At 40.0% G+C, this 105,019-nt stretch overlaps 8 protein-coding genes across 11 annotated transcripts; 2 read left to right on the top strand and 6 right to left on the bottom strand.

The window, feature by feature from the left end:
• Positions 1–5,932: 5,932 nt before the first annotated feature.
• Positions 5,933–14,143, top strand: LOC115729666 (bZIP transcription factor TGA10-like). Of its 2 annotated transcripts, XM_030660286.2 has the most exons (11): positions 5,933–6,407; positions 6,632–6,744; positions 7,211–7,287; positions 7,407–7,529; positions 7,676–7,747; positions 7,901–7,960; positions 8,108–8,185; positions 8,331–8,403; positions 9,126–9,400; positions 10,816–11,055; positions 13,819–14,143. In XM_030660286.2, exons 1-11 carry the CDS (start codon positions 6,274–6,276, stop codon positions 13,969–13,971), a joined length of 1,398 nt encoding a protein of 465 aa, XP_030516146.1. In that variant the 5' UTR covers positions 5,933–6,273; the 3' UTR covers positions 13,972–14,143. The 2 variants fall into 2 exon arrangements, with proteins under 2 accessions (XP_030516146.1, XP_048138664.1); XM_048282707.1 differs by lacking the exon at positions 7,407–7,529.
• Positions 14,144–14,483: 340 nt separating this feature from the next.
• LOC115737788 (protein ABHD18) lies at positions 14,484–18,230 on the bottom strand. Its single transcript, XM_030670136.2, has 5 exons — positions 17,294–18,230; positions 16,305–16,389; positions 16,048–16,217; positions 15,550–15,824; positions 14,484–14,962 (listed from the first exon to the last, which is right to left on the bottom strand). The coding sequence occupies exons 1-5, from the start codon at positions 17,667–17,669 to the stop codon at positions 14,786–14,788; spliced, it is 1,083 nt and encodes a 360-aa protein (XP_030525996.1). The 5' UTR covers positions 17,670–18,230; the 3' UTR covers positions 14,484–14,785.
• A 23,856-nt stretch (positions 18,231–42,086) lies between these two features.
• Positions 42,087–44,181, bottom strand: LOC115737828 (3,9-dihydroxypterocarpan 6A-monooxygenase). Its single transcript, XM_030670180.2, has 2 exons — positions 43,187–44,181; positions 42,087–42,909 (listed from the first exon to the last, which is right to left on the bottom strand). The coding sequence occupies exons 1-2, from the start codon at positions 44,108–44,110 to the stop codon at positions 42,271–42,273; spliced, it is 1,563 nt and encodes a 520-aa protein (XP_030526040.1). The 5' UTR covers positions 44,111–44,181; the 3' UTR covers positions 42,087–42,270.
• Positions 44,182–47,997: 3,816 nt separating this feature from the next.
• LOC115737827 (3,9-dihydroxypterocarpan 6A-monooxygenase-like) lies at positions 47,998–68,086 on the bottom strand. The gene is made up of 5 exons (XM_048282710.1): positions 68,062–68,086; positions 67,898–67,970; positions 67,675–67,763; positions 48,889–49,840; positions 47,998–48,731 (listed from the first exon to the last, which is right to left on the bottom strand). Exons 4-5 carry the CDS (start codon positions 49,810–49,812, stop codon positions 48,081–48,083), a joined length of 1,575 nt encoding a protein of 524 aa, XP_048138667.1. The 5' UTR covers positions 49,813–49,840; positions 67,675–67,763; positions 67,898–67,970; positions 68,062–68,086; the 3' UTR covers positions 47,998–48,080.
• On the top strand, positions 62,373–64,910 carry LOC115737792 (exo-poly-alpha-D-galacturonosidase). The gene is made up of 3 exons (XM_030670145.2): positions 62,373–62,996; positions 63,611–63,942; positions 64,235–64,910. Exons 1-3 carry the CDS (start codon positions 62,380–62,382, stop codon positions 64,720–64,722), a joined length of 1,437 nt encoding a protein of 478 aa, XP_030526005.1. The 5' UTR covers positions 62,373–62,379; the 3' UTR covers positions 64,723–64,910.
• On the bottom strand, positions 65,993–68,038 carry LOC115737662 (zinc finger A20 and AN1 domain-containing stress-associated protein 8-like). The gene is made up of 2 exons (XM_030669905.2): positions 67,897–68,038; positions 65,993–66,832 (listed from the first exon to the last, which is right to left on the bottom strand). The coding sequence occupies exon 2, from the start codon at positions 66,819–66,821 to the stop codon at positions 66,303–66,305; it is 519 nt and encodes a 172-aa protein (XP_030525765.1). The 5' UTR covers positions 66,822–66,832; positions 67,897–68,038; the 3' UTR covers positions 65,993–66,302.
• Positions 68,087–78,464: 10,378 nt separating the features above from the next.
• LOC115737660 (zinc finger A20 and AN1 domain-containing stress-associated protein 8-like) lies at positions 78,465–80,634 on the bottom strand. Its single transcript, XM_030669899.2, has 3 exons — positions 80,471–80,634; positions 80,275–80,323; positions 78,465–79,297 (listed from the first exon to the last, which is right to left on the bottom strand). Exon 3 carries the CDS (start codon positions 79,283–79,285, stop codon positions 78,767–78,769), a length of 519 nt encoding a protein of 172 aa, XP_030525759.1. The 5' UTR covers positions 79,286–79,297; positions 80,275–80,323; positions 80,471–80,634; the 3' UTR covers positions 78,465–78,766.
• Positions 80,635–85,910: 5,276 nt separating this feature from the next.
• LOC115737682 (DNA-directed RNA polymerase I subunit 1) lies at positions 85,911–104,564 on the bottom strand. 3 transcript variants are annotated; one of them, XM_048282704.1, is made up of 22 exons: positions 104,417–104,564; positions 104,150–104,319; positions 103,835–103,994; positions 103,313–103,630; positions 101,653–101,940; positions 101,363–101,533; positions 99,811–99,973; positions 98,645–98,835; positions 97,372–97,635; positions 95,193–95,281; positions 94,956–95,103; positions 94,668–94,880; positions 94,327–94,453; positions 94,037–94,218; positions 93,808–93,952; positions 93,050–93,258; positions 91,867–92,069; positions 90,430–90,628; positions 90,075–90,346; positions 89,217–89,357; positions 87,029–87,791; positions 85,911–86,674 (listed from the first exon to the last, which is right to left on the bottom strand). In XM_048282704.1, the coding sequence occupies exons 1-22, from the start codon at positions 104,432–104,434 to the stop codon at positions 86,078–86,080; spliced, it is 5,031 nt and encodes a 1,676-aa protein (XP_048138661.1). In that variant the 5' UTR covers positions 104,435–104,564; the 3' UTR covers positions 85,911–86,077. The 3 variants fall into 3 exon arrangements, with proteins under 3 accessions (XP_048138661.1, XP_048138659.1, XP_048138660.1); XM_048282702.1 differs by having other exon boundaries at positions 94,037–94,453; XM_048282703.1 differs by having other exon boundaries at positions 93,820–93,952; positions 94,037–94,453.
• Positions 104,565–105,019: the final 455 nt, after the last annotated feature.

Below are 105,019 nucleotides of genomic sequence, written 5' to 3'. Positions count from 1 at the left end.
TCGAAATGTAATCTCTAAAATCACTAGTAACATCATACTTCATATTGAAGAGTCCTTGTATAAATATCACAATCTCAGCGTTAGACGAGACGTGATTTCTAGCCTACAAGGCTGCCATCATTTCCTTAGCGGTATAGTTAGACCACTCTTCAAGTGTTCCATAATGGATTGCTTCATTTTAACAAGCAAATCCTATTGTTCTTATCCCAAGTAGCAAAGTGTGTTTTCTTAGCTTCCGTACTAGTGGCAGTGATTTTTGCTGGCCTATCCTTAGTAAGAGTAATGTGAATATACGCTAGCTCCATCCCAAATAAAAAAAATTCTCTTTTCATTTCTTAAAATTCGAACCAGTAAGAACCTTAATATAAATGGAGTTGCCATTTAAGGAGAAGGTGACTGAAATACAAATAATGTGTATAATTAATATGCGTACCAAACTTGAGAGTTACATTCATCATCATATAATCACCTTTGGACAAAATACGTGGCATATAATTGTATACTCTCCATAAAACAACGGCCATGAAAATATATTTCAACCTTCGTGTACTCACCACCGTTGGGTGTGTGAACCACTAGGATCAGATACTTATCAAGCATATGTTGTACATGTGCCCCTCTATGAATCATTATATAATCACCTCCTTTGGGAGTATGATAATGTATTAGAATATGAGACATCCCGCCATAATATAAGACCGATATTTCTCAAACTCAATCAAGTGTGCCGGTTTGGCGGTCACTATTCGATTGAATCCTTGAAAATCTTTTATACGAGGGATATAAATCTTATATATCACATCTATTAAATACATGTGACGTTAAACTTATAGACAAATGTAATTTATCTCTAAAATCACATGTTATGCTAATTACATTATAATAATTCATTGATATGTGAATTAGCTCTACAAATATTATATGTGGTCATATACATGTGAATTAGCATCTGTATTTCAAAAATCATATGGAAATACAAGGAAAAATGCAAAAATATCCTTAAAAATACACGCATATAGAGTTTCGTACGCATTTTTCCATCATTAAAAGCATCAACATGTAATATGACTATACCATAAAGTAGAGTAGCACTGTATGAGCATGCTGACATCAACCATGCTCCGAATGGAGCCATAACGTGCCTTCATCCGTTGCCTAAAAATTTGATGCAAGTTACGCATGCGGTGTGCTTTGTCTGGTCTTAAGACCGGCCCAATCGGTTCAAGTGGCTTGACCGGTTACTCAGGTCCAATCCACGACCGGTCCAACCGATTTGACGGATCAACGGTCAATTAGGTTGGGTCAACGGTCAATCGGGTTAGGTCAACGGTCAACCAGGTTGGGTCTCGGGTTAGCCTAGATTGTAGGGCGATGACGTCAGCACAACGGTTGACAAAAGTCAACCAATGCGATGATTCGTGCTTGAGGCACGTGGCCACCATGTGCCTCGCCATCCGGCGCGTGAGTTGTTATTGGCACTCGCTGGAGGTGTGGCCACTCAAAATGATTGTTTCAACGAGACCTATCCGACTATGTGATCAAAACTAAATTTTACTGAGCAAAAACACACAAAAAGAACTAAAACACTAATGTTTCGCCTTGATCGTCACGCTCCTTCTTTGTCGTGGAGCGTATCCACGTGTGAGGCGATTTTCGGCGTTAATCGGAGGTGTGTGACCGCTCAAAATTCTCATATCAACGAGACATGTCCGAATATATAATCAAAAATAGTTTTCATCGGATGAAAATTCCAAAAACGTGCCAAATCAGAATGGTTCCTATTCTTGGTTATGGCCGCTCTAATACCAAATGCAAGGCCATGAATGTGGCACACCCAGGAACACCATAACCAGAAATTAAAAATGCTACATGATAGTAGAGAGGAATTGGCGCACATCTGGTTTGGAATCCATCGTAACTTGATGTGGAACGATGATAATTCTTAACGCAAGTGCTTCTCCTCTATTACCTCTTTGGTACAATGGCCGAATGAGAAAACTATCCAAGAAACGAAATGGTACATTCTTATTTGTGGGGAAAATTACCAAAAAAGTCCTAAACCTTTTGACAACTTGCCAATTCGGTGCTAAACCTTTCAATTGTGTCAATTTAGTTCTAAATTTTTTGACGACTTACCAATTTAGTCCTACATCTTTTGAAATTGTGTTAATTTAGTCCTAAATCTTTCGAAATTTTGCCATTTTAGTCATGAACTTATTATTTAAGTAATTGACTTGAAGGACTATTGGCGATTCGTTAAAAGGTCTAGGACTAGTTTGGCAAATCATTAAAAGGTGTAAGACTAAATTGGCATAATTTAAAGGTTTATGACTGAATTGGTAAGTTGTCAAAAGATTTAGGATTGAATTTGCACAATTGAAAGGTTTAAGTGCAATAAGTTTAGGACTTTTTGGATAAATTTCTTTTTATTTGTGCATTAGAGGGTTAGAGGAGGGACTTGAGCCTTTTTATAGAGCTTTCAGCTACAAGCACTCTTATCACGAGCTGGGCCGAATTCGACTCACACTAGCCAACCCATATTAAACTAATTAAGAACATATGTATCATACCTTAATATACCAACCCGGTTGAACTGTAAAAATTAATTTCAATTAATTTAGCCCACATCAGAAAAATTCTTAGATAGATGGCTCTGATTAAGGCTACATGCACAGTTCAAAGGAATGGACATAACCTATCCATGGACCTCAAGAAAAATCGAGCCTCCGCACCTTGCGTTGGATAATTAACAGAGAAAAAGCATTATCAATTTGTTAGAAAGGAAGACTTTCCTTAATGTAATTCTCACTACAAATTGCAAGTTCTTATGCAGATCGGGATTCAATCAAATGTATAGTGCAAGTTGTAAATTTTCTGGCAAAAGGCCAAAAAGTGTTAAGTTTCGCAAGTATTTTTTTGTGCGAAATTTTAAGTCTTTAAGTGAAAAGTGACGTCCAAGACAAGTTTATCCAACAATTTAGAGCTTATTTTACTAAACTACTTTGCTAAAAAAACGTGATTCCTTCAGCTTTTATTAGGTATTTAAGAAAAGTTAGTAAACGAAAGAAATTTCGTAGTACTCCTTTTATTCCATTTACATCGATATTTATGAACAAAATCGAGATTGCTTAGAGAAAATTATTCAACAAAAATAGAGATTTATCTTCTTTCGTTCCTCTTCGTTTGTATTCTTTCAAGTGACTGAGCTACACTCAGTAGAAGACGACTCCTTGCCCTAACCCGCTGTCTGTGTCTCTTCTCTCTTTCGGGATAATAAGGTTAACTAGAGTTGGTGACTGATAAAGAAAGACAAGTGACTTAGACCCAAGGAAGCTGTTAGTCAGTTTGTCATTTTCTCATTTTCTCATAAGATTCACCACAACCACTTCTCTATGTCTCATATGGCCTCAAAAAAGGATTCGAGTGACAAGTCAAAGCTCAAAATAGCTACCATTTTGACCCAAGGGCTCTTCATCGTTTTCCCCTACATTGACTATATAACTTTGAAGAGAGTCATTAATCATGACTAATCACTGTTTTTTTTTTGTGGGAAAAGTGTCATGTAAATTTGGTACGAGTGCAAATAGCTGGTTCGAAGTTATGCAGGCCATAACAAATCTAAATTTTCGCGGATACATATGACGATCTAATGCTTGAGATTGCCAAACGAGACACGACAAGTCGTGATCGGGACATGTCGACCCGATGATCTGGCGGCGAATGGCAATTAATTGTGGAGCTCGGCTAATTTGGAATTCTAGGTGCGGCGTTCTCGTCTTTGATCTTAATTTCCGAGAGTGGTTTGAATGCCGGGGCTTATGGCTGCGGCATTCCAAGAACAAATCATGGCATAGGAGAACTCCTGGTCAGTCTATTCTGGGTAATTATGCTAATTAATTACTAGCTATGCTGACTTGTGGGATGATTTATATGTTGGTCCATTCAAAACATGATTGAAGTATAGATTAGTAGCTGAAATCCTCAGTTTCTTACGTTTTTTTTCTAACTTTGTTGTGCAATTGTGTAATCTAACTCACTCATATTGTTTTTTTTTTTTTTTTCTGGATCTCTCCTTCTCCTCCCCTATTTTTTAACTATAGCTCTCAATTTCTTTTTCTTGCTTTCCTTCCGTTTGTGGAGCTATTTCTTTCAATCTAGTCTATATTGGACGCTTCTCTCTCCCGTTTCGGAGAAATTTTTATCCCAATCTAATCTATAGTTTGGGGGGTTTTTTGTGTATATATTTGTTGGGATTTCGCTTTTCTCAAATTTTATCGGTGTACAAGTCCAGTTTTGAAGGAGATTGGATGAGATTCATGAAGGTCTTGCTCTCACTGTTAGGGGTGTGCATGGTCCGGACCGGTCCGGTCTCGAGATGGAACCGGGGACCGGACCGGTAGTCTCGGTCCCCAAATTTTCGGGACCAAGGACCGGACCAGGATCGGACCAGGCCGGGATCGGTGATCTGGTCCGATCCCGGTCCCGGCCTAGTGAGACCGTTAAAATCTAACCCTTGAAATACAATATGCTTCGATTACATGTTAAATTACAATCTATACCCCCGGTTGAATAAAAAAATACGCTGGTCCAGTTTGCTCACCTTCATAATGAAGGTGTCTCTTCACATAATAGTAGGTTTAACAATGACATTGGTCTAATCGCTAACACAATAGAGATATATAAAAGACAGAATCGAAAAAACTTAGCTGGCGAAGACATACTAATAGTGATGTTGTTCACTAAACGAATTCCACATCCAAGCAGTGTATAGAAACAAAATACATGATTACTCATTGAAATGAACAACCGAAATGCATGAACAGTAATAAATTGCTACCACTATATTAAATAAACCGATTGAATCATGTCTTTTTGGAAAGAACATGCCAGCATACACTCACCACACAATGCATTGGAAAAGACCATAATAAATAGGATATATCGCATTCATAACATTGAGGGGCTGCCCCAGTTTCAAGAATGTATAGCCTAACAATGAAAATGACTCGAGAAATGAACATTGAAAACAAATGAAAGCTTCATTTTTTTAATTGTATATATATAAATAATTATATATATTATAGGTGGTCCGGTCCGGGCGGTCCGGGCCGGTCCCATCCACCTAAAACCGAGGATTGGATCGCCCGGTCACCGGTCCCATTTATTGGGATAGGGGACCGAACCGCCCCCCTCAAGGACTGGAACAACCCGCCCGGTCCGGTCCGGTCCGGTCTCGGGCCGGTCCGTGCTGGTCTGGTCCAGTTTGCTCACCCCTACTTACTGTCAAATTTGTGCTCGTTCAACCTTCTTATTTTACATTATGACCAAAAAAAAAAAAAAACCTTCTTATTTTACATGGCAACGTTGTTAGGGACGCCGATCCTAAGTACACACCGTTGAAAGGCAAAGCCGTAGTAATAAAATTGAGATCTCGGTGTGTGCTCGTTCTCGAAAACGATTCGGCGATCGATCGTCGATTTTGATTTGAAGAAGTCGTAGATTTACTTTTGAGTATGTGACTCGTATCCTTTTTTTTTTTTTTGACAATTTATCTTGTTATTTGAATTTTATTTTATTTTGAAGTTGTATGTGATTTATTTGGTTTGCAGTTGCACTGAGTTATTTCCTCTTTATTTTTCGAAAAAAAAAAAAGCGATAGTATAGGTGGGGTTTCTCGAGTACCTACCCTAGGAGAAAAAGAGGCAAAGGATGAAATGGAGGAAGGGTTGTTTGTAATAAGGACTTCATGTAAGAGACGGCCGCCTCAACCCCGATCGACGTGTAGGCTTGCATGAAATTGTCAAGGCGGGTTAGTTTCGTCATTTCTTGCTAAGGCGACGACAATAAGAAAGAAGGAAGCTCAAGCAAGGAATTACACGAACGGCCGTTTCACTTTCACACTGGTTTTAGAGAGAGAGAGAGAGAGAGAGAGAGAGAGAGAGAGAAGGCTTTGTCTGAAAACTTAGTCGCAGGTGAAGAAAGTCGTCTGCTTCTTTTGTAGAGAGAGAGAGAGTCTTGTCCTTTCTCTCTCTGCATTCAATTCCGAGTCTTGCATTTTTTTTCCCCCTCATCTTTATTATCTGCAACAAAATCCACCGACCCATCTCTCTTTCCCTCTTTCTCGAGCCGGGAACTGTGGGCATGATCTCGGAGAAGGAGGAACGGAAGGTCCTCTCGCCATCAATGGGAAGTTCTCATCGGCTCGGTTCTTGAAAGACTTACTGCTGACAAAGCTCCCCTTCTTTGTCAAGAGTTGGGAGTTCCATCAGTTTCATGGCCACTAATAAGGAAATCACCACCCAACTCCTCCACCACCACCACCAGCAACAACAGCTTCAGCATCAGATGCCCTTCGGAACGATGCAGTCCAAGCCATCATCGTCTTCCTCCGTCCCCCAGAATTTCGTGTAACTTGTCTCAATCATTCCACTGTCTTTTCGTTTCCTGTTTCAGGAAAAAAGGAGGGAATCTTTCGCTTCTTCCCTTTTCTTTTTCGTGTAGAATCTCGTGGCCTGAAGCACGTCTCGATCTCTCTTTCTCTCCTTATATGTGTATGTATCATCATCGATCGACGATATTGATAGCTTTTTTCCTACTGTTTTTTTTTTATTTGTGGCTTTATTTCAATCAGAGGCAAAGAAAATAATGGAGCTTATGACTTGGGAGAGCTGGATCAAGCACTATTTCTGTATCTCGACGGTGGACAAGAGACGCCGAGCGTTCATCATCATCAAGATCAAAGGCGTGAGTCTCTCCCTCTGTGTCTTGTTCGTTTTATATTCGTGTTTTCTCGACATCTATGAAGCTTTTGTGCCTGATCTTGTCTATCTTGCTATATATTTTATGCTTCTGTTGGAAAAATTTCATGTCGCAAAGTTTCCTCAATTTTGATTAACATGAAAGGCGTATGGAGAATCCGAAATTGGAACCGTCTCTACTTTATTTTTTGCTCTTTGACTTTGGAGATATGAATGAAGAACTTCAGTGCTTTATTAATAAATTGTCTTGCATATTTTATCGCATTCTTCGGATGTTTCGTTTCTTCTTTTGCTCTAAAGGTCGGACCGTGATATGCAGCAAACTCAAGATCGCGATTTTTTTTCTTCCCTTTTTCTTTTTTAATACGGCAAATCGTGAGCATCATGTTTATAATTACTCTCTTTTTGTTAGAATTAATGACTATTGCCTATAATTGCGTTCATGGAAACAGAAAACACCGGGATGATGAGACCTCCAACACTGAACATTTTCCCTTCTCAACCTATGCACGTAGAGCCATCTGCCAAGGTACAAAAGTTTCTATATGTTAATGTCTGACTGGAAATTAGTTTATCATCAGAATGACTTATGTTGATGTTAATTCAGTAATGGGTTTAGTAGTGAAGTACCTTTTCTTAATGCGGTAGGTCAATGCTGGAATAGTTTCTCCTTCTACAAGTGTTCCCAGAAGACAATTGGAGCATTCAATGGAGTTAGGTGACCCAAAAAATGATGTCTCAACTGGTCCTGAGACAGCTAAACCCATCAAGGTAATATAATAAGCAATTAGAGAATACCTAAGCAGTTTTTTGGGGGTATCGTAGTCCGGTTGTAGCATTGCCATCACAAAAGAATCGAATGAACTCCGCTCACGCAATTGATCTTGCTTATGTGATCTTTTATATATTCGTTGCAGCGTGAAGGTAATCGAAAAGGATCGACGTCGGGTTCTTCGGAGCTTGAAGGACCTAAAACTCCAGATCCTAAGGTCTGAATAATCCCTTTTCCTGCTCTAATTTTCAGTAACATTTCTCTGTCTTTCTTTCTTCTTCTTTTGTTTAACATTTAACAAAATGGTAATGATCAAGCGGGGAATGATGACTAACACTTCAAAACGATGTCATGCTCAAATGACATGCAGACATTGAGAAGACTTGCTCAGAATAGAGAGGCAGCGAGGAAGAGCAGGCTTAGGAAGAAGGTCAATCATATTTAAATCCTTTCACCTGCATTATATTATTGCTATGTTCAAACAAATCACATTTCATAAGAAAAACTGCTCCCCAAAATGCTTGCTAATAAAGATTTTCTAGCTATTTTAGCATTTCTTTTTTCTTTCGCAACACAGGCTTATGTTCAGCAGCTGGAAACCAGCAGGATGAGACTAAATGAGCTGGAGCAAGAGATACATAGAGCAAGAGCTCAAGTGAGGGAGACATTAATCACACTGTTTATCTACCTGTTCTATTTATGTTGTTATAGCAACATTGGTCTCCCTTGTCGTTCTTCTTTTTGGTCCCTTGAGATCGAAACTATGAATGTTTAGATACTAGGGTTTCTTTTTGTTTCAGGGCATGTTTCTTGGAGGAGCAGCTGCGGGAGGAGATCAAGGTCTTCCCGTTGGAGGAAGCAACATCAGCTCAGGTAGTTTAGTTCATCACAATCAATCATGGCCAAATAAAGAAAGTTTTCCAAAAAAAGAAGAAGAAGTCATTATTACATGAATTTTCTTGAAGAAAGAGGGACTTTATTTTAACTTTAAGAAACATCTGAAAAGAAGTTCATCATGATTGCACGACATTGGACGTTTAATTATTTAAATGCGAATGATTCCGAATGCTTAGTACTCACCAAAGGTCTATTTTACAAATGTACCTACACCAAAGGCCATAAGTTAGGATATTTGAATCCGTATATGTTTCTTAAGGATTTAACATATTTCCTAACCCTCCAAACTTAACAGATTTCTTCATTAAAGAATCTGCATATAATGTTTCTTAACACCAACATACTAACTGTCCAGAATCATTGTCCAAATAACAATAGCTTGATCAATAGGTTAAATAAATTGTCAAGAGAGTAGGGTATTAGTTGCTTTAACCTAATATCGGTAAAAAAAAGAAGTTTCTAATCATTATTGCATCATCGTAACAAGATTCCTGTCTCAACTGATTGTACACCAGCTTCGTAAGGACAGATACAAGCTAAGGTAATCCATTGTAGACCAGAATAAACCTTTCAAAGCTTGAATCAGACATGTTTCTCGTTCTACAGTTGACGGTGTACTGTTGTCATGTCGATACGCATGCAAATATTGCCTCCTCTTCATGCAACGCTAAACGTACAGATGGCTTTTCGTTCGACAGAGGCCGCGGCGGTGTTCGACATCGAGTACGCGAGGTGGTTGGAGGAGCACCACCGCCGCACGTGCGAGCTCCAGGCGGCAGTCCAAGAGCATTTGCCGGAGAGCGACCTCAGGTTGTTTGTGGACAACTGTGTGGCTCACTTCGATGAGGCGATGAACCTGAGGGCCATGCTAGCCAAATCTGACGTATTTCATCTGGTGTCTGGCATGTGGATGACTCCGACCGAGCGGTGCTTCATGTGGATCGGCGGATTCCGTCCCTCTGAGCTCATCAAGGTAAACATTTGATGTGCTGCAAATAAGATACAACATAGAAACCCTAAAAAATCCTAATACAAACCAGAAAATTGTACAAGACGGTTCTCCCGACCACGTTTAGTAATATGGATAATGATTAAATTGTCCCTAGCTACATTGTGAACGGATGTAAAAAAAAAAAAAATTATCATCCTCAGCGGCTTCCTTGGGAAAGTATGGTTTTCGTTCTTAATACTAGAATGCAGCACATTTTTACTCGATTTTGTATCCCGGACAATTTTTCATTCTAGGTCATCAAAACAAATCTATGGAAAATGACACAAATAGTGTTTAAACTATGTCTCAATGCGCAATATCATCAATGTTTTTCGTCCAATGTGATCCTTGAACTATTTATAAATGTTCAATTTAGTTCCTAAACTTTCCGTTTGTTCAATCCAGTCTCTTAATTTTCCATATAAAAATTCATAATTACACTATTGCCCAAATATTATGATATTTTTTCATTTCAATCAATTTCCTAAATCAACAAAAAAATATACTATTTTTTTCATTACGTTTTTAGTATTTATAATTAGTATTATAGTTTTATTAAAGTGAATTTTAGCTTAAGATCTTTGCAGTAGTAAAAATACAACATCATTTAGAGTTATGACGGATTCATATTCCTTTTAGTTTAGAATATTCAATTACAATATAATTAATCTACCGATTCTTCGTACTTATGTTACTCTAAATCTTGTTTCTAATTTTTTAGGTAGACAAAATTGTCAAGTTTTTGTTTCCCGTTTTCTTAATCAAATTTAGCTAAAATCTGTAAATAGAAAATTAAATTAACAGGCTACCAGCCCAATACAACTCTAAATAAGATTCTACTTCACTACTATAGGGGTTATAAGCTAAAAAATACATAGTAGGAACTATGATAACATCTATAAATACCAAATAGGTACTAGAAAGATAGTTTTTTTTTTATATATATAGGAAATGGATTGAAACGAAAAGATATTATAATATATGAGAAACGGTTAGTTAATTATAGAATCTTGCGAATACTAAAGAATGGCTAATTTGACTTTGTTATAGAAAGTTGAGGGACGAGATTGAACATATTAGAAGTTTTCAGACTAAATTGAACATGTAAGAATAGTTCGAGGATCATACTAAACGAATTAAAAGTTCAAGGAAGATATTACAAATCGAATCAAACTTTAGGGACTCTTTGTGTCATTTTTCAAAATATAGCAAGTCATGTCCTAAGTGTTAGGATTGGATAATTTCTTCCCTACACTAAAACACTTAGTTATACGAACATATCTTACCGGACATCATCTTGGGGACGACAATGTAATATGAGATTAGTGGGTAATGGATGATGAAAGTGATGATCTTTAGGATGATGTTTAGACCTGTTTCTGCGCGGCTTGTGGCAGATGGTGTTCAGTCACATCGAGCCATTGACGGAGCAGCAGGTGATGGGGATCTGCGGTTTGCAGCAGTCGACGCAGGAGGCGGAGGAGGTGCTGACTCAAGGGCTGGAGGCACTGAATCACTCCCTCTCGGACACCATTGCTTCTGATCCGCTAACTTCTCCACCCAACATGGCCAACTTCATGGGCCACATGGCTGTTGCCATCAACAAGCTCTCGGCTCTCGAAAGTTTTGTTAGGCAGGTAAGTGCAGCATTGCTTGATTTCATTCATCTCCAAAACTGCTCCTTTTTTTTTTTTTTTGGTTTCGCCGATAGAAATATGAGAAAATGACACAAATGGTACATGAACTTTAGTTCAATGTGGTCCGTGGATTTTTGGCACATGTTTAACTCAGTCCTTAAACGTGAAAATTGTCAAAAAAGTTCTAAACCTTTCACACTCTTGCCAATTCAATCATAAACCTTTTCAATTTGTACCGATTCAGTCCTATTCGCCGAAAATCGTTGACGTGGACGTTGGTGACAATTTTTATTTAAAAAACTCAATTTTTTTTTTGGGTTTGTTGACTTTAAGGCCGGCGACCCCTCGCGGATTAGGGCTGGCAGGGGATGCTGGCTTCCGGGCAAGAACCGGTAGGTGTCGCCAGCACTTGGACAAGAGTCGGCGGGGGCCGGCAACCCCACGGGTCCCCTGTACAAGGGCTGCAAACCCCTCGCGGCTGAAGGCGAGGGGTCGCGACCTCGCCCTAGCAGGCCATAGCAAGGGCGGCGCGGCCCTCACCGTGGCCGGATCCGGGTCGGTAGGGGTTGCCATGGCTAGATCCGGCCACGGCGAGGGCGAGGGTCGCGACCCCTCGCCTTCAGCCTTAAGGGGTTTGCGACCCTTGCCTAGGGACTCGCAGGGGTCGTTGGCCCCCGCCAGCTTTCGCCTAGGGGCCGACAACCCCTGTTGGCCTTAATCTGGCGAGGGTCGCCGGCCTTGAAGCCAACAAGGTAAAAATAGAAAAAAAAAAGATTTTTTCAAATAAAAATTATTAAATATTATTCTTGTCGGCGTCGACATTACTACTTAGAACGGTTGGCGTCCACGTCGGCGATTTTCGGTGAGTAGAACTGAATCGGCACAAAGTGAAAAGGTTTAGGATTGAATTGGCAAAAGTGTGAAAGATTTATGATTTTTTTGACAATTTTTCCATCCCTAAATGAAAATATTCAATGGAAGGACAACTTTGAACATTTTCATATAATTTAAGGACTAAATTGAACATGTACTAAAGTTCAGCAATCACATTGAATAAATTAAAAGTTCAAGGACTACATTTATATTGGGCCACAATTTAGGGACCATATTGAATAAATTAAAAATTTGAAAACCATATTGCACATTTGGCAAAAGTTTAGAGATCATCTGCGTCATTTTTCCTAGAAATATTTATATGCGAGTGGGACCATGGTGTCCGGCTTGATTGAATAGGTTGGGCCTAATTTGTTGGCCAACTTCTTGTTGCAAGCGAATAGTGGTGTTTTCGTCATCTTTCGGTCTTTCCGTCGCTGAATTAAGGATCGAGCATACTGCCATTGGCAGAATAGTGGTGTGAGAACTAGATAGGCAATTCACGATACGTTTGGAGGATCAATAGTAGTTGCCGTCACACTTGAGATTCATTCGGGAAACTCATGGCCCAAGAGGACACGTCTAGCAAAATCTCAGTACGTTTTACCATAAGCTTTCTCCAGGTAAGTTGCAGTAGCCATGTAAGCCTTTCTGCCTGTAAGGTTCTACCTTATGTGGAGGAGGTCTTTGACAATGGTCGCATTGTTTATGAGTGCATCTCCTAGGAATAAAACTAGCTTCAAAAGGGGTTGATCCAGTCATTGAGAAAGGTCTGAGCTTGCTGGCAAGTTAATTTTCTTATCGCTACAAAAACTGATCTATAGTCTCAGGGTCTCGACAGTTCGGGATTAGAACTAAGAAGCTGTCATCAAGGTGGAAAGGGTTATTAGAGATGCAAGATTGCAGAAAGAGCTTCTAACAACAATCTAGTACTTTAGCAGAAGGCAACATGAATACCGCCAGCTCCTGTGGCGTGATAAGGTTTCGAACTCCGTAAGGCATCTGATGATGCGCGAATCCACAAGGGGCCTTAGACGGGGTTGATCTCTATGTAGAAAGAATGTGCATGCCAAGGACGAGGACCACCACCTAGATTTCGCGTAGGAAGACCTTCCTATGCTTAAGTACTAGTTACAGAAGAAACAGACGATAGAGAGAACAGAAAGAGAGTGCAGGAGTGGGAAACTTCTAGATCTCAATTGTATGGAAGTTGGTTACCAGACTGTGATTCTTCTCAGCAGTAGACAGATCCCTTGGAAGAGGGTTGACTTCTTTAGGAAGAGCTTTTTGAATGCCCCAAATCACTCCTAATATTTATCAATGAATGGAATAATGCTCGATGCACGGGCTCAATTATTCTTCATTGAAAGGTTGAAATCTTTCGCCCTGAGCAATCTTCTTTTGGCAAACTTACAGTATCTATGTCATATCTAGTGGCAAATCCTTGCTTCTTGTGAGTAAAACACTGTCCAGGAGCTTAATTGAGGTGAAAAATCAGATCTCAGTATAGATTCAGAGCAACTACGCCTTGCATTTTGCCGAGTTTGATACCATCGAAGGCGAAAGGGCGGAAATAGAGCTTTCTTCTGTCAAAATGAAGCTAAAGGGGTTGTCTTTATAATGCTTCTCGGGCAGATATTTGCCTACCATTGCCTTTAATACCTATTTGCAGAGTCAATCTTGTAGCAGAGTGACATATGATCCTTATCAAGTATGAAAGACTTGGTTCAGACCCACCATAACCATCAGAATGTGTCTATAACATCTTATATTGGCCCTTTGTCTTCTTTTTCACTTTTGTTTGCTTTAGAGAACTTCAATTTTTTAAGACTTGCAAGTAATTGCAGATACATGTTTGCCAAATTATTTAGAATGTCGTTAATTTTGCAGGCAGATAACTTGAGACACCAGACAATTTGCCAATTGCATCAACTCCTCACGGCACGCCAAGCAGCTAAGTGCTTCTTGGCCATTGCTGAATACTTTCATCGCCTCCGGACACTCAGCTCCCTCTGGTTGTCACGCCCTCGACAACAAGATTAACCATCAATCTTAACATCTATGACTCTCTCTCTCTCTCTCTCTTCTCGATTGTCAAACTTTTGATGGCACCAGCATATGTTTTTTTCTTCTTTCCTTTTCTCTTTTTGCATAGAGATGTATAGACAGATAGAAACAGAGAGTTTAAAGCTAGAATATTATGCATCTCTCTCTCTCTCTCTCTCTCTCTCTCTCTCTCTCTCTCTCTCTCTCTCTCTCTAGCTAGAAGTCTTGAGGATTGACTGTGACAAAATGCATACGAAGTTACTTGATTAAGCAAGGGATAGACTAGTTCACAAATTTAAGACAAGACGATATGGCAAACAATGAGCGAGCACTTAAACAAGTGGAACCTATCTAAATAGCTGTGTCACCTTTTAAACAAATTTTGCAATCAAATTTAGTATCTCTAAGAATTTTTTTTTTTTAGAGAGATTTTTATCTCCAGCATTTTCCACCAAGAATGAGGTTACTTCCCTAATGCACATGTGACCAATAAGACTGACCATAATAACTCATAGAACCGAGCAGTAGCACTATCAGGAGCAGAACCACCAAATGGACCAACATTTATGCTACAGATTGATCGAATAGAAGAATGCAAATACAAGTGTCAGCGCCGAACTTAGTCTAGTTCGAGAGAAACGAAAAAAAGAATGAGTATTCACAAATTACCGATCCATTTCCCCAACCTCAAGGGGAAGTCTTCAGGTATCATCTAATTTACAAGTTCAGTGACAGTTTGAGCCAATGAAGGCCGCACGAAGAGTAAAATGTAAGTACAGTCCCCCAGCTCTCCAGGGCAGATATCCAAGTGTCACAAGGGATTCTCCTTCCACTGTAACCGATTCAACCCATCGACAATTGCCTTGCGGAACTCGCCATTGTGGAGAAGGAAGGATGAGACATGGCCACCAGTCACCCATCTCACTTCTGAACCTGGCCAAGCCTTTTGGAGATGCAGTACTGAATTTTTAGGTATGTAGCCGTCATCCTGAAAACAGGTAGCAATGCTATATGAGATGACTGGAACAATTGAATAGTTAGGCAAAACTACATGAAAAAGGATACATAGAGAGGCAAAAGACCACACTCAAGAGAAGTCACGTTACCGAGTCTTCAGATAACAATGACACGAGATTATACAGTTTTGCGAGTATAAATACAACCATCGGAGACTTCTAAATACCGATGCATAGAAACTTCTTGGTGGTACAAAAGATGAAAATCTAGCTACACCAGCCCACAAAACTACATTTCAAAATAAGAAGCATAACAGTAATATTTTGCAACATGGAAAGAACACCCTGAGGCCATAAAACTCATGAAGCTTTGTGTTGTATAGGCGGATAATAATTAAAGCACCAAATAAAAAGTAAATGGCAGAGGTGGGGGGCCAATTAAAAATCTAGGTTCTTATCATGTATTAACAAGCAGAATCTTCGCTCCACCAGCATAGTATGCAAATATGCACTAGGATGAAAGAATCAGGAAAAGGGACCAGCAAACCTCTGAGGACCAAGAGAATTGAAGTTTACTGTTTGCTATCTATTCACATTCCAGTCCCAATCTAGCACTTACAGTTGCAGCCACAAATATCACAGCATTTGGATTTTTGGGAATTGGAAACCGTGTGACATCTGTGAGAGAAAGTACATTTCGCATCCTTTCTCTCACTTCCTCAAGAGTCATTGCAGCTGTTTGTGCTGCAAGATCCTCTCTCAGTACCTCCCATGCAGTTCCATGCTTTAATATCCCATCACAAAATGCCACAACAGCTGAATGTGGGGAAAGAAAAGGAAGGGTTGCAACTGGGGTAGGGTGCAGTGAACCCACCATTGCAGCATGAACTCCACCTAAATAAATTTTGAGAAGAAAGGATGATCAAACTGCAGATATGACTCCAGGAAACTGAAACTAAACATTGCTATGAAATATTCAGCGGTGGCCCAAAGCAGCTTCAATCATTTCACTTGTGAAAAGCAACAGAAAGGTGAAAAACATAACTGATAGAACTACATCAAAGCTCCACTAGAACTCTTATATTAATATCACAATATTACAGAAATCATATCTTACCCATGCTAAGGCCACAAACTCCCATCTTGCCAAAACCTTCCTCATTTTCTAACCAGTACAATAGACTGCGGGCTTCTTCAATAGTCACTCTTCCTAACAAGAGAAGGTCGCTCACACACAAGAGTTTTGCACCATACTGCAGCATAGGACGTCTTTGTCCATAGAAGGGACTGCAGTAAATTTTTTTGCGCCCTGGATTAGCTTAACAAGCTACTTGAAAGGGGTTTTACAGCAGCTGTAAATGATTTAGAGTGAACCTCTCAAGCACCATGGTGGCAATATTCTCCTTCAGTAATGGTCCACCTAGACGCAATCTCCTTTCAAAAGTGTGATCTCCAGTTCCTGCAGAATGTTTTCAAGTTGCCAAAAAATGAATCATTATTATACCACAAAATGTTGATTACCTTGATAATTATAAATGACTGGATAACCCTAGTATAATAAAACCAATGAAGTCATTGCTGACTTGTCCGATGTCAAAAGAAGGCCAACTTGATAGATTTATCCTAAATAAATGTGCTTGGCATTTCAAGTGGTTCACCGATATAAGGCCAGGACATAAGAAAAAGAAGAAGCAATCAATGGCAAAAATTTGTACAGTGAGTGCTGGGATTCATACACAACCACAACATCAAAATATTAACTTCCAAGTGCCTGAAAATGTAAACTAAAGGAATATTTATGGCAAGTAATATGGTAAATTATCCACCATCCACCACGTGGATATTGCTTCTAGATCCGTAATAAGTGAGACCAAGCTGAAACTAGAAAACGACATCCTTTTTATCTAAGAAAAACCTCTATTGTGACTTTTCATTTGTTACCCTCTATAGAACTCTTAATCAAGATCATAACTATAATATCTAACAGAACGAACATCTGAACTATACACGTTGATATCCTCCCAGTAGGACAAATCATATTCCGACACCCATGACGCTTAAAAGGAAAACATCTAAAACTAGACGCAGTCTGATATGAGCTCTCCACAATGCATAAGTGCTTCATTTAGTTAGTACAAACTCACTGCCTTTTCCTAGTCCTGTTTTTGTCAAGCCAAACAGGATAATTCACAATGCAGGCTCTCAGCTACTCAACATTCACATTATATTCAGCCAGAACTTTGTCATGCTGGCATTGCAACTATGAACAAATCAATAAAACCACCTCCTAAATGTACCAAGTATTTCATAAAAAAAAAAAAAATTTTTTTACCAAAGGCCACAAAAACATATGTTTGCCATACCTGCAAGATGGATCACACAGGCTATTTTTTCGGGTGGCACCAATTTCGGGGCAAGGAAAGCGACTCGAGCGCTATGACTCTCGGGAGGCAATGCATTCAAGAGCTCCTCATCACAAGGAGTGCGAAAAATGCCTTCTCTCAAGCAAGCCGTCCTCGTTTCCCAAACAGTCCTCCAGATGGGTTGGATCAAGCAGGGAGGCCAGTTTTGGCCCGCCGCGTCAGGGAACAGCTGGTTGATCATCCTCTCCAGCAATTCAAGCTTCGAACCGCCCCATCCTCTGGAGAAGAAGGGCGGGGTTATCTTCGCCCGGTGCATGAACGCACCGTATACATGGTCCAGCACGAAATGGAGCATTCCCAGATTCACAGTCACCATCGTCGCAATCCACAAAAGTCCTCGCAATTGGAAAAACAAAAAAATGGAATCTTGATCTTATTTCGTGAATGCGCGCCCGCTATCGAGAAGCTACCCATAAATCCATGAATAGATCCACAAGTACCCGAACGAGAATGAATTGGAAAAAAAATCCGAAGCTCCGCGAATGTAATCCGGTTTCTATAATTCGCGCGGAGACAAATATCACACTCGAAGCAAAAGAACGAACGGGAAATCCACAAGATTATTCACAGAGATTGGAAATCGTTCTATGAACAGCTGTGAAGAGAACCTCTCGGGCTCGCACAAATGCAGCAACGAACTCGAAGACTCTGCGGGTTGGGATGATGGGGAATCATGAATCTTCATGAATTGACGGGAGTCGCCATCGGCACTGGAAGAGGGTATGCAGGGGATTTCACGACGAGAAATGGGTCGGATTCGACGGAGGAAGATTCGCTTGCGAGAGCATCGAGGTCGGGTCAGATTGGTTGTGTGTGACAGAGAGAGAGAGCGCACCAGACGTATCAACAAAACCAAAACAACGGGCAGACAGAGGAGAGAGGAGAGAGAATGATCTGTCCGATGACACGGTGGAGTGGGGACCCACGTGCGCATCCTGCCACCTCAGCGACTTGATAACCAAAAGGAGAAAAAAGAGCAAATTCAATTGAGATTCAGCAGATTCAGCTAGAGGTGGCCAAATGGACCCGTGGGCCCGGAATCGGCCCGTTGACCGGGCCCATGATTCCAACCTGGAACAGGAACCGGCCCTTAAGGGCGGGTTCCGGTTTGTAAATTGTTGAAATCGGCCCGGAATTGCCGGTTCCGGGCCGGTTTAAAAAAAAAAAAAAAGGAAGTAGGTTTGGTGAAAAGAGCAATTGAGTCTTGGAACCGCCGGTTCCGAACCGGAACCGGCTCGGAACCGCCGGTTTCGTCGAACCGGCCAACTCTAGATTTAGCACCCAAAAAAAAAAAAAATTAAGATTGAATATTAATAGATTTCTAATATTCGAAAAGGTTGTCCTAGGAGAACGACAACACCCCTAGATAGGTTATTTCTCTCTTATCCAATGTTTGGTTCGGCATTTGAATACGCTATATTTGAATATGCTATATGTTTCGAATCTTTAAAAGTCCTAATGCGTTAAATCCAAATATGATTTCTATTAACTAAGAAGAAAATAAGATAATAAATGGAAGGACTTTAACTTCTTCACAAATTGTGACCGCTATCACAATCACGTTAGTTAAAGGAGGATGATGATTGCTGCTATGGAGTGTTGTAATTGTTCTAATTACTGGCGCTGGCCTGGAATTCCTCTCTGTTGGCATAGCAGTAAGAACCTTATGATGATCGCATGTACATGGTGACCGCCGTGAGATGGTGCTTATTTGGCGTGGAGAACGCTATCGTCACATCACCAGTCGAAGCTCGAGCCCCATGATCCAATAACTCATCGGTACAATGTAAGAGTCGTTTTAGTTTTAAGAGCTAAAGCCCAACCCCGTACAAACCAACCTTAGCATTTGAGTTTGGCAATGCTTTGACTTTGCCAAGTCCTTTGGATTCACAGTGATTTCATTCAAAACAAATAGTATTCGACAATCACAATATGAAATAAGCATTAGAAAGCATCTTTTAATATAATAGGAATTTTTTTTTGTGAGGCTGTTACGATTGTCACGGTAATCTTACACACTCATAATTAGATTATGGACACGTGAAAGAATTTGGTTATCAATTTGATTCGAAGACACATGTCGCTAACCCAATTATAAAATGTGTAAGTTTTTTGTTATAGTAGCATTGGGCCTTACAACTAGGGCTGTCAAAATAGGTCACTAATCTATGTTTTAACCCATATGTATTAAAATTGGTGAGAGATGGGTTAGCTCAAATTTGTTGTATGTGCTATAATGGGTTATGTAAAGAAAAGTCCAAAATAAATGGGTTTAAATTGTGCCCGTAGTGAAACTCACATTCAGCCCATATGACCAAAAGAGTAAAGTTGAAAAAAATAAAAATAAAAAACAAGTCTAGCCTATCCTCTTCGCTAATCTCCTCTCTCTCTCTCCCACTTCAATTCCAACCATCCTAACTCACCGTCGCCGCCCACCTACTCTCCCTCCTCTCCTCTCCTCTCCTCATCGACCAGGCCAACGTTGTCTTCCTCAAGTAAGCGACTCCCTCCACCCTTCCTCTCCATGCACAGCATCTCCCATGGCGATTCTCTAGGTCATTCTCTCCCTCTCCGACACCACATGCCCAGACACCGTCGCCTTCAACGGCCTTTTTCTGGCTTCGCTTCTTTCGTTGCCAGAATCCACCCTCCCCCTTTTTGACGAGTTGAGGCTTTTGGGTCTCAGTCCTGACGTGTACACCTTCTATTTACACTAAAATGTGACCAACTTTTGGTTATTATCGACAAGTGATAGATTTAGTCGACATGGGCAGAGTTTGATGATAATAATTACCAATATCTTGAAGGTCAAGACTCTCGTCGATAACTCAACGTTGTTTTATCGATGAGAGTCGTGAAATTTCTCGATAAAATCATCGGTATCGGTGACGACCAACCGATATGAAGATAACTACCGACACGAAGATAACCGTTAGTTAGTTATGTCATATTCATTCGTGAAGTAACTTCTGGTAAACACCGAAGAAAGTTATTTGCTCTTTCAAATTTAGTAATCGCTTTTGTTCGGGTCATAAATATTCCAAGTGTACTATTTGTGAAATCCCTTCAATCAATCACAAAACTCAATGTTCTTTATTTTTCTTTACTTTCCACAAATTTATCTTTCCAATGGCTTTATATTCCTGTATCTTTAGCTGTAGTTCATATATTTTGGTGTGTATCTTAGTCATAGTTTTCAGATCTTCGTTATCAATTAAATTCAGACATTGTATCTTTATCATTTCATTTTATTGTCGATTAAATTCCAACAAAATATTTTGTACATCGTTGTCAATTAAATTTCAATGAGGCACATCTCTTCCTTGTGGAAATTCCTGTCTGGACTCCCCACAAAACTCGTTTCCCCTTGACAAAAATTGAAGAGCCTATTTCGGTCAAAGATATTTCATTGTCGAACATTTAAGCTGAAATATCTTTTTGGCATGCTTGATGGGACAACTTGTGGTTTGACTCGATGAAATTCAATGTCAAGAGCAAGGAATCATCCAGAGCCTAGCAATGTCGCGGGTAACGATCCCAATGACAGTTACATGTCTAGGCACTCTGGATCTTTAGCCATTTAACTAAACGACAGTAGAAGGCCAACGTGAGGGGCATACTTTTCTCGACATCTCACTGAAGATCAATTGAGAGAAGTTGCACCAAATCCTCATATGTTGGCCAGTATGAAGAGAATGTTCGAGGAGCAGCGAAACGATATAACCAATTACATTGTGAATCACATGTCAAACGTGATCAAACTGATCGTCATCAATACCATGAATGATGTTTTCTTGAGGTTAGGATTGTCCAATCAACCACCACTATCCAATCTAGTGGTAACAAGGTACGTTACTAGTCCCTCCTTTTTCTCGATGTCGATAATGTTAGTTGGACTAATCAAACCCCTATTAGATTATGCAAATACCTGAATCTTCTAATGAACGTTGCAATGATGAGAATAATGTAACAACCCAGGACCTTTCCTCTTATCACCCTATTTATATTTTTCTTTAACCATTTTCCTTATTTTCTGCCGACCTTTATTTTTAACAATGGGCATATTGAAATAGAAGACATAGCGACCTCCATACATAAACAAACATAATCTTATATATGCATCAATATATATAACATCATGATATAACCTCCCATTTATTATTGTATAAATAAAATATGAAGGAGGTTAACTACTTACTCTCATACTCTATCTCTCTCAGCTATTATCACCCATATCTCAAGAATCCACATCGACAATGTCGCTCTGGTACATATGCATATGGGTAGGCTGGCCGAACAGAGGAACTCGTGGTGGGTTCATCAATTTCCTGAAAATTAAAGGAATAAGCGAGCAGCCTAGTAAATGAAATTACTAGGCCTAAAATAGGAATGTTAGCTTTATACTCAATAAAGCTATCATGTGATCTATTGTAAATATGAGCATAAATCTTTATTTGTAAATCATCAAATGCATGGAGTTCGCCACATAACTTTTGTTCAAATGCTATAAACACATCAATTCATGCAATTCACATCAAATGGCTATTCCTGGCTGGCCAATTTGTGCCTATCCAAGGCCATAAATAATTGCCTATCTGGGCCATAAAAATTGCCTATCCGGACCATAATTAGTAAGATGTATCCCGAAAATGCTCACTTGTGGGTTCAACGTTACCAAACGGTAAACGTCTTGCAAAATCATCTTCACGGAAACGACCGCTCAACATACTCACAATACAAACCCTTAAGACTTTAAGGGAACGTTGCCTATTTGGACCATAACAATTGCATATCTGGGCCACAAATAATTGCCTATCTGGGCCATGTATCATTCCTCGGATGATCTGCACGAACATATTCTTGCAGGCACATGAATCAAATCATTTTAGTGCAAGAGGATATCATTGTGGTATGATTCAAATAATTTTAATGCAAGAAAATATCATCGTAGCTTAATGCAATAGCACTCGTATCGCACACAAAATGCACACAACTCATGTCAATCTAATGTAATACTTCATTTAAATAACAAACGGACATTACCGCATTAGATCTAGTAATCCCATTTACATGTACCCGGACTACGTATTTTATTCTACGACGAATAAAACAAGACGGGAGGGAAGAGGCGGCGGCATGAGGCGGTGCGGTGGGGGCTTGAGGAGACGGCGGTGTGGGGCATCGGTCGGTGGTGTCGTGGGAGAAAGAGAGAGAGAATGTGTGTGTAGCGTGAGGGAAGAGGGAGTGGGCGTGAGAATAGGGGAAGAGAAGGGAGTAAGGACAGAGAAAAGAGTTGGTGAGTATGGGAAATAAGGAAACTGTACCCCTATTTATAATATTTTTCCAGCTTCTTTCCCAAATTTTCTAACTTTGTTAGATATGCGAGTTATCTAAGATAGGCAAAAATATTCTAATTAAGGGAAAGCAGAATTTTACCTTAAGCTATAGGTTACTTTCCTGATTCGAATCCTCGAACCAAGTTAGTGAAGCCGGTTCGGGGAATCACGCTCAGACCAGCGAGGAGGAACTTGAATCTTCGGAGGGACTCACGGCTGGTGGTGTTGAAGGTGAACGGCACACGGGATGCTCAGGCGCGAGACCCAACTCAACATGACGGGACCAGCCAACACAGCGACACTCAGATGTGATACTCACGATGGCTCGGCTGCGGAGTTCACGACGGCACTTGGACACGGACTACTACCGCAGTTTCCTTTCTTGCTTCGTGCAAGTGGCGTGTCTTTGTAGAAGAGATGGACCAATCCGAGCCCAAGTCTACGTTGAATCTATGAGTATTGCAACAGTAAAGCCGTCCCCAATTGAAGATTTTTCCTGGACGTGTTTGAATGCCTGCTGCTAATGTTCCACTTTAATTTCACTTTGACCAATAAAGCTTGTTTCCTTTTTGTCTCCTCACCGATTCCCGCTAGCTCCACTGATCTATTCGTCACTTGACTTCGTGGCATATACGAGCTGACGTTCTCGGTTGAGGGAACAGCAGGTGCTATCCAGGAAATAGAAAGGAATGTGCGTCATTGTAGGCTCGTCGCGGTGCAAAGGAACAGCAGCGTCGTTGGAGGAGCTCCTCGTGGACCCACTGTAAAAAAATAAGGTTTTAGCCACGAAATTTGCAACGTAAATTTGGGAAAAATTCGTGGCAAATCGATTTTACCACGACATTTGCAACAAAAAAAATTTCGTCGCGAATCAGGCGTCACAAATTTTGCCACGACAATTTTTATATTTAGTTGCAAATTTGCCACGAATTTTGCAACAAAACCGTATTCGTCGGCAATTTGCAATGAAAAACATCCGCCACGAAATAAATCTTCGTGGCAAATTTGCGACGACCATTTTATTTCGTGGGAAATTTACGACGAGACAATTTTTGTCGTACATTTGCGACGACCACTTATTTCATGGCACATTTACGACGATAATGGTCGTGGCAAATTTGCGACGAAATATTGTTCGTCGTAAATTCGCGACGAAGATATGTTTCGTGGCGGGTTTGCGACGGTCATAGTTTTGTGGCAAATTTCCCACGAATATTTATTTCGTGGCAAATTTCCCACAAATATTTATTTCGTGGCAGATTTGCGACGGACATGGTTTTGTCGCTGATGCGCGACGAATATTCTTTTCGTGGCGGCTACAAAAATTTTTTTTTAGTACTTATGTTGCAACGAAATTTGCGACGAATCCATATTTCCTCACTAAAACGGCGTCGCAAAATTTGCAACAGAAATTTTGTATTCGTGGCAAATTTGCGACGGACATGGTTTTGTTGCCTTTTTTTTTAGGCCAATTTATTATTTATATACATTAGCGACGGCAACATTAGGACATTCAGCGACAAATATTTTTTTTGCCACGAACATTTTTGGGATTGTGAATAATACATTCAAACCACAAAGCACTCGGCATTTCAATTCGGCACACACATTTAGACCATCTAAGGGTTGTGAATCCCTCGGAGGAATTGGGGAATCAAATGCTCGGACTAACGGCTTCATTCCCTACGTACTACCTACGTACAACTTGTAATCTAGGGGTTCAATCTACCAGAAGCAACAACACAACGAAACAAAGCCCATTGATAAAAGAGTTCACATCGCCCTGGACCTGAAAATTCTAGGCACAAGTTCTTGCTTTCAATGGAGAAACTTCAATTCCATTGTCTAGTCGATGCCAATTCGCACGGAAGGAAATCATTCAAACTTTCTCAGATTTGGGCCAATAGCTACCTTGAGAAATATGGTCACATATGCTGGTCGAACCAGTCCAAATCGCAAAGCAGAGGCTATTGCCATCTCCCGACCTGTCACAATGGAAAAAAAGCAAGTATCGGACAAGGAGGTTACAAGAATCGGGAAGCTTAGTCTCCACCGTATACATGGGCATATTGTGAACTTGTATTTCTATATTCTTCTTTAGTCCAGTCGTAAATCACCAGCAAGGGTAACATTCAAGCCAAGCCATGAAGATTGAAGTTGAACAACTTCCTCGGTGATTTCACAAGCTAAGAAAAGCATTGGGAACATAATTATCCACGGTCAAACAAATGTGTGGTCATCCGAGATGGGAACCTTCACATGTCATAGTCAAAAGACATTGCCTTTATGATTGGCTCTAGTGAGGCATAATAAGGCAAGATTAAAATAAAACTAAAAGATGATCTCATTGTATACGTCGTCGAGGCTATTATACTAGACAGAGCATACCAAATCCAATCCCATAATGTGGACATTTCTCAATCTAAGTCGACAGTGATACTAACAGCATAGTTATTCTCTATGAACACTTCTTTATCCCAAGAAAAGCCTCGACGTACTATGATATGTCGACTCAAACTGTAGCAATATCTTACTTTTTACTCATTCATCCCATCCTTTGCAGCAGTCTCACTCCCTCCAATATAAAACAACAAACAAGTCGGACCAAACAACCACCAAATAATTCCAGGAACACAGAAGCTAATAAAGGAGAGTTTGCAAAAGCTCGCACAAATATGCAGATTTATTTGAGCAACTGTTAAGCCCACAAAAACAAATGGGAAAGGAACATAGCAGCAACAACAAAAGCAATATGCAAAATCTTTTGATGCAATGATCACCGCGATCGTTATTACCTTGGTCAATGATCATACCATGTCTTCGTCTCCACTTCCTCCACCTTCTTGTTTAATCATTGGTATTACGTCTAACTAATTCTGCAGCAGCAGCAGCATCAGCAATCCCGTCCTCATTGTCTCGCCCAGAATTTTGTCCATCACCTATTTCACGGAATCGTTCCATGAGAAATTTTATCTAAGACTGCGTTTGAAGCTCGAAGGATCTATGATGGTCCATCATTTCTCTCATCTGCTCATCTTTCTCAGCAAGCCGATCTCCGACCTCCTTAATCTCTTCATCCTTCTGTACAAGTAAATGTCTCGGTTGGGCTATTTCCTCCTCCCTTTGGATCCTCCTTCCACCAACTGCACCGGAGGATGAACTTGCAGCAACCTTTCCCGTGCAAATCCTTGTCATGGAGCCCAAGCCATATGTTCTTCCACCCATTGCCTCAATCCACACTGTCTGTTCGTTAGTTGTTGGAAGTCCATCCGCACTCCCACCATCACCTCCACCGGCCGTGCTCATCGGCTCATCAAATTTTTCCTACATCAATAAAATAGATATGAAAATAAAATAACTTTATATATCTAACTACCATAACATGAAAAGTTTATAACGTTACACATCTTGACAGATTTCGCTCGGTCGCTAGCCCATGTCTTATCTTTTTTTCGAAAAGTTCGTTCAAACAAAGCTGCGTAGGACGGCGCCACCCCCAATTCATGTGTCTACAAAATTAAAACACAAATGAGCACTTAAATTAAATTAACTTACCACATATTTAACATGACTTACCATCCTTTCTCTATGATCCGTAATATCGATGGAGCCCCGAGCATACGTCGCAGACGCTTGAGCCGAAGAAGAAGCTCGATTCCTCTTATTCTATTCACACCTTTGCTTAATTTTTTCACTATCCCAGGCTATCTTTATTGCCTCCCAATCGTCATTGGGGACAAAAGGTGGCCTTTTCTTGGCCGTCTTTGCTCTATGCATCACTTGGCGAATGTGATCACCGACTTTTTTTATTAAAAACTTTGCGAATTTGCCCCTCATGCTCTTCATCCCAGCCGTACTTTCGCTGTAATCAATGGAAAAACAACCGATTTCATTTATGCTGAACCTAGTTTGTGAGAAAACAGAAGAACAAAACTCACCTTGAACTCGTTCCACCACAAATCTGTCACTTGTGTTGGAGCGGCGGTATAAGTAGTCCACGACCCCTTCCAATGATTATTCACAATTTGATTAAGTTCGCGCACCACCTCTACACTATCTTTGAATCTGCAATGTCACTCGGTTCACATCCATATCGGAAACCAAACGAAGGGATGACCTAAATATTACATTTAGGTTAAAAAAAAGTACTTACAAATCTCCATACGGCTCTATCCGTTTACGCGTATTTTCTTGAGGTGTGCTTCCCTCATCATTCGAGGCTCCAATTGAAGAAGGTGGAACAGAAGCACATGGAACTGAAGTACGTTCAGGTCGGATGGGTCCATCAATGTGTAGTGGTACGGGGTGAGATGAAAGGGCCGGGGACGAGCTGGGGGAAAGAGCCGGGGACGAGCCAGGGCAAGGCAAATGGGAATGTAAATGGCCTGGTCTTCCTTGTGAAGATGCACCATGGATGTCCCGGGAACGGGAAGGCCCTGGTCTTCCTTTTGATGATGCACCACGGATGTGGCCTCCACGCTTATACTGATATCCAAAAAAAAAAAAAAAAAAAAGATTAGACAAACATCAGCATAAATAAGAACATGTATTAGGGACGCATAATTATGAAGCTTACCATTTTGTCTCGATTTTGGCTACTGAATGAAGACAGTAATTAGGCAGTGAAGAATTCCGATTGTATTCGCAAACAAGTCCCCGAGAGCGACACTGAAGATGGCTTCGCAATCGTCTGAAGACAAGAATACTTGTTGAGTAAAAATAAGCAACGGAATGCAAGAGCCGATAGGATATAAACAACTCTAACATATGGTCTTTCTTTCTCTTTTCTTTGGCTCTTTTTATTTATGTTTTTACTCATCAATCACTACTCATTTCATTTAATTGGAGGAAACCTTGCAAGCAATAAACGTGAACTATCAGAATTAAAAATAACCACCTCAATTGGACAGGCGAAGAAGCAATAAAAAAAAGAAATCAGCAACGATACTAACATGACAAAACACAAATGCGGAGAAGCATAAGCAGCATTTTCATGAAATGTAAGCAAAGAAAGGAATGCTTTTTCCATAACATTGAAAGCTACACTATATATAGTGGCTGCCGGCAGATGATTAGGTGTCAAAAGGATGTTCTGTTCCATCATATTTTAACGTTGTCGGTATATTTTTATATCAGCACCAACTAGGTAATGGATATTGTAAAGAAAACCATCCTATGTACACTAAGAAGGTGTATAAATTCCATTGATAGTGAATTTGTAAGCAAAGTTGTCATTAATATCATATCCGATAATGTATGAACATATGCATGCTACGGGAAATGAAAGTAGAATATAACTTAGCAGCACATATACCTTGGGCTTCGGATCTTTGTTATCGGCAAGTACCCAGCATTTACCACTTTCTAGGACAAAAGGCTCATCTTTTGAATAAGTAGACACCATTTCATACCCCTCGATGGCAGCCAATCTTCCGACCAAGTAGTTATTTGATTGTTCAGGATCCTTCAAAACTAGAACATCTCCTACAAAAACATGGTTGCAGAAGGTGTAGTAAGAATACATACGGTGAGCATATGCACCTAAGGCCAATGATTGGGTCATATTCCCCAAATCTACCAAACATAGGATTGAACAGATCACCCCAACCTAAGAGAAATGTGTTGCAATTGAATAACAAATCATGAGCTCTAGTCAAGGATGGTTGACAAAAAGTTAAAATCTTTATAATGCAAGCTCTGAAATTCAGTTTATGACACCATGATTAGTATTTTCTTAGATTATCAACTACTTCACCCACTGCAGGTGATCTCAAAACAAGGACCCAATTGAATGTGTTTATATGTTGGTCAGTACTTCTCAATACATGATTAAATAAAAGCTGCTCGTTAATTATCTTACAACTCAACGCAACCACCAAACCCCACTGCACCCCCCCCAAAGCAACCTAAAAAAAAAAAAGCCGGTCTTGAGAGGAGATTGGAAAACATGTGCTTCTAAGATTTTTTTTATCTTACGGTGGTGGTGCTTTCATCACGGGTGAAACAAATGTGAGGAACAGCAAGACAAGAGAAAGCAAGGACTTGTCGTGCACTTTAAATCTATTTGCCCGAATTCATGGTGCATCAAGAAACATGAGAAGCGGATGTAGCTGAAACTCCACACTCTTGTATTCTTATTGACTGAAACAAACTAACAGGAGACAAATTTACTCACGCATTTACTCATACATAATCAAACTTTTTCACCCACAAACTCGGGTAATAAAGAGAAAAAAGAGAGTAAAAAATCACTTGATCCGTGGGTTTCGATGGAGAAGCGGCGATGGTGAGGTGGCCAGCTTGTGGGTTTCTCCGGGGGTCTCGGGCTTGGATCGTTCAAGAGCAACAGCCCCTCCGCAATTAAGACGGGGTTGTTGCTGTCGACGGCGAAAACCCGGGAGCGGGTGGCGACGGCCTTCTCTTTGACCTCGTAAGAGCCGGAATCGAGGAGCTTCACGAGGACGGGGACGAGGCTAGGAGCGACGTCGACGAGGACGTTTTTGTCATCCTCGGCGAGGAGGGGCAAGAGAGAGTCGAGGGCGGAGATCTTGGAGTGGGGCGCCAAACCGGAGAAGGGCAAGGAGGTGGTGGGGCCGGGCGCAGGACGGACAGAGAGACGCAAGCGACAGAGACAGAGAGAGACCAGACAGAGAGCAATGAGAGACGTGAGCGACAGAGATAGAGAGAGACCAGACAAAGAGCGGTGAGAGACGCTAGCGACGAAAACAAAGAGAGACCCGACAGAGAGCCTTTGCAATGAGGGAGGGGCGTCGGAGGCAAGCCCTAATTCGCTTGTTTTGTAGCGAACCGATGATCATCCTTGCAAAACAAATGCGCAAAACACCCGCGCAAAATTTTGCCACAACTCGACGAGAATTTTCTCCTTAAATGAGGGAGAAACCCTAGCCGCAGTACAAAATAGAGCCCAAAAAATTAATTGCGGCGAGAAAAACCTCAATACCAATCGAAAAGAAACCCTAGCCGCAGTATAAAATAGAGCCCAAAATTTTTTTTTTGAGGGCGTTGCCCTCGAACCCCCGCACAAATTTGTTCCCCCCAATATAACATACAACCTCCACTACATACATCAATCCTTATAACTGGAAAACTTAAGTCATTCACTAGCTTTTTCATTTTGTACAAAATCACCTGGCATAATATTATCACGAGGCATTACTTCCCACATTATATTAATGAAAGAGTTGAAGCAATCATCGGACACATTATGCTTTGCCTTGATGTTTAACATTCTCGTCGTTGCTGATAACTTAGTGTGGTTGTCACAACCTGCCCACAAAGGTTCATTTGCGGCTTCCAACACTTCTCCGAATTGATTAGATGTAAAATTTTCATTGTGCACATTCTCATCAAAATCATACTACTCTGCGTCATCAAATTGTGATGCATAGCTAGTGCCCACTTGTTCAAATGTGGGAACAAAACTAGAACTGGCATGGTTTGATTCGAAAGCGAAATTCTGACCGGCTGCATCAATCACCATCCTCCGATATGGGTTCAATTGATTATAATAACCACATTCATCCCCAACTGAAAATTGATCACTTGTTCTATATCCTTCATCAGATATAAATTGTTCACCATGGCAAGTCCAGTTATAATAGTTCGGAGTGAACCCAAATCTAATAAGATGTTCTCTAACTCTATCAAAATCATGAAAATTGCTATTTCTACACCTTTTACAAGGACATCTTAACTTATTTCCATCCCTCGAATCAAATTGACTGTTAGCAAATTCCGGAAACTGTTCCAACCCAATGCAAAACTCATCGGTCAATCCTCGACGTTCGGGTAAGTTCCTATTATACATCCAAGCCCTCTCTCTTTGCATTGTGTTTGTTAAAAAAACATTAAAAATTATTTTAAAATATTAAAATACCATGTATACTATTTAATATTCTTAATTAAATTCGTAAAATTGCAAAAACTAAAATGCACTAAGCTAGAATTTGCGACGAAAGAAGATATCGTTGCTATTTTTTTGCGATGAAATTCCTTTTCATCGCAGATCTTGCGACGACGAAAATCCAGATTTCGTTGCAAAACAGCGACGACGAGACTCGATTTTCGTCGCACCCTTTGCGACCAAGGAACCCTTTTCGTTGCTAACTCTCACCGCGAGCCCGCGATCCTTCATGAATGTTTTTGCAGAAAAATATGCAAATATTATCGCTAATCTTGCTAATCTACACATACACCTTGACTTATGAGCACAACTTTACTTCGAAATTAATAAGTTACAATGTCAACAAGGCTTACCGAATTTCAGTCCGAATATTTTGCAATTTGATGAAAATCACAAGATTCACCTGTATTGCGAAATCTGCAAAAGGACGTGTACCTAAAAAAAGAAAAAATAATAATCAACATTCATGAAGCTTATGGCATTTGATAGAAAAAATTATGAACTAAAATAATAATTTATTCTACGATTACTTACCATAAGACACAAATAAAAATGGAGAAGGGAGAAGATAGAAGGCACAATAGAAAGACGAGGAGAGGGCGGAGAGAGAGAAGAGGTAAAGAGATTTTAAAGAGGGAATCTTTAATCAGCCACGAAATTACCCACGAAAAAATGTCATTACAAACTGTCGGTGGAATTTCGCGACGAATTTTAGCCACGACAACGTTTGTGGCAAACAAATTTGCGACGAAGAACCAATATTCGTGGTCATATTGCGACAAATATAGCGTTCGTTGCAAATTTTGCGTTAAAAATATCTTATGTTAAATATTGCGACAAAACAATGATTGTGGCAACTATTCTGACAAAAAGAAATGTTTGTCCCAAACTTTGCCACAAAAAAGTCTTCGTCGCAAAACATGCGACGACCACAAATATTTCGTTGCAAACTAGACGCTAGAATTTTGCGACGAAATAAAGCCATCGTTACAAATTTTACGACCACAAATATTTTCGTGGTCATATTGTGACGAAAGATGTCTCATGGCAAATTTTGCCATGAATCTCTATTTTCGTTGCAAAATAATTGCGACGAAAATACCATTTCGTCCCAACGTAAGGAAACGAAACCTGATTTGTCTCCATTTGCGACGGAAAATTTCTTTCATGGCAAATTTTGCAACGAAAATTTCTATTCGTGGCAAATTTTGCGACGAAACTTTCGATTCGTGGCAAATGTTGCGATGAAACTTTGCTTTCGTAGCAAATTTTGCGACAAGTTTTTTTTTCATCGCAGATTTGCGATGAAATTGTTTTGTCGCAAGATTTGTTGCAAATTAGCGACGAAATTGTTTTTCGTCGCAATTTACGTCTCAAATTGGCCACGAAATGTTTCCGTCGCAAATATTTCGTGGCAAAAGCCCTGTTTTTTTGTAGTGACGGATCAGTAGAGAGGGAGTAGCAAACCACGGCAAGGATCAAAGTCACTGCGGAGCGCTGGATCAATCTCCGGCCACGGTCGAAGGTGAATTTAACCCGGCTCATCAAGCCCGAAAACAGTGGACTCAATTAAACTTAAGGCCTTTTTAATTGAAGCTACAACTTAATTACGTGGGCTTGACTAATTAAAATCCAGCCCTCATCATATGAATTTAACCCAGCTCATCAAGTCCGAAAACCTTCATACTCCCCAGATTAGAAACATCACGGTCTCTGGTCATCAAAGCAAGTTGCTCTTCACTGATCCCAGAATCAACGCTTGGGAAGGGGCTTCTCGAGATTCCATTGGGCTGTTGACATTGTGCTTGAAAAAGTTATGCCGGGGCGTATGGCTGAACGGGAGTTCTAATTTTCTGCAACGTTATCTTCACCTGTTCTTCCTTGTTCAAGTCTAGGGTGTATCTAAGTTGACGACAGGCGACACAAGTACAGCTTGCCTCCATCGCTTGAGACAATCGACGGGGACGTGTTTAGTGCTGGTGATGTTGAACGGGCCATCGGAGGACTCATCCTCAGCGAAATTGCTGGAGCGTCCACCTCCCGCCTTACGCATGCCCACCTCGTGTCTGATCACTTCCTGCTTCCGAACTAGAGCGCAAATGACCATGTTGGAGAATGAAGTCGGCCAATATATGCACCCTCAAGACTTGGTCGAACTACATTTCATCCGGGGCTTAGTCCATATAATTTAAGTTTAGAACCATCAATTTAAATCCACCCGCCATCGGTCCGTTCAAATGCAAATGTAATGAATGCATAAATTAAACTGTCCTATTTGAACTTAAGACTATATGAATAAATATTTTTGCTGGGGACTAAGGCTAATCCCTCATCACACGATTAAAATAGTCTATCTATAAGACTTTAGATAAAATATTTAATTAGGTGGGGTTTAAATTTGACATGTCGATCTATAAGACTTAGATCACCAGTGGGATTCAAAATTACAGTATGTTTTATTTATCCGCTTTCCATATTTTGAACTAATTTGATTTGATTGCTATCTTTTTGTGATATTTGAATGCATGTTAAAATATATTACATTGTACGATAGAATCATTTATATAACATTAGCATGTTTAATTGATTTCTAGAATAACTTAGATTATATTACATTTTAGGATTTGAAATTGCATGTGTAGGTAGATAATTATGATTAAAATAGCTCATCTTTAATGGGTTAGGGTTTAGGCCAATTTAAACTCTAAAATATGTAAGATACTATCTCTTAGGCATAGTTTATTTTAGGCCATGATTAATTTTGAATTTTTTTTATCAATGCTATGTCATATAGATTGCATGTTAGGTTTGCATTGCGTTTAGAGTCACATATTTAGGTCAATTAATTAATTCGTATGTCATGAATCGATTTAAGTAGACCGTCACATAGTTTGTACATTAGTTTAATTTAATTACATGCCATCTAGATTAGTCATGAAGTTAATTAAATTAATTTCATATGCATTAGCTTAGGGTAGATTGCATTTAATTAATTCACTTCATATAGTTTAATTTTCATAAAAAGAGAAAATCCAAAAAGAGAGAATAATTGTTTGGCGCATGCTCCTTGCATATTGTCTTGAGTTCGGGGTGTTACATTATTGATTGTGCACCCGCATGATAACCTATGTTAGTGACTTAGGTTAAAATCAAATCATGATTCAATTTTTTTCATAAATAAAATGAAATGGTATTGAAAGGGCGTTAGAAAATCTAGCACAACCAAGTGTCCGAATCCATTATCTCTAGTTCTTAGAAGTAATTTAGTTCTCCCACTATCTTATTTAGGTGTCTAATCGACTTACCGTAAGGAGTTTAGTGGCGACTCCAAAAGTTAAATATATTTTGCATATAGGCATAAGCCCTTAGTTGCGATTTGGTATGGACTTGGGAGAGTCCGAGCTAGGTTAATTGAATAATTAGTTTAGTAATCCAGTAGCCTTAAAAAAAAAAGAGATCGCGGCACATCTCCATCTCCATCTCCTTTTTGAGTGTTGTGAGTGTTTGTTCTTCACCTTCAATTATTCCCCGTGATATTTGTATCAAAGTTGTGCCTCTGAAGTTTTGTCAAATTAGTATGAGCATCTTCAAAGAGAGTGTTAACACCTAAATTTTGATTTTTAGCAAATCATTTATTTAAGCATAAAATGAGAATTAGTCATAATTCTCGAAAAAATAACTTTTCATGCACTACATATTTATTTTATACATGTCACTTGCATTTAGGATGAGTCAATTAAGCTTAATTTGACGGCGACTAGACCAGACTCGGCTTGAGAATCTTCATTATCGCAAGAGGAGGTGCCGAATTTTAATGAGCCAATGGAACTTAGTTTTGAGCTTAATTCTGTCTATTCGGGCAGAATTTGATAATTAAGGCTTTTAGTAAAATGTTCATTATTCAAAGAAACCTTAATTGGAGCCCAAAAATTTAAGATGAACCCATAACGTGATTGAAAATTTCGGTCAAGGCTAGCTCATGGGGACCTAGTTTTAACTTCAAATTAGCCTATTCTGAACATTTAATTGAGTGAAGCCTCTAGTTAATTATCCATTTAATTAACTAGAACCCAATTAGGCTCAAAATTACACTCTAAACCCATAAAAGAGGCTATTTTCGGCTATTTCTTGCCCCATTACTCCCTTTGGCCGAAAATTACATAGAGTCCTAGGAGATTTGGACTCTTCCAAACTTCAAGATTAATTAGGAGTTTCATCAATTAAGGATTCTTATCTTAAAGAGTTTTATCAGATTATGGAACTTATCTAGCTAGAGTTCTAGTAGATGTGGACTCTTGTGATCCAATGGCTAATGACAAGTCCTGCTCTAGCTAGGATTAGCGATCCAATGGTCCCACTTAATTCCTACTCCTACTAGGATTGTTGGACTAAAGTTCTATATATAAAACCCTCGCCTCAAGCTATTCGGGGAGGACACATAAAAATTCAGCAATCTCAAAGAGCAAGAAGGGTCAGCAGTCGAAATCCTCATGCAAGTCCATTGAGGTGCTTAGTGCTCGTGCATGGTGTGAAGATAAAGGATCTCTTGGGAGCATTTTAGTAGCGAATTGGGTACAAAAGGCGCAAATTTTGAGCGAAAATTTCTAGCTCGAGTGTGCTGGAATTTTTGCTTGGGAAAGGTAAAACTCCCGACCTTTCTATTGCGATCCATGCTAATTAACTTGGTAACTTGCATATGTGTTTTAAGATCACATACCAGCTTGCAATCAAGAGTTTAGTCCTTTTTTCATCAAAAAACGAAGATTAAACATGTTCGTATGGAATTCTAGTTTTCTTTCGGGTAAACTTGATTCAATCCTGAAATTGATTAAATCTCCTTGAGAATTGTTGTAATTTGGTTGGAAGAACACTCTTCTATAAGAAATTTTCGGATCCGTTGAATGGGAAGGGATTGGACTCTTGTTGAACTGAAAAATCAATTTTCGGCGTCCATGTAATGTCTTAGCCGAGCATATGGATGAATTTTGTTGGATTGTTATCTTATTGATTGAATTGATGTTATCCTTGTTTATTTAGCTTTATCTATTGTAGTTTGGATAATATCATGTGCACGAGATGTTGTTTGCATGCTGTAGATAAAGATTTGGATAACGTCTAACTCACTATGGTTAAATTTTTTATCTTGGTTGTTATCTTTAGTATATGAATTGGTTGGAACTTTATCTGATATTTATCTTATCCTATCTCTAGTGAATTTTCTGAATATCTTTTGAATAGAGATAAGGCTTGAGCTTAATTAGAGGGTTTATCTGATAACTTGAATTGTCCTATCTTGTTATGGATGCTCATGACATGGATAATGTCTACTTGGATTAGATGACATTCAATTTTTTTGAGAATTATTCAAAATAATTTTTCCGATCTTTAAAGATAATTTCTTAAATTAAAATTGGATTGAATTTTTGGATGAGGAAAGGTGGATCCCCAATGCCATATGTTTGGCCACCCCTCTCATATTTTCAAAATATCTAAAATAAATTGACTCATTTTATTTTATTTTTGTCGTGCTTGTTTGTTTTGATTTGTTATAAAATTTGCACAATTTTAAACAAACATGCCCATAATATATGCTCCCCTATGTGCCTAGACCCATCGGAAAAATAAATCACACGCCTTAGCCACGATCTCGTGAAATGGGATGGTGATTTAGTATAGAAATTCGTATTCTGCCCTTTAGCAAAAGGAATGTTGTTTTTCTATACACATATCCGCAACCTGGTTCGAATCTTCGAGGATGTAGCGGATAAAATCTCGCTCTAGCCTAGATCTTTGGGAAAGAGGATTTTCGAAAAAATCGAAAATTAAAGGTATATTATGGGCATTTTTGTTTATTTTTGTTCAGATTTTTTTATTGCTTTTGAATGTTTTCTTTTATTACCGAAAATACAAAAAAAAAAATCATCCTCTGGAGCAGAATATATGGTCTCATATTACATTTTTTCAAAAAATCAAAATCATTCAAATCACATCGATCAATAAAAAATGGAATTTTCATGATATTAGTACCGAAAGGGCATTAATTTTTCCAATGAATGTAACCAAGTTCCCGAACCCATTTTTCTCTGGTACGCAGAAATAAAATAGTTATCCCTATATTTTATTAAGGTTTCTAATCAACCTTCCATAAATGATTAGTGGCGGCTCCAATTGAATATTTTTTCATCAATAAACTTAAGTTGCGATTTGGTAGGACTTGGGAGGGTCTGAATTAGGTTAGTTGATTCAATTGACTTGATAATCCGTTAGCCTAAATTTTAGGTCGCGACAGAGAGTTGATCAAAGTTTCTTTCAACAAGTTGGTTTCAAAGTTTATGGTTCATGATCATAGCCTCAACAAACACTCAACTTCCTCTTCAATACCCTCACCTTACTAAAGAAAATTATGGTAACTAGGCAGTTAGAATGAAAGCTCTGCTTGGTGCCTATGGTACAAGGGAAGTTGTCAACTCGGGCTATGAGGAGCCTAACAACGAAGCCATCTTGACTCAAAATCAGAGGAATGCCTTGGATTGAAAGATCAATATGCCCTCTCCATCACCTATCAAGTTTTGGATGATTCCATGTTTGAGAAAGTTTCAAATGCCACTACGTCAAAGGAGGCATGGGAGATCGTTCACAACACACACCAAGGAGTATAGAAAGTGAAGAAGATTCGTGTTCAAACTTTAAGAGGCTAATTCAAGGTAACCTATATGAAAGAATATGAATTTATTGCTGATTATTTCGCAAGAGTTTTGGCGATTGTCAACAAGATGAAAAGAAGTGGTGAAGATGTTCGAGTTATTGAGAAGGTACTTCGATCCTTAGACAAGAAGTATGATAATATTGGTGTTGCCATCAAAGAATCCCAAAGACCTCGATGCCATGACGATTGATGAACGTCTAGAAGCCCATGAAGAATGACTCGGAAGAAACAAGCATGTATCGGTAGAGGAAATACTCCAAACTCGGTTGACTATCCGAGATGAAAAGGAGCTAGAGATCCCGTGTAGGCCTGAAGGGCGAATCGAGATCATTGTCGAAGTTGAGGCTGAGAATGTTTTCAAGGTAGAGGTCGTGGACGAAGTATAGGAGATATTGTTCGCAATAACAATAGATACCAAAATCAAAGAAGGGTTCGTGAAAGAGGAAAGAACTCAAGCGGCCAATGTTATGATAAAATTTGATGTTACCATTGTCATAAACTTGGCCATTATGCTTCTAAGTGTTGGAGCAAAAAAAGTGGTGTGGCAAATGAAAAGGCAAATTTGGTGAATGATGCTGACCGAGTTCTTTTTTTTTTTTTATGACCTGCTGACCGAGTTCTTTTATTGCTTCAAAAAAGATAAATGAAGATAAAGTGATACATGGTACTTGTACAGTGGATCAAGCAACCACATGTGCAGGCGAAATGAGATATTTTCCAAATTGGATAAGACAATCGAGGGGAAAGTCTCGTTCGGTGATAACTCTAAAATTTCTGTCGAAGGCAAAGGTATAATTTTGATTCGCTTAAAGAATGGTGCAAAACAATTTATTACTAATGTGTGTTATGTACCAAATATGTCAAACAATATTTTAATTTTGGGATAACTTCTGGAGAATGAAAGATCTTAGCTTTGTGCTAAGAGACTAGAATAATAAATTGATTGCAAATGTGAAGATGTCGAAGAACAAGATGTTTGTTCTCAACATAAAAAATGAGATGTCTTGATGCTTGAAGGCGTGTGTCGATGATCCTCTATGGTTGTGGCATTTGAGGTTTGGCCATCTCAATTTTAGCGGACTTAGTTTGCTTTCCCGCAAGAAGATGTTTATGGACTACGACATATCGACCATCTTGATCAATTATGTAAAGGGTACGTTCTTGCAAGCATTCTAGAACTAACTTTCTAAAGGAAGTAACTTAACAAGCAAAGAAGCCACTTGAGTTGATTCATTCGGATGTGTACGGCCCTATCTCGCCTCAGTCATATGGTAATCATCGATACTTTATTACTTTTATTGATGATTTCACTCGAAAAAATTGGGTGTATTTTTTGAAAGAAAAATAAGAAGTGTTTGATACTTTCAAGCAATTCAAACGCCTAATTGAATAGGAGAGTGGCCATTTCGTTAAAGCTTTGAGGATTGATCGCGGAGGAGAATTCACTTTAGCTGCATTTAATAAATTCTGTGAGGATCATGGTACTTGGCATTTCTTGATGGTTCCATATTTTCCTCAACAAAATGGTGTGGCTAAACATAAAAATAGAACCATTTTTTACATGGTTCGGAGCACGTTGAAAAACAAGAATTTGCTCAAGGCTCTTTAGGGTGAAGTTGTCATGTGGGCAGTCTATTTACAAATTGATGTCCTACATATGGACTTGAAGGCGAAACCCCTCAAGAACCATAAATGGGAAAATACCTAGTGTTTCTCATTTGAGAATTTTCTAGAAAAGATCGTAGTTGGAAGACGACCAAAAACCTTATCTTTATCGAGTGTGCCCCTTCATCCAAAACTTATAGATCATTTGATCCTAACACTTTGAAAGTGTATGTAAGTAGAGATGTCAAGTTTGATGAAGAAGGCATATGGCAAGAAAATCTCAAAGTTGATGCGAATGATCATGGTGATTCGAGCCAAATGGAGTTGGAGGATCACTCTGCATCTTCTTCTCCAATATCTACTTCGAGTTCATCAACATCGACTTCTTCAAATGGAGGCGATGAACCGATGGTACCAAGATCTAGGGGATTGTTTGAGATTTATGAAGCCATCGATGAGGTTCATCTAATATGTCTTCTTACAGATTGTGAGCCACTTGTCTACAGTGATGCCGTCAAAGAATAAAAATGGAGGAAGGTCAGGAATGAAGAAATCGATGACCTCGAGATGAATCAACCATGGGAGCTTGCTGATCTTCCGAAGGACAAGAAAGCGATTGGTATCAAATGGGTGCACAAAGCCCAGAAAATGGGAAATGTGAAGTGAAGGGGTACAAATAAAAGGCTGGTACAAACAAATTTACCTAATGGATGTCAAATCAGCATTTTTAAATGGTGTCCTTGACGAGGAAATCTATGTTGAACAACTCTTGAGGTTTATTGGCAAAGGCCATGAAGACAACGTGTTGCAGTTGAAGAAAGCTCTATATGAGCTTAAACAAGCACCGAAAGCATAAAATTCTAGAATTGATGCCTATTTCAAGGTAAATGCATCCTCTCAATGTCTATATGAACATGCACTTTACTTGAAGCAAGAAAAATGTGATGTTCTATTGGCCTGTTTATATATCGATGACATTATTTTTATGAGACAGAATCCCTCGATGATTAGTGCTTTTAAGGCATCCATCGTGAGGGAATTTGAGATGACTAATAATGATCCCACAAATTATTTTCTCGGCGTAGAAGTGAAGCAAAGTGCTGATGATATTTTTATTTCTCAAAAAGGATGTGGAGAAAATATCATTTAATAATTTAATATGAAGAATAAAATACTGGTCAATACATTAATGGAGTGCGAAGCCAAGCTTTCAATGTTTGATGATGATGTCAATGTCGATCCCACGTACTATAGAAGCTTGATTAGGAGATTGAGATATTTGATATGTACAAGACCGAATATCATTTACATAGTTAGAATTGTGAGTCGATACATGGAGAAACCAAAGTCGCCTAAACCCAAATCTGCAAAGAGGATATTTCAATACATCAAAGGTATTGTTTCAGTTGGTAACATTATTACCGATTCAAATCCTTTGAGCTTAGAGTTTATCTAGAGAGTAATATGAGGGGGAACATCGATGACCAAAAAAGCACCATGGGCTTTGTCTTTTCCTTGTGTGATACTGCTTTCATGGTCGTTGAGGAAGCAACTAAGTGTTACTCGATCAACATGCGAAGCTAAATATATTGCATCATCTTCATGTGTTTGTTATGCAATATGGTGGAGAAGACTATTCAAAGAAATTCGTTTGGAGCAGATGAAATTGACGAAGATTTTTGTCGATAATAGTTCTACTATTGCTTTGGTGAAAACTTCAATTTTTCATGAACGAAGAAAACACATCGATGTTCGATATCTTTTCATCCAACAACAAGTGAGAGAAAACAAAATTGAAGTCTCACATGTGAAGACAGGAGATCAAGAGCAGATGTTTTTACTAAACCTCTCAAGGTTGATGCATTTCGGAAGTTCAAGAGTCTCACCGGAATAAATGATGGAAGATAATTTGGTTTAAGGGGAGTGTTAGAAATTAAATCAAATCCATGAATGTTGTCGATCAGCTTGTTGATGTCTGTTCGACTCAGAATACTTGTCTTTATTGTAGTGTCGTTTCAAGAATTATTATTAAGTGAGTCTTTCAAGAGTCTGTTTATATTCTGATGTCTAGAAATGCATAGTAACTGTTCATGTTTCTAGAGATAGACCAAGAGTCATGTAACAAGTCTATATAAAGGCATGTCTTGTAAATATTTCGGTATAGGTAAATTGAGGTGAATACAGAAGTATAGTAAAAGCCTTTTCGTCTTGATCTCCATCTCCTTCTTGAGTGTTGTGAGTGTTTGTTCTTCACTTTCGATTATTTCCCATCATATTTGTATCAAAGCTGTGCCGTTAAAGTTTCCATCAAATTGATATAAAAGCATCTTCAAAGAGAGTCGATCAAAGTTTCTCCCAACTGGAGTAACCATTGTGCTGATGAGGGTGAATGTCAATATGAGGGTCTATAATACATTGTCTCATATGACAGTAGTGTTGTCTTTTTTGTTGTTGCTTCTTGTAGGAGTGTTGTAAACAGATGTTGTCAAACACTGAAACAGATAAATGTATCTCAAATTTAGTATTGTGATGTTTCATGAATGACTCCATGGAGTCTTGAGAGACAAAAAGATTGACTAGACAGAACAACCAATGATAGAAACAAATATATTGAAAAGAGTTACCGGCCATAATGACATGTATCCTCAATCCTTACTCTTTTGATTAAGCATTTTTTCAGTATGTTATGTTTTTGACACTCATTTCACGTCCGAAATTTAAAAAAAATGCCAAGCTTGATGATAACTTTAATGAATGTTAATAACTTGAAAGTAAAAGAATTTAGGTAAGTTTCGACCCATTTTCACAAGAAAAAAAAATCTTCATCTTATTAGACCTTCTTCATATGATTTGACTACGTAAGAAACAATAGAGGTAATAGACATGAATACCAAATTGCGTTTATATATTAGTCAAATCAATTTGGGAAAACAATATAAAGATCCAGGTCTTGTTTTCTCACATATTGAATAAATAAGTTGCTGTGCATCTTCCACTTATTAAATGCTTTACTGATAAATTGGATTTGGCAAAAAAACAAAGGATTAAATTGATTTGGATTAATAAAGAATGCATTCACAGTATGTGTCGTCAAAACACATACACACTTTTCTAGTTCTTTACGAGTTAATTTGGATTGTACCATTTTTAACTCGACTTACAAACCCATCTACTCACTCATCAATCACGGTCAGCATTGCTGAGTTCAATTACGTACACACAGCATATAGTGCTTCATTTATAGTAGCAACGTGATTACAAATAGTTCAAACATCTTAGTCAAAAGCGGGAAAATAACCACACATCTTACTAGTACGACGACATCAAGAAATGCATCACTTCCTAGTCAATTGGCCAATGGATTGGCATGCACGATGGGGTAGCACACCAGCGGTTTAGCCATCTCCGCCGCGAATCCCGGCCCATGGCTCAAATCGACGGCCTCCTCTCCTTCCATCATCTTCCAATCAAAGCACTGAACTAGCGACCCGATAGCCGGGTGCATCACCTGCATCGCGAGCGATGCTCCAGCACACCCTCGCCTCCCGCTCCCGAACGGCAAGTACCTGAAGTTCTGACCCTTGAACTCCATCTGATGCTCCCCGATTTTCTCGCCCGAACTCTCTAGGAACCTCTCGGGCAAGAACTCGTCAGGGTTGGTCCATATCTCCGGATCCCGCATGATTGCGTAGACGTTGATGAGGACCCTCGATTTGGCCTCCACTAGGTAACTGTTGACCGAGCAGTCCTCTCTGCACTCCCTGATAATTATGGGCGCCGATGGATGCAGCCTTAGGGTCTCTCTGATGACGGCTCGAAGGTAGGGCAAGTTCGGGATGTCCGACTCTCTGACTAGCCTAGTCGGCCCAACGACGGAGTTGATCTCATCCCGCAGCTTCTTGAAGGCTTCCGGGAGGTTGATGAGCTCTGCCATGGCCCACTGCATGGCCGCCGACGAGGTATCTGTGCCCGCCATGAAGAGATCCTGCCGATTAGAGGCATGAGAAACGATAACGTTAACATTTATATGAACGTCCTACATAGTGTTTTAAATGTAAAAAATATCTGGGCGACTATTATCCAACACTCTATACTTTCGGAACATGAAAATATTTATTTGCTATCGAACCATGTAACGAAAAGTAATTAAAAGATACTTGTTTATGTGTAATTGGTGCCGTATCATTGTCATCGATTCAACACCGATTACTTCTTGCCCAGTTAACAAAATAAAGGCATAGTCATAATTAACTTCTACTCACCAGAATAAAGGATTTCATGTCCTTTCTAGTTATCTTCATTTCAGCAGTTGGGTCGTTGTGAGTCTCCAACAAGATGTCCATGAGATCCTTCCTCTCTGTAACTGCTCCACTGATCAGCTTCTCTTCATGCTCCTTCATTATCCGCTCAACGATCCGATCGAATTCCCCTAGCGCCGCCTCAAGCTTCTTCCCATTCCCAGAAAAATCGAACCACCTGAGAGGCCCCAACACATCCCCGACGCTCAGCTTCCCTGCGAGCTCCAGACAAGCCTTCAAAAGCTTGTTGATCTCCTTTGCGTCGTTCGCAGTCCCCGAGCAACGCGTGCTCATCACCATCCGGCAGATCACGTTGTTTGTGAAAGTCGTAAGCTCCTTGCTCAGGTCCGATACCTTCCCTCCTCTTGCGCTCTCGATCACCGACCTGACGAGCCTCTCGACCTCCTCCTCGCGGACGTCGAGGAAACTTTCGAGCTGAGGGACGGCAAGGAGCCTCGTCATGCACAGCTTCTTCATGAATCGCCAGTAGTCGCCGTACGGCGCCATGATGAAGCGCGACCCCCTGTAGATGAAGTGCTCCGAGGACCCGAACTCGGGCCTCGAGGAGAAGTTGAGCTCTTGGGTTTTGAATAACTCCCTCGCAACAGAGGCACTCGAGGCGACAACGCATGAGGACGCCCCGAGGCGGAGGCGGATGAGCGGGCCATGGTTGCGGGCGAGTCCTTGCAAGGATTTGGGGAGGATGGGGCCGATCAAGTGGAGGTGGCCGAGGAAGGGGAGAGCCGGGGGGCTTGGTGGGGGTGGGATCTTGGAGCGAGGCTTGAGCTTGAAGCATGCTTTGATGAGGGAGTGGACTAGGAGGACGGTGAGGAACCAGACGAGGAAGAGAAAGACGTAGAAGACATCATTTGCACTGACTATGGCCATGAGGGATGTGAAAGCTTATAGATTTGAGAGAGAGAGATAGTATTCAGGGTTTGAAAGAAGAAAGCTAGCAGTGAGGCTATATATAATGCATGAGAGTATGCCAACTCCCATGGAAAATGTGAAGAACCAAATGGCTTCCTTTTCTTTCGACAAGAGTTATACTTTTAAGCTGCTAGCCTAACAATCTAAAAGTACTATCGGTTATTCTGACTATATGATCTTCCAATCAATGAGCATTTTATGCAAAACACGTAGTGATGGTGTGTGGATTTATAATTACGATTGTACCGGATCGGGGAAGCATTTGCCCTTTTCATTTAACACTATCTTACAAAATTGAGACACTGTTCACGTTTTATGGGCGCAAATCACTTTAAAAACTAAGTCTTCGTTGGTTTCTTATACCCACCACCAGAACATGTGACATGAATGATACTCATAACATACTTATCTGCAATCGAGTAAGCAATCTCGTTTTAATAATAATCGCATATACTGTCGATACAAAAGACACATAATCCACGAGGGACCCTCTCCATAATTGATTAACAAGATTCTTCCTGAAGCACGGAAAAGTGAAAAAGAAAGGTTGGAGGGAAACCTTAAATGTAACTTAAATTTGTTTATGCGCTTAATCCGGTTTATAACCAATAAGTTTTAAGGCTGATCATCTAACTTGATTTTATTTTCAATTTTCTTTCGAAGACATGAATTGTTTACCTAAGCCCTTATGAAGAGGACATTGTGATTGACGAGACCATGTATCTAGGACATAGTCCAGGAAAATTAGGACAAATGTGCATATCTCAGTGGTCCTCAGGGGTGGTCCTCGTACATGAATTAACAGCGTGGTCCTCCTCATGCATTATTGAAGCCCTCTTGCAATTGATTAATCTCTAACTATAGTGAGTGTTATCAAGCCCATGTGAGCCCCGACAGTGAGATCAATGGAAGTTTGAAAGATGAAACTTTTTAATTGCAGAAATCAAAATGGTTTTTGTTAGGATAAATGGCACATATTGTCCTTGAGATTTAGCTCAACGTTCAATGTTGTTCTTAGAGTTTTAATTTGTTTAATATGATCTCTCAATTTTAACGTAATGTGTAATGTAGTCATGAACTTTTAATTTGTTCAATGTGGTTTTTGAACTTTTGTTACATATTTAATTTAGTCTCTACATTATATGAAGATATTCGATGTTATCCCCGAACTTGAATTAATGTAAGAGTAACATTGGAAGCATTTATGTAGTCTAGGGACTAGATTAAATATTTACCAAAATTTCAGGAATTACTTATGTAATTGTTCCTTTTTGTTTTATACTTCCGTTTGTTGCTTCAGTAACACCGAAGCTGTCTGGTCTTTTGGGTAGATCTCACTATGACATTCTGACATATCTTACACAGTACACAACAGTTTGATATGAGCTAAAAACTTGCTGTCGACCACGAGAATATAGATAGGTGTAGAACATAATAAATTGGATGTGTTTACGAAAGTGGTCAGATGATCCTGGAGGCCCCATGGCCAGTTAGATTATGTAGCAAGTGGTGTTAATCAATGGTTTAGGAGTGATTTTCTTAGCAAATAACTAGATTAAACATATTCTTCCTTAGCAATGATGGCGAAAGAAAGAAACTGCAAAGATAACGATCTTGGTGCATGATATGTCCTAAGACGGGACCATGCAACCCGACCAGTGATATTTCAGGAACATTGCATGTTATGGGGATAAAGACACCACAAGTTCTATAATTTTGTACAATATTCACTTAAGTACCATAATTTTAAGTATAAAGTGAAAAATGGAATAGTACAAATTTTGAGTCTGACACGCCATGCCTTCTTCTTCTCATTTTATTCACCTTGATCTTCTTTACTGGAGACATGAAATGGGGAAGGAACACGCATGTGTCACGGCCCAACAAATTCTCATGAAAGAATGGGCTGTGATACATGCAATGGGCCAGGCGGTGAACTAGGCACAGTGGCCCATGAATAACTCAACCCGGCCGAGCATAACCCAAGGAGGCTGGGCACATGGCTAAGCGAGTCCCTTGGTGTTTTGGAACACTCCGAGATCACTCTAGGGGTGGGCCAAGTAATGATCAGACGATCAGACTCTCTTTAGAGGAAGGGACAACTTATGTACGACAAAAATATATAAATCTAACTATGCAAGACAAGACATGTATGACAAAGAGGGAAAAGACAGGGTTGGGAAAATAAGGGTCTCTAACTTGTGTATATAAAGGGGTCATCCCCTCATTTGTAACACACTATTCTAAATACAAATTTATGCTTCCTCCTCTCTCTCTCTCTCTCTCTCTCTCTCTCTCTCTCTCTCTCTCTCTCTCTCTCTCTCTCTCTCTCTCTCTCTCTCTCTCTCTCTCCCTCCTTGTGTGACCTTTGTATCATGTGAGTGTGTGAATCGACCGACTTGGGAAGGTTTTATTAAGGTCGTGCGGGTGTGGAAATGCAACAACCAGCCATAACAAGTGGTATCAGAGCAAGTCAATCCAAGGTGCAATGGAGGAAGGTTTCGATGCGGCATCCGTCCATGGTGACAATGCGGTTGAGGAATGGACTGGAAGGATCGCCGAGCAAACAGCCATAGAGGAAAAGAAGGACCGCGGCGGTTCATGGAAGTGGTACATGAAATGGAGACCCGAGTGGAGAAAATGGTGGTCACCTTAGCCGGCTCCCAAGACAAGGTGCTTGAGCTCAAATCCAGGATGGGAGAGCTTTGCAGAGAGATGCGGGGCACCCTCACCAACATCACCGATGAACTCCAACGGCGGAATGATGCCCGAAATAAATTGATTCGAAAAGAAGTTGAAAAGGCAAGTACACAAAACGATGCGGCGGGCATCACTTGAGGTAAAAAGTAAGTGTCTCTTCGCTTCTAATATTTAAAAGAATTAAAGAAATTTCAATTCATTTAAAATGAAGCATATGTTGACACCGAAAAATAACCAACACAAAATACCGAATGGACAACGGGATCACTGTGTCCCGAGATTCGATAAGATGAAAATAAGATACCGAATGGATGGCGGGGCCACTGTACCCCGAAATAGGTAAGTCAAGAGTAACACAAGAACTTACTGACGGAACCATAAAGAAGATTAGTAATCGGGAAGTGCAACAATATAACTGAACATGAATGTGCCCACTTAACCATATCAACAAGAGAGTTACAAGCAGAGACAAAAAATAATGGGCACGAGCAAATCATGGAGAAGTTATCAAAAGAGATTTGAACTAATTATGGAGGTTATAATTTGAAAAGAAGTCATTTGAATTTTAGTGCACAAGTTATAAGGATCATGGATCAAAATGAAGTTATTAGAAGCACCAAAATTCAAGATTTGAAAGTCCTGGAATATCCCACTGAGTAGTTACAAAGTGCAAGGGAAAATAAATATGCAGTGAAGACGAAGGAAAGCCCCCCGACGGATCAACAAAAGACACTTATCTTCACCGCAATTTAACTTTCTTTGTACTTTACGTTCCCTGTACTTTTATAGTTTCGGTAATAAAGTTTATTTCTCTACAATTTACTGCTTTCCCTAGGAGTATTGTAGCTTGTAAACACTTGATATCCAGTTACCCAATCCACAATCCGTACTTGATTCATTTGTATTCGATCTTTCTATGTACACCAATCCATCTAAACACTTCTCACCTGAATTTTCGTAGACACTTGAGCCACAGGACCTCTCTTAATAAAAATTGAAGAACGAATTTCGTTAAAAGATATTCCTCGTCACAAAACGAGCGAGCACTTATCAATCACGATCAGCATTGCTGAATTCAATTGTATAGTAATTCATTCATAATAACAACATGATCACCATACAGACTATGGTTTTACTCATTATTTCTAAACTTCAAGCCATGTCATCCTGCTCAAAAGCGGGAAAAATAACCACACATCTTACTAGTACGACCACATCAAGAACTAATTTACTTCCTCATCACATGGCCAAATGGATTAACATGCACGATGGGGTAACACACTAGCGGCTTAGCCATCTCCGCCCCGAATCCTGGCCCAAGGCTCATATCGACGGCCTCCTCTCCCTCCATCATCTTCCAATCAAAGCACTGAACCAGCGACCCAACAGCCGGGTGCATCATCAGCATCGCAAGCGATGCTCCGGCGCACCCTCGCCGTCCGCTCCCAAACGGCAAGTACCTGAAGTTCTGACCCTTGAACTCCATCTGATGCTCCCCGATTTTCTCGTCCGAACTTTCTAGGAACCTCTCGGGCACAAACTCGTCAGGGTCGGTCCATATCTCCGGGTCCCTCATGATTGCATAGACGTTGACTAGGACCCTCGATTTGGCCTCCACGAGGCAACCGTCAACTGAGCAATCCTCTCCGCACTCCCTGAGGATTATGGGTGCGGATGGGTGGAGCCTTAGGGTCTCTTTGATGACAGCTCGAAGGTAGGGCAAGTTCGGGACATCCGACTCTCTGACTAGCCGTGTGGGCCCAACAACGGAGTTGATCTCGTCCCGCAGCTTCCTGAAGGCTTCCGGACGGTTGATGAGCTCCGCCATGGCCCACTGCATGGCGGTCGACGAGGTATCTGTGCCCGCCATGAAGAGATCCTGCCGATTAGAGGCATGAAAAACGATAACGTTAACATTTACGTGATAGTCAGATGAACTGTTGTAAATGCATATATGTAAACTGTGCGACTACTTGTTTAAGTGTAATTGGTGTCATATCATTGTTATCGATTCAACACCGATTACTGGTACTCACCAGGATAAAGGATTTCATGTCCTTTCTAGTTATCTTCATTTCAGCAGTTGGATCGTTGTGTGTCTCCAACAAGATGTCCATGAGATCCTTCCTCTCTGTAACTGATCCACTGACCAGCTTCTCTTCATGCTCGTTCATCACCTGCTCGACGATCCGGTTGAATTCCCACAGCGTCGCCTCGAGCTTCTTCCCGTTCCCAGAAAAATCGAGCCACCTGAGAGGCCCCAACACATCGCCAGCGCTCAGCTTCCCCGCGAGCTTCAGACACGTCTTCACAAGCTTGTGGATGTCCTTTGCGCCGTTCGCAGTCCCCGAGCACCGTGTGCTCATCACCATCCGGCAGATCACGTTGTTTGTGAAAGTCGTAAGCTCCTTGCTCAGGTCCGATGCCGTCCCTCGTCTGGCACTCTCGATCACTGACCCGACAAGCCTCTCGACCTCCTCCTCGCGGACATAGAGGAACCTTTCGAGCTGAGGGACGGCAAGGAGCCTCGTCATGGTCAGCTTCTTCATGAACCGCCAGTAGTCCCCGTATGGCGCCATGATGAAGCGCGACCCCCTGTAGATGAAGTGCTCCGAGGACCCAAACTCAGGCCTCGACGAAAAGTTGAGCTCTTGGGTTTTGAGCATCTCCCTCGCAATGGAGGCGCTAGAGGCGACGACACACGAGGACGCCCCGAGGCGGAGGCGCATGAGTGAGCCATGTTTGCAGGCGAGTCCTTGCAAGGATTTGGGGAGGACGGAGCCGATCAAGTGGAGGTGGCCGAGGAAGGGGAGAGAAGGAGGGCTCGGTGGGAGCGGGATCTTGGAGCGAGGCTTGAGCTTGAACCATGCTTTGACGAGGGAATGGACTAGGAGTGCGGTGAGGAACCAGACGAGGAAGAGGAAGTAGTAGAAGACATCATTTGAACTGGCTATGGCCATGATGATATGAGAGAGAGAGAGAGAGAGAATTCAGGGTTTGAAAGAAGAAAGCTAGTGGTGATACTATATACAAGTCCGAGTTACAAAATTGATGTAGTGATCACAAGTCATACACGAGAATCAACTTTAAAAAAAAATTATATCTTGATGGGTTTGTGAAAAAAGAACTCTGACAGTGTACGAAGGAAGTATAGTTTTCCCTGAAACAAGAAAGCACTCGACTTGTCACGCTTCTTAGTCTTGTTAAAGATACTTCTGAAGCAAAGGAAAAGAGAGAAAAAGAAGTTCAGCGAAAAGCTTAAATGTAACTTGGATTTGTTTACGTGCTCAACCAACTTAAAAGTTATAAGTGTTAAGTTATGCCTCGAGTTTAAACCCATTAGATGAAATCGGATCCAACTTGAATTACGCATGAACTGGGCACAATAAAGTTCAAAACCAGATCTTACAGAATACGAAAATTGTATCAATTTGTTGAAGTGGCGATCAAGAACAAAGATTGTTTCTATAATGGAGTCAAGGTCAACAATGGAAAGTTCAATATTGGGTACAAGATTGAGTAACAACACACGGAACTCACTTTCCTGTTTTAGGTGGGCAAAAGAAATTCTCCACGCTGATATAATTATATATTCAGAGTGTGGAGTCTTCAAGTGCAATAGTTGATGTGCGTACAGAGGGGGTTCGCTGATTTATCCTTCATCCAATTTGAGCTTTTCCTCGGAGAAGTCATCCGAGAGAATTAATTAGAAGTATTTGAAGCCGTGAAAATCTTGCGGTAAGATTTGTTAATTCCTTTGTGAGATTAAAAGATTATTTCGTAAGAAATTATTGGATTAAACGCTACTTGAGTTATTGGGAGTTGAGAAATACTAAAAGTGTTTGAGTGACTCAAGTGTGGTTGAAATTCTCGTTGCATTGCTTAATCTACAGTGAAATTCTTTAGTGCTCTATATGTACGTCACATTGACCAAACCTTGTAAATCCGGTTTTCAATTTATTTTCTTGTTCTCTCAATTTTACTGTTCGATCTATTGTTTTTGCAACAATAAAGGCGACCATCCAACTTGATTTTCTTTCTTTTTTCTTTTTTTTTTTATAGATATGAGTCATTTTTGCATATCTTTATGAAGAGGACATTAGTTAATAGATTGGCAGTGTCTGCCCATTAGTAGATCAAGTGACTATTGAAAATGTTACGATCAAGGAGACTGTGTGAAAGATAGTCGAGGAGAATCAGGACAAACATGCATATCTTAGGAGTCCTCGCATATCTCCTATGAATTAATAGTGTGTTTTTGCTTCACTAGAAAAGTGAAATATCGTTCTCCAAAAAGGTAAATTTTTTCCTTTGTGGGAAAATGGTTCTTTGCTAATCTTGAACGGGAAAGCAAATGGTAAGGAATGTAAATATCTAAATTCTAGGAATAAGCATTACATGTAAATGACACACAAAACACAGGGTAGATTTCAAGATTTATGGTATGCGGGTTAGGTTTTAGGTTTCAGAAAATTGGGAACCAGTTCTAATTGGTAGATTTCAAGTAGAACTTGGACCGACTCTGAAGCTGCTCATCCCTACCAACACTTAGTCGCAATCTGCCAATGCTCACTGTCGATAACTTTGTCAATGGCTCGGTCAATCAACTCTTCGGCCTTCTTGTTGACCAAACTCCATTCGACAGCAAAAAAACAGTCGGTTATTTTGCGGTGTTAACAGATCCTCATGCATTGACAAAGCCCTATCTCAACAGACTAATCTCCAAAAGCTTGAAAATTTGAACTTTTTTAAATCGTAGAAATTGAAATGGTTTTCTGTTTTGTATATGGAGGTTCCACGGCCAGATTACGTAGCAAGTGGTTTTAAATCCACATTTTGGGTAGGGATGTTCTTAGTAAAATAACTAGATTTCATATCTTCTTCCATGACAATAATGAAGAAAGAAACAAATTGCAGATATAACGAAGTTGGTGCACGATGATTCCTCTGACGGGGCGATGCAATCAGACCAATGATATCTCAAGAACGTTGCATCTTATGCTTAAGAACAGCCGAGCCTAAGTGTCAGAAAGCCTGGGGAGAATCTGATGGTTATTGTCAGAGACTACGTGAGAAACCACTCGTTTCACGTGGGTTGGTTGTTAGACTTTGATAATTTCAAACACTCAGACAGAATCCACCAAGAATCGCTCGTTCCTGATTAAACTTTAGGAGTGCTTGACCTAAAACAAAGCATGCTTCTGTCTTTATCGTCCACTTTATACCAAGACCTAAAATAATAGGATGGATCAGCATCTTCCTGTTCAAGTACGACAAGGCTGTCGAGAGGCATCTGGTACTCCAGTACTGTACATGAGACGAATCTCCGTCTGTTTTTGCCTACTCTCATGCTTCTGCCGTCATGAAAACCCATTAATGCAGATCATGTCGGATGGATGTTGATGTGGGTGGCTAGCCGAGAAAGAAGTGCACATAAATGAAGAAGAAATTATCAAAGTTAGTAATTTCGCGAAAAATTGAATGATTTGAAAATATTTTATTAAAAATAATCATTTGTATCACTTATAAAAATAATGAAAGAAAATATATTTTTACTTTTTAAGAAAATATTTAGACATAGGCATATATTAATACTAAAAACAATTGGAGCCTTAAACGTGCTAAATAAGGAACGGCTGCCCCCTTTGTCAAACCTTTTCCATTTAAAATTTTCTCTTGTTAGAAGCATCACTTCGGTTTTTACGGGTTTTCTTCATTTTTGTAAATTTAATGTTGCCTTAACTAACAAAAAAAAATTGAAATAGTCAATAGACATGCAACTTTACTGGTAAAAAGATTAAAGGTGAGAATACTAATATCATAAGTGTAGGGTTTAAATAAAAATCAGACAGAAGAAAGTTAGAGAAAGACAGACCTAAAACAAAAAACTGAGATGCCCGTGTGTAGGAGTTATTACACGTGATGCGTTGAGGGTACGCAAGAAGAAAACAGCCCGAAAAGGTCAAGCGGCACTTCCGATGCGAGAAATCTTCAATTGGAAAAGTCAGACGGTGGGGCCCACCACTTTCTTATTTTCTGCCAACTTTTTCGTCGTCTTTATTTATACTTCTCTCGTGTAATATTTTATTCCGACGGCATCAGAAATTCACATGCCACAAATCTTTACTAATTCTCCGGTACCCACTCAGCCGCCAGCTACTCTGGTCGAAAAACCACTAAAAACCTTAAATTATGCCAACTTTAATATATCTCTCTCAAAATCTATTTTGTGACATAAAAAATCACAAACTTATACTCATATTTACTTTAAACTTATATCAGTGTGACACATTTATCCTAAATAAAGATAGAGTCAATTGAGTTGGATCTAAATAAATTGTGTGCCCACTTGTGATCAATTTAGGACTCATATTATGTTTAAATCCATTTATACGAATTTATTAAGTATAACTAACTCATATAACAACTCATCCTTCTAACACATATAACAACTCAGCTCATAATATATGATTAAAAAATGAGATTATGACCCATTTTGACAGATTTAGCCTTGCTTAGAGATAATCACGTCGTAAGCGGTTGAACTTGTCTCTGAATATTTGATGAAATATCCGAAAATTTTCTTCGTCCAATCAAGTACATCGACTTCTCATTCACTATATGTTTTTGTTACTATTGCCATTTGTTAACCATTTGATACAAGAAAGGGGGATTGAATAATCTAAGCAGATCGTGTCGGATGGATTTATGGCGTTGGCGTGGGTACCTAGCTAGGAGAGAAGTATATACAAATGAAGAAGAAATTGCCAAATTCGAGCTCCATTTATTTCGTGAAAAAATGAATGAGAAAAAAGATAGCTTGTATTACTTACAAAAATAAAAAATATATATTTTCACTGTCCAAAAAAATATTTAGATATAAATTATTATCGATGATGAAATACTTTTTATTGATTAATTATTTCAAGTGATTATTTCTAAAGAAAACATTTTGCAAATCATTTATTTTTTCATAAATTAAACGGATCCTTAAACCCTATCGAGCGATCGGGGAGAGTCCATTCGATTATACGAAAATTAGATAAAAGGGTTCGGGAACTTGATTACATCGAGATTGTTATCGATGCCCTATCGATACCTAAGTTGAGTGATTTCTTAAGCTAAGAATTCATACATATGCATCGAGAGGTGAGGTAAGCTCTAACAATCTAAAATATATCATGCATATGAGAATTTTCTATCCTTTCGATCTGAGTCAATAATGAAGTGCGAAAATCAAGGAATCCATAATGTGTGGATAAATTACATCAAATCACCAATCAATTGGTCACATGGCATACCTAATATAGCCCTATGGGCTTAAAGAACAACCCATGCAAGTTCCAGGTTGATTTGGGAAAGATTTGGGGCCAAATGTGCAAAGCGGTGAAATATTCATTTTCCGAAGGCTCGGGAGCCCAAAAATCACAAAATTAGATCGGGCCAGTTGAATATAGCCATTTCCCAATTTTTTTGTGATTTCTTTTGGAATTTTTCTGAATTTTTCCTATTTTTTATAATTTTTTTGGGATTTTTTTATGAATTTTTATTAATATTAATTTTTCAAACTGGGTTGATCCGACCCACGAAGACCAGAAATCCAACCCAAACCCTAATAGTCCTGAGTTGGTCTAAAACAACACCGTTTGTGCATTTTTTTATTTATTTTCTGATTTTTCTATTTTTTATCTATTTTCTAGGAATTTTAATTTCTAATATTGAATCCTACGGTCCGTATTCGCCCACATGGCTAAGTCACAGCCCTTGGATCTAATTACCTAAATCAACAGTCAAGATCAAACGGCGACTAAATCCTGTCCGTTCAATCGACATACTAAAAATGAACGGTCGAGATCGAATGGGGAGACTAACTCTCAGCCGTTCGATCTAAATACTAAATCCCGTGGCCACGATCGCACGGTGACACTAATTCTCGATCGTTCGATCAAAAATTCAATTTTATATTTATGAAAATGTTTTACAATTCAAAAAAATGATTTTTAATTTTCAAAAAATTTTAGATCTTGACACGTGTCCTAATTAAATGCATCTGTCCGAATTGGGTTTTTTTTTTTTTTGAAAAAATATATCAGAATATTCGTCCAACCGATGTGGCCGCCACATGTCAAGCCACATGGCGCCACATCGGTTCCATGTCGACGTTGACCGGGTCAACAAAGGCCGACTAGTCTTCGTCTTCCCCATGAGGATGACGATCAACGGACGAACAAATTTGAGCTCCATTTATTTTGCTAGATTTGGATGTCCAATTGATGTGGCCGCCACATGTCAAGCCACATGGCACCACATCGGTGCCATGTCGACGTTGACCAGGTCAACAAAGGCTGACCGGTCTTCGTCTTCCCCATGAGGATGACGATCAACGGACGGACAAATTTGAGCTCCGTTTATTTTGCTAGATTTGGGTGGCCAAGTCGCGATGAATTCACAACTGGTAGAAGGTTCAACTCGGGGGAATTATGCAAAATCAAAGCAAAAAGGAGATGTGATCGTGTTTAGTGATGTTCTAGGAGTAAAACGCCTCAATAAATTTAGAGAATGATCGCCAGAATGGCAAGTTACCAGTAATACACAAAGGAGAAGCTCGAAGTTTGACTCACCAATTTAGGAGATCTTGAGCTGCGAGACTCGTCGCGATCACTTCCTTGGAGCTTGGGGAAGCTTTCCGAGGTGGTGGCATGGTCCGATTTGCCTCCGATCATCGGCGTTAAACTTCCAAAACTCGAGCTCGAAGCTTTGGCAATGACATCGCCAAGAGCTTCTCCTCCTCTTTCTACTTCTCTCTCTAGTCTGTTATGGTCTGCGAACAGAATGAGTTCCCATTTGATAAAAAAACGCGTGAGATTTTTATATGCCCAATTAGATTCAAATTTGCACGCGGGAGGGGGTGCCGTCGACCTTGCTTCGCACGTGATTTCCCGTGCAAAATGGTCTAAACGGCGCTAAAGACGGTGGGGAATTCCATCAAGTCCAAATACACTTCTGGCATGCAAAAATTAATGCCCAATTTGGACGGTTTGCTAAAGGTTAACTATACCACGGCATCGACGGAGCTGCTCTGCCGTGCTCCGGTGGCCAATTGCCCCGAAACCGGGCTTGATCGATAAGAGGTGAGGTGGTGGACAAAACCCTCCCCGAGCTCCTCCAATAGTTGATGATTTGATCCTCAATTTTGTGTTCAAACTTTGGCCTACAAGTCTTTGAAAAGCGTGGGAAGAGCTGAGGAAGAAGAAGGTGGTCGTAGGGTCGGATCCGGCTCGACCCAACAAACTCGGTCAACCTAAAACCTTCAAATTGACCGTTTAAAATTTAGAATCAGTCAAATTAAATCACAAAATTGGACTTAGAAGTATGAATTTTATTTAAAAATGTGGTTTTCCCCAAAAATATGCAAAGAATTATACAAAATCCCAAATTCCCCATTCGACCCGAGAATGAAAATTGTACGATTCAAGCCTTAAATGGTCAATTCAGTCCAAACTACCCCCACAAATTGATTCAAAAGGTTGAAAAATATAGGTTAGTGGTCCTACTTTGCTGCGGTGATCCCTAGATTTTGATTAATTTCAATTTTGACGAAATCCAGGGACTAAACTCAAAATTATTTATGCTTTCGGGTCCTTTTAGTCCAATTGTGCAATTTTCTCAAACTCATGGACTAAAATGCAATGTAGGGCATTAAATTTTAATGTCATAAATTTAAAAATATAAATATTACAAATAAAATGACTCGAAAAGTAATTTTTGGGTCAATTTAGGATACTGTCTAAGGAAGAAGCATGGAGTCCTGAATTGAATTTTTGAAATTCTAAGAGACCAAAATAAAAATGGAATTAAAATAAAAATATTGACTATTTTTGTGTGTTTTTTTGGCCTTAAATACTATTTTTCCAGATTTTTTGAGTATTTTTATATTTTTGAAAATATTAAAAAAAAGAGAGAAAAATATGAAAAATTATTTTTTGCTCAAAAACAGATCCTTAGGCTTGGCCAAGGTTCTCAAAGTTGATTTTGCACTTTTTTGACTTTTTATGAATTTTCTATGAATTTTCTAAAAACAAACCGATCAAAAATCGAGTGTCAACAATGCGGAAGACCGAAATAAAATATAATTGCATGTAAAATAAAATGGTGGGAACTACGCCTAAGGGTATATATATATATATATTTAAGTCAGAACCTAAGGGTATGGTTTTACTGATAGGTTTCGTATACCTAATAAAGGCACACGATTCACAAGCAGTACACTTGGGAAGAGTTGGTTTAAATACATATAGGTATACCTTTTAGAATGTTCTTTAAAAAAGCTCAAAGATAAATAAGGAAAATTTACGTAACGCAGAGGCTATTCCCATCCTTACGGCATCATCAACTAGCTTCATCTGCACCTTGGATATTCATGACATCTCGTTGGGGCTTCGTCCTCGCTACTAAGCTGAAAAATGATTAAATCACAAGGAGCGAGTTAGAAGCTCAGCAAAGAGAATACTAAACCATACAACTAAACCGTCTATTTCCACATGATCAATGAGCAATCAAACAGTCACAGACGCCTAGACGCACAAGGCCGAACATCAATCCCGTGACACGATCTAGCTACATTACCTTATCGGAATACCTACATATCAATCAGGCAAGATAAAATAGAATGACCAACACCACAAATGGCCCCCAATACCTCACGGCCAAAAGCATATATAGCTCCAGTCCTTCAAGTTTCTTCGACTCCACCACCTCCAACACGAACGGTCCAAAATTTATAGTTACCCATGCCCCCTGACCACTAAATCAAACTGGGAATTCCCCTTACAAGTCACAAAACCTCTCAATTCAGCCTTTAAGGCTCACCGCCAAACAACCCTCGTCAACTCCCCCATCTCCGATTCAACTTAGGTCGACGATAATCTCGACGATCAGCTTTCGGAACTCAATTACCCCATCTCCCCAAAACCCCAATTCCTCAAACAGATCACACATGCAAGGCCGTTCGTTCGGCCATTCGAAGACACCCACCACTTGACACGAGCTCGACTCACACCTCTTCCTCTCATGCAGACCAGCAGCAATAGATAATTTAGTAGTAAGGGTTAGTAAGCTACTTGCCTGAGGAACGCATGCGAACAAACGAGAGCTAAATCGCGGAAGAAACGAGCTTGAACCATCCATTCTTCCCCCTTGGCCGCGTGGGTCACCACGAGCAAGAGGGAGAGGGCAAGCGACGGGACCAGCGGAGATGGAGCCAAGGGTGAGGAGGTGGGATTGTCGCCGGGCTTGAACACGAACAAGGAACGGCAGCGTCGGACTGAGCAGAGGAGAGTACGAGCGGAGTGAACGAGGGAAAGAGAGGGAGAGAGTTCCGGTGGGGCGGTTCCACGAAAGAAAAGTGGGAAATGAGAGGAGAGAGAGAGAGCCTTGTATTGGGGGTGGCGTAGGTTGGTTGCGGGTCTTCGTGCTCTAATTCTGAAACCAACTCAACCGATCAAAACATAACTTCCTAATGTCGTCCACAACTCATAATTTCACGTCACATAGTATTAAGCCACAAAATCACATTTCATTTAACTTCAAATAACTCTTCATTTGTCACATAATTATCATTACAAAACCCATTTTACTCACTAATTAAATAGACGAAAATTCGGGCATTCACAACCATCGCTGTCCATGAATTGTTGCGCACCACCACTCTAGTCCGACACTAGTTCTGTCCCGATCCGTTGCGTTCAAATGAGAAACATAATATTATATTTGAAATAGGTAATTTTCAATATCTTATTGTGATGTTACCTATTTTTTAAAATATTGACATCCAATTCATCTTCTTGATCCTTACCAAAAAAATAATAATAATAATAATTCATCTTCTTGATTATATTTCCTAATATGAACAAATTTTGCATATTTTCTAGAATATTAGAAAACTAGTTCAAGTTAAGGAATTTTCCCTTATCGGCAACATGCAATATTGGCGATCCGATCTCAACCATGAGATTACATCCCTTGTAGCATGGAAAATCGAACAATCCCATCTACAACCACGTGGATACGATTTTTTTTTTATTTTGTTCGTCGATTTGAACTAGAATTCTTCAAAAAAAAAAAAAATCATGCATGTCTTTTCATATTTTTTAATGCATATTTGTTTGGACTTGTTTCCCAATCCAAAAACCCACAAAAAAAAAAATACTCTTTAATTTCAATGTAGCAAGATAAGATTATTTCTAGAAATCTTATATTATTGATAGCATTATATAGAAAGATAAAATTTGCTAGAAATCTTATCTAATAGATTAGGATAGCATTTTAAACAATTTGCATGTAGGTTATGATTGCATCTGCATATAAATATCATTTAGAATTAGGGATAAGATTTCCTAGATAATATTAGGATTTAATTCAAATTATTCTTATATAGTTTAGGATAGTTTTAGTTTCATTAATTTGTACTATCAATTTTCAATAAAATACAAAAAAAAATCTCATTTGCTGCAGCATTAATGTCACGTCATCATTTGCATGTCGTTTAGTATACATGTCTAGGTTTGATCATTTAGTATGCATGTCTAGGCTTGATCATTTAGTATGCATGTCTAGGCTCATTGTCTTAGTTTGTATAATTAAGTCATTTCATCTAAAGTTACGTGTCATTTAGATTAGATATCATTTTTTGCATAATATATAGTTTTGCATGTTAGGTTAGTTCATTGCATAACTATTTGTATGTCATATAACTAGGTCATTTCAGTAAATTCCTTTACATGTCACATTAGAATAATTATCATTTTCGCATGCCATTAGAGTTAGAATATTTAAACAAATGTCTTGCGTGCCATGTTAACGGCATAACTCATGTCACTTAATGCATTCGAGATAGTTTCTTTCCTGCATTGCATCTATCTTCACTTTCATTTAAATAAGTGAAAACTCAAAAAAAAAAAATGCATTAGTCTAAGTCTTGCGTTTGGATAAAACGCTAGAGATTAAGTTGCAGCATCCAAGTGCATTTTCTCTCTATCTTTGCAATTTATTTAACGCATGGATTATTCCGTGTTAAATAATGTTTGTGCACCGGCATGCACATCTCACACATAAGGACTTTAGTTAAAGTAAATCAAAGTTGTCTACATAAATGTTTTAGTAAACAAAAAGAATACCCGAAGGGCGTTAGAGTAATTTAGGGTCTGTTTGGCAACACTTCAGATTCTTTGATTTTTGTGTTTTTGTTTCCGGCAACAGAAAAAGAACGGAAATCTATTTGATAATATTTCTGTTCTCAAGAACAAATCTACTCTCGGGAATAGAATTGGAACAAAAATAAGAAGCAAAAAAAAAAAAAGTTGCTTCTTTGTTCCCGAGAACAATTTCAAGAAACAAGTTCACTCAAAGAGAAACGATGTCATTTTAGAAAAATAAGCGCATTGTAACTTAATACTCGTCTTTATAACCATAAGTCCACCACTAATCCTCTCCATCGCTGTAGGTCGCCGATCACCACCGGTCGACGATCGCCGGTTGTCGCTACCGCCTCGCTGTCAATTGCCACTAGTCTCCTCCACCCATCAATTGCCACCGGTCTCCACCACCACCGATCGTCACCGCCGATCTCCACCATCGCCAATTCCCGCTGCCTTCACTCACATTCTTATGAAAAAAAAATTGGCAATAGAAATTTTTATGATCGCACCAAATGCATTTTTGTTCCTTTTCTAATCCAGAAATATAAAATTTGTACTATTACCAAATGCGTTCTTTTGCTCAGAAATTGTTCCCAGGAACGAAATTGTTACCAAACAAACCCCTAGCGTAACCAAGTCCCTCACAATCTCTTATTCATAGGAATAAAGTGATTCTCTCAATACTTTACTTAGGTTTCTAATTGACCTACCAAAAATTGATTAGTGTCTCCTCCAAGTTGAAATATTTTGCATGTTAACTATTGAACCATAAGTTATAATTTGATATGAGCTTGAGAGTGCTCGAGTTAGGTTAAAAATTTAGTAACCCATTAACTTGAATTGGCAAAATTTAGGTTGAGACAAGGATGGCTTGTGCCGATTGAGATAATTAGTTAACGAGAAATGTTTTCATTATTGACCAAAATATTTTTTTCAATTGCTCTTTTTTGTATGCGATACAAGAGGTCATTATACGAAAATGTTTTTTAAATTATTTATTTTTTACGAAATAAAACGGAACTGAGACTTGTCCGTGGCTGATCAGATGGTACAGCTGATGAATAAAGTCAAATCTTTTTCAATCAAATAAATATCTCATGTGTCCACACACATTATTGTAAAATAGTACTGAAAATTGACAGAGAGTTTTATATGGATAAGCTTAGTGGACGCACGCAACCTTCGTCAATTAACAATTTTTTTTTTTTTTTAGTAACTTACCTCTTTTTTTTTTTTATTTGGCCACGTGTGACTTACTTATTCAGATCAAATTGGACGCCACAAAAATTGTCAGATGATTCGTTTATTATTTCCTTATACGACGTTGGCAGGAGGCACGTGCATTGAAGATTGACCACGGTCTCTAATTTATTTCTTGCACGAAACGAAGTCCCAAGCGTAATGTCTTCAAATTGGATACGTGGCATTATCTCGTCCATGCATTACGCATATAACTGTTTGCCAAATCCACATATGGAAGGCGAAAAATATCGTCAGTAATTTTTTTTTATTGAAATAAAATTGTATACACTACTCAAAAAAATGCATGGGAAAAAGTAAATCGAAGCAGAGCAAAGCCCATAATATTACAAAACGTAGCAAAATCTAGAAAACAAGGAGGATCAATAAAGTATCGGTAGGGTTAAGCATACATTGACTTCACAAGAATAGATCCGTCAAGCAAAACAATGGGTGTCCAATCATCGTATCTCGTATCATCGCCAGTGACGAGCACGCGTTGTAAATTCCTTCTTCAGTAACTACGGTGTTGCCAATTGGCGATGTACCCCCATGTTCGATTTCCTCTATACTATCATCGTATGGAAAAAAATCAACACATGTTAAATAAATATAGATCTAATATTTGGAAGAGCAAATCTTTATAGTTCGGCGAGACGTCAGAGCTCTAGGGATCACCATTGGAACTGGAGGCAAATGACCTGAATATGGACAGAGCACGAGGTATCGAATATTTATGGTCATTATGAAAGTCTCAAATAGAAATTGGGAGAGGATAACTCCTAAATCCAAAACTAAATTGGAAGAGCTCGCATTATCAAATTTAAAACTAGACCGAGAGAAAAGAGCTTCCAAATCTAGATCGAAAGAGAAGAAAAATTACGAAAAAAAAAAAATTTGTCTCGGACTAAAAAATAGTTTTTCCCTTGTAAAAAATGAAAATTGGCTTAAAGTGAGTTGAAAATGAATATTTTCTAGAACTATTAAAATTCATTGTTAGTTGGGCTTTTACTCTATCGGATTCATTTCCACATATATATATTTTAATCTAAGGCAAACCGTATATGGTCGGGCTGCAGTGACCGCAACCCAATGGCCGTACCTCCTCCTTCGCTCCTCCAATCGGCTCTCCGTTTCCTCTTCCCCTTCCTCGCCGTCACCCAATGGCAGCCGCCCACGTCGCCGTGGCTCCAGTCCCCCCTCCCCGTTCACGCCGCCGCCGCCGCCGCCTCCTCCCTCTCCGTCCGAGACTTCGGAGCCGCCGGCGACGGCCTCCACTACGACACCGCCGCGATCCAGGCCGCCATCGACGCCTGCCACGCCTCCGCCGGCGCCTGCCGCGTCGCCTTCCCCCCGGGGAAGTACCTGACCGCGACGGTCCGGCTCAAGTCCGGCGTGGTGCTGGACATCGAGAGGGGAGCGACGGTGCTCGGGGGCACGAAGATCGGGGACTACCCGGCGGAGTTCGACCGGTGGTACGTGATACTGGCCGAGGGCGCGAGCGACGTTGGGATCACCGGCGGCGGGGTGGTGGACGGGCAGGGGATGAGGTTCGTGAGGAAGTTCGAGGAGAGGAAGAACGTGATGGTCAGCTGGAACGAGACCGGGGCATGCCTGGGCGACGAGTGTAGGCCGAGGCTGGTCGGCTTCATCGGGTGCACGAACGTCCGGGTCTGGAACGTCAGCTTGAATCAGCCCGCTTATTGGTGGTCCGTCCCTCTCTCTCTCTCTCTCTCTGCCATTTCAGTTTATCCTCTGGTACTTTGCGATTGTGGGTATGTTCAAAGAATTCGATTACTGATATTGAGTTGGTGGTGCATGAAAACTCCTCGAATTGAGTGGAGGAGAAACCCAATTTGGCAATTATCTTGGTCTCTGCAGAAGAAAGAAACTCCCAGTGTCAGATTCGGACCTTGCTTAATTGGCAGATAACTGAAGAACTGCCATTGAAGTGACCCTGTCTGCGTGCCACAGTACTTGTCATTCTTTCGCCTTAAAGTTTCAATTTTCGCAAATACGGCTATTATAGTATTTTACATAGCAGAACCAGTAAGTCAGCTTGGAGAAAATTCCTTCTTTTTGGCAAATTGCCCGGGATTGCAGCTCACTGAGATCTTCTAGATTAAAATCACCAATGAAGTGAGCGTGGACTATGGTATGGTAACCGAGATCATCGTGTTCAAGATGACTACCCTGTTTCTCACTTCTGTGTTTGCTTTGCATTATACCTCTCCAAGATCTTTTATGGCCTACCACTGTATCCTGTTTTACATTTGATCTGGATTCCAGTGGTTTGCTGATGAAACGTTACTGCTGATTGCAGCTTGCACATAGTACGTTGCGTGAACACGTCGATTCATGATGTTTCCATTTATGGAGATTTCAACACTCCTAATAACGATGGGATCGACATAGAGGATTCGAATCACACGGTTATCACGCGATGCAAGATCGATACAGGAGACGACGCCATCTGTCCGAAGACGTATACGGGTCCTCTGTACAATTTAATAGCTACGGACTGTTGGATCCGAACAAAGTCCTCTGCAATCAAACTTGGTAGCGCAAGCTGGTTTGATTTTGGGGGTCTGATCTTTGACAACATCACTATAGTAGATTCTCACAGAGGACTCGGGGTGCAGATACGTGATGGAGGTACAATATTCGTTCTTCTTTCTGCTGCTGCTGCTGTAGTTACGATTCTGTATGGGGAACACTGATATCTGGTTCTCTAAGTTCTCATTAATAGGATATTATAGAACTGCTTATTAGCCAGGGCGTTGTCTGCAGCAATTTTTCCCCAAAATGGATTGTTTTTACTGAGGAACCTGTTCTTTGACTTAGCAAGGGCGTTGTCTTCCTTCAGCTTCTCTCAAATCTCTATTTTAGGTGTGGCAACAGGTAAAATGGCTGCTGAATCTTCAGCTTATCTATGCTGTCTCTGCAGGAAATGCGAATGACATCACCTTCTCAAACATCAAGATCACCACAAGGTACTACGACCCATCATGGTGGGGAAGAGCAGAACCGATCTACATAACAACCTGTCCACGTGAGTCCTGGTCGAAGGAAGGCGCAGTTTCAAACATACGCTTCATCAACATCACCGCCATTTCAGAAAACGGTGTGTTCCTCTCAGGTTCCAAGGGTGGGCAACTGAGCAATCTGAGATTTAGTAATGTGAACGTGACTTACAAAAGGTGGACAAGTTATGAGGGAGGATTGGTCGACTACAGACCCGGATGCCAAGGGCTGGTGAAGCACAGCATGGCCGGGATCATCATGGAACACATCCAAGGTTTGGAAATTGAGAACGTGAACATGAGATGGGCTAATGGGAGATCTTGGGAGTGGGACAATCCTCTGGATTTCAGGCCCTCAACCGTGAACGGCATATCTTTCCGCGACTTCCACTCGGATTTGAACAGTCGATGATGTGATCGGAGGGGCGGGAACCACAGCTCGACCTTAAGAATTTTTCCACTCCAATCGTGTACACTGTACTTAAAGGATTGTATAGCAAGGATATAAATAGCCTGAGATACACCGGTTTTCGAAAATGCCATCCATCTGGAGGCTTTTGGTTTGGTCTATTCAGGCAAATCTAGAATTATCTCACTGTCTATACAACTTGCTTCTTTCAAATCCACCTAAGTAGACTTACGACACTCAGCGGTAGTAAGGCTTTGATAGCAGAATCCACAGTTAACTCATTAGGATAGTGCATGATTCAGGTCTGTTATTAGGATAGAACCGTCCTATCCTAATAACAATCCTGGAGAAAGTGTATAATTCCTTGCATCGTAAGTGTTGCTGCATCCCTCCATGCGACTCCTTAGGATCGTATATAAACTGCCAAGTACAAGTATCGGAACAGTACTGGCGCAAAAGGATCACTCATAGGGGTCCATGCACCCACGAAGGGGGAGGGAGTTGGATACGACTGGCTTTATCAATGATGAGACCGCAATCCTGTTCGCCATTCGCCTACGAATTTCTCAGAAAAGCGCTGCTAAATAAAATATGTAGAGGAAGGAGTCTATGTGATTTTGAACAAGCTGTTAGTCCCCAAGCACACCATAGCAATCGAGAGTATACAAAGCCTAACACGAGCAGAGTTGCAAGCATATAACGAGGTTCATGCCGATTATACACGAGGACTAGACATCGAGTGGCAAATGAAAAATGAAATGGCCCTCTTCCAGAGCATCCGAAAAAACTCAGAAACATAGAAAAAATGCCTCACATATTAACAGGATACCACCTATCTGGGTGCCTCGGAAAATCATGACAAGCTCATCATTCAGTCCTTCGAAAGCTAGATTTTGTACCTTATTGCTCGAAGTTTCCTGTTATTTACTATAAGCCACTAACCAGGTTGACGTTGCCGTGTATCTTGTGCTGTAGTTACTTCCTATTTCGGTTTAAGTAACAAACTTCAAGGAATTTTCGACAATCAGGAGTAGCAATCCAGCCAAAAAGCAGAAGTTTGGACTCAACGTAGGACATGATTCTACCACTCAGCTCATAGAACCATGAAGAAGTTCGTGCATCAGACAGCCGAAGTTAGTCACTTCTTAACGAACAGAACGATCCCTTATCCAGAAAGGCCGTGCGAAGATGCAAATTCACATATGCACCAAAAGAATGCAATGCGAATTCAGTGAGAAGACCGCCTTTCAAAAGTCGGAACACAATGGCATTTATTGCAGATCAATTGATTTGAAAGCCAAACAGCTAGAAATTCATGTCAACAAAAGCAGTCACAATGAAGTCCAGCAAACCGACACCAATAATGACTTACACACCCAAGCCAACAACGGAGTTACCGCCAATCACAATGAATAAGAGAGTTCGCTAGGCCGCAAGCATGCCCCCAGTAATGTGACCAGCAATTTCTACCAGACACAGGAGAGCTAAGACAATATGCAGCCAAACTTATACATTCGACATCGCAGGTAGGTGAAATGCAGCGCAGTTTCCAGTAGATAAGCCATCTCTATGCCTGCGAAATCTTAGATCTTGTCGAGCTTGTCAGCCTTGACAACAGGGTTGGCCCTGGCAATGGCGTCTCGAGCAGCAGTTCTATAATCAAATGGACAATCATGCTTGTCGGAGTAGCGGTGGACTGCACAGAAGAGGCTGCCACACTTGCAGCTGAACCCAGTCAATCCAACCCGCTTTTGGCAGGAGGCACACCTTTTAGGACCCTCATTTACTTTCGCCTCCACATCCATGCTTGAAGATGAGCCAGCCGAGAGTTCGGTTGAAATGACTTTTGCGTCAACCGAGCCAACTTGCAAGTCCAAAATCTCACTTGCCACAGGTTCTTTACCATTTTCAATGGAACTACCCTTCACAATGCTCTCAAGAGACGACGCGGCTGCTTGTGCCTGTTCCTGCTTCAACATCATGTCCTTGTGGCACTTCGAGCACATATTAGCGGTCGCAGCACTTCCAAAGAAGCCACAATTGTTAATGCAGAGGATTGGGCCATTTGGAGCCTGGCATCCTGTCTCATTGTGAGACTCCATTGTCCTGATCTGCAAATAAACTGCCTATAATCCCTCGTACAAACAAAACCAGAGATACAGAAACATAAAAGATTTCGCCAATAAACGTAAACTGCCACATATATACATCAAACAGCATTCACATGAGCAGGAAATGATCACGACCGCTGTACACAAAATTTAGTAAAAAGCACCAACCCAGTTAGCTTGAGATGTTCATATCACACTCCACATTTCATTCCTCAAATTCCCACCAATGGTGGACCAGAAAGGAAGAACCTCTAGGTTCTACAGCTCGGCTCCCAAAAGAGCATTTCCATAGTCTCAGTTCCCCTAACCCACCAGCAAGTTGAGAGAACCACTTTGACAATCAAAAAGACCTAGTCATCATCCGAAAACTACAAAGGGAGGGAGCCATTGTCACCACGAGACATAATTGACACGCCCAAAGGAAGTGAGAAGAGATGTTGAGAAAAACTAAGGCAGCTAGTATCCCAGATTGTGAAAGACAGACACACACACAAGAGCAGTGGCAGTGCCACCCAAATGACCCATAACAGCAGAACAATCAGCACCACGACCCAGAATAGCGCGACCACAAACGATCATACAAAGTCACCAACTCAACTAAACAGCGCCCCCCCCAAAAAAAAAAAAAAAAACCGCGAGCCGCTTCAACAATATGTCCCAATTACCCTAAGACGGCCGGACACAAAAAACAGTGAGTAAATTCAGACCACCACAAACCCAACACATGACCAGTCTCGAATACGGGAAAACGAATATCTTCAAACAGTAATTCCAAGGAAACAAGCATCATAAGCCCGCGCGACATAAGCTAGGATTCGTCAAAACTACGCAAACAACGGACTTCGAGAGAGAGACAGAGAGAGAGGAGAGCAAGCCTCGCCTACCCGATTCGGCTGATCTCGCCCCCACAAAATCGAAACCAAAATTCAGTTCCTAAGACTCGAGAAAAGCCCAAATTCAATATTCGCAGCCCGAGTAAGCAAGCGAAAATCAAATCGAGCCCCCGAAGAAATCTAGAAAATGAAAAAAAAAAAAAAAACGAGAACTTTCAAGGAGAAGAAGATTACCCAGAACGATTCAGAGGATGCGATCGAAACAATCCGACAAAGCGAGACCAGCCCAGCGAGAATCGATCGAGAGGTAGAGAGAGATGTTTGTGAAGAGGGTTCTTCTCCCTCTCTCTATCGTCTCGACGAGGAGTATATAATACAGAAGAGAGAGAGAGAGAGAGAGAGAGAGAGAGAGAGAGCTAGAGCGAGAAGGACTTCTCTTACTTTTTCTCTGCCAACAAACGCTTTCCACCGAGTCGGCACAGCCTAACGTAAATGCCGTAATCACGGTTTCGCCACTCCTCCCGATGACGTGTCCCCTGCGTGTCGAGTCCCCATTGGGGGTCGGCCCACGGGCGCACGTAGCCTCGGCCGCACGTAGCCTTGGCCGTGGCGAGGGAATGGCCATCGCCGACTTGATAGATTGGGCTTGGGCCGCGGTGGATAGGCACGAGCTAGTTTTCACAATAACACAGAACATGTCCAATTTTATTTTTATTTTTATTTTTATTTTTATAAATATTATTTTTGTCCTTTCCTTTTTCTCTTGCTGATTCCTCCTTTCCTGCCTTTATAATTTACTTAAAATATCTTTGACCCAAAAAAGAAAAAATCTACTTAAAATATCAACCCACTATACGATGACAATATTTTCCCACCTTTATGATTTTCCATTGACTCACGAGCAATACGAGCAATCATTTTCAAAGAAATATTTTTTTTCAAATCATTCATTTTTCACGAAACAAATAAAGTCCGGTACATGGAAAACCGGACTAAATAGCTTGGGAAAATAGTGAACCAAATCGGATCGGATAAGAGTGGACCGAGACAGTACTATCGACAACGATTCGTATCGAACTCAGACTAAAGCAGAAGCTCCGATTGTTTTGTGAAAAGGGATGATCCGGAGAAAAAAATTCTGAAAACGATCGCTTGTATCGCATGCAAAATGAAACAACGAAAAATACCTTCATCATCGACAAAAATATGGATATGTAAATTGTTATATATAATGAAAATATTTCTCGTTGACAATACTTTCGTGGACGATAAACACATTTTTCATTTGGTCATTTTTATATGCGATACAAGCAATCTTTTTTGAAAAATATTATTTAAACCATTCATTTTTTTGCAAAACAGACGAAACCTAAATGGACTTGTTGAGTCTAATTAACAATTTTCAAAATAGACAGTTATTTAAGGGCGGGGCTATTTCCACCCTCTATATGACTAATTCACCCCATTCTTTAAAAAAAGACAAAAATAACCGTAATCATTTAATTGCAATTTGTAGCGGTGACCCCATTCGTTCTTTTATTTATTCATTTCTACTTCTAAGGATCTAGTTGCCATAATTGAAATGCAACATTACCCACACACAAAAAGGCACTGTTTTTTCTTTTTTATTTTCTGATTTTACTTCTGAAGAGATAAGTTTTTCAAAAAGACAAATTTTCAAGGAAATATATATATTACTACATCGTAGAATTTGTCTCTTTTCATTACTATTGTCGAAATATTTCTATACATGTCATGTAGGACATTACAAAAGTATTGAAAAATGAACTAAAAAAATCAACGTGAAAAAGTGATGCAGAACAAAGCATATTGCTAGTTTTTCATAAACATTTATCGGATGATGTTAATTTGTGTCCATCCAAAATGACAAGATCTCACGGGCATTTTTAAAAAAGAAGAACTTTTTTATGCAATGTTTTGATTTAATTAAGTTGTGTAATATTGGAGAATGCAATAAAGAATATTTTTTGTTTCATCATGTCATCCCATTATATCTATATGTGTATAAAAGACAACCGATAAGAAAAGGTTTTTACACCGATATGCACAACTAAAGTGAAAGTTTATAAGCAAGTGATTGTTTTACAAAAAAGCATATGGCAAAATTTTTCTAGATAGTACATGATAATTGTTCCTTTAATTTGCTTAACAACGTAGAAAAAATTAATTTTTTTTAAATTCTTTCTTTTGACAAAACTAATTCTTGCAAAAGTAAACTCTAACAGCCAAATGAAAACATAGTGCTTACAATCAACAAAACAAAACTATGTAAAAACACTTAATTATGGCAATTAGATCCTACATAGAAATTGAAAAACTAAAAAGGAAGGAAAGTAAATAAATTTAGGATTATTGATTTAAATTGCAATAGAATGATTGAGTCTGATTTTATCTTTTTTGGTGAAAAATTCATAGATTTAGTCATAAATGGGGTGGAAATAGCGTCGTCCTTATTTAAACATAGGGTTAATATCACGAAAAAACTCAAATTGATACACGTGTGATAAATTTACCCTAAATTATTTTTTTTACTAAAAAAAAATACAAACTGGTGCACCTGTAACAAATTTACCACAAACTATTTTTTCGACCACTAAAAACCTCAAACTGGTATATTTGTGATCAATTTACCCCAAACTAATTATTTTGACCACTAAAAACTAAAATTGGTACACATGTGCTAAATTTACCCTCCGTTAGTTTACGTTAAATTATATTACTACCACAAAAAACCCCAAATTAATAGACCCGTAACAAATAGAGGGTAAAAACCCCAAATGTAAACATCCAGCAATTGTAACATGTCATTTAACTTGGCAATTTGACAATAAAATTTAGCGAAAAGTAATGCAGGGTAAATTTGTCATAGATGTGCCAGTTTGGGGTAAATTTGTCAAAAATGTACCAGTTTAGGATTTTTAAAGATCAAGAAAATAGTTTAGGTAAATTTGTCAAAGATGTACTAGTTTAAGATTTTTTTTTTATGATATTAACCCTTAAACATGAGAACCCAATTGTTTATTACTCCTGATATACTATAAACAAGTTGCTCTAACCGAACAAATCAACGATTTTGAGTTATTGTTCAACAATTTGACCATTTTAGTATTCACCTTTGTGTAATTATAATAGCAAGGCTTATTTTACTTTGCGAAAAATGAATAATTTAAAAAATATTTTTTGAATAAAGTAAAGGCTTGTATAGCTTGAAATAATTAGTTAATAGATGCGCGCCTATGCCATATAGAACGATCGGGTCCACGTTAGCAATTTCTGACCTAACGAGGACGCAAAAAATCAAATTCGCTTTTCATGCCAAACAATGGAAAATATTTTCCAAATCATTTTCAGGTTTTAGTCAAACACCGAAAAATATTGTTATTTTTCTGTAAATAACTTCCCAAAAAATATTTTTTAGAAACGTTACATTTTTTCGCAAAATGAACGAAGCCTAAGAAATTGCTAATTTTTTTGTTTTCATGCCATAGATACTCTTAACTCGGTTGAATGACCATCTCAATATATTTGATAAATGCAGTTGGAAACGGAAAAAAAAGAAAAGAAAAGAAAAGGAGATTCAATAATTACGAGAGAGAAGAGAGAAACGAAACTAAATGATTTGAGGTATAAAATGTTAAAATGTTAGTGAAGGAAATGAATGGGAGATAATGCATATCAACTTAATGTTCTTTTCTATACAGTGAGATATGGAAGTTTACCGAAAGTCTTAAACTTTGTAACGAAAGTATAATTAAGCTCTAAAACTTTCAAAAAGTGTAATCAAATTCTAATACTTACCACGAAGGTGCAATCGAATATTAAAAATTTCAAAAAGCACAATCAAATTCTAACATATTAGTGAAGGAAATGGACGGGAGGTAATGCATAGCAATTTAATGTTCTTTTTTATATATTGAGATACGAGGTAAGTATATTGAAAGTCTTAGAATTTGTAACGAAAGTCCAATTGAGCCTTTAATCAAATTCTAAAATTTGTCATTAAAGTACAACCGAATTTTAAAACTTTTAAAATGTTCAATCAATGAAACGATTTGATAAGATCAATTTGACAAGTTTTAATATTCTATTTTACTTTTTAAAAATTTTAAGACTCGATTGCACTATCATGACAAATTTTAGAACTTAATTGCATGTTTTGAAAGTTTTAGGACTAAAATGTACTTTCCTAACAAGTTTTAAAACTTTCAATATACTCATCTCATTGAGATACAACTAAAAAATAAGGACACAAGAAAAAGGGGGAAAAAAAGAATTAAAGCTCAGAAAGTCTTGATACTTGTTACAAAAATACAATTAAATCTTAAAACTAACAAAAAAATACAATCAAATAATAAAACTTATCAAATTGATGCAATTGAATCTTTCTTTTAAATCGCATTGAAAATTCATCAATCCAATTATGAGAAGTTGACTCTCTCTTCCATGTGAAGAGTTTCCTCCCCTACCCACGATGGTAGTTCTTCCCCCAAATCATTCTTCAACCCTAATCTTCCCACACCACTACAGTTCACAAACCAGTTTTCCCACAACTCCACTCTCACCGAACCCTAAAATCACAATGACCAACTCCTGAAGAAAGGGTTTTGGTTAAAACCCTAAATCGGAGCCCCCTTCAATCCATCATAATTAGCGGCCGGACTACCGTATCCGAGGCTGAGTTTGCAAGAGAGGTGATTTGCGGCTGGCGTCCGTGGAGTTGGGTAGTGCTACCTCCGTACCCAAGTTGGTGTCCAAGCTTTGGTTGGCGCTGCATCCATCCCCGCTATGTACGGCAAGCTTGCGGGGGTGTTGACAGATGCCCGAGAAGGACTCCTTATAGTAAGTGGAACCCGCACCGTAGTTTAGTATTTTCAGTCAAAGCAAGAATTAGAGGTAAGTAATTAGACAGAGGTTCTCTTGGCGTAGTCGAAAAGAAGTGGAAATTATGAGCGGGGAGGAAGAAAATGAGATTCGCTTGGCTGCTCTCCGTAGAAGCCTAGGTGAAATGTGGTCGGAAGGTGACGAGGTCATGGCAAAGGAGGAGATCTCGGAGGATAGAATCAAAGAATGTAATCTTATGCTGTATGGAAAACTTCAATCCAAACCTAGTGTTAACTTTCGTGCCTTTATGGCCACAATGAGAAAGGCGTGGAAGGTGGAAAATGTAGAGTGTCTTTGTCTTTGGAGCAAGGGTTTTTCTCTTTCAAATTTGAGTCAGAGATTGAGAAGAAGAGAGTATTGGAGGAAGGGCCATGGTGCTTTTCAAGAGACTTGCTTATACTCCAACAATGTGAGCCGGACATCCCCGATCATTGCTACGAATTCACCCACTGCCCATTTTGGATTCGGTTTATAGGGCTGCCGAGGGGAAGAGTGAGTGACGAGATCATTAACGAAATGGCTTCTAAGATTGGAGACGTAGTGGAGGTGAAAATTGAGACTAAAGGCAATAACCCAAGGAGAACTGGGAAGGCTAGGGTGATACTAAACTTGGCTTCCCCACTAAAATCTGGAACTATCTTGAATTTGGGACATAAAAAGCTATGGATCGACTTTCGTTATGAGAGACTACCTCGGTTTTGCTTCTCGTGCGGCAGAATAGGGCATTACACTACGGATCGCGAAGTGATACCATACAAGGAAGGTGAACTCGAGAAAAAACCAAGGAGTAAATTCGGCGGTTGGTTGAGGGCGGAAGCTAGAAGCCCAAGCCCATTTTGGGAAATATTTTACGGTAAAGAAATACCGGAGTTCGAGGATGAGGAGATGATCCCGGAGAACCCCATGAACAGGGAGTCCGATGAAGTAGAGGCGGAAGGGGGAAAGGAAGTTAATGGGCAGATTGTGACGGTACAAAACCCGGGGAAAAGGGGGTCGTCTAGCCTCCAATATTGTCAAGAAACTCAAGCTGAAGCTGCCAGTCAAACCGAATTGGGGAGGCCTCCCGTCAAGCCTAGGAAAGAAAGGATGGTGACTAAAATCCCAACGCAGACGAGGCTAAAAAGGCACAGCCCCTATGAGTTACCGGGTTCATACGATAGAGTTGAGAATGTCGATGCACTACTTGACACACCCATCATTTTGGTGGATGAAAGAAACGAATGGGCTTTGGTGGCTAGCCCTAATAAGTCACCGGGGATTATATGAAGATTATGAGTTGGAACTGCGTGGGCCGGGTCCCCCCCTGACGGTCCAGCATTTGCGAGCCATTGTGGCTCAAGAGCGACCCAACCTTGTCTTCCTCATGGAGACAAAGAATAAAGAAGTAGTAGTGCAGAGAATTAAAAAAAGGTTACACCTTCAAAATGCAATAGTGGTAAATCCAGAAGGTATAGCGGGAGGATTAGCTGTTTTTCCGGGATGATGAAGCGGCAGTGATCGTGGAAAATAGCTCAAAAGAATTTATAGACTTACTTTGCAGGGACAAGACGAGTGGGGTGCTTATGAGAGTTACCTTTTTACATGCACCCACCGATTTCCGAAAAAGAAATAGCTTATGGCAGCAAATTCAGCAATTAAGCTCAATCAATAGTTTACCTTGGGTTTGTTTGGGGGATTTCAACGAAATATTATACCATTGGGAGAAAATGGGTAGAAGAGGGGCGGACCACTCTCGTCTAGTGGCTTTCCAGGAGTTTATTAATAGCTGTTCATTGATGGACTTGGAGAGTAAGGGCTGCATGTTCACTTGGTCAAACAATAGGGAAGGGGACACCTTGGTGAAGGAGAGGCTAGATAGAGCCTTGTGTAATATTGAATGGAGAGTGGAATTTCCTAATGCGGAAGCATATGCCTTGCCGGCAATTGGCTCGGATCACAGCCCTATCATCCTCTCACTCCACCCCCCTTTTAAAAGAAGGAAAAGAGAGTTCAAATTTGAAGCTTCCCGGGCAGAAGATGAAGAGTGCAAAGATGTGGTAAGAAGTGCGTGGTGTGACCAACAACTAGTGGGTGCGGAGGTTCCAAAAAAGATAAGGAAAGCTACTTTAGCCCTCAAGAAATGGAGCAAGAAGTTTTCTAACGCGCGAAACCAAATCGACTCATTATCAAGAAAACTCACAGACATTAGCAACGGGGTAACCAACCCTTCTCAACGGGAGGCTTCAAAGAGTATAATTGAGCAAATTGGGAAGCTGTGGACACGGGAGGAGCTCTACTGGAAGATGAGATCTCGAGTTACTTGGCTTAAGGAAGGGGATAGAGACACGAAGTTCTTCCATGCCACTACTATTCAAAGAAAGCAAAGAAATAAGATCTCGTTATTGAAAACCGACAACCAAACCTGGTGTAGAGAACAGAATTTATTGAAGCAACATGCTGTGGATTACTTTAGAACCTTATACGGCTCGGTCGGCGGAAGAAACTTCCACCCGGTACTCGACCAATGCCCCGAAATAGTCACCGAGGCAATGAATGATGCTTTAACAGGCCCAGTATCTCTAGAGGAAGTTAGAACTGCAGTTTTCCAGTTGGGGGCAGCAAAAGCACCAGGCCCGGATGGTCTAAATGGACTGTTCTACCGCAACCATTGGGGAGATATACAGCAGGATATTCTTAAGATGGTCGGGGACTTCTTTACATCGGGTTATTTCCCTCCAGCGCTTAATGAAACCCAAATTGTGCTCATACCAAAAGTCTCTAACCCGGAGGAAATCTCTCGCTTTAGGCCAATAAGTTTGTGTAACTTCAGCTACAAGATCATCTCTAAAGTCATGGCCAATCGTCTCCGTCCCCGGCTCCCAAACCTCATAGCAACGGAGCAGAGTGCCTTTGTTAGCGGAAGATTGATACAAGACAATATTCTCATTGTCCAAGAAGTTATCCATCGATTGAGAACAAGGGAGAGGAAGAGAAAATTCCAAGCCATCCTTAAGCTCGATATGCAAAAAGCTTATGATAGGGTGGAATGGGACTATCTATGTGCGAGTATGACCAAGATGGGCTTTTGTGAGAAATGGGTAAATATGGTCAAACATTGCATGGCATCTGCTTCCTTTAGTATAAAGTTTAACGGAGAGCCTCAACCTCCCTTTCACCCAACCGGAGGAATAAGACAAGGTGACCCACTATCCCCTTATCTATTTATCATTTTGGCTAACACTCTGTCTAATCTATTGGGGAAGGCTATTGAGGATGGCACGTTAAAAGGAATAAAGCTAGGGAGTAGCTGCCCAACTCTCTCTCACCTATTATTCGCAGACGATGCAATCTTTTTCCTGGACGGTTCTTTTAGAGAATGCCAAAATTTGGCTAACATTCCGGATCAATATTGCTACATCTCGGGTCAGGCAATCAATCTTAACAAGTCGGGGGTATTTTTCAGTAAGGGATGCCCGAAGCACCTCAAATCAAACATGGCCAACGAATTGCGGGTTCCTATTATTGAGAAAACAGGCAAGTACCTAGGCATCCCCTCGGATTGGGGTCAAAGCAAAAAACAGATGTTTGCATGGATCTTAGCAAGGGTCAATATGAAGTTAGAAGGGTGGAAGGAAAATATATTATCAAAAGCGGGGAAGGAGATTCTGATTAAAACAGTGGTACAGGCCCTACCGCAATATGCGATGTCAATTTTCAAGATCCCGATATCCATATGCAAGGCCATTGAGCAGAGAATAGCAAATTTTTGGTGGAAACAGAACCCTTCAAAAGCGGGGATGCATTGGAAGAAGTGGGATGTGCTGAAATGCCGTAAGATAGATGGCGGCTTGGGATTCAAAGATCTTCTTTCTTTCAACAAGGCTATGCTAGGCAAACAAGCATGGAGACTTGCTCACAACCCCTCATCATTATGGAGCAAAGTTTTTAAAGGGATTTACTTCCAAAATTCAGATGTATGGAATGCAAAGAAAGGGAATAGACCGTCATGGGGTTGGCAAAGCCTACTCGTGGGTAGAGACGAGATTAGCTCGGAGGTTCGTTGGGCTGTTGGAAATGGGCAGAATATTAAGATTCGGGAAGATAAATGGCTTTCATCCGGAGTGATAGGAGGCCCGGCTAACAGAGATGACCCAAAAGTTGTAGCCGACCTAATAGACTTCGAAAATGAAACGTGGAATGAGCAGAAACCGAGGAATCTCTTCTCGGAAACTACGATCCAAGAAATCATGGCTACGCCATTATGTCCTAACTCAGAGGGTGACAAGCTAATCCGGACAAGCAACAAGCGGGGTAAATATTCTGTCAGAAGTGGCTACCAAAAAATTTTCACAAAAACACAGCTACCCAAGCAACCTCAAACCTCGGCTTCGTATCGGCCCCCTGGCAGCCTATGGTCGGCTATTTGGCAACTTCCTAACCCCCCCAAGATCAGAAACTTCATATGGTCAACATGCCACAATGCGATCCCAACGACGGAAAATCTGTCCAAGCGAAAAATATTACCCGACCCGCTTTGCCCAATGTGCCGCGAAGCCCCCGAAACAGTAGAACACCTCCTGCTGTTGTGCAAATGGACAAAACAAATTTGGTCGGACTCGAGACTAAACCCGAAGATCACACCAATGAATATTCGGAGGTTCGATAAGTGGCTAAACGAAGTCCTTAACTCAGATCGATACTCCCCGAAGCCCGAGCTGGTGGCGAACGCATTGTGGGTCATCCGGAAAGGCAGAAATGGTTTCATATTTAGTCGTCGCCACCCGAAACCGATACAGTGATTGAAGAGGCAGAGTCGATCAGAACAACTACGAGCCTCGGGCTACAATGGAAGAATAAGAGGAGCCGAGAAGCGAGAGAGGTACCGAAGCATTGGTCCACCCCGAAGCCCGGATGCGTGAAGGTAAATGTTGATGGCTCCTGGATCGAAGGCGAATTGGAAGGATCTGTGGCTGGTGTGAGTCGAGATGAAGCTGGTGTTGTCATTGATGGCTTTGCAAGGTCGGTTCGTGCCCTCTCGGCCATGGAATGCGAAACCCTAGCTTTGAAGGTGTCTCTGTCGCGTCTGATGGAGGAGAGAGAAGAGAGGCTTCGAAGTCAAAGTGCAAGTGGTTCCCAAAGTCTTCCGTTGCAGCAAGTTGAAGTACAATCCGACTGTACTCTCTTGTGTGAGTGTCTAAAGAAGCCAGAGGAAAGCCCATGGGCTGTTCGGCACCTCATAGACGAATGCAGATCGATGTTGGGCCACCTTCAAGGAGTCCAGGTGAAAGCTATCCCCCGAGAAGCAAATGGTGTGGCTGATTGGATCGCCAAGACACATAGAAGAAAAGCGTTGCCTTCAAATTGGCTCATCAACTTCCCCCAACCACTTTGGGATTTAATGCTTTACGAATCTTATTTTACTAGCGATCGTAATTCTGACTATGGATGAATGAATTGCGGTTTCTTTTCGACCAAAAAAAAAAATCTTTCTTTTAAATCCATCCAACTTAGCTAACAAAAAATAGTAATGTAACTTTATTTAATATTTTATCTCTTTTAAGTGACTATGACTTGACTTTATTTAATATTTTCTCTCTTTTCGCCCTGTTCAATCTGAAAATAGTTGAAAAAGAATCTAGCAATTCATCGGTCCTGCAATTTCAACTCTTTTCTGTCCTGACCCAATCATTAAACCAGGAGCACCGAGCATTAGACATCTCAAGAAATCTTCCACGAGAAGTTTTGAAGAACAAGCGACATCTTAACAGAGGAGCATCTCAGGTTCCCAATAGACCAACATAACTACAAGCAAAGACTGCGCGAATTCTCACATATGCACCAAGGAGTTTAGACTAATGCCAGCGCGGGCGAGGAGGAAGACGACAAACCCTACAGTCGCAATACCCGGCGGCAGAAAGACTGGATCACAAGCCATACAACTAGAAATTCATATCAACGGAAGTAGCAACGACCGAGTCCATCAAACTGACACAGACTAGTGACTTACACACCCAAGCCAACAGCAAAATTACCGCCAATCACAACGAACAAGAGAGCTCACTAGGGCTGTAAGCAATGCCCTCAAGTAATGTGACCTGCAACTTCTACCAGACATAGGACAGTGAAGACATTATGCAGCGAAACTTATATATCCAGAATTGCCCATAGGTGGAAGGCAAAGCAGGTTTCCAGTAAATAAGCCATCTTTTGAGCCCCGGAAATCTAGATCTTGTCGAGCTTATCGGCCCTAACCAAAGGGTTGGCCTTGGCAATGGCGTCCTGAGCAGCAGTTCTATAATCAAATGGACACCCGTGTTTATCGGAGTAGCGATGGACTGCACAGAAGAGGTTGCCGCACTTGCAGTTGAAGCCGGTCAACCCCACTCGCTTCCGGCAGGCGGTGCACCTTTTAGGACCCTCATTCACTTTCATGTCAACATCCTTGCTTGAAGATGAACCAGCTATGATCTCGGTCAAAATGACTTTTGCGTCCACTGAACCAGCTTGCAAATCCAATATCTCAGTTGCCACAGGTCCTTTACCATTCTCACCGGAACTTCTGTTGACAATGCTCTCAATCGAGGAGGCAGCTGCTTGTGCCTGTTCTTGTTTCAATATGATGTCCTTGTGGCACTTTGAGCACATATTGGCGGTGGCAGCACTTCCGAAGAAGCCACAGTTGTTAATGCAGAGGATTGGGCCTTTTGGAGCCTGGCATCCTGTCTCATCGTGAGACTCCATTGTTCTGATTTGCTGCAAAAGAGAACATTATATTCTATTACAATGAACAGAAGAAGAGGGACAGAAATCCAATGAAGAATATTTAATTAAAAAGAGAACAAAAACATCAAACAGCAATTTCAAGAGCAGGAAACAACTGCAACCCTTGCATAAAATGATTTTGTCAAAAGCAGCAATCAAGTTGGATTGTGATGTTCAAATCACAATCTACAGCTTCGTTTCGCAAAACCGAGAGCAATAAACAACCAGCAGAAGATCGGCAAAGGAAGAATCTATCAGTCCAATCGCCTGGTTCCAAAAGATGCATTTAGACATCCTACTACCATAAAACACAACCAAGTTGAGGTAAAGCTTCGAATGGTTCAACGACCTAGTCAGCATTTGGTAACAAGAAGTATCCTGAAGGGAATACTGTTCTAGCAACACATTCAATACCATTAGACATAATTGAAGCACCCAAAGGAAGCAAACGGTGAGTCTTGAGACTCGTTCATTCCAATTGGCCCAGCTTTTACCGCCGGCTTGGCAGACCATGTCATGGGTTCATTTTCAAATACATCACTGTGAAGTACGTCCCCTGTACACACCTCAAGGGACTCAATCCCACGAAAAAAAAAAAAACAAAGAAAACCTACATGGCCACATAACAGCAGAACAATCAGAACCCAAACTCAGAAGAACACAAACACAAGTTCTCCCCGAAAATGTCACCGAATCAGCTAAAAAACCTAGGTGACGGTTCGATTGTATGTTCCAATTACCCTAAGACTTCACTATTCAACCCACCCAAAAGCAGCGAGCAAAATGAAGACCGCGCACTCCTCCGCAAAACCAACATACGAACAATCTTGAAGAGGAGAAAACGAAACATTTCCGACCACTAATTCCACAAATCAATCATCACAAGGCCTCGCAACATAAATTTAAAAAAAAAAAAAAACCAGCAAACTCCAGACTTCGAGAGGTAGAGGGAGAGAGGCCTGGCTTACCTGATTCGGCTGATCTCGCTCGCTAAAAATCGAAACTTAGGTCCAATTCCTGCAAAACGAAAAACACCCAAATTCAATTTGAGCCACATAAAACGAAAAAACGAAACGCCAATAAGAAAGCTAACGAAAGTCAAATCGAATCCCGCAAAAAACTGGGGGCAGAAATGAGAGAACAGACGCTCAAACAGATGATTACCCCGGACGATTCTCTGGATGCGATCGCGAAATGATCCGAGGAAGGCGAGACCAGCGAGAATCCAGAGCGCGAGAGAGAGGAAGAGAGAGAGTCTCTCCCTCTATCGTCTCGATGAGGAGTATATAATAGAGAGAGAGACGCAGAGGAGGACTCCTCTTACTTTTTTTCTCTCTGCCAACAAACGCTTCCCACTGAGTCGGTGCTGCCTAACTCAATGACCCCGCATTTCTCTCTTATTGCGGTTTTGCCACTGGTCCGGGGTCCCCGACGGAGCTACAGCCCCAGGGCGCGCGTAGTCTCGGCCGCCGGAGAGCTGCATCTGAACCGTTGGATGTCACGTCGTGGGACCCCCTCGTCCGCATCCGACAACTGTAATCCGATCGGACGACGCAGATGGGTTGGGCTCCCCGTGCGCGCGGTCGGCTTAGCAGATTGGGCTTTGGGCAGTCTCTGTGTGTGTGTGTGTGTCCGGCGGTCCGCCGGATAAGCACGAACTGATTAAGGTTCCCAGGACATGCTAGTGTCTTTTCTCGGCTTGTTTCCATTTTTCTTTTCTATGTTTTTGTTTGCCTTTCCTCTTAAGAAAATTAAAATAGGGAAAGATTATTCTGGTGGGTTTTTTTTGTTTTTTTCTTTCCCCTCTTGAGGGGACCATTCATGGTTGATTCCTTTCTTTCCTTCCTTTTCCGATTGACTAATATATGGACATTAATGGGCTTTTAAATTCGACACAAACAATGAGGGTCACAGCCCTCCGAAGCCGGTAGGCCTTCGCCTCTGGTTAGCAAGGTTGTCGGCCCTCGTCGAGGCACCGGCAATTTTGACAGCCATCACTACCGCCTCACCGATGGTTAGACAATGGCCATAGAGGGGATATGATCATAACTAGCCGGTGAATCAAACTTTTTTTTTTTAGATTGATATGGTTACATCAGATCCTTATTTGAAATAATGTTCACTTTAAGCCCTTACTTAAGAAAATGAGAATACTTTAGACCCTTACTTAAGAAAATGATGGCACTTGATGTCCTTATTTGAAAATTTTACTAAGTTTTATGTTTCCTATCTATGTAATTAATTTCAGTTTCTTTCTTGATTCGTTGGTGCAATAAATTTGTTTTTATAGCCAAGCAAAACCATTGATCTGAGTTATAGTTGCAAGCATACTTAACCGGACCAAATCTATTTACTATTACTTCACGACATATTACAACAAACAAAGGAAATATGGACAAAGAAATTCAATTTATCTAATGGTTCGGACCGAACATCAAGCTGTTGAAACATAACCGAACCGGCATTTTCGGAATTTCCGCCTCTTATTATTATTATTATTATTTTTTTTTTCATTTTCCTTCGACAGTGTGAACTCTTTTTTGTACTCACCTCCATGTTTTTTACTTGGAGCAAATTTGGTCAGTTGGAATGGAATTGATTGCCAAGGGAACTTTCATAGTTTCACAAGTGCGACAATGGGGCCAAGACATCTTTTAGCAAACTTGTCTGTGATGGCTAGGTGCAAATCCAATCCCCTGATTAATGAGGACGGAGGAAATTATCTGGCCCAATGTGGAGTATGCAATCACTAAATTAGATTAAGCCCATATCATTATTCTTTTTTCTCTGAGTGTTATGCTATTTTTATCTTAATAAAATTCGATCCAGTCCTATGTTATATCAATGGAAGAAATAAGCCTCCGGTGACTTGTCTAATGCTAGAATGTCGTTTACATCATAAGATTGAAGCCCAAGTCATCTTAGCTATCTCGAAGCACGCTTCGTGCATGGCAAGGCAACCGATGCCTCGGGACACCAAAAAAAACACACACACACACGTCCGGCCCATGTACAGCTTTGGTGGTATCTCGGGTCAGTTTTCGCGCATCGAATTGAACCCTCCTGTTTGCGGTTTCGTGACCGGCTCTTCCAGGTGGTTAGGGAAAATCGTAAGGACTTACTTGATTATGGTCCATACTTAATGCGATTTCATTGAATAGGAAGCGAACTCGAGAATTTATATTACATCTAAGAGACTTGGTTCCACTCTGTTTGTCCAGTGATCAATCCCTGCATGTTCCTTTCCTCTTCTGTTTTCCCTTTTTACGTTGCAAATTTCCCTTTTTGTGATCTACTTCTAAGGACTGAACTTGCTCGAGCTTGGTTTTTTTGCATACAAGAAGGCTGAACTTCCAGTTCGTCTTTTAGGAAAAAATGTGACATCAGTTATCGTTTTATGTCGAGTGTTACATCATTCGAGGATACCAATTGCAAGTTTAGTACTTCAACTTTGCACTTCTCTTATTTTGCTTTCTTGAACCCTAATTTGTCGTGTTGTTAGCATGACAACATTTTAATGTTGAATTTTATTTGAAACCAACGTGGGAATTCACAACATCTCGAATCACCCATCACATCGAGATATTTTGTGAAGTAGTTCATGGCAAGAAATCTGTAGCCAAATGGTCCTCACTTGAGTATTTCTTTTGGGGCTTGGTCTATGTGAATCGGGTTGGGTCACTATAAATTAGATGAGATCAATATAGGTCGCGGTCTGATTCAGCCGACCTAGGCTCGAATAAATGGGCGGGCATGGACAACAGGCTTACGTAAAAAAAGTCCGGCCCACCCATATTTGGCCCCAGCCTGCCGCGAGCCGAGTTTTACATGCTATGATTCGTCCGGTCACTTGTCAATTTGAGCTCAATTCCTTGCCTCTAGTCTGAATGCAAGATAATGTATGACTAACAAATAAATATGCAATGCATGAGAAATTAGTTTTATGAGAACTTTGACTAATTCTCATTTTATGCTTGAATAAATGATTTAATGAAAAATCAAAATATAGGTGTCAACACCTGGCCACACTAATATTGTAGCAGATGCCTTATTAAGAAGATATTCCATGCTGGCGATTCTTGATTCACGGATTCTTGGCTTTCATTTGATGAAAGAACTCTATTATGAAGATCCGGAGTCCTCATCCATCATTTCTGATTGCAAACATGGAAGTCATGGTATTTATTCTGTTCAAGAGAGATCCCTCTTTAAAGGTAACAAACTATGTGTGCCAAAGAGTTCCTTTAGAGAGTAATTGATTCGTGAGGCGCATCGTGGTGGATTGGCTGGCCATTTCGGCATCAACAAAACTCTCGAAGAGTTATTGATTCGTGAGGCGCATGGTGGTGAATTAGCTGGCCATTTACGCATCAACAAAACTCTTGAAGTACTTCAAGAGCACTTTTATTGGCTAAAGATGAATGGAGGTGTGCATGCCATTATCTCGAGGTGTGCAACTTGTCGAAGAGCCAAGAGTCATTTTCACGAGGGTTCGTATGTTCTACTTCCATCTTGCAGCCTTGGGAAGATGTAAGCATGGATTTTATTGTGCCTCTTCCAATTGTACGTACGATGGGGGCGGCCTTCCATAGTCATAGTATGATAGGCTTCACCTTCGGGCTATGTCCGGCTCAAGTCCGTCCAATGATCACCTTCACTATGAATGACAAATCAATCGCCGCGCCGATTGAAAGGTAAAGTGTTGTACGGCCCGGTGTAATTCAGGGCTTCATCGCCCGGCATTAATGATCATAGCTTCTCAAGTTGGCGAGTTTGTGACCATACCTTGATGGCATTCATTAGAAAACTTCATGAAAGTCCCGCTTCGACTTGGAAAGGTTTTGTAAGGTGAGTTTCGAGATGCTTCCATTGGGAGATTGGCAAACTTGGATTGGACCGGGTCGGGTCAAAGTCGCTACGACCTCTCGAATAGCCTAATTGAAGAGGCTAATCTACCTCTTTAGGACATTCACTTTGCACCTCCCTTGTGATGATTTCTCTGGCAGTTTATATGTTGTACTTGGTGACTGAGCATCTCGTTGCTGCTTAGAACATATGATATCTATTCGAAATGTATCGTTCTCCTTGGCCTAAGTGCTCTCAACTGGTAATTGAAGAGGTCAATTTACCTCCTAAATTGATAGGAATATCCATCTTTCCTCGCCGAAACAGTTAAAGAGAGTTTTGGGCCGCTGCACCTAACTCTGCGCCAAGTTCCGCTTTGCCTCGTGATTCCGACCATCTTCCATTGAGCTAACCGAGACAGAGAGAGTCATCAGGAGTAAAACACAAATCTTTCCTAAGAAATGTGTCTTACAACGGCAAGAAACTTTGTTGCAGCACTGCATGTGAGAAAAAAGTGGTGCACTTTGGCGAGCCAAATCTCCGTTTCAGGTCGCCACCGCCGGCATACACGAGTGAACGTCTCTTTCGGGTTTGGTATTGTGACCTTCTCAATGCACCTGCCTGTTTCAATGAAACCAGTAAGAACCACATGGTGTTTCTTTCCATCTTCCTTAACGTACGTCTCTTAAGTTGGATGGGAAATGTCAGTCAGGTGCTCCCAGAGACTATAGCTAGGCTAAAAGCGAGTTCCCAACTGCGTGTGACCCTGCACTCGATGACTCATCACCATTCGCCATCATCTTTTCCACGAGTAGGTGTTGCATCTGATTCTTTCTGTGCGGCTATTTACGTTAAAAGAACATCCACGTTTCGTATATGTGTGTATATATGTTCACTTGCTCCGTCTCCCTTCGGCCACAAATTCACCTCTCTCGATCTCTGCCTCTCACGGATACAAGTTTACTATGCTAAGAAGCAGAATGTGGGGTTTTGGAGCGAAACTCGCGGCGTTTGTGGTGCTGCTGCTCTTCATGTCGGGGGCTAAGGCTCAGGACTCTGAAATCGCGCCTTTACCAGCAATGCTAACCGGAGCCGGCTTTGCTCTTCTCGTTCCTTGCGTTCTCGTCTGCTGTGGGGTACTCTTCAGTCTGGTTCATGGTGTTTTTCAGCTCATGTGATCTTCCTTTGATGAATCTTTTTTTTTTTTTAATTCCACGTAGAAGTGTGTGTCCTTACCGATATCGTCTGCTTAGAGTTGGAATAAAACATGTAGTGTGTACATCACGTCATCTTGTGCGTGCCGATTATTCGAGTTCGCGAGAGAGAATTACCATGGGTATTGGATATATTCCTTATTTGTACTCATTTGTGCTCTAATCAAGACTCTGAGATGTCATTGATTGAAGATTTTCCATGATCATTTTGGTTGTGCTGGCCAAGGATTTGATGGTGTGATCAATGACTGCACTCCAAACATACCGACTAAGGGCATACGGCCATAAGATCACCTGGACTCTGATCTAATTACCAGATAAATGCCGCTCACGACCCATAAGAATGCCATCCAAGTACCAACAAAGAAAAAACAAGGGTTCCTCCAGAGATCTATTGTTGATGGAGATTTTCATTTCATTACCATATAGCAAATCGTCGGGTCAAGACACATCAAGCACGCTACTGAAACAGATTACGCTTTTCCCGCTAAAGCTAACATAAATCGACAAGAAATCCATTTTGTCATACAAGATATCATATACAACAACACTGATATGCATGATCATTAATCAAAAATGTCACATGGACCTTCAACAATCTGAGATACAAACCATGCGCGAGCACTCCAGACAAAATTGACGGCCTTAGTATTCTCTGTACATTACCAACTCCGCAGCCATTTAATTGCAGTTTCCTATCAAATTATGGGCCTCATAACTGAAGTTTCTGTAATAAATCAAAAGATCCGGTACCCATCTTCACAGGTAGCCCGAGGCAAATGCGAGCGGATGGGGTCTCCAATTTGTCGACCACCCCATGATATGCCGCATCAACTATGAACTTGGAAGCTGTCTCAAAGGACATCTTGCTGAAAGGCGATAAGGACTCTGCTATACCACCGAGCCTGTTCATTGGACGATAACCACCTGTGTGGGTCATAAAGTCTGCAATCAAGGTGAGGTGACGGATGTCCACAGAAATTCCATATGAACCGAAGACATTCTGCACCTCCCTTATGATGGTTTCTCTCGCAGCTTCTACGCCATATGTAGTGAGCATCGCATGGATATCATTGGAATATATATATCTAATGTCCAGCTCATCTTGCATTTGCCAAAATGCACGAAAATCCGCTCCGTTTGTATGAAGCGCCGGAATTGCATCTTTCTCCTCGGCTTCAATTTTCTGTCTTCTTTTAGGATCTTCTCCATAGTAGATCACTTGATTCTCTTTGCAAGAAATCACTTGACAAGATTCAATCTTGCCAGAGCTCCTGAGGTATACCTTTTTCGCCACTTTCTGAGCAATCTGCATGAATAACAAGAGCGTGACCTTCACAATAATCGAGGAACTAGAATACAAGCCACTAAAGATCAACTTTCCCAAAACTTCCACAAGAGAGGCAAGCACGAATCAAGATTATGTGCGGTAAAGTTGCTTCAGGATGTAGCATGTCCTACGAAAGGTCATCGACGGGATAGTATTGGTCAAAAGAGAGGTCAAGGACGATGAAATATGCTACACAATTTTTTAAGTCAGGTACAAGTACCAAAACGAAGATCCTATTATAAAGCTGGTCATGGAAGACAAATAGCACAACTATATCGAAGCGGAACATTGTCCGAGAGTGTGGATAATTGAAGGGGACAATCAGTTAATCACCTGAGCCAGTAAAATATGAGGTTCATTAGTAAATCTGAAATGGACCTCAAAGTCCAATCCATTTGCTGCCACAAAAATTGCTCTGTCAAAATCCTTTGGTATGAACCTGTTCTTTCTTTTGTTGTTCGACTTAGCTTTTTTCTTAGTTTTCTTTGTTTTAGAAGGGCTCACAATCTCTGGTGCTATCCCAGGCATTCCATCTTCATCCTTGCCACTATCAAATTCATTAGCCTGATCAGCATCACTTTCTAATCCAGCAGAGAGCTCCAGTTCATTCCGTTCCTCTTCATAACCGTCCTCATAGTACATTTCATCTGTAGCTTGTTCTTTACGTTTTTGACCATCAAAACCAAGATCATCATTGTCATTACCGTCATCGTCATCATCATCAGCATCATCATCTAAGTTCCTCTCCTCAGCATGCTCTGAAGCCAAACCAGACGCATCTTCATCAGTCTCGCTTGATGTCTTGGGTCTTGAATCTGATGTAAAATTCTTTATCCCACTGATTTTGGAGAGCAGAAGAACATGATTCTGTATTGCATCCTCCAACTCCCTAAGGTATACTACTGTTAAGATCTCTTCACAGTGCTCTAGCGAACAGAATTTAGTCCTGTTAAGCTTCATTTTCAGTTTATATCTTCTGTAGACCTGGCGATTGTGATTATCCACTTCAAATGGCACAACTGCAACTTCCATACTTTCAATCCTTTCAGCCACAGTGATTTTCTTTAATTTTTCAGCAAGAGAAGTGGCATCATCCCTGCCAATGACACAAAGCATTGTCAATACAACAATATAAAACATAGAAACTTCTCACGTAAATGCACATTCTCGTTAGTAGTAATAAAACATTTCGAATCAAGGGACAGAATGTAAGCATAAAACCACTCAATTTGTCATGGCTTGAGGGCTTCAACAATCAGTCCGCCATGAGTGCCATCTAAAAACTTAAACAAAGCAGCAGAGCTATATATTAACTAAAATGTATTAAAAATTGAAATTAAGCCACCAGCTAACGTGTGCTACAGTCATTCATAACAAATTGAACCCCACAAATAACTTTATGGCTAAGCAGAGAAAATGCTCCATAAGGCAGGTGACTGCATACTGAGAAGATACGACAGTGCTTTACATTTACAGAGCAAGCATATAAATCAACAGATATGCATCAAGATGCAATAACTAACAGCAAACACTTAAACTATGTTTGCATGCACAAACTTTGAAGACCACTGAATTATTCTCTGTAGGGAGAAAATATTTCGAAGTCCTGAAACATCCCTGTTTCTCTCTCTTGCGCGCACGCGCACAAAACTTCTCCATCCGACTCACTGACTCAAGTATCTACTTCCACCACCTCTAAATATCCTCTCACAACAAACAGACGCAATGGATATTTCCTTCCTCCAAATATCTTCTCACAACAAACAGCTTGTAAGTGGAAATGCAATGGATATTTCGAAAGCTAGGAAACTAGTCTACTTATTTACTCATAGGCACCTCTGACTTATCTATATGATGCTTCTTCTACTCTGAGTAAATTCCACAAATTCAGACGGTTAGGCAATAAATGACCCTGAATTATTACCAAACAACAAAACTTCAAATTTCAGCCTGCACAGCTTCTCAAACTAGTGGGAGGGACCAGTGACAAGTAATCAGTGCGACAATTCATTCTCTTCAATTCTCAGAAGCAAATGGGGCAAAAGCAATGTGAGGCAGATTGAACTTGAAAATTTGCTTAAAGACAGGACTATTAACAAATTCATCTATCACTTGCATTTGCAAAAGACGAGAAAATCATCATAGAAACAGATGATTGTTCTCTTCACATTCCTATTGATAATTCGATTCCTAAAGAAAAGGGCTGAATAATTCAAAGAAACTGCAGGTCAACTCAAAGATGCATATGAATAAATGAGGCGAGAACTCCATAATGAAGGCAACCCAAATAAATGAAGATACTCTTAACAAGCAAATGATGCAAAAAGGATTTTTTTTCCATCACTGTTTCCACCCCACCCCGTTGAATGCCTCATACCAAAAATTAGTCAAGCCCACCTTTTTATTGAAATTCCAAACACCAATGTCTATCCAAATTTCTAATGGTTTAATGCACTGAGAAGTTCTAGGTCATCGCATTTTATATTTATCTAAAGCATAGAGGTTGCATTAAGCAGCTTACTTTGGCCTCCCTCTCCGTAAAGGGCAGGTCAAAATCGGAGTCTTAATATCAGTGGATGCAGTCATCAATATCTCCTGTAGGCGTGGAATTCCAAGTGTCACATTCATTTCTCCCCGACCAGCATGATGAAAAGTGTTCAGCCTGGATAGCCAAAATGTTTGATATCATCAGAAAATTAATGAAAGTGTTGACAATAAGAACAATATGCAATCATGTCTACATCCACAAGTAAGAAAAATATTCAATGTTCCTTTTCTGAATTTAGAAAGCAACGATAAATTTTCAGTATGTTTAGTAGACAGCCCCACCAAAAGGTGTACCAGCCTACACCTAAACATGCATAAATGCGAGTTTGACTACAGATTCTGAGAAAGTACAGCACAGGATAAAATGAAAAAGGGTGTAGGAATTCAGAGAAATATTGAACCAAAGAGGTTTCAGAAAAGTTTTCGTTTATATTTCTAATTTTTATCAGGAGTTTGTTATTCAGAGGAAAACAGAAGAAATCATTTCATTGAGGAAAATCCTGAATATAAAACTAGGGCCGATGAAAGCTAATTCAACAAGACAGAAGAAGTTGATCTCACAAATCGAATACCAGCATAGATTCTAAGCACTAAACTTAGCTTCTGAAGTGACCCTACTGCGATCTCAACCTCAAATCCAATGTCAATTACACGTAACAACTTAGTTAACTTAATTCCACATGGATCAACAATATAGATAATCAATGTAATTGCAAGAATTATCCTAGATCCCAAGCCATATGCACTTTAACAAAAGCAAGCATGAATAACATAGCTTGCATAATATTGGTTCAAAGATGATCAACTCAGAGAAAGCAAACAAGCATATTACGTCATCTGTGTTGATGGTTCTCCAACAGACTGAGCAGCAACTACGCCAACTGGTTCTCCAGGTTGTGCAAGACTTGAGAAATATTTTTGTTCCACTGACTTCACAAAGTCTTCTGGCTTTAACATCATGTTCTTTGCTAATCCAGGAACTGAAAGATTCCTATCACACATGAACTTATTTGCTTTGTCCTTCAGAGCAGCTGGCAAATCTGTGATATAGCTATTAGATTTGCGAAGCTCAGTGGAATACTTCGCCTTCATAATGTCATGATTCTGCGCGATAATAATGAAGATATTATCAATGATAAAAGCAAAAATAGATCTCACAAAAACAGTCTACGGATCAAAGCTCTTACAGCCAACAGGGCATCAAATTTTGCCACAAAGCTTGTTTGATGGACGTCAATACCGTCTTCTCCATAATAAAATTGCACGATGGACCCATCCGCATCTCGGACAGTATGATCATAAGAAACTTTTAGGCATTCGAGATTTTTTACCAAGCATCTCTGCAGATACCCACTGCGAGATGTTTTGACTGCTGTATCAACTAAACTGCGGAAGAGCCAAAAAGATATAAATCAGGCAAATCGCAATTGATGTCAACTTCATTGGACACTAAATCACTTTCTTAAGAGATTTTGTAAGTAATCTGTGTTGAGTTTCAAAGTACCAATCTATTTTCGATCTCAAGCCAACTTTCAAAAAATATTCTGAATCATTCCCACAGAACAACCCTGGTTAAAAGAATTCACTATCTGCATTTCAATTTGCTCTCAAAGTAGTCAATCATGCATTTAGCATTCAGACCTTAGTATGCAGTAGTCACAGAGCAGAGAAATCACCAAAATAGACAACATATTAGATAAAAACGAAGTCACTTTTTTCCTTACCCATTGGCACAAATAGATATCTGGAAGCATGTAGCCAATTTTAAAAGACGGAACTAAAAGCAATGGCTAGCTAACGTCAACCAATAAAAAAAAAAAAGGAGAACCCCTTAACCTGGTTGAACCCCATTGTTCAATTTGGTAGACTTGCATTTCATAACTAATTAGATGAGGCATTCTGTACCAGCAACACGCCATAATCCTTGCGCCTTGAACCATCAAATATATTTACCAAAGATTCACAATTTCAAACACCAAACGACCCCCCCACAACCCAAAACCACAAGAAGAAGAAAAAAAGGGGCAGAAGAGGTTTCACACTGCCGATTGATTCTATTTTACACCACTGAAACTTCAACTATTTGAAAGGGCTTCACATCTGACGCCGCCAGACGACATAATGTGGAGGCTACTTCTCAAGCCAAGGGACTTCATAGACACGATTGCAAAGATTTATCGGCACAAGTTTCTTCTCCAAATGCAGCTGTGCCCCTTGATGGTTTCACGCTTGTGATTTTGATAAGGTAAGAACTGAAGGTTCATCCTCAGAGCAGCCTTTCATTAACAACAGCAGCTTGACTTGTGTCATGTTCTATTGCGCTATTACGTCACAACAAGGCTTTATAAAGCACTTTTTCTTAATATTTTATTCTTATATCTCAATATACATGCATGTGTAATGCACCATGACTTTCAACAGAGGAATCCATTGCTGCAAAAAGATAATGATAACGATAATGATGGGATCATCTTTCCATCCACTGCATTCTCAGACAAAGTCCAAAGATCACTTACAACTATGGGACGAAACATAAACATGCCCACATATACAGATAACCATCTCAAGATTGTACTATCAATTGATTTTGGAAAAGTCTTATCCAACAAATGGAAACAAATTACCCTTCACGGCCAGCCATACAATGGAAGTAATATTCTTGAGGCCGCAGACCAGTAAGAAAACGATCAATTATAAAGCCTCCAGCCCTAGATGCCCAATCCCAAGGAGGAAAGCAGGGCAAAGTCTTTCCAGAAACCATTCTAGGGACTCGCCTGCCTTCTAGCTCCTGTTGACCCAAATGAGAAGATATTTGCTGGAAATTCGCCTGTTCGAGGGGGAAAAAAGGAATTTCTAAGAGTGCCAAAAGTAAAAATGTACCGAAACATTTACTGATGAACCAGAAATCTCAATCGGCGAACTTTGTCAACTCAGACCTAGTTTGATAGCCTTGTGTCACTTGATGAATTTATTAAAAATATACATGTTTCAGAGATCAATTATATGAGTGCATATCTTTGTACGAACATAAATGTAGTTATAAGCATAGTTGTCAGCATTGCAGGCAATATCATAGGCATGATCATTCCATTTGCAAAGATCAATCTCAATCACTCAAAAAATTGTTCTAGGTCAGGCTCAAGATTCGATAGTTGTAAGATCAAATAGTAAATCAGCGACAATAACAGCTTTTCTTGCGACGAGAACAGCTTTTCTTCTTATTTATGCACACAATATCACTCTGCAAACTTACAGAGCCATCCAATAGAACTGAATAACCTCCGCAATCAAAAGAAGGTGATGCAAATGGCTTATTAGCAGCTATAATTTTTTCGATTTGTTCATCACTGGCATCTTGGACCTATGGAGCTCTTAACATTCCAGACAATCAGTTGACTCTTTAAACTGCCAGCACATAGCCTCATCAGATACTATTATGCTCATCTCCTATATAAACGTATGACATATTGTTACCAACATCCTATAGTAGTCTCTTTTCTACTTCTCAGATGATTAAGAAGAAAAGGTTGCCTACATCATGTATTCAAGTTGAGTCGAATACATCACCGAGTCAAGTCAAACCGTCCAAGCTTTATCATGATATCTCAGAATCGAGTCAATGAAAACCATAGGGAAAAGAATTCTAATGATCTTCCAAAAAACATTCAACACAACTAGGTGAAGTCAAGCAAAGCCAAAAAGCAGATGGAAATGCACGTTACCATTATCCACAGAGGATAAATATTCAACAGATACTGCAAGGATTGGATCATGGAGAAGAACATGTAGAGAAGACAAGCAACTTACAGTACCCCCTTTGGCCCCAGATGTAGTCATCAGTGAAATGCAGTTCTTCGCAGTGGGCTTGAATAACCCTTCAGACAGCAAATTCTTCTCGATCTTTTTACTACTCAACTCATTTAGCCTACTAATCATCCTCCTATCTAGATTGGTCAGTGCTGAATCTCCATTGCCGCGTATTACTTCTTCGATTTTCCATTGAAGTTCTGCTGAGTCTGTCACACAATTGCATTATTAGCCACCAATCTCAAGCACATAATCAAATCTAATATGGACACACACAAAGTCTGACGAAGATGACTTCACTAAATCTAGAAGTATCAAACAAAGCCCGCCAAAAACCTGAAAACTGCTACTTGCAATCAGCTATGTAAAGCCTGTAATTATGCCTGGCAAAAATCTAGACCCATTTGAATAGCTAGATACTGAAAATACTGCATTCGTGTGGAAAGGAATTTAGAGGGATGGAACAGAAAAAATCGATCTTTTATATTTAATTAAAAGAAGAGCATAACATCAAACAAGATCAAGACTTATGCATCTCGCAGTCTGCTGCTAGATTTATGGTAGGAAGGAATTATAGTGCTCAAGCACCAGACACGGATATCAATATGCACAATAAAAAGGATATCGATAGAAATACTGAATAAGATATGACTGGTTGTTAGCAGGATAAGTTTTAAAAAGGAACAAGAACTTAACTAGATCAGCAGACAAAGAAAGAAGGAAATTGTTTCCATAATGCTTGGAAGAAAGTAACAGACATATGAACTCACTGTTCTTAACCCCAACAACCTCGCGGTGCACTTCCTCTCCACATCTTTCACATTCTTCAAGTTGTTGTTGTCTTTTTTCATCGACATCTTTACTCAGCAAAAGATCATCCACTCCACACGTGAAACCATGCATCTGAATCATCAAGATCGAATTATGGAAGTTCATACACTTGATAGAGAAAACTTAATCTTGAATGCTTATTCTACAGTCATTTACCTGAAGAAAAGCTGTAAATAACCGACTAAACGCTGATAGCAAAATTCCTGCAGTATTTGAACCATAAAGCTCCTGAACCGTATGGACTAGACCGTAGTCACCAAACTGAGCCTTATCGATGACCCCGCAAATTAGGTAGTTTTTGAATATCAACACAGTATCTTCACCAGGCTCTTCATTTCTTTTCATTTTATCTCTAATGAAATCTCTTGGCTTGTCCTGTTCCTTCACTTTATCCTTGTCAGTCCCTTTTCTTTTGCTGGGTTTATGCTTAATTGCATCATCTTTTCCTGGTTCACTTCGAACAATCTTCCTGCCAAGTTTTGTTTTAAAAAAGGCAGATGGTATCTTCCCCCGCTTTTCCACGGTAAATGGCGGGTAACCTCTAGTTAAATGATCTAGAACCGTAGCAATCAACTGCAAAGAAAGGAGGAAACAGTAATTGTCGGTATGCATATATGATCCACGAAATGTCTCCAAGTGCATGTATGACTCCAGAATGGAAAAAAAGAAAAGACAATTCATTGTAAAACAGTCCATCAATTTCAAATTTATTTTGCATCTCAACTTAGATTGATTTGATGAATCTTGAAGCACTTGTATCAAGAATCTGCCATATGAAGTATATGACCTGTTTTCCTGTCCAAAGAGGCTCTGGTTTCCAAATGGTAGGCACGGGACAGAGCATATTCTCTTCAAAATCAATCGCCACCTTTTTCCCAAGTTTCCTTAAAGAACCTGATCCAGCAGCAGAAACTCCTGAGCTATAAAGGAGGTGATTGAATTCATCGTAATTCAAAAATGTATCCTTCTTTGTAAGAATTGCAGCACTGACAATGTGATCCTGACAGAATAAAGACCATAGTTACATCGAACTGTAGTTAATAACAAGGAAAGTTGATTGACAAAAAAATGGAACCTGGATCAATGCTCTAATAGGAGAGCCATTGGTTGGCTTAACATATTGATTGTTTGCATTCACAATGTTGTAAGCTTCAGCACGTGAAATATCATCTTGTGGAAAATGGACATTCATTTCATCACCATCAAAATCAGCATTGTATGTACTGAGAGCACAAACAAAATGTCTGAATGAGGTCTCACGAACAATTGCAAAATGAACCTTCAAACATAGAGTAGTCTATATCTGGCCAACCTGCAATTTGCATAATGCATCCGAAGTGTTTTCTCCCCCTTCAATACACGAACAACGTGTGCCATTATACTAGGCTTGTGAAGTGTAGGCTGCGTGGCAGGTATATCAAACTTCATCAAGGCCAGGGAAGAACAGTGGCGTTTACTAACAGACAATGGTTGAAGTCGTGAGTAATTAGGAAAAAGGAAAAAACAGCATTAGCATGTCTTATCAATACCAGGACAGCTATAATCTTCTCCATGCACTTTACATCTAAAAATAGTTTGACCCTTATACTAAGAAATTCCACATCTTAAATCCTGCAGTATACTCTTGGTGGGCCCACTTGAGTTCCTCTAGTTCTCTATTTATCACATGAACGTTCTTGGTCCCTGTAGCTAATATATGAAGTTATCCTGACCCTTCAGATGTAGAGAAGAACTCCTATTAATGATTACTTGTACATTGCCTCCCAACTAGACTCATAGAACAAAATACATACAGAGGATTACACATCAAATAAAACAGGAAGCTCCACAACCTTAGATGTTTGACGATTTTATAGCTAAAAGAACTTGGAAAAGGTAGAACTCAACATATATGTCACCCAGAGTCTCAGACTACTCTCTGAACTCAGATAAAATATTCGACATCCAATCTTCTCTCATTTACTTCCCAAATCTCATCAATTTTACAAACAAGATCTACTCAACAAAAAATTAGTGAAATATTGCTATTCACAACTAATTTCTCTCTTGCTTTCACGCAATCAATTATTGACACATTTGGAAATTTGTCATTAGCAATTTTGCAGATCTGTTCTGGCATTTCTTAGCAGTTTGGAATGTCAAACTAGAGCATGCATAAAAGAGAGGTTGTCATTTCCTTTACCAAATTGATCACAATTACAAACACGTGTTAGGCTGCTGGCGTGGATGGGAATATTGTTTAGAAATGTAACAAGAATCATACTACATAATTGTTTGCTTTTTATAGGCAGGATTAACTAATCAACAGACTCTGAATGAAAAGTTATTCATAACTTTAGGTTCTACAGTGGATTGTTGCTACAGAGCAAGTGTGACCATAAATATCCAAGACATGTGGTTAGCAAACACCATTTCTCAAGATTTTAGCATGCACACCATGCCATTTAAGATACGTGTGATTGCTGATTTGATTCATGCATTGGTCCCATTTAAATGGCTAAAAGAATCAATTAATGTGAAAAAGCATGCACACAAAGGACATGACAATAAGACTCTACTCCGAGTGCAGCATCACCCCCATAGAAAGAAAGTGAACCACCCCCCACCCCCTACCGAAAATTAAAAAACAACATCCTTTCTTCCCCCAGTGTCAAAAAAGAGAGAAAGAACAGCAAAACTTGCCATCTACAAAGACATAAAAATCAAAGGCAATAAGAAGTGACCATCCCATCATACTCAACTCACCAGCAGCGAAATCACTCCGGAGAACAACTATATGCTCGGTGGAAAGTAACACATGGATATCTATGGTGTACTATCAGCACAAAAATACCGTACAACCCCAAAATGTTTAAAATGTGGCCTTGATGTAAGCTGATGAGGTGTTGTACCCACGTTTCTCAACCATGTCGAAGAATAAATATGATAAGAGCAATGTCTCTTCCAAAATGCATATACTAGCTATTAATGAGTTACTGAGTCAATTTACAAACATTTTTTCAAAGCAAAAACAAAATCATTCCTCAAAGACAGAATGTAGTAGAGTTATCCCTACCACATCATGCCACAAGAATTACATGTGCAATCAAGCATAAAAAATAAAAATAAAAAAATACAAAGAGACTAGCTTGTTAACTGGCAAAAGTAATAACAAATCTTTGTTCCTGCTGGTCATGAGTTGGTCACTTTGCAGTAATTACACAGCAGAAGCAATAGCCAAAACAATTAGGCAGATAATTTCATACAACAGACCCTTAAGGCGGCATCTGAACAACGGCTGGAGCCAAAGTATTGACATGCAGGAACATGCATTCTTTTACGACACAGGAGAAAGTACAATTTCATAAGTAAGTCCATGAAAATAGGGTAGCCGAAGCTGATAAGCCAAAGGATCATTTGTAAACAAATTATAGAGAAGGACCACATTTCTCCTAGAATCAAAGCAAGCAACACGAGACAAATACTGTCAAGTATGTACTACTGCAGAGTACCTGTCTATTGACCAGAACAATATCTCCATCTCTCAAGTGCCGATATATGATTTTGCCTTCAAACTCATTATCAGAACTCTTCCCAGTTTGTGTGACAACCCCTCGTGATGAAGGTAATCTCCTTGAGATCGAAATTCGACCTTTTCTAGCTGGTGGTAGTTTAAGAGTAGATAACTTGTCAATGTAGTGTGTTGCTCCTGGGTGAATTTCTGTGCCATTGATAATAGCTTTCCGCAAACTAAAAGTATTCCAAGGAGTTACTCTCTGTCATTATAGGCGTTAAGCCAAAAGGAAAAACTCCATCAAGATCATTAGACTTGCACAAATAAAATCAGATATCCAGAGAAAGAATGCAACAACAATAAGTAATTTAGTATTATTGAGCATCAATAAACTTTTTATTGCCAAATATTCAGTATTAGATCCGGAGTCCCAGTAGTTTGAACACAAATTTTACAAATAAAGTGAATGGAAAGAGAAATATTTCTGTGCTTTATACATGAGTAGAAGGGGAAGGAAAAGTAGGAAATACAAATGGAAACAATTCCCTGGAAGGATAGAGCATCACTAAATCTATCACTTGTTGCTCTCAGTAACAATTGTTAGACAAAACCCCAAATATCGAGATATCTCTAGATATTAAAAGTTTCATAGAACGTACTGCAATTTTTTCGACGATGAACAAAGCTACCCTGAGCCAATTAGATCTCATTTACAAAAGGGTTTTAAGATCTTATTTTTTTTCACGATAAAATAACCGACGAGACCCCATTTTATAATTTAATTTGGAAGTAGAAAATATTTTCATGACACCAGAGAGTAAGAATGCACAATCGAAGGACAAATGAATCTCCAACCACACTTCTCAAGTCCTGTACACAATAATAGCAGTTGGATAATAAAACAACAGAACAGGAGGTTTCAGAAGAGGTACTGAAGACCCAATGCACTGCATCAAGCAAGCAATAGAGTCACTTCCCAGACAAGGAAATGGACACCTCTTCCGAGGCATATTAGTTGATAATCCGCACAAATCTAATCAATGGGAAAAAAGCACTAAACCAACCTCCCCATGATAAAGTGTCATAGTGACCATAGATCCAGTATATTTGCCGGTTAAGCATAAAAGGATTCAAGGTTTACTTTGGGTAAATCAACACATTACTAGAGCAATAATCAAATCCACCGCATATCAGCAGAAATTTCCATTACAATAGATTCCAAAGTAAAATACACCCTCTATGAACAAGAGCGCAGAATTCTTCGTGCTCACCTCTGGGTATGTTAATCTCAATGCAAAATAAGGGGGAATGCCGATTTCATTAACCGCTAAGTAAGGATCAGGAGATATGACAGATCGACAAGCATAATTAACTCTCTTGCCCATCATATTCTGCCGGAACATGCCTTCCTTTTTCTCCAGCAACTGACATATGCCTGAAGCCACATCCCTTTGACCTTGACCTAACAAAAGGGGGGGAAATTGTTCATTTCCTATCAATAACTCATTGGGTGCATAATAGAACCCAAACATGCACTCCAGCCCACACAACCAATTTAATCAGTGTGAATTTCTTCTGCAGCGTGCTTACCAACCTAAATGGGCATAGCATAGTGCTTTACAGGAGAAAAAAATAATGAGACTCTAATCGGCAAGACAGGAATAAGACAAAAAATTCTGCTTTTAAGCTGATAAAAATTGAAAGAAAGTTCTAGTTACCATTTCATCGCCTAGTCCTGTTTATCATTCTCCATTAGGAGGATGATTTGATTTCAGAAAGGATCACGGTCTACAAAGATTGATTGGATCTCTAATTCAGTTTGTTCCTGGGTCTTTAAAACTATGATTATAAGCCCTAAGCTTCTTTGGTGCGATTTTGATTGTCAATCCTCTTATACGTCGAAATTGGATCATGAGTCTTGCACATGACTGAGATTCCATTGGATTAGTTCGTAACCTCTGTATCAGCTAAGTAGTTAGATTTTGATTTAGTTATTGTACAAGAACTGTGATCTAGATTTGACACAAGTGGTAGCTAAGAACCAAAAACTGGGAACTAATTGAAGAAATCATCAACCATTGGAGACCTCGGAAATAATCATCCTTCAGTTTCGTATAGTTGCAAAGGAGGAACTCTTTACTGTTTCTTGTCTATGCACTTGAACATGGAATGAGGCACTAACACTTTTGGAGCACTTAAGACAAGAGCTTAACAAGAAATTCTATGTCTACCAACTTAAGCTATAAGATGCTAAGCTACATTGGGAATAAAATGTCAGAAAAGAACTATTCATCTCTTTCTTGTCTATGCACTTGAACAGCAAATAAGACTGATAGAGCATTCAAAACAAGTGCTAAACAAGGAAATTCTATGTCTACCAACTTAAGCTTCAAGATGGTAATCTACATTGGAAACAAAATGACAAAAGCACACTGACCTGTAGCAGTTTTGCTATCAAAAAGAACATTTATTGATTGTTGAAGATCCATCCACCGGCTAATAATGGTTGCGCGTTGCGACTGATTGATGTGAGCATTCCCTAAGGAGATATTGGCCTGCAATACCTTCCCCAATAGGACAGTATGTGGATGTTCCATCACCTGAAAAAAAAGGGGTGTAACACAAACCACTAAGGTGGAATATCTCACAGAAAAATTAATAAGCGCAAAAAACATTTCAAGCAAGAAAAAATTCCACTATAGAACAAAGCTCCAACACATATAATGCCTTATGACATGTGCTTACTGTACAGAGATCATAGATGAGCATTACCAGGTAGCCTATGTTCTATAGATGCTAACTCGTTTTAAGAAGAAGGCAGTATGAATTTGCCTTGTCATTTGACCCCTTCCTGTATTCTGAGATAACCTATGAAGGGATGTCATGAAGGCAAAGATCAGAGAAAATAAATATTTCCACTGCTACAATGGGCTAGGAAGTTGATCCAGCATCTCAATCTTCTTAACCCAAGTACTTACTTATCGTAAACTTGTCATCTGAAGCAGCCAACCTCTACAACAAGACATAAGCAAGCAAACATGCAGACAACAACATATGATTCTAACCCTGTTAGATACCAAACAAAGGTGAGCATCAGCATGATGCAGAGTGAGTCTGAGGTCTAGCTAGATACAACTTTGCAATCAAAACCAAATCTTACAATTTCGATTGGCACAGTGCCCTAGAAGCCAACAATTACTGCTTTTCAAGTTGTTTGAATTTGCTCAATCTTAAAAGAAGCCATTTGGACATTCTTTTGGATTTCTCAGACTTGTAAATTAATAGCAAATAGTATCACTATTGCAAACTTAGATAATGTGATCATGGAAGATTTAAAGAAGCCATTTGGACATTCTTTTCGATTTCTTAGACTATTTGGACATTCTTTTGGATTTCTTAGACTAAGAAATTAATACCAAATAGTGTCACCATCGCATAACTTAGATGATCTGATCATGGAAGATAGTGTCAGGTTTGGAGGTTGTGCATTTCATCTGTAGTATTTTCCTCCCCTAGTCAAACACTTACAACGACTCTGATGGACCCATCATTGTCCATTCCTAAATTTGATAAAGATGAGCTAGACTGGTCAGAGAGCAGCAACATAATCCATTAAACCTATTATAAGCTGACCAATCAAACAGATAAAAAGAGATGACCAAACAGTGCCAGACTTCTCTTCACTCTAGACAAGCAGCACTACACAGGAATAGGATGGTTTAAAAGGAAGCAGCCACAGAGAATGCCCCCTTCCCCCTTACCCCTTCCAACCCCCTTTTCTTTCTCTTTCTATATCTACATTATGAGTTTCTCCATACATACGTCAAGATTCTAAATGTACGATCTAGAAAACAGACAATGACAAATGTTGGTTTTCTTGGTCCATCAACAAAAAAATCAGAAGCTACATTATTGTTGCCACTCTATATAGCAGGAAATCCCCATTCTAGGATAATGGCAAAATATATGCAGAAACGAAGATCACTTACCGAATCACCTCCCTTAGATGGGGGACGAAATTTGATTGGAGGTACAAGAACAGTCCCCAAGAAAAACATAGAGTGAGTTGCTTTATTCCCAGAACCCTGCTGCTGTATGTCACTGATAAATGAGCACAGCCGTGCTTCATTATCCCACAGAAGTCTCATAATTTCATTAACCTGTGAAAAATGGTACGTAACATCAACAAAAATGAAGAATTAATGCATATGTGGACAATCTAAAATTCTTAGGCGGACAGACAAGAGCAAAGCCAGATCAATGACAAAAATTAGCAGACCTCTGATGGTAATAGAGGTCCAGAGAAAAAATTCTTCTGCCTGATATACTCGTCAGATAAACTTTGGCCCCTTCTTTTGTGCCCTTTTTTTGCAATGCCAATACTGTCAGGAGATGCAAAAGTCGATGATGGAGTTTCAGCTTCATTTCCACCATCATTTTGGAGAGCAACACCTTCAATATTTTCCATCTCAGACAAATTTTCCTTGCCAACTCCATCCAAAAATTGCCCATCCAGTTTGTTCCCTCTAATAATGTTTCCTCTAGTTTGAGCTCCAGTCATACCACTCTATTGTTCAACCCAAACAGTAAAATTACTTTGTGTATGGAATTCTTTAATGCAGGCATGATAGAGAAACAGTAAGGTAAATATTTGAGCCAAGCACAACAATGTAAGCGATACAAATCAAGCAGCCAGGCATACCCAACCAAAACTTGGCATTCACTTGAGAAAGAATTTGAAATTCGCACAATACTTTATACATGAAAAAAGAGAGAGCAGATTATTTTAAAGTGCAAGCAATAGAAACTATGCAGCCATGGCCTACCCAGACAGAAACTGGCCTTTGCTTAAGAATGAACTCCAAAATTCACACAGATAAGAACAAAGTTCAGATTAGGCTATCATTAAATGTATCATCAAAGGGCAATAGACATGGCATAAAGAAGTTGCTCAATGAGGATGGCTAAGACTAAGAAGAAACTTAAACATCAAACTTCAGCTGCTTAGTTATAAAAGCTATTAGTAGCCTCCTATGTCACTCAGATTCAGGTAGTGGTGCCAAGTATGAATTCTGATCTCTGTGTTTGATTTGTCTATTTATCATGATGTGGGAGACATTGACTGTTGGACATGGACCTAGCATACAAGCATGTAAAACTTGAATGACACATTTTTGAAGATCTTTGTTCCTATCATTTTTAGGGAGATTTAGATTCTTAATAACGACATGAACCTAAGAGTGTTGACTTCCCAATATGATGTTCCAATATGCACACCACACCAATCTCAAAGCATTGGTGCATCACCTAGGTAGAAAAGCCACTAGTCAGAGTGGCATAGGTAGCCTCAAAAGATAAAACCTTTTCTCCAAGTGTCTTTTGTTCAAAATATTTTTTGACACCGGGCATCAAGTTTCTACAAAGCTCCCTCATTAATGTATTTTCCACACTATATTTCAACTCACCTTCTAGAGATTCTCAAACAACATTAAAAATCACTCAAGAAAAAACAAGATACACCACTATCACTCACTTTCAAAAACTCAACTTTTGGGATGACACAATCACTTTTTTTTCTTCTCAGACTCTTTAAAACCTCCAAGCATCCACTCATTGAAGACCAAGCCCCAGTTCATATATTCCTTACTTTTCACTACAGTTTATGTTTTCCGATATGTTAACAGTCAGCATTTATTCTTGATTAAAAGAGAAATCTTTGAGTAGCAATAAGTCAACTTAGACTCCAGTGCATCATACACAAACACCGGCTAGTCCAGGCTCCAAAAAGTGAAAGCATGGAATCAACAAACTATAATGGACCCACAAGAATGACAAATCAATTAAAATGATCACAACCAACAAATACAAAAAAGTACGCACATATACAAGGGAATTTCCGTCATCAGGCATTCTCAAAAGGCATATCTCAATAGCCATACCATGTGGAACCAGCCAAAAGTAGGTTTACTGATCGCAGGACTTTTAGCTTTGCAGTTCTTACACTTCTTATGCATTGGCTTCAAAAACTTATTTAAAACTGAGACCGCTTCGTTGAACTGAAGTGAGGTCCATTCTCCCTGCTTCTGATGCGTAGAGCTATCATGCTGCAACTCAGAGTTCACAGGCAAAGATAATATGTCGCCCGCATTATTAGCCTCTACCAGCGAAGAACTAGTCGCCCATTTGAAATCCAGTTCTTTTGCACTAGCAACATCACCTTTTGCGATGAGTTCCAATTTGGAAACACATGCATCAACCTTTTTTCATTTAAAAAAAGCAACAGCGTAAGCATGTCATGATATGCCACAGGAGAAGAACATATAAGTAGCGACAATGTAAATCAAATAAATCCTAAACACCATAAACCCCAACACCAAAAATGGAATTAACATGCAGCAATGCTAATCACGCACTCTTTTCCTGGGATGGAGAGTAAAAGCAATCAAGGTGCCGCGAATTACCTGGCTCCTACTTTCCCGGAAATGAAAGCAAAAGAAGCAAGTCCTTTTCAGAAGATTATACAGCAAATTGAATAGCAAGGGGTTGTAGACTGGAGAAACGAGGTCAATATGACCGCAATGACCGGGGCAATTCAACGACCGCTGGCCACAAGATTTACAACTGCAAGAAAAGCCAATTTGAACATCAACCACCCCACCACTTGAATTTCACCATAACACACGAGACCGATATGCACTGTCACTAGCGCAGAAATCAAGTTCCCATCCAAATCAACGGGAAAAAAGGGAAAACAAATAAAAGTAGCGGAGACTCACGCCGTTCTCTCATCCAGCGTCCCCATTGCTGGATCATAGAGCCCACCGGCCACTGGCCTCTCCACATTATCGAGCAAAACAGTGTTGGTAACCTTCACGACGCTGTGCTTCCGCACCTCTTCATCCGTCAGAAAACCAAAGCTGACCGCCTCAACATATTCCGAGCCCCCCTGCAACACCAAAAAGAAATTCAGGCACCACCGTCAAGGCGCCGAGCTCATCCAAATAGCTACTTCAAAAGACGAGAGCGAGGGAAGAGAGCCAGACGTCCGTTGCCTGAGCCATGACGGTGACAATATGGCCAGAGACGCCAGTGCGTGGATTGCGCGAGGGGTTTAAGTCTCTCGGCAGTTAGGGTTTTAGCTTTGGGCGGGACGGTTGATGGAGAAGACGAGACGCCAGTGCGTGGGCCGAATTGGAAGCGAACAATGAATTCTAAAGAAGCCCACCTCTCCGTATTTCGGGGAAATAAACGATATTCGTCTCTATTTTACTTTTCTTCTTCATCACTCGAATATAAATATTTAAAACATGGCGGTGAGTTATGAAGAAAATGAAAATTAAAGGTTTTGATTACATTAACAAGATTGACGTATAATTTTTTTTTAAAATTAAACCAAAAGAGAATAAATTATTAGTCATTTGGGACAAATGCTGCTTAGAGATGGATTAAAAAAAAAGAATATTAGAAAATACATATTAGAAAAAAGAAAAAGGAACTTTAAAAAAAAAAAAAGAGAGAGATCAAGCCGGAATCATGGGACCCCAAGGCCAAAACTTACTTAGGTTCAATTACCAACCTACGCTTGGCCAAGCACGGCCCCAATGATTGACGACCGGGGTTGTACGACCTAGCTAGGCATTGCTTGG

Source organism: Rhodamnia argentea, chromosome 7 (genome assembly GCF_020921035.1).
Source record: "Rhodamnia argentea isolate NSW1041297 chromosome 7, ASM2092103v1, whole genome shotgun sequence".
In the NCBI taxonomy this organism is placed as follows: domain Eukaryota; kingdom Viridiplantae; phylum Streptophyta; class Magnoliopsida; order Myrtales; family Myrtaceae; genus Rhodamnia; species Rhodamnia argentea.
The sequence above is the reverse complement of the archived record's forward strand: the minus strand, read 5'-3'. Positions and strand labels throughout refer to the sequence as shown.

What these genes read in the sequence shown, in the direction of transcription:
- LOC115729666 (XM_030660286.2), top strand. Translation starts at nt 6,274, where the DNA reads ATGGCCACTAATAAGGAAATCACCACCCAACTCCTCCACCACCACCAC. An exon ending in AGAGCAGGCTTAGGAAGAAG is followed by an intron (nt 7,961 to 8,107) that starts GTCAATCATATT and finishes TTCGCAACACAG; the next exon opens with GCTTATGTTCAGCAGCTGGA. An exon ending in TCGAAAGTTTTGTTAGGCAG is followed by an intron (nt 11,056 to 13,818) that starts GTAAGTGCAGCA and finishes TTAATTTTGCAG; the next exon opens with GCAGATAACTTGAGACACCA.
- LOC115737788 (XM_030670136.2), bottom strand. Translation starts at nt 17,669, where the DNA reads ATGGTGACTGTGAATCTGGGAATGCTCCATTTCGTGCTGGACCATGTA. An exon ending in GCCACCATGGTGCTTGAGAG is followed by an intron (nt 16,218 to 16,304) that starts GTTCACTCTAAA and finishes AATTTACTGCAG; the next exon opens with TCCCTTCTATGGACAAAGAC. An exon ending in AGTTTGTGGCCTTAGCATGG is followed by an intron (nt 15,825 to 16,047) that starts GTAAGATATGAT and finishes AAATTTATTTAG; the next exon opens with GTGGAGTTCATGCTGCAATG.
- LOC115737828 (XM_030670180.2), bottom strand. Translation starts at nt 44,110, where the DNA reads ATGGCCATAGTCAGTGCAAATGATGTCTTCTACGTCTTTCTCTTCCTC. An exon ending in ACATGAAATCCTTTATTCTG is followed by an intron (nt 42,910 to 43,186) that starts GTGAGTAGAAGT and finishes TCTAATCGGCAG; the next exon opens with GATCTCTTCATGGCGGGCAC.
- LOC115737827 (XM_048282710.1), bottom strand. Translation starts at nt 49,812, where the DNA reads ATGGCCATAGCCAGTTCAAATGATGTCTTCTACTACTTCCTCTTCCTC. An exon ending in ACATGAAATCCTTTATCCTG is followed by an intron (nt 48,732 to 48,888) that starts GTGAGTACCAGT and finishes TCTAATCGGCAG; the next exon opens with GATCTCTTCATGGCGGGCAC.
- LOC115737792 (XM_030670145.2), top strand. Translation starts at nt 62,380, where the DNA reads ATGGCCGTACCTCCTCCTTCGCTCCTCCAATCGGCTCTCCGTTTCCTC. An exon ending in AATCAGCCCGCTTATTGGTG is followed by an intron (nt 62,997 to 63,610) that starts GTCCGTCCCTCT and finishes TGCTGATTGCAG; the next exon opens with CTTGCACATAGTACGTTGCG. An exon ending in GGTGCAGATACGTGATGGAG is followed by an intron (nt 63,943 to 64,234) that starts GTACAATATTCG and finishes CTGTCTCTGCAG; the next exon opens with GAAATGCGAATGACATCACC.
- LOC115737662 (XM_030669905.2), bottom strand. Translation starts at nt 66,821, where the DNA reads ATGGAGTCTCACAATGAGACAGGATGCCAGGCTCCAAATGGCCCAATC.
- LOC115737660 (XM_030669899.2), bottom strand. Translation starts at nt 79,285, where the DNA reads ATGGAGTCTCACGATGAGACAGGATGCCAGGCTCCAAAAGGCCCAATC.
- LOC115737682 (XM_048282702.1), bottom strand. An exon ending in CTATTAGAGCATTGATCCAG is followed by an intron (nt 94,881 to 94,955) that starts GTTCCATTTTTT and finishes TTATTCTGTCAG; the next exon opens with GATCACATTGTCAGTGCTGC. An exon ending in CTCATATTTTACTGGCTCAG is followed by an intron (nt 86,675 to 87,028) that starts GTGATTAACTGA and finishes TTATTCATGCAG; the next exon opens with ATTGCTCAGAAAGTGGCGAA.